General features: G+C 36.3%; 10 protein-coding genes across 26 annotated transcripts in view; 5 read left to right on the top strand and 5 right to left on the bottom strand.

The window, feature by feature from the left end:
• Positions 1-524: 524 nt before the first annotated feature.
• Positions 525-41,457, top strand: LOC105254026 (sonic hedgehog protein A). Its single transcript, XM_011262474.3, has 3 exons — positions 525-2,946; positions 37,531-37,792; positions 39,605-41,457. Exons 1-3 carry the CDS (start codon positions 2,572-2,574, stop codon positions 40,282-40,284), a joined length of 1,317 nt encoding a protein of 438 aa, XP_011260776.1. The 5' UTR covers positions 525-2,571; the 3' UTR covers positions 40,285-41,457.
• Positions 41,458-44,690: 3,233 nt separating this feature from the next.
• On the bottom strand, positions 44,691-59,702 carry LOC105254028 (max-like protein X). 3 transcript variants are annotated; one of them, XM_020028348.2, is made up of 5 exons: positions 59,311-59,702; positions 58,109-58,261; positions 57,606-57,985; positions 57,412-57,525; positions 44,691-45,086 (listed from the first exon to the last, which is right to left on the bottom strand). In XM_020028348.2, the coding sequence occupies exons 1-5, from the start codon at positions 59,345-59,347 to the stop codon at positions 45,039-45,041; spliced, it is 732 nt and encodes a 243-aa protein (XP_019883907.1). In that variant the 5' UTR covers positions 59,348-59,702; the 3' UTR covers positions 44,691-45,038. The 3 variants fall into 3 exon arrangements, with proteins under 3 accessions (XP_019883907.1, XP_019883906.1, XP_011260777.1); XM_020028347.2 differs by lacking the exon at positions 44,691-45,086 and adding an exon at positions 56,817-57,321 and having other exon boundaries at positions 59,311-59,679; XM_011262475.3 differs by lacking the exon at positions 44,691-45,086 and adding an exon at positions 56,817-57,321 and having other exon boundaries at positions 58,109-58,258; positions 59,311-59,671.
• Positions 47,589-56,123, top strand: LOC109610186 (short transient receptor potential channel 5-like). The gene is given in 5 exon segments (XM_025412315.1): positions 47,589-47,936; positions 48,174-48,425; positions 48,517-48,632; positions 55,671-55,697; positions 55,699-56,123. Coding segments are annotated over 5 exon segments (945 nt in total). The 5' UTR covers positions 47,589-47,647; the 3' UTR covers positions 55,960-56,123.
• Positions 59,703-64,672: 4,970 nt separating the features above from the next.
• LOC105254024 (F-box only protein 28) lies at positions 64,673-70,949 on the bottom strand. 7 transcript variants are annotated; one of them, XM_011262469.3, is made up of 8 exons: positions 70,549-70,949; positions 69,790-70,000; positions 68,908-69,314; positions 67,900-68,168; positions 67,562-67,810; positions 66,726-66,921; positions 66,291-66,652; positions 64,673-66,032 (listed from the first exon to the last, which is right to left on the bottom strand). In XM_011262469.3, the coding sequence occupies exons 4-8, from the start codon at positions 68,128-68,130 to the stop codon at positions 65,646-65,648; spliced, it is 1,425 nt and encodes a 474-aa protein (XP_011260771.1). In that variant the 5' UTR covers positions 68,131-68,168; positions 68,908-69,314; positions 69,790-70,000; positions 70,549-70,949; the 3' UTR covers positions 64,673-65,645. The 7 variants fall into 7 exon arrangements, with proteins under 7 accessions (XP_011260771.1, XP_011260773.1, XP_011260775.1 ...); XM_011262471.3 differs by lacking the exon at positions 68,908-69,314; XM_011262473.3 differs by lacking the exons at positions 68,908-69,314; positions 69,790-70,000 and having other exon boundaries at positions 70,828-70,949.
• A 3,384-nt stretch (positions 70,950-74,333) lies between these two features.
• LOC105254023 (carbonic anhydrase 2) lies at positions 74,334-80,697 on the top strand. The gene is made up of 6 exons (XM_011262467.3): positions 74,334-74,525; positions 78,605-78,646; positions 78,719-78,880; positions 79,329-79,576; positions 79,752-79,988; positions 80,104-80,697. Exons 1-6 carry the CDS (start codon positions 74,477-74,479, stop codon positions 80,347-80,349), a joined length of 984 nt encoding a protein of 327 aa, XP_011260769.1. The 5' UTR covers positions 74,334-74,476; the 3' UTR covers positions 80,350-80,697.
• Positions 80,698-80,968: 271 nt separating this feature from the next.
• On the bottom strand, positions 80,969-82,176 carry LOC105254022 (coiled-coil domain-containing protein 12). Its single transcript, XM_020028342.2, has 4 exons — positions 82,097-82,176; positions 81,688-81,899; positions 81,462-81,600; positions 80,969-81,171 (listed from the first exon to the last, which is right to left on the bottom strand). Exons 2-4 carry the CDS (start codon positions 81,813-81,815, stop codon positions 80,995-80,997), a joined length of 444 nt encoding a protein of 147 aa, XP_019883901.1. The 5' UTR covers positions 81,816-81,899; positions 82,097-82,176; the 3' UTR covers positions 80,969-80,994.
• An 11,339-nt stretch (positions 82,177-93,515) lies between these two features.
• On the bottom strand, positions 93,516-106,762 carry LOC105254021 (myb-like protein Q). Its single transcript, XM_011262465.3, has 2 exons — positions 106,715-106,762; positions 93,516-96,421 (listed from the first exon to the last, which is right to left on the bottom strand). Exons 1-2 carry the CDS (start codon positions 106,721-106,723, stop codon positions 94,562-94,564), a joined length of 1,869 nt encoding a protein of 622 aa, XP_011260767.3. The 5' UTR covers positions 106,724-106,762; the 3' UTR covers positions 93,516-94,561.
• A 1,311-nt stretch (positions 106,763-108,073) lies between these two features.
• LOC105254020 (F-box only protein 9) lies at positions 108,074-110,922 on the top strand. The gene is made up of 7 exons (XM_011262464.3): positions 108,074-108,196; positions 108,712-108,927; positions 109,005-109,316; positions 109,424-109,587; positions 109,655-109,846; positions 110,014-110,251; positions 110,337-110,922. Exons 1-7 carry the CDS (start codon positions 108,194-108,196, stop codon positions 110,559-110,561), a joined length of 1,350 nt encoding a protein of 449 aa, XP_011260766.1. The 5' UTR covers positions 108,074-108,193; the 3' UTR covers positions 110,562-110,922.
• Positions 110,923-113,453: 2,531 nt separating this feature from the next.
• Positions 113,454-116,965, bottom strand: LOC105254019 (progestin and adipoQ receptor family member 4). The gene is made up of 5 exons (XM_011262463.3): positions 116,360-116,965; positions 114,445-114,669; positions 114,117-114,220; positions 113,895-114,032; positions 113,454-113,814 (listed from the first exon to the last, which is right to left on the bottom strand). The coding sequence occupies exons 1-5, from the start codon at positions 116,559-116,561 to the stop codon at positions 113,587-113,589; spliced, it is 897 nt and encodes a 298-aa protein (XP_011260765.3). The 5' UTR covers positions 116,562-116,965; the 3' UTR covers positions 113,454-113,586.
• A 1,828-nt stretch (positions 116,966-118,793) lies between these two features.
• The window catches only part of LOC105254017 (serine/threonine-protein kinase Doa), a 25,547-nt gene continuing 161 nt past the window's right edge, over positions 118,794-144,179 (top strand). Inside the window, exons 1-12 of one of the 9 annotated variants that reach the window (XM_011262450.2) lie at positions 118,794-119,093; positions 119,761-119,868; positions 124,386-124,519; positions 130,587-130,830; positions 139,274-139,352; positions 140,748-140,814; positions 141,337-141,450; positions 141,641-141,731; positions 141,812-141,982; positions 142,098-142,227; positions 142,312-142,562; positions 142,800-143,012. In XM_011262450.2, the coding sequence (XP_011260752.1) occupies positions 118,806-119,093; positions 119,761-119,868; positions 124,386-124,519; positions 130,587-130,830; positions 139,274-139,352; positions 140,748-140,814; positions 141,337-141,450; positions 141,641-141,731; positions 141,812-141,982; positions 142,098-142,227; positions 142,312-142,562; positions 142,800-143,012 (1,890 nt within the window). In that variant the 5' untranslated portion in view covers positions 118,794-118,805. Of the gene's footprint in view, positions 119,094-119,760; positions 119,869-120,448; positions 120,633-121,815; positions 121,984-122,797; positions 122,929-124,385; positions 124,520-128,670; positions 128,744-130,586; positions 130,831-131,287; positions 132,678-135,497; positions 136,545-139,273; positions 139,353-140,747; positions 140,815-141,336; positions 141,451-141,640; positions 141,732-141,811; positions 141,983-142,097; positions 142,228-142,311; positions 142,563-142,799 lie in introns of those variants that run through there. The other 8 variants (XM_011262451.2, XM_011262453.2, XM_011262454.3 and 5 more) reach the window with 8 other exon arrangements.

Consider the following 144,179-nt stretch of genomic DNA (forward strand, 5'->3'; position numbering starts at 1 on the left):
AAAATTTTACTTGTATGTTCATCTCCAATTTTCTCAGATTTTAGAGAATTTAATTTTTTTACAGGAATCTTCTTTCAAGTATCTCAAAAATTTTTCAAGAAATTTAAAAGAAAAACTTTTATTAAATCACTTCAAAAGACAGCAACTGCTTAAAGTATCAAGATGGATTTTGGGATCAAAAGTAGGAGAAAAATTTCAGCTCGACTAGAATCTAACAAACGAGGCGTTTATATGAGCGGTGACGAATGATTTCCCGAGAGACAGAGGGATCGAACTACTTTTTTTTTCCAGTCGTAGCACGCGTTTGTGTAGCCATCGTCAGAAAGCCGCGGGCACGTTTCGGCGCGACGTTGTGTAAATTCGGACGGGCCAATGATCGAACGCGCGTGTTCGGGAAAGATGTTTATTATCAGTAAACCGAGCTCTCTTTGCCGTATTCCCCTTTCTCTGCTTATCCCCTTAGCAGGAGGCTTAGACTTTCATATCAGTCGACGTATGGCCGCGCTCGGCCTCGGTACATTTTATCCGCGTCGTATAATCCGTCGCTTAATGATACGATCAACGGTGCTTAATTCGCCTAATTAGTTCCCGATGGCACGATACAAATATTAATCGCGTCTCGATGCAAACGATCGATGATAGCGCGCGCGCGCGCGCGCGGAACGATTCGCTCGTAGATTCTTCTTCGAGTGTTTGATAATGAATAATCTCGCGTCCGTCTGCACTTGTCGAAAACGCAGGAGAGCGACAACGACAAGTTCCAATTGTTGGACGCTAATTGCCATAATTTGCGCATATTGTCTCCATGTTGCGCGCGATATTACAGCCGGCAAAAATTACGCCATTTTTAAATGCCGGATTTGACGTCTCCTCGCGTGAAAATCTTCCAAGGTGCGAAAATTTCAAAATTATACACCGAAGAAAAGGACTAGTACTTATGATAAAAAGAAAACGGAGAGCGAAGAGAGGAAGAAGAAAAGGACGAAGAGTGCCTCCGGCGCACGGAGTATCCCTCAAGGTCATCCTCGCACACCTAGCGCGTTACTTTCGTCGCGAGGGTGTCGACACGTGCCTCGGGGAGGTAGAAAATCACCGAGAATCTTCGCAAGGAGATCTCGTATGGGAAGAGGACGAGGGGGAGGAGAGGGGGTAGTCTTACACAAGTAGGATAATCTTACGCGCTAAAAGAGACCCGAATCGAGCTAAACGAGAGGAAGCGCGAAAGAAGAAGAGACAAGGACGTACGCCGATAAAGAGAAGAACGAAGTAACAAGGTGAGACGGTATACGACGAAGAAGAAGCGCAGCCCGATCGTGCTGATAGTGGGGCAGACAAGAAACGTCGAAAGAAGAAAAATAGTCTGAGAAGGAGAGACGAACGGACGGACAACGAAGAAATGGTTCGCGAGAAAGCGGAGAGACAGAGGAGTCGAGGAGACGAGTAAGGGAAGAGAACGAGAGACCGATCGCATCTATGAGGGAGAGAAAGCTAGAGGATCATTCTCCGAGTCTCTTTCTTCTCCTTTTTCCGTCTCTCCCTTTCTCTCGCACTCCCTATCTCTTCTTTCTCCTTCTCTTTATCCCTCCTGTCACGTGCACCTGTCTTCGTTTACCTGGTGAACGCCCCGCCCCGGCCAATCGAGGTACGGCGGGCCTGGTGACGTCAGTCACGCGTACCAGGAGGCCCTAGGTAGAGGGGACGAGATCATCCACCACCACCTTTGGAGGCCACGAGAGCCCCACGGGGGCCAGCGGCTAACAGCAGCCAGCGGCGGCGGTCTGGCCGGCCGTTTGCCGCGGGGTGGGGGCAGGAAGAGGGGTACTCTGGACCTGGCCAGGTCGCAGAAACAACGCAGGAGTAACCCACCAAAACCCATCCTATATTTCCCACCACGGTGGCTCGTCCGGAAAACGTGCGCCAGCTTCCGGACGGCGTTTCGTCCGAGTTCAGTCAAGTGAGTCGAGTCGCACATACGTCCTCTCGGACGACGACCGATCGCAGGGGGTTCCGGGCGAGGAAAGACGGAAGTGTTGGCGCGTGCCGACGAGAATTTAAAGGGCTCTCACGGTGTCGATCGTTTGGAGAGCGTCGGTGTCGATCGAGCGCGGATCCGATGTAAAATAATTCTCGGGATGTCTCTGGGACGCGGAGAGATTTTCCGACTCGGTATCGCGACTCGATGATATCCAGTAGAATGTCCGCGCTGTGACAGGTAGGGCGAGACCTTTCCCTCCGATTAGTAACCTCGCGCCGATTCTCACCGGATCGCTCGCGTCCCATTTCGAGGGGGGTCCTCCCGGTCGAGCCATTCCGTCGGTTCCGCGCATTGTGATTATCGACGCGACTACCGGGGATCGCATCGGTGGTAAAAGAGTGCGTGCACTCGGGAGGGGTGTGTGATGCCCTGGTTATGGTTAAGCGTGAGTGAGGTCAGTGGCGAGAGGCGGAGAGGAAGAATCGGTTGCAGAACGTCACCTACATCGTTGCCGTCGTCGTCGTTCTGCCAGCCGTTCTGCAGACGACGAGACTAGTGACCGCGCAAGGTCGACCTCGAGGCAGAGGCACGCGATTATGGTGCACCATCGTCATCGTCGCCGCGGCCTCCAGGCGAGCCACCACTGCGCCATCGGGAGACGTACGTGCGTCTCGCTCCTCCAGGTAATCCTGCTGATCCTCGGTCTCTGGCTGCCCTTGTTCGAGAACGGCGCGCTGGCGTGCGGGCCTGGTAGGGGCGGTGGCCGACGGCCGGTCGTGAGGAAGCTCACACCCCTGGTCTTTAAGCAGCATGTGCCAAACGTCAGCGAGAACACCCTGCCGGCGAGCGGCCTCGGCGAGGGACGGATATCTAGGGACGACTCCAGATTCCGAGATCTCGTGCCCAACTACAACTCGGACATTGTCTTTAAGGACGAGGAGGGCACCGGCGCGGATCGTCTCATGACACAGGTGAATTCGCGCGCGCGATTTTAGGGTTGCGAGCAAAGGCGCGAGTAGACGAAGAACCTGTCCTCCTTCGAAAAGAATTCAAATTCAGGAAAAAATGCACGTTTATTTACACTCATAAATTATGCGTCAGTTGTTCCTTTCGCGTACATGAAAAGAAATGCAGAAATTTTATTCGTCGCTATTATTTTAAATCCGCAGTGATTTTTATCACGTGTGATTTAATTGGATAAATGATTGAATGAGTCTGTAAATAAAATCGAGTATATATATAATCTTTAATCTTGTATTAAAACGTTGCTTATCATCTTCACCTACTTGCGTCTTTCGTTAATTATCTGATATGTGACGGATAAAGCATGAGATATTTACTTTAATCTTTATCGCAACCGCAAATAAAGTTAAATAATCTTTATCGAGATTTGAGTCAAATCTAACTAGGGTAAAGAAAATTGATATCAACAATATTAACAATCTTGAACGCAACCTGTGTACTATCGTTTCGGATTACGCTTGTACAAACAACAATTCGATTCCGCACGTGACTTTACGTACTCTCCGGTAGCAGAGTCGTACTTTAAAAGTGTGGCAGCTATATAATGTCACGCCGATGATAAAACTGCGTCAAGTTGCGATAAAGACGGCCGTCCTTGAGGTGCCCGTCGCGCCGGTGAATCATCCTGCGAAACGACACGGCGTTTACGAGGGATATTACACCGGCCGATCGATCGGTCGATCGCGTTCCGGTCTCATATTAATTAAAGTGACAATCGGACGCGACGTTATCCGGACGCCATCGGGTCTCATCTTCCTCTGCCTTCTCGTTGATTTGCCCGCGTACAAAAGATGGTGAAGGATGATCAGAAATTTCGAGGAAATGAGCCAGTAATTTCTTCCTGTCAAAGATATATAGCCTCGTTTTTTTAGAAAAATTAGTCTCTAATATACATTTTTTCTCCTCTTACTTATCCCATTACTCTCTATCTTATCCAATGTAGCGATATTTTCTGCATATCATTATCCATATAAACGATACGCAATACATTACAACAGTATTATGACGTGATATACAATGATTTATAACCGATAAACGGTTGTAACACGCGCACATTGAAGATTACGTGCTCATGTAATTGAAAAAAATAATTATTGCAAGAATTGGGAAGAATTAAAATTGCTTCCATTCTATTATTTTCTACTGAAAAATAAAAATTAATAGTGATCACGAAAGCGATGCACAAAAATTCTCATCATGTTTATCACTTCTAATGACATTGATTTTTTTAGCAATATCTATAAAAAAAATTTCATCGATGCTGGTATTTTAAATCCTATTAACTCTTAAAATCTTCATGTAATCAGCATTCAGGAACTAAATAATTCAAGAAATTTCTATGTTTATTGAATCTCTATAATTTTGAAAATCAACATCTTATATGAGATAAACAATGTGTCAAAGAAAGAACTGTTTCGCATATAATGAATAATAAAAATATTCGTAAATTTACCTATTTTTTTAAATATCGCAGGCAGAGTTCTTTTTATACTTTCGAAAGTTTACATAATTTTTTTTATGAAAGTAAAGAAAAATCGACTTTTTGCTGATCTTTATCTTCCACATTCTAACCTAATATATATGCAGATGCTTTTATAAAAATTGTCTACATACAGCGGTATACATAATCGTAAATGCGTTTATGCGAAATGCCTCAATGATGGCAATTTCCGATATATCGATCGAGTGTGCGTCTCCTCCATGAACAAGCGCGCGAACATGCGTTATTACTTTAATCCTTGTCACCATACTCCGGGCTGTATGACAAACTGGCTACTGCACATCGTTAAAACGTCGGCAGGTGATTCACGCGAAATGCTAGCCGCGTGATAAGCGTACTCGATCATACTCGTTTTACTTGCAAGACAAGATCGATGATTTATAAGACATTACTTGGAGCATGATTTTTCACTCGCTATCGATCTCGAAAGGCAAAGGTATATATTCTCGACATTTTCCTTAATAGTTAGTTATTTCCTCTAACTTGTTCAAAAATCAATAAAGAAATTGAATAGATTAATGTGCACGATAATCAAATAATTCTAAACATCTAATAACCTATTAATCATATCTATCAATTATTTATTATCTATTAATTCTAAATATCTATCACTGCTTTTCAGTAATAATATATGATGATCCTGTTTGAATAATCCTTTTTATGAAAATTTGTTCAACGTTTACGCTTGAAATTTAAAAATGATTTGCGATACTGTGGATATCTATACAAATCGACAGGAGGAAAGTTTGATCGCGGATCCGTCGTCACCTTTAGGAAACAGAAGACCATTCGAGGTTTATTTCCATGGACCACTGTGGCTCCATTAGTGCGTTTTATTCATGCATTTTTTATCGATGTTTGCCTTCCACTTGGCGCCTCCGCGAAGCGTGAAACGATTCTCCTAACTCCGAACCCGTTGTATTCCAATTTGTAAGTCGACATCGCCGCGTCGCACAAAAGGTGGTCCAGGCGCCGCGGACCAGTGGTGCTTAAGCGAACAAAACCCCTGAATTCTTAAAAGCTTGTCTTGGAAAATATCCAAGTGTCCCATTTAATCACGAATTGTCAGCAAATAAGAAATCACGATGGAGGAATGCGACGAGTGGCGATATTTTTTTCAATCAAAGCGATTTTATCGCAAACGCGATCAAATATTTCTCGCGTTGAAACGGCCGTTTGATTATTCTTCTAGAACATTTTATATTTTGTTACATACACAAATTATATACTTACACATGTCAAAATTAATTTAACGTTTTCAAGAAATGCTGAAAGGCCAAAATAAATTTTTTATTTTTTCAATTTTTAATATTTGTTACAATAAAATAAAATAAATTGATTTTATAGATAGATAAAATAATAATATTTTCTGTGTATTTGATATGATATAGTTTGACATCAAATAATTGTATTGACTTGTAAGAAATTGAAGGTTTTTTTTCGAGCTATTTACATGACGATTTCATGCGATCGACATATTTGACACGTCTCGTTGTATTACAAAATCAATAGACGGCAAAGAAAAAGAAATAATAAAAGATTCTATAAATATGGGTTCGAAGATATATATGTGGATATTGCTATACAAATGGTTAATAATATTTCGTAATCGATTTTCCGTGATAAAATTAAAGGAAAATTGCAAGATCATTTGTTCACACAAAGGGCTTTTAGATATCGTGTGCTCCGTGCCGGTTGTCGCACTGTGTAAATTTACGACTGAGGTGAAAATTCGAAGAGTAGACTCTTTCCTGGTCTCGTATTTACTCGGATTTCGCATAAAGGGCCGCCTTTTTATCGGCTACACCGTGAGACGAAGGTTGGACCGGCATCAAATCTATCACCCCAAACGCAGCATTTTCACTCGTTCAAATATTACCACAAGCCTCTCTTGCTAGTCTTTGTTTCTTTCTTTCTCACTGTTGGATGATACACGTTGTGTTTTTGAGAGATACATCGCAGGTTATATTAGGACTAATACTTTATGTATGGGCTTTTTCTTTTCTGAAAAGCCGACAATCAATTTTCGAACAGTCAATTGGCAAAGCCGATTCTCGACTGTTTAAAGATCGCATCTAAAAACTATTGGTTTTAACAAATTGATCCCTAATTTATTTCCTTACAAAAAGTTCCAAAAATTCTATTTCATCAATTATGAATTATCTATTATTCGTATGCCATTTTAACTCTCACAATTTAATTATCGATCTTTAGACACTAGCTGTATGTAATTGATAATAAAATCGAAATAGAGAAAATATATGTCAAATGCAGTTTTTAAATCATTAACAAATTCACAATTTACGATTTTATAACAAACAAATGCACTAAAATAATACGCGATATATTTAGATAAATTTAGAAAGCTGTTCTCATTTCTCCTCGCAAAAGAGAAAATTTTTAAAGTCTGACAATATCATATTCGATATTTTCTTACAATCAATTTTATCCAACATAAAAAATATATTTATTTTTTTATTTTTTAATGACAAACAAAAAATTTATATATATAATATATTTATGACACAAATATATTTATCCGACTTGTGTCTGTGAAAGGATTTAGCGAAGCGATATATCTTGCGCAGGCATCGATGTCTCTCGAATAAAACCGCGATCCGTCGGTAACTCGCGAGCTTTCTTATTTACGCATTGCATCCATAGATCTCGAAATGGAAGTAGCAATCACAAGAAATAATTCGAACGCAAGTAAAAATCTTTCTTTGAGAAAACTTTGAAAAATACGTTAGACTCTCGATCATTTTTATTCATTCAAAGATAACGACTAGACGGTCGTGTGTCAAAACTTTCATGAAGCATAAATCAAATAAGATGTTTGCTTTCGCAAAGCTTAACGAAGTGATTAATTATCGCCTGCAGTCAGGGATTTTCTTGACACAACAACAATTACACCTCCACTAAATTAATTTTTATAACATCTACAATTTAATGACGAATTTATGATATATGATTTATAATACTTAAGTAATGACAAATATCATTACCATAATCTCTTCCAAAGTATTATACGCACCGCGTATAATTAAATATCCTACAATATTTCATACATCTATCGCTAAATATGGTCGCTGATGATTTTACTGAACCTTCACCCCGGAAAGAGCGAAAATCGAGGCTGAAAGTTATGCGGCAACGCATAAAATTCGAAAGAAGGTACATAAATTGATGAAATATCCGAAAAATCTTGAATCCATCTGAAAGCAATAAAATCGACGCGACAGAAGAAGCTTAAAAATTGCGCTAAAAAGAAGCGTTCGAAGAAACAAATCGCCGAGAGACTCGGTCCTCCAGTCCGGCTGCGTCGTCCAGCTGCTCATCCACCATCGGCACGACTAGCAGCCGTCGGTCGGAATAAATAGGGAGAAAAAGCGTGTATACCGCGCGCCGACTCTAAGTGATTGTGGGTAGTTTTATGGCGGCCATAACCGGTGTTTGGTTTAGCGCGTTAAAGCTCCCCCAATTACGGCAAATAAACCTAATAGCCCGCGCTTCTCGTCCTTCTTCTCGCCCCGTCCTTCTTCTCGTGCAATCTATATATTTGTACATATATATATTTCACACGAAACTCGGCTTTCCTTCTCTTTTCGACTTCTCCTTTCATCGAAATGCTTCAGGAATTCTTTTTACTTTGCATAAATCGCAGAGGTGATACAAGACTCATCAATTGACATCAGAGATAAGTTAATCTTTGATTTGCTTCGTATTGTCATTTCACCAGGAAACTGAAACGCGCGATAAGAGAATTGTTACAATATTTATAGCACTGAATCCTTAAATTCGCGAGTGCATTGCGAAAGGTATAGCAAGCTCATACGGAAATATGGCGTTCCGAATTGCTCGCGCACTGACTTGCGGCCGGTGTCTGACGACGGGATGACGAGCCGTGTAATCCGATAATAGACGCGCGTGACGGCACTCTCTTGGTGATACGCTCTTATAACACCGTGATCGAAATTGTGTTATCTGTTCACTATCGCGGTTATGGCGTTCATCTATTCTCTCGCATCGCGAAAGGAAATCTTCCGCGCTGCGATTTCAGCTTTCTTAGAAACTGTGAACGATACAACTGACAGATATCGTACAGAAAACTAATACGTGGACAAATAGATTACCTTCTTTATCATATTTATATATATATATCAATTGATTACTCATGACTTGTATTTTTATAAAGTTGTCTAAATGTTGTACGATAATCAAAACAAATACTTTATGTACGTATTGTTAAAAAAATATCACAATTTTTATTTTGCAAATATTTTCTTTTTTTAATTGTTTAATGTCACATATATATAATTAAAATCCATTATAAAGTTTTAATTCGCGATATCCAAAAGATTATTTTGCTATAAATCTAAATCCATCAAGAAAAATCTGTTATGCGAGATTTAAATTGTAATATTTTAGGAACACGATAAAGCAAATGGCTTAGAAAAATTCTAAAATGCATCGTGTGCGTGAGAACAAAACAGATTTACTCGGAGTATGAAAACACATCGTATATAGTTGAACATAAATTTACGCGTGTGAAGAATTTTTATTCTATTATTTGAGAGCCACTGCATCGTAATAATCGGTTAACGCGATAATCGACCGTTGTTGTGAAAAGCGATAAACGGCTGGGCTTTACTCTCTCGTATTCGCATAGCGCGTACGACATTATCCCGCGATCGTATCGATTAAAAAAAAGAAGAAAAGAGAGAAAAGAAAAAGCGCTGATTACAGAGTTCTCGCGCGAGAGATCGACCCACGCGCGAGTCCGATAATAATTCACTTGTGCTACAGCGACGAAGAAATGACTGAAAAAAATTGAGCATTCATCATGCCGTGTGATACCGGTTAATTCACGCACGCACAAATGCACGCACACATACAATGATATCCCGCGGCCCCCGCAAAAATATACAAACGTGCTTTCGCTATAAACGATCGCGCGCGCGACCCGAGAATTTATTTATCGGCCAACGAAATAGGCGTCCGCAGTCTATTTGCTGGCGGACAATAGCGACGATTTACACAGCTGCGCTTCATCGCATATATATTTTTTTGGGACTCTGATGTCGGCGACGTACATAATTTTTTTTAGTACGTGTATTACATGTGCAAATTTTTTACTGTATCAAAAAATCTTACCAAGATAATTTGTCTTTTTTTTCTCTCCCGAGCAAAGGTTAAATTTCACCCGATTAAATCACTCGCGCGTAAAATCTTCGTGTTCGATAAAATATAAACGCGCTCGAAGTTTCGCAACCGCGGTACGCGCGATATCCTCTCCCTCTCCGATGTTACTTATCGCTGGCTGGCAGGTTTTACTAATGCGAGAGCAGGATTAGCGCGCTGCCTCTCGAAGAGGCCTCTCGCGTGCGCCGTTATCCTCTCGCGGGCATAACCTCGTAAATCCACGAGCATTTGTTTCCCGCGCGTCCTGAACGTCGAGGGTTACCTCCGTTAACCCCGATGCGATCGTTCATGCCTTTACAGCGACAAATCGCTCTCCCTCCTCTTTCTCGATTCCTTTCTTCGTCTTATACCGAGTCTGGAACGCTTCGAGGAGCTTGGATCCTTTTTCTCCTTTTTCAGGATATTTTTAATCAGTTGTTAATTCTCCTTCACAAATAGGCTATTGCCTTATTTCTTCATCTATCTTATTATTGTTTCGAAGTTAAAAATGTAAATCGCCTCTCAAAGTCGACCTCAAGTCCTAATTAAAACGGCTCGATCGACGTTCCGAGACGCGAGAACAATTTTACATGGCATATATATATGTGTAGAACCAGTTATATAGACTTGTGCCCATCGTAAATCCGCGTCCTTTTTAGAGAAAATGACTCTTAGACTGCTGTGGTATTCCGGTGTTTCCATTGCACTCGGCTATCATCATCATTATTATTATCATCATCATCATTATTATCGTCGTTCCATTCTGATGGAAACTCATCAAGATTCATCCGTCACAACGTGTATAGCGTTCAAGGCGGAACCCGTTAACAGGACGTGTCATCGGGTCTCGCCTACGCCTCGAGATATCTTTTCGCGCGCTGATTGTGAGGACATGGATTTATTCCAACTAGGCTACACGTTATTATAAATTAACCCGATTGAATTATAGTATCTTCATCAAATAGAATAAACTTGATAATTACAAATTACACGGAGGAATAAATTTATCATCGTCCTCACGTCGTAAAGTAAAGCTTCATAAAATTAGATTGCATTATTGATGTCTGCATCGCTGATCAGATCTTTCGCACTTTAGTTGAGGGATGATGAAAGCGTTGGTCTCGCACGGAGCGATCTCCGCAGAATATCCTACGCAAATTTTGGTGTGAACGATGCTTAAGTTGGAAACCGCAGACCAGCATCAAAGGAACGAAAGTCTTACTGGCGTCTCTCTTTCTCTCTTTCTCACGCGCAGCGTTCGATTATGTGTGGGATAATGTGGCGACAACAAGAAAGACGAGGAGAGAAAGCGATGGAAGAAAAAACAGTCAAAGAAAGAAAGAGAGAGAAAGAGAGAGAGAGAGAGAGAAAGAGAGAGAGAGAGAGAGAGAGAATGAGAGAGAATGGGGGGAGAGGAGAAAAGTAACGAGCGAAAAGGGAGAGAAAGAGAGAGAGACGTAATCTGGTTGGTCCACTGATGGTTTCAACGGGGAAAGGATGAAGGAAGGGCCGAGGGCCTCCAAGCCGGCCGCCATAATGCATCGTGAGAAGTGTGCATGAGGTCAAACGGGTCAAAAGAACGTCATGGCGTTGCTCGTCCTTATGGCGGACTTACTCCGCGTGTCGAACGTCGCCCAGCCGCGCGTAACACCGAGAGAATTTCTGCGGTACCAGACCACGAAGACGACTTCATCGCGTTCATGCCGAACCGCGCGAATCGTAAAAATCACCAACGATCGTATTCGCGTCCGATGTATTCGACCGCAACAAATCTTTAATGCGCACTTTTCTGCATTTTAGAAGAAGAGAGTTTCGGAAAAATTCAGAGAATTGTCTTCGCATGCACTACAGACTGTTATCGTGTCCTTCGAAAAAAAAGAAAGGGATTGATCGATTACGGCTGTCAAAGAAATTTGCTGCGCGAGAAAGAAAATACGGGGTGGACCGCGCTGTAAAGTGATCTTGCCGACCACTTCCTTCATTCGCTACAAGCGAGGATCCGATGACCAGTTTGAGGTCGGCGATGACCGACGTGGGAAAGGATCACCGCCTGGGTCTCTTCCTCCGGACCCCCGGTTCTCCCGCTTCTTCTCCTCCTTTTTTTTCTCCACTCGCTGCGCACGTCAACCCCGTATAACTTATCAACTTATTGCCTCCTTTAACACCCGCGACAAAAGGCTAAAATTATCATTCTGTAACACTGTAATCCGTGGTGTAATAATGGGGAGAGTCTTAAGGTATATTTTTAATTAATTTTAAAATTTATTAAATTTAGATAAAAAAGAGAGAAATTGACAAAAAGAAAACAAAATAATAAAGCAGTTTTCTCTCCTTCTTTTTCTCTTTTCTGACTTGTTTAGCTAAAGACAGAGTCGCACAAGTATTAATTAACGTCATAAAGGCTAATTCTAAGACGAGCGAAAATTGAAAATTGTCTAAAAATACATACACAAGTAAAGCTATATGGCCTCTATCTTCAAGTGTAGATCTGCGTGATCCTTGAAAAGGCTAGCTTACGAACCACTTTGCCTCCGAGTGGCACCGCCAGTAGTCAAAGAAACTTAATCGAATGAGCCTTGTTAACGTCACGAGAAACACGAGCGCGCAGTTAATAAATAAACAAATAACCCTGTGTAATATGCGTATGGAGCACGGTCATTGTGCATTGTATAAGAAAACGCCGTTCTCCCAGCGGTCGCACAATCTCATATCTGTCGCTGTACATTGATAAAGGGATATGCGTGCCTGCAGAAGCCCTACAGGCACGCGCAACGTATCTGTATGATTTAAAGTAACAATTATTTTACAGCTGTTTGCTACATCTAATAATGTCTACCTGCCTTTATCTGTGATTATATATTATATTAAAAATTCAAACTTGCTAGTTGATGAAGAATTGTTCAAACAAAGATATGACTCTTTGCTCGTGATCGTATTGTCCCTGGTTAGACAGCCCTACGACTGTTGCCTCCCTTAAATGGATTCCGACGCGATGAAGATCTGGATCGATTCTCGATAACGAGGAGAAGAAAAACCATCCCTCTCTCCCTCCGCAGCTTTGTATCGACGAGGCGCGTTTTTCTCGCGCGTTTTCACGAATCACGATCTCGCCGATGTTCTTGTTTTAAAGTCCGCCGCGCGGTCCAAACTGGATTTAATGACGCCTTTGCGGTTCCCGGTAATTAATCGCGACCGCTGCTCGCGACTTATTTCCTTTGCGGGCGTTTTATTGCTTCCCTTCTCTCCCCTCTCCCGTCTTCACCGACGGTTTACGACGATGTCGTACATTTATCGAAGGCCATTCTCACGTGGCTCTCCTGGTCCCCCTTCCCCCTCATGCAGTTGCGAAATTTCGCAAAACGCGGTATGAAATATATCCATTTCGTCCTCCCCACCCCTCCTTATATTAGATACTCCTTTTAAACGCATGTGTAATATTTAATTCCTTACGCCGATTCTGCCATTTATCATCGTGTGTAGCATTATCCGTTCCTTTTCCTCCTGTCGTGTTTCTAAATCGAGCAAATTTCACGCTCTCGCTCTCGCCGGTTTGTCATCCGCCCTTTGGTGCATCCTGTATAAAGCTCGAGCGCGGTTTATGGCTCGCGCGTGTTCGGCGTAGGTGGGCAAGTAGGAACAAGCGGCGAACAACGCGCTTATTCAAATACATTCAATTAATTTCCATAGGACGACAACAATGGCTCCCACGGCCGTGTAATCGTCCTGCATGCGCCCGCACTCGCGTTTCCTGAGATCTCTCGCGATGTCTCGGGAACCCCTTAAGAAGAAACTCGACGGGTTAGCTACATCGAAAATAATAAATTAATAAATAATTAATTAATCTAATATATTTCGAGATCTAGAAAGTTAACAGTGCGCGAAGCGCACTTTTAAAAATAATGTATAAATGAGTTAAAGTAAAGATTTAGAGTTTGTAGAATATAATTTAATCCCAAAATAGCGTAAAAATATCATTTTAAACTAACTTTTTTATAATGACTATAAATGACGATATTAAATATTTCGTTGTCTTTTATTTATCCCGTTCGCGATGCATTCTTTGCATCGAATTAATAAACGAGTCGATCTTTTTTTGCTGCAAAACGCAAAGAGGGAAAAAGAAACGAAAAGTACAACATCGATTCCTCGAAGAACTAGAGAAAATTAAAAAAATTAAAAAAATATATATAATTGTATGATTAAAATATTTGATATTAAAATGCAAAGTAAGCAACGACAAATATCAAATTATAGCATGTGTTTTGCACTCTCTTCTGTTTTGAAATCACAAAGTAGTATTAGTTTTCTAATCTTCTGAGATATTAATGTACGAAGGCGCAAAGATAAAATGTAATCTTTGCTTTGCAAAATAGCACTTTCCCGACAGACCTGTTCTATTCTTGACCGTTTAATGGGTTCTGATGCAATTGCTGTAGTAATTTTATTATAATCACTTTAATTCATATTTTCAACACGATGTTGTGTGTATAATCTATCAAGTGAATGTAAGTATATTTACAAGACCATTATGTCTACGATGTCGACTTGTATCTTCAAGCACGTTGTCCCAATTATAGATTCCTCAACGGGTTTCGCTTAATGAGAAAATTCGCATCATCGCTATTTTTCTTAAACTTTTTCTTTAAACTAATTTCTTCGTTAATAATTAATTTACTATCGATGCGAAGCGAAATTACAATTAATTAAATAACTACATTTTTTATTTTTAAAATAGAAAGAGATGGAAGGAAAGAAGAAAATAAATTTACGACATTCCATCTGTATCTTAACATGTTAAAACGATACAATGTTGATATGATAAGCTGCACAATGCTCGTTAATTTGTAATTATATTCTCTTTCGCGTCTCGTTATATGCGTAATTAGTTGCACATTCAAGAAACTGTCCGCGAAGAGGGAAAAAAGGCGACGCCTTTTAGAGATAGAACAAAACAAATTGAAAGAGGGGAGAAGGGGGAGAATGATCCAGTGTAGCACAAGCTGTGAATGGCTGCGCCCTTGGTCGGGAGTGGAGGGCTGCGAAGAGGGGCAGTTAATTAATGGGGCGGCAACCGACCACTTCCCTTACCTCACATACACGTTTTTTTTCCTCTATACCACCTTTTTCCTACGCGGCGCGTGTTTTCTACCATTTTTTTTATTTCCATGATCTTACACGTTTTCGAGAAATTGATTTTTTACGTGTTAATTGGCAAACAGCGCGAGAAAACGATTCGATAATAATTGAAATTATTATAGGAAAATTCGAGCTAGGAAATCTTGTGTAATAAAGATGGAAAGATAATTAATTTGTTTTCAATTGTCTCTTTTATTCACTTCAATAAAATCATGTCTACTCGAATTATAATTGATGTAAATAGTTAACATTAATATCAAAGCATTTAAATCGCATTAATTATTTTTTAGAATGCCTTTCGAAAATCCAGATTAAATTTCCGTTTTATTCTATCCACTGTATAAATTGATACTTTAAATATTAAAATAGCTATTAAATAAATTTCTATCCTTGTACAATTAGATTATCCCTAGATTGACTCGCTTGTAGGCTCAACGATATGAAGCGCACGTCTAATTTGCGACTTTTTACAGCTTTCTTCATCTTTTCCCCATCGTTTCCATTTTCATCTCCCGTCATCTTCTCACATCGACTCCGCTCGACCGGTTCTGCGCTCCCGTAGCAATAATAAATTTCGCGAGAAGATCGAAGTGCCAATCACGATCGAAGATACAAATGGGAGTACGAAGCACGTGTCGAATCTGCCGTTTTTACCGGCACCTTTACTTCATATACTTTACACTGTGTATCAGCAGCCCCTGATCTTCCTTTCCTCTCCCTCCTCCCTCTCTGCCCGCTGCTCCTATCTTCTTCTTCTTCTTCTTCATCGCGCTAGGACCGGTTTTGCGGCCATCATCTTCGTTCCCATAATAAATTTTATCGAAAGATCCGCCGAGTATCGATCGTGATAGAGGGTATCGGAGCGGAAGTATTAAATCTATAGAGTGTATGTTCCTCTTGATTTTTTCTCCATCCTTACGTCGCACGCGCACATTATTATCTCTTTTTCATATCACGTCGCGATAATTGACCTTGTTCATTCGCGATGTACTACAAGGTGTCAAAATTACGCGGAGAAGAATTTCGTTTTCGCGATTATTCTCTCAAATTTTTTACGCAGCACTTTCAACGGAGATTCGATGAAGGATTGGAGGGAGATTTTTACCTGGATTATGATTTTTCAGAATTGCGCGTTTGTATCTCGATTATATACGCCCCCTCGATATCAGTCGCGGGATACGAGAGGCACGCGGGGGCTTCCATCGATCACTTCGTATATCGTAGAGGCATTAAATTGGCACCGTTTCGATCGCCGACGCAGATTATCCGACATAAATCTGTCCCGTGAGCGAATTACGAGGCAGGAGCGTAAAATTATGCATCGAAATTATGATGTCGTTGGATACAATTAGCGAACGTATAGTCGAATCATCGTTACACGCGCGATTTATATGTGTCAACAAATATATACCTTGTTGATGTATATCGACCAACATCAGAAATCTGCAATTGCGGAATAATTGCACGAAAAGAATATTATTTTTCTGTTATTCCCGATAAATCGTTGAGCAAAAGTTACATTTCAGTTAAAAATATAGCATTGCAAATCAATGAAATCTCACTGAATAAATCAGTAATAATAATGTTTCAATCAGTAATATTTCAATCAGTAATATTTAAAAATATTTATGTGTCTAATATTATAATATTATATATGAGATAAAAATTTATAGCAATATTATTTTGTTAAAGAAAAAGCTGTGAATTTAATCAAAACTTTTATTCATTTTTTGTAGGTTTATCCCATTTTAAGAAAATATAATATGTATATAATTTTGAATTTTTGAATAACTATATATGTTTTATTCCAGATGTGTGTAAAGGCTTCTTCAGAAAAACAATGGCAATTGAAAGTAAAGAAAAAATTTCAAAAATTACTTGTAAATATGTACGATTATTATTGATTTTTCAATGAAATCTTATTACATAATCAATGAAGCAAAGACGGAGAAGCAAGCATGAAATCTCATTGATCTTAGAAATCTCGTGTCATTATTTTCATCAGTAACATTTTCACTGTTTAAGAGAATAAATATATTGAGAACGCATATTTTCCGATTCTGAAAAAATATTTTTGTTCTGTATTCTTATCTAAATCTCCGAGCAATATTATTCGAGCAATTTATTGTGTGAGATGTCATTCCCATCTCTGAGCCTGTTATCAAATTCCTTATTATCGTTGACTCGATAACGGCGGTTAATTCGCGTGATTCAACGAGTATGCGAAAGCAATTGGAATTTATAATAATCGATCGAATCGTACGCGAGCGCGAATCGCTTTCTGCAAAGATCAAGATTGCACGCCACAGACTCGTGCGCAAAAATTTATATGTGCGATATCAGCTGGTCACGTATAGCGATATCTTCTTCATCACCGATCAGAATCAACGTCGGCGAGTTCTTGACACTAAATGCGATCGGCCATTTTATCGGTGATTTTACTAATCATGACAAAGATGTTGACAGAAGACAATGATGCGATGAAAAATCGCGTTATACATTAAGATAAAAAATTTATATATATTAAGATAAAAATTTTATACATACTTATATATACGCGTAATATACAAGAACAGCAGATAATTTTAATTTAATTTTGAGAAATGAACTTTTGGAATTAAGCAACTTTAGGTATGTTATCGTTGCAGATTCTTTACGTTTTCAACCATATTATCAAACTCAAAATGGCAGTCATCCTGTCAAACTTCTTTGCGTCGGATTCTCGAATCGCTTCTTCTAAAAACCGGCCGTACTTTTCGCGGTACGGATGCTACGAAGATTTGGCCAGCCTGAAGAATTTCGCGATGAGGAATTGCAGGCGCTTCTTCCTCTTCCTCGCCTCTTCCCCATCCTCTACGAGAGAAGGTTTTTCTTTGACGTTCGTCAGAGCCTATTATTATTTGTATCGTCCTAATTCGAAGCGCGTCATCGGGGTCCCTGGAATGTCTAATGGCATGCAACGCTCCTCTTTTTCTCCGTTTCTCTTGTTCCGACTTCTCCTCCTCCGCTTTTTCGTCTCGCTCTTTAACCCACCGTGTCCTCTTTTAGGTCTCGGTAATTAATTTAACTTCTTGCGACGGCGAGATAGCGGCTGCTAATGGTTTTCTTGTATTCTGTGCGTCAAGCTCTCTCTCTACATCGCACACCGTTCCAGAATCCGAAAAAGCTGGTCAACAGTATTTATCTTTATGGCAAGATAATAAAATTATATGTTATTGAGAGATTGCTAATTATACAATACAATATTAAAATTAGTTTATTGATATTTGAAATAATTCGTGGAAACAATTAATTAACAAATAAAATAACAGATATACTAATAATATTACTTATTTTAAATTTTTGGGAAGCTCGCGTTTATTATTAAACTGATATTCATATATGAATATTTAATGTATAATGATAATGATTTAATTCGATGCGCATCTTCTCGCTTCGCCGCCATCAAATATCGTAATACCGAGCAATGAAAATTTCAAATTGTCAATTTAAAATTTCATAAATTACTAGCACAAATAATCGATAACAAATTATTAATTTCTTATGAATAACAATATTATAAAAGTTCCAGAGATTTAAGGGGATTTAAAAGTCAAATTATCTCTTCTTAATCTTATATAAATGACTATAGTTGATAATTAATTAACGACTAATTATAAACCTCTTTCATTTCTTTTTGCTGATAATATCCTCATAAAAATTCAAAGGACGTGCAAAGTCTCAGGATATATCATCAAGTTTTATTGCGATTATCGGCGTTAAACGACAGAAGAAGAGATAACGCACAGTATTTTGGTAAAGCTGACTCTCCGAGAGGGTTAAAAATATCGACGAAGAGAAGGGAAGAGAGAAGGGATCTTCATGGAAAGAGAGATGGACCAAAGAGGCGGCTGGTAAATAGCTACGTGTACAGCGTCCGTTCTCTGACTGCGAGGCGTTAACGAGGCGGGCAAACACGAAGAAGAAGAAGACCAGGAGGAGAAGATGGAAGAGGTGCCGGACGCGAAGCGAAGCGAGAAAGGCAGAGAAAGAGAGGGAGAGAGAGAGAGAGAAAGCCAGGAGAGGTAGGAGAAAGGGAAAGGAGCATGGGATATAAGGCACGAAAGCGCCTTTTCAAGGTGAGGTGTAAACTCCGCCGCCCTTCGGCTGCCTCTATCGACCGCCTCTTCGTGCATCCACCAACACAAAAGCACCATCTTTTCCATCTTATTAAGACCCCGCCGGCGCGACCGGACTCTCTCACGACTCTCTCTCTCTTCGAAGCGCACTCTTCTTTTCTCTCCGCGCTCTTATCCGGCTCTCTTTGAGCTTGTACGCTCGCCGACGTTGCATGTCTATCGAATAGAAATTATCCTGAAATATATCTCGCAAAAGATGAAAACTTCTTATCAGAGTTGCCTCTACTCGATAAATGAAAGAGGAGAAGGTGAAAAGAATTGCAATAATAAAAAATTTGGGAGTGAGCGACACGATTTTTGATTCAGCTATTAATGAATGAATCAAAATTTCGTACTCCGATCCAAAGTGTCGTTGCAAAAAAGAGAAGATTTTATTTTTTTTTAATGTTTAGCCGCGCTAGTCAATTCTGAATCTCGAGTTCCTCTATCGCTTTACGTCACAATTGACAACGATAATTTATTAACCGAGACGACATCCGACTCTTGTACAAACGTTCTTTCCACTTGTTTCCTGTCGATGTTATTTCAAGAGTACTAATTGCTTCGAGATTGGCGGCAAAGCCTGATTGCGTGGCGTGTATGCGAAATACGAACTCGCTCGATTGGATATCGTGCGAAAACAGCGGCAAAGAGAGCGAGAGGGAGAGAGAGGAGAGAGAGAGAGAGCAACAAGACGCGAGCGAGCGAGCAATTGCAGGAGGCGGCGAGAGAAGCGCGGCATCTTGTTTATTTTAATCGGGGGCTCAACGTGCCTGCAAGATTGTTTCGTCTCGCGCAGCAGCAACCACGATGTGTTTAGCTCGCCGTTTAATCGCCGTTAACGAGCGGTTATCGTTCACCAACTGGAAACACGACGACGCTAACGAGGCGATCAGCCGGAAGCACGAGCCCTTTCGCGTTCACTTGCCTCTCGGCTCTTCTTCTTCTTCTTTTTGCTCATGTTCTTGTATCATCCGGATTCTATTCAGTGCGCACTACGGTAACTGATCTTTTCTTCCTCAACAACTAGAAAGCTTGATAAAATGTCAAATTATTACACTTCTTTATTTTTTTTTACATCTAAATAAATATGAGGGAAAGAGAGAAAAGAAATGAGAAATCTTTGTCCTCCAAATTACGATAAAAAGTCCAACGGTGAAAAAAATGAAACCAAGAAATAATTTACTGCAGGACTGCATCGTGCATCACGTAACAAGTTGTAAGGCACTTTTTGGGTTTCATAGCTATTCAAGTCCAGAAATTATGTTACAGGTGAAACAAAATTACGCGTTTCGCTTGTTTGGAAACAATGTCTTTTAGAGTCAAATATATATAACAGCCGTTTGAATCTGTGAACAATTCTTGTGCGTGACCGCCGCTCTCTCTTTCATTGTTCTCTCCATATTTATTTCTAGCCTTTACTCTAAAAGTAAGCGAATAGGGTGACGCTTTTCTAATACCTAGACATAGATAAAATCTTACTCGTCTCCGAAACGCGTTTCACTTGTGCATGCGCGACTAATCGGCAACTTTACAGATATATAGGGCAGGGGTCTCTTTCATTGTAAGCGTATTTATCGTTTAATCACCCCTGTCGCACGGTAGTTGACCCTTTTCTTCTCCCCGAGACCAGATTCGTCGTGAAAAAATAAGGCGATTCTGATGGCGGCTCCAGTTTTACGCGAACTGCGTTCCTGGTTTCCGTTGACACAACACTTTGGAATTATAAAATAAATCCTTCTTCCCCGAGATACATCCAAAATCATGCCTGACGTGCAAAAATCCAAACGGATTCGTCCCTTTCCTCTATTTCTTCCTGTCCCACTATTTCTGTCACGGGAACTTTGGTTCACATTACGTCTTTATTCGCTAACGACACGTTCGTTTAGATTCCATCTCCAAGGATGGCTAAATATCATCTAAACATCAAACAGAGTTAATCTATTCGTGTGCGACATCCTTTCATTAATGGATCCTTCATAAATCACGCATCTTATCCGCGTTTTGCGAAAGTGCCTGCCATAGTTTGTTAAACAATGAGATTATCGTCAGCACAAGAGCGACCGCAAGATAAAGTTTAATTTACGATGTTTTTGATTCGAATGACGCGAACCAAACGTGGGGGTGAGTTAGATAGTTTGTTTGCAATCGGGTGGAGCCGAGAAAGGAAGAGAAGAAGAGTTTGATAGAATTATTATCTCTATCTCTTTCTCCGAAATTTGAATTATTCGGTCGCAAAAGCGATTCATTCTTCAAATGATTAATCAAACAAACTGTCCGATTATGATTCGATATCGGATCGAATCGATTCAAAATCCGTAATAAATTTCATTTCATTCATTCATTCACTCTCGACGAAACGACGATGCACCATTCGCATTTATACAAATAAATCCTTATGATTATCAATAGCACATATAATATAAATGAATTGTATATTATTCAAAATCTAAAAAAAATTTATCTCATATAAAATTGTATAGAAAATTGTCGAAAAAAAAAATAAATAAAAAATCTCAAGCGAAAAACATGACGTCGCGAATAGAGAGCGAAATCCGAACGTCGAATTCCGGATGTGACTGACGACGACATTTCGCATCGCGGACAAGCAGGTACCCCCGTGTTCTTTATTTACACATAGTCGTCACAATAGTCGTCTGGCAGGCGTGATAAATTCTGGTAATAGTCGGCCATCAATCTGGTGGGAATTACGTGCATCGCGCAACATTTCCTTCCACAATGGACCCACGGCGCGCTACAGGATTACAGCGTGCAGGATCCTACAGCGTGTTCCCCTCCTCTCTCTCCGCTCCGCTATTAATAAACCAGCGTATTAACAAAGGAGACATGCATTCGCTTGTTACTTAAAACGTCCGTCGAGTTTGACGCCCCTCGATCGGCCATTTGATCGATCGCTAGTCGGTAATTACGACGCCGATTTCGACACCCGAATCGGAATGGAAATATCCACGTGACAAAGGTTGTTACACCTGGAATTGAATTTCGATTTTTCAAAAGGGGAAGAGAAGAATACGTCAACAGCGAGAACTCGTTCCTTCGCCGATCGACGTTCTTTTTACTAACGCGTTAAGGATGTTTTGTATCTATTTTCAAAATATTGAGAATTTAATGAAAATTGTACAGAATGTTCTTACATATGTTTAGAATCTTCGGTACAATTTTTAAATCGATTTATTAAAGCGTTCACAAGTCTTAAGGATTTTAATTTGCACCGAATTAACATGTGTTCTTATGGGAAATGTATAACCACGTCGATTCAAATGACAAAAACACATGGAAATAATATTCAGAATTTGTTTAAAATTTGCAAAAGTTTAGATACAGAGGAAATATTTGGTCAAATAATATTATACAAGTACTAACTGGTTAAAAGGATATTAAATATAATTCAATGAAGTTAGCCATGTATCTGTCGCAAGGCGAAATTCTCTGCCAAAAGTTAATCATTTCGATTAACAAAATTCGGAATATTTCGGTAAAAACGCAATAAATGTTAAAAAATACATCTCTGCACTGTAGCTAAAATTAAATTGTAAAATTCCACACAATTTCTCATACTCAGAATACACCAAAAGTGGATATAATCGTTAATATTGCTTTTCAGCTACTTTTTGCTGAGATTGTACATACAAAACATCTTTAATTTCTCGAATATTAATTCCTTTTTCAATTCATCGATATTAATTCGGGAAGACATATTTTCCCGCATCCACGATCCATGAATACTTGTCGCAACGATTTCCTCCCTCCGACATTCGGAAGCGACGGAATTCGCGTCAATCTTCGCGCCTCCTCTGTCTGTTCTCTCCCTCTCTCTTCCTCTCGGCTTCGCTTGATCCTCTTCATGAATCTCTCGGGATGTAGATGGTGAGCCGAGATAAGGGAGCTACTTAAACTTAACCCTTGCTCGAGCTCGTGCTCTCCAGAGAGCAGGACGACCGGTGAGACCGGAGGCCACACACTAAGAAAGACTAATAGCCGAGAAGATAACGCTCTTAAACACTTTGCCAGGCCAATGCTTCTTCTCTCCCGCCGCAACCTGCTCTCTTCTTCTCCCCCGTCTTGCCCTTCCGCTTCAACGAACGAGCTACCACTCGACACCGATAACACTACCGAACGTTTAACCAGGGGCAGCATCGGCGAAACTACAATACAACAAGTAGAAAACAGTGGCACGTTGTTTAAGCATCTCCCGTGGCGAGGAAAAACTTGACAAAAGTTTCCCTTGCAAAAGTTAACGACAGTTTTCTAAAATCGGAAAGAACTCGGTTTTCCGAAATATCCATCCCTCGCCGAAGCAAGGAGACCTACTGCGCGAGGAAGCTTCCAGGGTGTTTCTTTAGGGCGCACGCTTGTTTAAGTGTCAGCGTGCAACCGGTGTCCCCTGCGGTCTCGTCGCGCCTACCCGACCCAGGGATAACGACTCGATTATTGCTTTACAGTACACCGAGATAACTACGCGGCAACGAGTTTATTGCACCGGAGCGCGTAATACTTGTAAATATCGCTAACGACCTCGCGCGTACACGACACACGCACACACACACACGCTGCGCGCCACTTGCGAGAATGTTAATCTTAATTTCCCGTGACAAGACGCGCGCCGCGTCTACCTGGCCGTGAAAGATCGAATTAAATACACGCTCTTGTACACCGTCGCGCGGAATTACAGCCAAGTAGCGCTTCCGGTGTGATGTCGTCGGCGCGAAGCGGCCGCGTTAATCGGATTGATCTTATCGATTACACGTTTAATCGGCGCGACCGGCGTAATTTGCAATTGCCCGTGTGTTTAACGTTCGAGGGACGTAATTCCAGAACACGTTAGGCGACCGCGGAACGATGTACCTGTCTATCCGCAAAGTCGTTTGACAATATTAATGCACATTTGTATACGGTTAATGTCGGCGCGAGATTTTTATCGAGATAAGTTAATCGATGCAATAATGTCTCGCCTCTCACCTCGCTCTATGTTTTTATATTAACCGTATTAATCACATGTATAGACGCAATAATAATGAGAAATGCATCGCGCGTTTCGTTTTATTTTTGGCAGAAATTTAATTTATATATAATTTATTTATATATTATATTATACTGTTATATATATTTATGTATGATAGGACTTTAATTTGAAGCCTCAATAAGCGTATCTTTGTAATTAAATTCGCGATTTGAATTAAAATTTCATTAAGGATGTTTTGTACCTATTTTCAAAATAATGAGAATTTAATGAAAATTGTACAGAATGTCCTTACATATGTTTAGGATTTTCGGTACAATTTTTAAATCGATTCAATGAAGCGTTCACAAGTTATAAGAATTTTAATTTGCATCGAATTAGCATGTGTTCTTATAGGAAACGTATAACCACGTCGATTTAAATGATAAAAACACATGGAAATAATATTCAGAATTTGTTTAAAATTTGCAAAAATTTAGATACAGAGGAAATATTTGGTCAAATAATATTATACAAGTACTAACTGGTTAAAAAGATATTAAATATAATTCAATGAAGCTAGCCATGTATCTGTCGCAAGGCGAAATTCTCTGGCAAAAGTTAAGTCATTTCGATTCATAAAATTCGGAATATTTTAGTAAAAACGAAATAAATATTAAAAAATACATCTCTACACTGTAGCTAAGATCAAATTGTAAAATTCCACACAATTTCTCATACTCAAAATACATTAAAAGTATTCATCAATATTGATTTTCAGCTACTTTTTGCTGGGATTGCACATACAAAACATCCTTAAAAACAAAACAATTGAAAAAATAAGATATTCTTCACATTAATAAAAACTTTATCTTTTGGCGAAATGTACTTTAGTTGGATCAGTTTTAATTAAATATATAAAATTTTCGTTAAGGACTGAATTTACTAAGCATTAAATTCGTCGGAAAAATGTAAAAGCGAAAAGAGAGGAGATTAAAAAAAAATACTCTATTCTATACATATAACTTATATGTCTATAATATAAGTTTATATATCATTCCGAGGACCTCATCTAAATGAAATAACAATTAAAGGCGTCGTATAGATCCGCGGAACCTTAGATCTGAAGAATGACAAAAAGGTATAGTCGATCCGAGAGTCGTTTTACTTGTGAAAAGGCCGACGTGTACAAACACAAAAGCAACAGGTGGTGAGTGACTCCGGGTTTAGGTTACCGGTTCGGCTATTCAGTTTTATTCATGACTCGAGAAAGAAAGAAGGAGAAAGAGAGACAAAGAGAGGTATACAAATCTACTATCCGTAGGCCACTCGACTCCCCGAATTCTTTTCCTTCCGTTGACCTTCAAAGTCCCCCGGGTAGATAGGTAGCCTGTGCACGTATTCTACGATAATGCATTTACAATGGATTATAACGATCCCTTTACTCGCGCGGTTCTGCAGAACCCACGGATTGTCGTCTACAAGCAGCGCAATTAAACGCGATGATTGTGTTGTGAATCGAGGATTATCTCATTACTTTTAATCACAGAATTACGTCACTTATTCCATCCGACCATGGATCATAAAAAGGAGTAGAATTATCGTAATCTTGACACACATGTAATACCTTCTATCAATAATTTTCCCTCGATATGCATTTTATTAAAATATAATGTATTTATTTTTTTGCAAAGTGAGAGAAATATTTCAAGCACCTTGAAAAACACGTGAAATGGCATGTGTCATAAATTATTTTCGAGTGTGGAGAACGGCGCCAACAGCGCGCTTAGATTTAATCGGCAAATCGCGCGAGTCGAGATAAGCGATACGTGACGGAATGCAAAATAACGATTCCGGCCAATCTGTCACACGATAGCGCCGTTTGTCGATTGACGTTATCAAGGTAAATCTCTGCGTCGCGCAGGTGCTGCTTTATAAATATAATGCTATGAAATATGTTTAATCTCCAAAAGGATAAAAATATATTAGTTACATACAAGTATTCTGCGCTTTTTTTTCTTTCAAACATTATTTTTCTCAACATTGTTTTTCTCTAATAATTTAAAACTACGTGTTTAGATATAAAGAATTTTTTAAAAATATGTATATTTAAATGTCACTTTGCAAATAGCCCACAATAACATTTGATTGATGTGTCATGTATTGTTTATAAGTTAAAATTTTAAAGAATATAAATTAATGAGAAAATATTATAATTTGCTTTTTCTCTTTCTAATGGTACGTAAAAAGATAGGAAACGGATGCGGAAAATAACATACCATGACTAAAGACTTACACGGTCTAAGGGTCAATTAGCATTAATTAACGCGACTGGTTGCAGTTGAATGATTTACTAGACACGCTGCGAACGTTGTTTCTTTTCTCATTCTCGCCATTTCTCCTGTTTGTTCGCTAATTTTTATATATACATTTATCTTCTCTCAAGTTAAATCTGTGAATTTTCCGAAAAAATGATATCGAAAGAATTGAAGGAAACAAAGTTTTTTGATAAAAAAAGCATCAAATTTTTTATTTATTATCACAAGTTTTCTTGTTAAAATAAAATTCCTGCATATACTTTAAATATTAAATTATTTTATAAATACTAAACAATTTAAATATGTAGAAAGTATGTATTTATGTATGTATGAATTTATAAGATATTTATAAGATATTTATTTATTTATTTTGACAGCTATTTTAAAGCTACTTAAATTGTTTTGAAATATAACAAATATAGTTGTCGATAAACAAATCAGTTTTGAAAATTGAATCCTTCATTCGTTTGATCAATTTGTCTTTTTGAATCCTCATGAGATTTGTTTTTGAACCTATCATGTTAATGATGTTCACATGTGATCCAATTGCTCTTTTCTAATTTGACATAAATATATATTTGTATTTTTTTTTTAATTCTCTCTTCGCCTTTTGAAACCGTATGTTTCAAAGCCTGTCAAACAAGAAAACGTTACGGATTATTCACAGACGAGTGTTGTAGAAATTTGCGCCGACGGAAGCGGAGTAAAATCACACGACAGTGACAAGATAAATAATCAGCTGTTCGTATTTCGGATACTACGTCGGCTGATGTAAAGCATCGCGTAAAGGTGCGTAAAGGCAACCCGCATAAGGAAAACATTTATAAATCTGTAATAATGTATATATTATTGCATTTCTTGAACACATTTGTGCAAACAAATCGCAGATTCTATCTTTATGCGAGACTTAAGCCGCGCGATTTTGCCCGATATCAGTTGGCATCGTGACAGAATCATATCGTACATCTGTCACGTATAGAGCGAAATCATCCTTTAATTCTTTGAAGCACAAATAAAAAGATTTTGTATTTATACAAATTAATTATACAACCAACATTTTTTATGTTTTCGAAGAAAACAACGAAAATTTATTTATTTTTTAAATAATTTTAAAATAGTTGTCAAAATAAATGAATATATCTTATAAATACATATTCTTTCTCTCTTTCCTTCTACATTTATAAATTATTTATAACATAATTTAATATATAAAAACACAAAATATAAGTAGATAGTATATTTTACTTTAACAAAAAAGTTTTTTCATCCTTGCAACTTTTCTTATAAATATATAAAGAAGAAATATATGAAATATATGAAGAAGATCAATAAATGGTGTATGGAAAGAGAAATGATACAAATCTTTCTAGATAAATTTATAAAAGATGGAGAAAAAAAGTGATATGAGCAAAAACTATTAATAACAATAACGCATAAATCTGCTTGTCTCATAGATCGCCATATTGGAGTACAGAACTTTTAATAAATAGCACCGTCTGGACGTTGAATAATGCCGCATTCTAAATTCGCGATTTGATCAACGAAGGATCTAAGGACGTTTCTTTTGCACAAGGTCAAAGCCGGGTCCAAGGATTTCGGTTACATTTAATAGCATCGAATCGCGAAGCTACATCTTGACGAGAGCAAAACGACTTTCTCGGAATTTGCTTTTCTAGCCGACGATTTTAGAATTTTGGAATTTCAGAGTATCGAAATAATAAACAAAAATCGCGTTTTTATCCGCTACCATTCATATATTTTTAACACGAGAAAGAATGAGAGAATCTCGTCCCGTCTTATTTTTTTTAATTCCCTCACAGATGCCTTAATGTGATCTGATATATTATACATCCGTATCTGCTATATTTATGACATGATAGCGCGAAAACAAACTTCTTTTTTCTTTTCAAGACAGGAAAAACATCTATATATTTTATTATGATAAAATGTATTAATCAAGTTTCTCAATAAATTTTAGTTTTCTTGAATCTTTTGTAGAAATTTTGTATAAATAAATGATTTTTTGGATAGTCTTTTTTTCTCTCTTTTCTCTTTAATTTAATTTCAAACATAGACTGTTTCGTAAAGAGAAAAATGATGAAAGATGAGACTTTCTTTTGATACTCGATTAACTCAAGATTAATGAAATGACCAAAAGTCTATCAAATCAAACAGTGATTACTTTCGAAACGAAAACTAATTTTATAGAATTATTTTTTCAACAATGTTGCAGATTTTAATTTTGCGAAAAATACTCATAAAGCTGCGCAACGTGAAAGCGCGCGCTTTTATTATAACTTCATCCCGACCACAAATCAAAACGACTTATCACGCGCGAATGGAAATCACAAGAAGAAGGAGAAGGAACTAGTCACGATTCGCCTCGCGACATACTCCTTCGTACGATCTGTTCATCGAGCCGACCTCCTTATGCCATGCTCGACGAATTCGCTTTATAACCCGTGATTTACAATAGCGTTTACGAGGAGTGCCGCTATACAGTTTCGTAATCCTTTCGTGGACAACGTCGGTGAATTTTTCCAAAAATGGTGAAATCGCGCGCTCACGATTTGGAGACGAGCATCTTTCGATTTTTGATGTTTGGAAGCTAACACATAAAAGTAATGATATTTTATTATTAATGCGAAATAACACGTATTAGATGTATCGTCGCTGATATGATATCTATATCTTGAGAGCGTTATATCGCTCAGATATCGTTGAGATTAATTCATTCAGGGTATTCTTTTACCTCCATTTTTCCTCGATTGGCGCCAATTGAATCTATCAATCATATCATTGCACAATGATAAGGCGACAGTCGCCAATCTGATCTGCCATGAAAAATGCTACGATTAAATAGAACGCAAATCGAATATATATATTCCGAGAAATAAATCTTACATTATCGAATGCAAGCAAAAATGTATATGCTATCATTTAGTTGGGGAAGCTTGTATTTTTATTAAAGGGAAAAATCTATTTCGGCGTCGATCAACACGATTCTAAGCGTGCGTGGGAGAGTCGCGTAATTTTCTGATTTAAGGGCACGTGACACCTTCGTCACGTGTTATACGTGGATGTTGTGACGGCGATTAAAACCTCGTTAGGCCGGACGCGCACCAAGCATTCCTGCGGTCCGCGTGCGAGATTTAAGACCCGTCTACAGGGTAGAGGTAAGTGGGTAGGTCCTGGGGTTCACAACGCGGTGGCGGCGGCGGCGGCGAAGGAGAGAACGCCAGTGAGATAGGATCAGGCTGCTACATCCTGCGGGATCGCGGCGGACCAGCGGTATCTAATCTGGCCACTTTCGGAGCCGCGGGTAGCCGTGTTTTGGCCGGGGATCGTGTTAAGGGGATTTACATTCATTTCGATCCTAATAACCCGATCCCTCGGATCCCGATTTGGAACACGATATCCGTTCTTTCTCCGTATACATATACTTCTTTCTCCTCCTCTTCTCCCTCTCTCTGCTTTTTCCCTTCCTCTCCTTGAGCGTCTCTCGCTTCCTCCTCCTCCTCTTCTTTTTCCTCCTTCTCCTCCTCCTCCTCCTTCTCCTCTTCTTCTTTCTTGCTCGACCGACTCGGCCGAGAGCGATAAGCTCTTAAGTTAAGGGCATCGAATGTCTCCCACAACTTTCACCCCTTTATAAATTATTTCTCTTTCATGTTGCCTTTTTCGCTGGATAAAAATATTTGACAAAAGTATCCTGCAGCAAAGTGATTTCTTTCGTTACGTTTCACTCTTTATAATTATATTTTATACAAAAGTAATAATTGTAACATACAAAGGTATATTTTATAATTATATACTGTTTTAGGTCCAATTTGCTAAATTTGAAATTCAATTGACACACGTTAAAGTTGTAAGACATAAAGCAGTAATATTTCATAAAAATCATTATCCGGAATCAAGGTATAATAAAAAATTAATTTTCCAACAACATTGCAAATAAAAAATCAATACGTTTCTTCCCCGCTCTCATCTTCACCGCACAGAAAAAAAATAAGTGTCAAATCAAAACTTATGTACTTAAACTAACGCGTTCATTGTTTCATATATACGCAACAATTTATAATCTTCTTAGAAGAATTTAATAATTTTAAACTTCAACAATATTACAGTCTTATTTTAATATTGTAATTGTCACCTCAAGAATATATAATTATTTAATTCTACTTTAAGAAAATTATAATGTTTGATTTAAAAATATCATTTTCTATCTAACATTGTTTCTTTTCTATTTAAGAAAATTAAATCTTAAATTATAAGAATACATTTTTCTGGATTGAACTATATAAAATGGCTTCGTTCAAATAAGCAATTATATTTTTTTTAGTTAACGCGATATAATCTCATTTCAAGATTTCCATATTAAATATATTTTCCAAACAAGAATGTCCTTTTTTTTCTGTGCGTCTTGCACGATCCCTCGCGTCTCTCGAAATATTATCCGCGCATCGATTCGATACAATTTCGCCTCAACGCGATCTCGCATGCTACGTGACTCGCGCGAGAGGACATCGATATACGCGGCGGGACCAGAAGGAGGAAGCTGTACGAGAGATCGAGCGGCGAGAAGCGACGAGGCGTGCTTTGATTGCGGTGGACGAGGCTTCATCACTCGCGGTCGCCTTCGTGGAGTGCCCGAGGTGCCTGTCGACGACGGGCGTGACGTGCCTCGGAGCCAAAATAACACGCCCCTGGTGTCTTGTCTTCCACCTTCCTCCCCCGTCCCAACGCGTTCTCCTCTCCTCCCTCGTCGCCATCGCTCCACCTGATCCCCCTTCGTCTTCTCTCTCGATGGGTAATCCGTTCCCACAGACAAAAGGGTCTCGCGGTCCGTCGACTTCGATCTACCTCCGCCGTCTCGAACGTCCACCTCGCGGTCTTGTCTTCCGCTCAGGTATGTAATAAGGATGTAACATGAGCCCTCCGGGACACGCCGGGGTGAGATCGGTCCCGCGACAGGTTACAGCCTCCTCCTCGTGCGCGGGGATCCTCGATCGAGCTTTCCAGGAAATTGCACGGCCCGCGAGAAAATCATAAGGATCTTTAATGAGCCCTAATGAGCCTTAATGAGAAGGCGTCGCGCATCGAGAATTTTATTATCTGGCATACGAGACAGGGAATATGCAAAACGCTCGTACTTAACGAGTTTTAAGATGCGAATCGTACGATTAGCAACACGAACATGTACGAGATAAAATTAGAACATTGAATATTTCTAGGGTGTTCATCAAATTATATTCTAATCATACATACGATTGGGAAATATATACTCCTGGATAAAATTGACGCATAATTTTTTTCACTTTTTCTTTAAAATTTTTCGTTAAAATTTAAATATCAGCTTTTAAAGAAAAAGTAAAAAAATTATGCGTTAATTTTATCCAGGATATGACAATGAGTCTAAAGTCTAACGAAATGTTTCAAAAATATATTGAAAGGATTACAAAACATTTTATATTTTAGAAATATATATATTTTAGAGAACTCACTTTTTTTCAATCAAACTCACCATTAATATCTGCTTGAATCTTTCGAATTCCTTTATGTCTTATTGTTGCTCTTAGAATGTCGCTATGCAGGTAAGCAGTAAGAACGTAATCCGATCCGCTAAAGCGCAGAAACACATCAGATCGAAACCACGACAGGTTGAAAATTCCTTGGCGAGATTGATCGTCGCATCCACGGCTTTCTCGGAGATCGCAAAATCGTTTGATTACGCAATCTTTAGAGTTATTAAAAGGATAAATGAATAAAAAGCTTCGATTTAACAAAAAGCATATATAAAATAATGTTTTTAGTGAAAAGTGACGTGAGATATTTATGAAAAATGAATCGACTCTTCTTCAATTATTAATTTTCACCGATCATAAATTAAAAAGATTTGAAATCCGTTTAGATTGAAAACGTGATTCCACGAGAGGTTCGAGGATAGACACTCGGGGTTGTTTGACAGACTGCTAAAACAAAGAACAGAACGAGAGAGCGTATATTTCGTATGGTATACAAACGAAAAGAAACCAGAGGCGCTACGAGGTGAAAGAAAATATAAAAATGAGGGGAGAAGGAGAGGAAGATACGAAGGGGGAAGCGTGAGATAGGTCGTTCCGGCGCAGACGAGATTGCTCTTCAGCCGTTATTGCTGGGACCATCTAGAGAGCTCGACAAACACTCGATGCACCTCGCACGATTCTCTCTGAAAACACGACTGTCATTGTTGCCGTGTCATCTCTCCGATCCCGGGCCATTGTCCTTCGCGTGCTCCGATCGCATCTCGTTTCGATAATTCTCCTCGTCGACGATTCAATCGCGTACGATGGAAACGCGGGGCATCGGAAGGAAGCAAAGAATCCGTCGGAAGCGAGAAATGGCAATCAAACGATCTTGAAAAAAATCGCGGGAGGATTCCCATCCAGAATTTAGATCCTCGGCGGGATCAGCGAGATCGACGAGGTGTCGCGGGGTGGCCGCCGAGGCGGAAGTGGCTTCTTGGAAGATCAGCTGATGCTTGGGCGGTTCGTTTTGTTGCGCGGTGAATGGAACACGCAACATCGGGGGCCCACTACTCTTGGGGCCCCTCGGACCCGGGAATGCTGGAAGGGAGGGTGGTGGTGGATCGAGAGGAGGGGGTAGAGTAACGAGCACGTTAAAACAAGAAGATTGGAATAAAAGGTTGGCCTGGCCCCGCACGCAGAAAGGTAAAAGCCCGAAGCGGACTGGAGGTGGAAAAGGAACAGAGAAGAAACCGGTGGGGGCGGGGCTCCGTCTGCTGGATGCTGGGTACAGAGCCCAGTCCCCTGCTTCGCGCGCACCATCTTCCATCGTCTCGGACGGACCCAACCCCCTTTCGAGAAGCCCAGCATTCGTGGTTCCTCTCTGCTCCCGCCGTTTCTTCCACTTTAACGTGCTCTTCTCCTCTCTTCATCTTCCTCTCTATCCACCTCCTCTCTCTCTCTCTCTCTGCTCCTTGACCTCCACACCCTCGGCCAGCGTCTCCCCGACTGTTCGGACGTCGTTTGTCTCGACGTCCCGCTCCTTTGTTCTCGACAATCCCGTCGACGTTATTTGCGATCTAACGAGCCGTAACATGCAGCGGGGGCAATTAGTTACCGCGCGCCGAACAGGAAAATTAATATTGCTTTCGCTATACGTTGATTATATACCAGGTAAAGTCGCGCGAGAGTTAACACGAATTTACCGAATACCGTTTAAGCGATAAGATACGAAATATGTAAACGAGGTGTAAGCGACATGCGCTCCGTAATTAGCGGTTATCGAAGCGAGCGCGATGAGGGAGAGATAATACACAGGCAGCATCTCCTTCGCGGCGCGTCATTTTTCGCGGCTACCGGCTACGTGCAATTTTATCCGCTTATTCAAAAACTTATCAATGACTTTACTCGATCCCGTAGTACAAACATACGCTCGTCTTATATGGAAAGGAAAATTTCATGTCGCTAACATCATTAATTCTCATATCGAAAGCTATCATGAGGATGATGTATCGAGTGACAATATTCTCTTTTCACTCGCATCTTTTTCATCGAGCTCCACTTTTGCGACTACCAGAGCCGCGGCTTCCCTTTTATGCCTCGGTTGTTTCCGGGACATTCAAGCGCGCACCGGAATTCTCGAATAACATTTTTTTTTTCAATTTCTGCCCACTTCTTGGCGTAATGCTCTCCCTGTGCCTGATGTATTACGAGCCGGGCCATTTTTTACTCCAAATGGATTTTCATAAGACCCGACATTCTCTCGGCTTTGGCCGACCGAGGCGCGCGCGCGCGCGCACTCTCTTTCTCATCCCATTATATCCCTCTATCTCCTCAAGTCCGCCAAAATATTTGTAAATAGATGTAAAGTCTGGGAGGGGCCCAGGGGGTATCCCGCTGCGTGAACAAGGCTCCCCGTAGCGCGCTACGGCCGATATATCTCTCGGGCCCTTCACCATTCTTCCCTCTCTTTATACGAGACTCCTTCGCAGCCTTTTATATCCTCCCTCTCTCCTCCTTCTCTTCTTCCTCCTCTTCTCCTCCTTGACTTCTATCGTCATTCTCGTGCTCTATTACCTCGATTCTCATCGTACAACAGAGCCGAGGGCGCACGAGAAAATTTCGTGGATCGATCATAATCGATATCTGATAATGTCTGGTAACGTCGAGATACGAATACCTCTCGAAATCTGCCGTTTGTAATCGATATTTTTGACTACGGTACATTCGATATGTCTCTTCAAAATGGTCGATTCCTCTAAATCAATTTTCCCGAAGCGATCCTCATCCTTCTTTCACGTGCCGGAAGTAGCGGCGAATCGACCGACGTCATTCCCGGCCACATTGCGGTCTGGAAACTGAAGCAGCTTCGGTTATAAATTTCATTATAGCGATGTATCACGCGCGAGGGAATTAAAGTCGTCTATTGAGCGCCAATTTATACGCGGACCTTCGCGTATAATAAATATAAATCCCGATCGCACAGGAGGTTCATTTAGGAGCGCGATATTCACGAGGATATCCCAAATGGGAAATTCATCCGACAGCCGATGGACGTTGCAATCGTGCCTGCGACAATCGCGTGCACGTGGCGGTGAAGGTTTTCACGCTCACGCGGATCGAGAGGCCCCGAGAAAGAAATAAAGGGAGGGCGAGGAGGAAAGGGGGTGCGCGCGGGACCGGTATCCGCATTCAATAGAGGCTAATTGCCGCAAGAAAAGCTGCAAAATTCGTGGACATTGTTAGCTCCGTTTCATTCTCGGTTCAACGTCGAACAGGTCTCATTGTGGCGGTCCGCGAGCGGATCGCGACCCGCTTCGTGTCCGGCGGACCATCGGCGGTTGCGCACCGCCATTGTGAATGAGAAGGGGTGAAAGAGAGAGACGGAACAAAATATGTACACTGAGAAAAAAATCTGGTTGCATTAATTAAAATTCTGGTAGATTCAACCGGTATGTCTGTTGGGAAATGGACGAACCAGAATTCTTGTAGGAATTACCACATGAATCTGATTAATTTCTTCCTATTAAATTTACCAAATTTTCTGGTTAATAATACTAAACTCGCCAGCACCAAGTCGTCTAAAATTTTTTTCATCTAATCTCAAAAGTCTGTTTAATATTCTGAATTCTAACAAGATTATTGGATCAATTCAATCCACTTTATCGAATAAATTATTTTAAATTCAGTTTGTTAGAAATTAAACTGATAAACAGTGATGCAAGAAGAGGATGCAGCTCAAATACCCACAATCAGAGAGCTAGCGTCCTCTTTCTGGCCCTACTGCTCGTAAGAGAAAAAAAAAATACTTTGGATTTAACGTTAATACTAATTCTTTATATACATTTCATGGCAAATATTGAAGTTAACGAGTTAAGTTAGTAAGAAGCAAGCAAAGAAATTAATGCAACAAGAAATTTTATAGATTCAACCAGAAAATACTAACCAAATCCTTATAGTAAAATCTATTAAACGTTCTAGTTATAAAAAATCGAGTCTTATCATGATAACTAGAAATTCTTGTTTGATTTAACCAAAATGCCTTCAATCATATACGTCTTGTTGGTACAATCAAACGATTTTTCTCAGTGTACGCATATTATACGTGCCAGACTCCTCTCGTGTAAAAATCGCGCGAGCGGCGATCGTTCCTCGGGACCGATCCCTCGACGAGCGATTTCGTCTCCCCTGGCGAAAGTCGATCGAGCCCTCCCTTCTCGTCAACTGGGAATAAAAGGAGCGAGAGGGGCGCGAGAGGCGGGAGAATCCTCTTCTCTCCTTCCTCCGCGATTCATTCGCATGCCCGGTCATCCGCATGATACGGCCCTGCGTGGGCGATTGCCCTCCGAGAATCGATTTGAACGCGGGCCCTTCGACAATGCCGCGGCTCCGGTCAATGGTGAGACTTCCCTTTGCGCGCTTTGGCTTCTCGCGCCCTCGATACGCCGCGTTCCGGATTAAGTCCGGGGTTTAAGCCATGGGTCCTCCGCTTCGCTATTGGGTCCTGTCTCAACAAGTCGTTTCGTCCCGCGCGCTTCGTTACGAGAGAGAAAACGGCTATTGATTCACCGCGGCCCGGCACCGCCCGTTTTGTCGATACAGGTAGACAATGAGAGAGAAGTGACTCCGGACAAGAGAGGAGAGCGGAGAGAGGATCAGCGTGACCGAATGCTTCTCCCGACGTCTCGGGGCCGTATTTATATATACACTCCTGTTTGTCCGTTGATTCGCCACGGACTCGGGCCCGTTAAAGTCTCTTGAAGATTCTCCGGACCGATCTCATGACCGGTCAAAACACGCATTCGTTTTCCTCACAGCGGTTCCCGCGGCCCTGGAGAACCCCGCTGATCTCTCTCTCTATCTACCTGACGCCACCGGTCACGAGGAAGATCCTCCTTTTTCCGCGCGTGCACCGTGAAATCGACTTGAATTCCACGACCGGACCGTGTCGCGAGATGTTTTCAAATGCGACGGAAATCGTGTTAAGCGGAACTGTCCGGAAAAGCGTTCTTCATTCTGGAAAAAGCCAGCTTTAACTCTAAATTTCTGAATGCTTGATTTAAATCCCAACTATGACCAAAAATAGTCCCCAACACCTAGAAAGAGATGCGTATAAATGTATATCATACTTTAGATATTAATATTTTATAGATACATTTTTTTATATTTGATAAACTGCGATAAATGAGAATGTACACTGAGAAAAAAATCCTGGTTGCATTAATTAGAAATCTGATAGATTCAATCAGTATGTTTGTTGGAAAATGAACGAATCAGAATTCCTTTAGGAATTACCAGATGATTAACTCCTTCCTATTAAATTTACCAATTTTTCTTGTTAAAGATACTAAATTTGCTTAAAAAATGATATCACTGTGTCCATGTTTAGTTAATATAATAAAAAGTTTTATAGCTCCAACTAGAAAATACTAATCCTTGTAACAAAGTCAATTAAACGTTCTAGTTATAAAAAATCGAGTCTTATTGTGATAACTAGAAATTCTGCTTGGTTTAAAATGCCTTCAGATACAATCTTATTGATACAATCAAACGATTTTTCTCAGTGTACGATAAATTTCCATCTTTCTGTCTACCCCATTATCTGGGAAATGAAATACAATATTAAATTAAATTATTAAATGTTCAAGATGGATGATTAGTACGTGTGAGGAACACGTAGAGATTGTAAACTTCTCATCCATACATTAGACTCCATTACACTGACTCCGCTAACCAATCTGTTACCATTCCGATAAGCCAGAACATGCAATGTTACAGAGGTGCAAGGAGAAGCTCAACGCTCTGGCGATCTCAGTGATGAATCAGTGGCCGGGGATAAAGCTGAGAGTGACAGAAGGCTGGGACGAAGAGGGCAAGCATGCGGTGGATTCCCTGCACTACGAGGGACGAGCTGTCGATATAACAACGAGTGATCGAGATCGCTCCAAGTACGGGATGTTGGCGAGACTCGCGGTCGAGGCTGGTTTCGATTGGGTCTATTACGAGTCCAGATCCCACATTCATTGCTCCGTCAAGTCTGGTTAGTAGTTGCTGTCATCTCGTTAAAAATGCTCCGCTATATGATGAGAAAAATATATGAGTTGCATTTAAACGTGCTTTAATTGTCTCGAGTTATTGCAGAAAACTATATAAACGAGTACTAAAAAGCGCGATAAATTTGCAGACATATAGATTTTAATTGTAGTTATTTTTCGTTAATATCCGCGTAAAGACTGCTTATACTACGCCAATAAAGGTGAGCGTATAAACTACTGAGCTGGCGGTTATAATGACGTCGTTTAATGCAATAAAGATGCTGGAGTCGGTGCAGTTGTAATATAACGCCATTTAATGGAATGTTAAAGTCATGCTGTTTTAGTTACGAGTAACATAGTGACTTGACTCCTTTGAGAGAACGCATATCACATATTTAACAATCTATATGTTATTACAATTTTATTCTATATTTGGATTTTTTATATTTAAATAATATATTTAAATATATTATTAAAAATATATAATTTAAATAATATTTAAAAAAATATATAAATTATATATTTTAAATATTATTATTATAATATTTAAAATATATAATTTATATTTTTTAAATATTATTGTTATTAGTTGAGTACGTATCCCCCCTCAGATTAATTTTTCATCCCTATAAAAAGTATGATATTATATTATTGAAAATATTTTATTTTTAAAAAATTATAATATTCTCCAATGTAAAATAATTTTTACGAAAAGCTTGTGTTTGAATCCACCGATCAGTATTCTTTACACACTTTCTAGCGTTCTCTTTTGAAACATCGTATTTACCTTTATTAGCAATCAGCGGTTCGTGTTCATTTCAGGCCACGGTCTCGAATGTCTCGAATTTCAAAATAAATGCACAATAAATCACAAGGCGTGCCTGTCGGTCCGAATTAAAACCGAGCGTAGAAATTGGCGCGAAATCGATACGCGTCGATGCTCAGGGTAAACAATGGGACGAAGGGGGAAGCCGAAGAGGGTGACAAAAAGTGTGCGAATGAGACCTACGCGTGTCGCGCGATTTTAACGCTTCGCCAATTTTCATCGTAATCGGTCTAATCAGCTTAACGATCGCGAAAATTTAACGACATTCATTTTGCATTATATGAAATCGATGTAACTTTCAGTTTACCATAACATTCTCTCATAATGTTCTCGAAAAGTTACAGAACAGCAAAGTTAAAAAAAGGAGAACATTATGATTTTTGAGCATTCTATTACACAGAAAAAAGGACATTCTTATTTTGAAAATATATTATATTTAGTTTTTAACATAGAAATCTTGAAATGAGATTATATCGCGTTAATTTAAAAAAAATATAATTGCTTGAATAATTGCTTACTTGAATGAAGCCACTTTATATAGTTTAATAAAGAAAAATATATTCTTATGATTTAAGATTTAATTTTCTTGAATGGAAAAGAAACAATGTTAGAATAGAAAATAACATTTTTAAATCAATGATTATAATTTTCTTAAAGTAGAATTAAATAATTATATATTCTTGAGGTGACAATTACAATATTAAAATAAGATACTATAATATTGTTGAAATTTAAAATTATTAAATTCTTCTAAGAAGATTATAAATTGTTGCGTACGATACGAAACAATGAACGCGTTAGTTTAAGTATATAAGTTTTGATTTGACACTGCTTTTTTTTCTGTGTACATTTACAAATTCTGTCATTTTTCTTATTTAGGTTCCTTGTTAGTCCATGTGATTTTATTTAGAAATTGAGGGAATCAATAAGCAATGATTTATTTTATATGTTCTTACGCTCTCTATCTTATACCTTTGTGTTTTACTTTCAGAATCGTCTTCAACGGGCAAATCCGGCGGTTGTTTCCCCGCAAAGAGTCTGATCAGAACGGAACATGGCGGCACAAAGAGGCTGGACGAGGTGCATCTGGGCGAGCGCATCGCCGCCCTGAATTCCCACGGAGACATCGTGTACAGCGAGGTGATCGCCTTCCTGGATCGCGCCCCGTCCGAAATGCGGGAGTTTGTCCATCTGACGACGGAGTCCGGTCGAGTGCTCACGTTGACGCCGGCACACCTGGTGCCCGTGGAGGGTCGTTCGTCGATCTTCGCCGCCAAGGTACAGCTCGGCGACAGGGTCCTCGTGAGCGATCCCGTCGCGAGAAACGGCACGGACAGCTCTCCACGTTGGGACAAGGTCGTCGAGACCAAGCTGGTGCTCGAGAAGGGCGTGTACGCGCCGCTGACGACGGAGGGGACGATCATAGTGGACGACGTCGTGGCGTCCTGCTACGCCGTCATCGACAGCCAGACGGTGGCTCATTACGCCTTCCTGCCGCTGAGGGTCTGGAGCAGCGTGACGTCCTTCTTCGTGCAAAGGTTGGACGACGCGTCGCACGTCAGAGGACAAAACGAGGACTCTCGGCCGACGAAGGAGGGCATCCACTGGTACGCGTCGATGCTCTATTCGCTGTCCACCTACGTGCTGCCGTCCAGGATGCTCTACGGTTGAAATCTCGCAAACGTCGACAGATATTGTTGCCTCGAGTGGAATCATCGGGGATCATCGGGCTCGAGTGCTTGGCGCGATGTGACGTTATAAAGACTTTTCGACACTGGAGCCTCTCGAACTTTAGTGATTTGATTAATTGTGCGTCCAAGTGCTGTCGAGGCACTCGAGCCACTTTCTTTTACGGATCGTGGATTCGAATGACACGCGTGTCGTCAAAGACAGTAATGTATAACCGTGATTGAGTTCCCATTCGTAAGAGGAAGATTAGATACATTTATCTAATACGCAAGAATAAAAGACGTCGTTCTAAACGAGAGAGTTGGCCAGTGAGACCTATCCGTGTTCACCGAATGATGTGTAGTATATTAAATCTATAGGACAATATATAAAAGAATGATTAAAAAGAATGAAGCTAAAGAGAAAATCGAAGCTTTTCTCTTTAATATAATATTCCTTCTGTTCCTTATATACGAAAGCGCTCGCGAATCGTGTGTATCTTGTGCGGTATATCTGTGTATGAAGTTATCTAAGAAAATGTGTAAGATAATAGATTACTGACTTTTCTGTCATAACGTTATCCCAATCATTTGTACGTGCATGCAGCAAGAATGAGTCTATATTTAAACATATCTCCGTTGTTATAATTAATTTAAAGAGATGGAGAGAAGTATCTTGAGAGGATTTACCTCTCTTAGGAAATCAAGATTATTGTACATAGAGCCCACTTTTTCTTTTTATTCTTCATCTAACGCATTCAAAAGGGGACGTAATCTGCTTCGAGTTTTCATTTCATTAACACACATCGCTCTTGTATCCACTATTATATTTAACGTTATAAACTTGAAACTGTAACTATAAATCTGTGTTCGGTTTAGCTACACTTTCTTGCAGTTTCAATTATGTATATTTAAAATAAGATAGTTGTAGATTTAGAGATTTTCCAAGGAAGGAAATAGGAGCAACGAGATGCAGGAAGTGTGCGACTGAAACGAACAGATCTTATAGAAATTCGTTGCTACTATCAATTGCCAATTGTGACAGCAACTATCGAGTACCTTTTCGTTGTATAGTAATGTTAAATCGTATCGCGTTACTGTCACATTTTTACTGTCACAACAATCGTCAATTATAATCGACTTAAAAATTAATTATTTTAATAATATATATAAGAATTATTGTCATTGAAAAAACCTAAATTATCTATGAAATATATATTATTATATATATTATATTATTATATTATTTTCGATTATATTATTATTATTATTTGTATATTGTAGCGCACAAACAAATTATATAAATTATGTATATATATCCTCCGAAAAAAGATATAATTACATTATTAACGAAAGTATATCATTGTCTTGTTATTTTTCATTGTATATTACGTATCATATATTTGTCGTATATTATGTATCATCGAGACTTAAATAAGTAAATGAAAAAAAATTAGCAAAGAAGATTTCCGCCACGGTTGTAGAAAAATTAAAGGAGCGCTCTATCCTTAAAGTTTTATAATTTTTCTACAACGTAAAACACAATTCCCTAAAATTAATTCAAACTGAAGCGACTTCATTCTTAGGGTGGGTTTTCATTTGACGCTCGACGCTCATTTTTAGCGTCAATAGACATCATGTAATCAAAAAATGACGAATTGGTATCTTTATTTTTAATCACGTGATGTTTTTTGACGCTAGAAAATGAGCGTCGAAATGAAGTGAAAACCCACCCTTATACCTCAATGGAAACAAAATGTAATTGACGTGAGAAATATATTTTTGACATTTCTCTGTTTCAAAAGATTTAATACTTTTAAATTTCTTAAGCTATTCTATTTATATTTAAGAAATAAATCTTACTCTGTATATATAACATTTACGTGAGGGCGATTGTTTATAATTTCGTGATTATCCGTGATGACGGATAATGAAACAGTAGCCGGGACGGAAGATGAACTCGAAAATGTAAGCTTTTCTATAAACAGAGTACATCGGTAGCCGAATCTCTTACAAAGTAAATTGCGTGTCTTCTACATAATAATAATATAGAAAAACTGAAGACGCGATGCAATGTGTTTCTCACCAAGTCTACTTAAAGGTTATTTGATTGCAGCCTTCCGGCGTGGCATTTTCGCATTTGCAAGAAATCGAGAAAAGATTCTTCGAAATTGTCGCTGATGGAAATGTCGCCGAAGTGCGAGCATTCCTAGAGGATCAACCCGAGTTCAATATAAACGCCACGAATTTCCAAGTAAGCGCACGATTTCACAATTTTCTTTTTGCGCGACTCTAAAAATATGGTTTATGATATTCGAGTAAATTTTGAAAAATTTTAAAAACTTAAAAAGAATTTGCGCGCGCGTCAAAAATAAATGTAAAGGCACATGTAAATTTATTTCCCGTTTCACAATTAACGCCGACTATCTTGGGAACCTTAATGACGACGGCGAATGCCGTTAGCGATTCGGGACGCTAAATTACATCTCGATGGAATGCGTTTTCCATAAATTACGATCCACCGGATTCATTCCATTTCCCGTCCGTGATTCACGTCACGGGACAAGTCGCGCGCGCTTTAAACTTGGTAGACTTTTAAACAGCTCGTAAAGATTCTCGAATTTATCTTTCCCATCACCCCGCTCGTCCCGTGATTCAATCCCGACATTACTTAACGGTGGATTCACCGAAACGGCGGTGCGTATCTCAAAGAGAGAGATACGCTTTTGCATTTCTGGTGTCGCCACGTCAATTCTGTCAAATCCTTCTTTGAAATCGTCCGCACGAGTGATTAATGCGAAAGGTTTTTCTTAGTTCGTGCTTGTTTTTGTCAAAAGGAGAATCTCGTGAAAGATAAATGAGAATAATGTAAAGTTAAGCTGTATGTATCACTCGCTCTAATAGATTACAGGGGACTGACGGTGTGAGATTCCTAACGAAAATTTCTTTGAAAATATTTCCCAACAGCTTGCAAATACATTCTTTAACACAGATTGTTACGTCAACTTGGACAATTTATTATTCTGTATCAAAAGCAAAATGAAACAAATTGTAGCAGGAGGGGAGAAACGAAGAGAGCGAAAAGCGATGTAAAGTCTAGTTATCTCGAATCTTCAACTCGTGAAGAAACACGTACCCCCCGTGGAATGTTTCCTCGATCGGTGTGTTCTTTCCTCTCTTTAGGGTTCCAGAAAAGCGGTCAAACTGTCGTTTGACTTTGAGACCGAAATGCCGAAGCGGCACGAAGAAGGAGAGGAGAAGAGAAGAGGGAACCCGATGAAGAGAGACAAAGAGAGAGCAGAACGTAGAGAAAGAAACTGGGTGTCCTCGTATATCTCTGGCCATATTTCAGGCCGTCTTTTTACAAGACAATGGTTTCAACCGAGACCTGATAAAATTATTCAAATGATCCGCCCAACTGTAAATTCCATATGGGAATCTCTTTGGCTCTTTGCGAGTCCTTTTACTACTGTACTTGCGTGTCTTGACGAGATTACCGATACCCATTCGTTTAATAAACGCCTTGTGTGCTATGCCAGTGTAATATTTACAATGTAAGAGAATTCGAAAAGGAATTCTTTTACAACCATCTCTTGTTGATAATTAAATTTACTCTCGAAAGGCTTTAATGAAGAACTTATTATCAATATTAACTTAATTAATTACTTATTTAAACTTAATTAAAATTTAAAAAATTTTAATTATAAATTGTAAAAATAACAAGATAAATTTATTGAGCTTAGGGGATTTGTTCGATTCATCATTAATTCGAGAATATTCTGGATGCAGATTTCCGTTATTTTACTTACATATCTTTTTAAATATTTTTTGTAAAATTCACGGAAACAAACAATAAACAAATATTTAATCGAACGTAAAATCTAGACGAGTCACGCGAAACATTAAGGACGACAGCTGCCGATTGTCATGAAACGAGGGCTTTTTACTGAACATATATCACGAGGCATTATTGTCGCGTTTGGCTTGTGGATATGTATGAATAACTCCCGGGGGTCTGTCGAAAAGCCAAAATATCAGTGAATATTGTGACTGGTATCGCCGACAACAATAGTGCTGGTCCATTGTTAGGATCCGCCTCTGTAAACGCACCGCAGATGGGCGACAAACATCGTCGTCCCATTCTTCCGACAAAAAGGGACACGATCAAAAAAAAAAGAAGAGAAGAGCCGCGATAGTCTTCCGAAAATCGAGCCTCCTTTTCGCCGCGGGAAAAAAGGAATTTTTGCAAAAGTCTAAAAATTGCTGAGTCAATCATTTTGTCGTAATTTTTTCCTTTTCTAGGTAGATCGCTATTTCCGTTCTATTATGACGCAAGCAGCAGAATGGAAAGTGGTTTCTTAGAGTTCAACTATATATTTTATATTTGTGCAATTTTTTTCTTTTTAATTTATGTTTCAAATTTCTCCTATCGATATATTACGTTAATGTTGATCAATAATCAATAATTTTTCAGGGTATGAGCGCGCTTCATATCGCCGTCAATGAGAGAAACACAGCGATGGTCGAGTATTTATTGTCTCACCCGGATATCGATCCGACCGACACGCATCTGCACGCGATCAGGGATAATCAAATGAGGATTACCGTGTTAATATTGAACAGGCTGAATGAATTGACACCGGGCCTCGAGTACGCCGGTGTCACTCATAGTCCCGATTTCCCGGACGATACAACACCTCTCGCAGTCGCGGCTCAATACGGGCACTTCGAGATGATTGATATGCTCAGATTCCGACGTCACATTCTACAGAAACCGCACCCGCCAAGTTGCAATTGCGAGGAAATCTGCAAGTATGATCACCGTTTCCACACAGAAAAAAGGGACATTCTTGTTTTATATTTAATTTTAACATAATATTTAGTTTTAACATGGAAATGAAATTATATCGCGTTAATTAAAGAAAAATATAATTGCTTGAATAATTGCTTACTCGAATGAAGCCACTTTATATAGTTTAATTAAGAAAAATATATTCTTATGATTTAAAATTTAATTTTCTTGAATGGAAAAGAAACAATGTTAGATAGAAAACATTTTTAAATCAAAGATTATAATTTTCTTAAAGTAGAATTAAATAATTATATATTCTTGAGGTGACAATTACAATATTAAAATAAGACTATAATATTGTTAAGATTTAAAATTATTAAATTCCTCGAAAAAGATTATAAATTGTTGCGTATATACGAAACAATGAACGCGTTAGTTTAAATATATAAGTTTTGATTTGACACTTGTTTTTTTTTCTGTGCAGAAAAAGAAACTTATTGTTAGCTTAGAAAATTTATTTACGTATAATTAATTCATGAAGAATTATCGAGTAATTGAATAATTTATATATTCCATATTTATTTTTATTCTCTTCACTATCGCAGACCGGAAAGAGAGAGGAGTGACATCCTGACCATAGAGAAAATGAGATTATTCATGTATAGTGCGGTATCAAATCCGGTATATATTTGCCAAACTGAGGAAGATCCGATCTTACGAGCTTTCGAATTGTCTGCTGAACTCAGCAGGGAAGCTTCATTCGATAGAGAATTTTACCCTGATTACAAAGCCTTATCCAGTGTGAGTTAAAATATTGTTATTCATTTATTGGATTATTTATTTTATTATTTATTTATTTCTTATATGATAAGGTATATTATTAATCCATAAATAATAACAATAATGATAAAAACAAATTTGTTCACATTAATATATTTTAATATCTGCGAGGTATATCGAGAGACACTGGGTTTATGCCCTACGGTAAATTAATAGCCTCGTTTTGCGATAAAGGAAGTGTCCCATTTTGCGACGGATTTGATCGGATACGCTCGTACGGCCGAAGAAGTCGAGTGTGTATTAAAGCAAATCGCCGGTTTCGGACGTAGTTCAACTTTTATATATCCAAGACTCTTGCTGGCTTTAGATTACAAACAAAAGAGCTTCATAGCTCATCCGAATGTACAACAGGTATGATGATCGAAACTCAACCAAATTATACTATGGAATCTTGATTGAGAGAATATTGCTGTAAATTAGAAAAAAATTAAAAATTCCTAAATAGAATGGAACAATTTAAAACTCATTTTACCCAAATATTTTATGATTTTAATAATTTTTCTACATCAATTTATATATGCATGGGGAATTTATACAAGAAAGCTTAGTAAAATTTGTATTATCTGTCAAAAAAATTAATTGATCGTTTGATGAGAATGATGAATATACTCTCTTCCTCTTTCTCTCTCTCTTTATGAAAAGTTTCCACAGATAATGAAAAAAATTTTATTATAAAATCATATCTCTTTTCAGATTGTTGAGAGTAAATGGATTGGCACCTGGCACGAATGGAAGGTCAGAAGCACGTGGTTAAAGTGTCTGTCAGTGATCCCACAGCTCATCATCTTACCGATCGTGGCGTTCATCGTGTTGTTCGCGCCAAACTCGAAACGAGCCAAGTTTTACGAAATTCCGGTCAACAAGTTTCTCTCTTCCGTAGCGAATTACTTGATATTCCTCACATTCGTATTTCTGCAATCGTCTAGCGACAAAACCGAACAGCTTCGTGGACCACCCGATACCGGTGCACGTCTAATTTATCCTCTTCCCTCCTTTCTCGCATCATTAAAATTAAATCTTATAATAGATTGCATATTATACATGATGTCATCAAGTCAATGTAATGTCAAATTCTTATACGAATTGTTTAAATTATTATTAAACAGCAATTTAATTTAAGATATTATACTATTTTGACACTCATTTATATAAGAATATTTAATATTATCCAATGTTCCATTTAGATAATTTCAAAATCATCTAGATAAAGATAAAACAAGATAAACATATCTCACATTTAATAGTATTATTTTTATCAAAGATAAAAATAATATACATTTGTACAAAAATAAAAAATGAAACAATTACTTCATTTAATAATCTAAGTATTAAATCTAAATATCTAATTATCTAAATATTTTAATTATATATAACAGAAAACACTGGATATTATGTTAATGCGATGACGTTACGTATAGTGTGTATACATTTTTACAATCAAATATTTAAGTTAATTATCTTGTTTCAGGATACGAATGGATTCTTGCTATCTACGTGATATCGTACACAGTTGCATTGATTCGACTCTGCATTGTGGATGGTCCAGTTAGATGCTTCAGGACACGTACAAATTGGTAAGAGATAAAGGGATTGCTGTTCAATTAATATCATGATAACAATCCCTCAAACTTCAAAAATTCAAGTTTCATAAATTTATATAGTCTAATTAAAATATATACATTTTTTTCCGGTCGCGTATATAATTCTTGCTGTATAATGCAGGTACGAGCTAGTTATGCTCGTGCTGTTCATTCTGACGTTTCTCTTCTGGATAGTTGCTGCGTTGGACGTTAGAATGAACGGTCAACGTGATTTAGAAAGAAAATACTGGCACAAATACGATCCGACATTGATAGCGGAGGGGATCTTTTGTCTGGCGACGATCATGGCGTTCTTTAAACTGTTGTTCATCTGTCAATTGGATTACCATCTCGGACCTCTACAGCTTTCTCTGGTCAAAATGATTAGGGACGTCGGCCATTTTGTCGCGATATTCGGAATTATCGTTATAGCCTTCACAATCGGTAAGATACATAGTGTGTGTTGAATCGTGTAAAAATTTTTTTTTAATTGGCAAACAATCTGAAATGTTTCATTTAATAATATATGCACATTTAGAAATTCATTAGCTTTTTAAAATAAGAGAATTAGTTGAAAATATTCTACAAATCCGCAAAATTCGAGAAAACTTTTCGCATGATTTAATAATTTTTTTCCTGTCATCCGATGTCTTTTACGGATTTTGACATCTTTTCTCTAAGGATTGTGTCATCTTTATCAATACTATAACGGAATGGTACAGACCGACGATGAGTCAAAATTGAAGACGGAGCAGGAGAATTCCTTCGTCGATTTCAAGTCCACCCTGAAGACTCTCTTCTGGGCTGTTTTCTGCATGAGTCCAGTGGAAAGCGCCGACGTGATCATCGAGAATCTTCCGGGTGAGAGGGAATCGGAGACGATAATTAATCAACATAACTTTACCGAATTTATCGGTTACCTCGCTTTCGCCAGTGAGTATCTTAGGCTGTTTCGTTGGTCGATGGTCCGCACAAAAAAAAATCATTTTTCCAATATAAATTATTTTAATATTTTATTCGTCAGGTTTTCAGTTCATTTCCGTGATAGTTGTTTTAAATATGCTAATCGCTTGTATGGCGAATACCTTCACCAGAGTGACAGATAACGTTAACGTGGAGTGGATCTTTGGCCGAACTGAAGTAAGAAAATTTTTGAACGCTTTCGTCTTCGGTGAATTTTTCATCTTCGAGCTTAAAAGTGAAAAATAGATAAAATAGAGAGGAAATCAAAATGACAAATCGCCGATAAGGAGAAGACATTTACAAATGTCAACGTCACGTGAGCGAATATCGTTCCATTTTTTTTCAGGCTTACGTCGATTTTATGCTTACGACGACACTTCCACCACCGTTTTGCATCTTCTCGATATTCACGGGGCTGCGACCGGTGATCGAATTTATAAAAATAGTGTTTAAGCCACCGCCTGGCAAACGAGCACGATGGGACTTTGTAAATTGTTGCTATATAGTTAGTATGCCGTTATTCAGAACTTCAATATTGATCTAACGCATCGTGTTATTAAACCAAATATCAATTATCACAGTATTTGTAACACGAAGAGCGGAAGCACGTACATTTCATATCGTGAAATTTTTTATTTATTTTTTTCTCGTAGCATTTTTATCTTGAAAAATTTTTAAATATCTAAAAGTGAAGGATCATCTAAGATCGATAAGGAAAAGCGGATATATGCTTTTATTTATCTGTATTTTAATGTTTCACTGTAGGAGGATCTGGAAGAGAAGAAAGATGAGCGATTCGCACAAGTTATGGCACAATTAGTGCAACGCTATCTCCGTCAATACGAAAGGACAGTAGAAGAAACGGATGTGCAAAAGCTAAGGAAAGAATTAGTAGAATTCAGTAATATTCTAAAGGAGGCTCTTAGTCCATCTTAAATGTTTCGGCGCAATTCTGCGATCGATTATTAATTTTTTAATTTTTTATATTGACAAAAACTTAATGTCTGTAATAAAAAAAGAGTAGTATTTATCTTTTAGAAAATAAGAAATATTTTACCAGATTATATTTCTTCTTTCTATCTCTCTTACGACAATTTGTCCTATGTGAATTGATAAATGGATTGTAATAACCAAGGAAATATCGCTGCATATTTAAAGAATTATAGGAGTTTAATAAATTGAAAAATAGGCGACTTTTTAACATTGTATGAAATTTTTATTTAGATAAATAGACAAATAATGTTCTGCGAAAAGAGAATATTTAATAGTAAAATCAAGATAAAAAAATTGAAACAAAGAAAATAATGGCATTCTAAATAATCGTACGCGGATGATTAAGATTAACACCATTATCGTTTTATTGTTTCAGTATCTTTCTGCTATTTTAGTGTTTTTTCTTAATTTTATTACTCAAAATACATATTTTTTTTAATTATAAAATTATTTTTCAATTTATTTAAAAACATTTGAGTATCCTATTTTTCGATTTGCTTATAATCCTTTAACCAGATATTCAAATCGAGCATTAAAGGATCATGTCTCTTTAAGATGTCATTTCGAGGAAAAAGAAGAAATAAGTATACGTGAACGTTGTATATGAAAGTAATTTCCTATGGAAAAATTGTTAATTTAATGCGACTCTCGGTACTGGATACCGAAGATTGTCGTTCTTGACGATCGAGGAAAAGGAGGTCGCGCAACCATCAACGTAACAAATCGAGCTCCACGATTCGTGAATTATTTCCAGGGAACTTTTCCCCTGACTTAAATAATAACCGCGGGTCGAAAGGAAACGGTTTTTTATACCGGGAACGTGCGTACATCCGTGTCACATCTTCGTAATCTCGTTACGGTTTCGCCGCGTATCCCGACAGCCATCGTTAATAATTTGCGAGCGCAATGCGATTTATACGCTTCGTGCGTGGAACACAACTAACGAAGCATATTATTTCTCCCATGCATATATGTACGGGTTTGCGTATAATCCACTGATACAACTGTTAATAAACGCAATTGTTCAACAATTTGTGAAATTTGTTTTAACTCTATTTGCGTAATCTTTTTTTTTGTTTCTTCTATTTTTCATGTTTTAAAATTTATTTATGAATCTTAGCATGATGCTCCAAAATACTGAATATTTATCTCTTTTTTCCTGTTTCAAATGTGTAAAATCTCACTCTCGAAATCTATTTTCTAACATAACGTAATAACCTTTATATACTATGTAATAATTTTCCACTCTTTTATTGCCCCTGATTTTCGATTATGTAACTAAACCCCAATCTCGACCTTCTTATGTACTCTCTGGAGACACATTTGATTGGAAGATACATTTAATTTCATCCTCGAGAAATTCAATTCTACCGAGGAGAGACATCACGTGGTAAAAGCACAGACCAAAAATTGTGATAAAAAGGAGGAGAATCTACTCCATTAAACGAGTAATAGGTAATATTCGTCGACAAAGAACCATCGTGAAAGATAAACAGGACCGCAGTATCGCTTGCACAACGAAATTATCGCGAGGAAATGGAAGCAGCATGTTTCGGGAATATAACTCTATTTAATCTGCAATAATAAATATAACATTAATTAATAATAAATATGGATTATTCCGTTCATATGTACGTTTAAATAATTAAAGTATTTTATTTTTCATATATATTATTGACTCACATTCGTTACTCTAAAATACGCAAATAATATTTTAAGAGTAAAATCGTTCTCGCAGATCATTATACTTCAATATCAATCATTTTCAGATAGTTAAAAAAATTAATTCTAATCTCGTTAATAAAATTAAGTATGTTAAAAAAATGATAGAAGATGATTTTCTTTATTTTCAACCTTTCACATTCAAATTTTTATCCTATTTAAAAAACATTATAATATGTATAATCCAATAAAAACATTAGGTAAAATAAATAAATTAATTAAATTTTAATAATTTAATACACTAACACGAAATAAACAGCATGAGAGACTCTAAATATGCGAACAGAAAAACAATGATAATTGATTTATTCTTAACATATTTTAAGAAAAATATGCAGACTAAATATAATTAGTTTTTACGTCGGGAGTGAAAAGATTAAATCCTTAGATTTCCATTATATTATGTAGGGTGGAATGAGAAGAGGACCGCGAGTGGGAGAAGAGTAGCAGAGGAGCTCTCTGGAGGATGCGCATTACGATGGACCGCTCACTGTGACAGTTTGCACGCGACTCTCACGCTGTAAACAGTGATGTAACGGAAGGGAGAAGAGGCTTCTCCCTTCCCATCTGTCAAAAGAAAAAAAAATCTTTTTCCTTTCTTTTCGATTCGCGGTGATTCATCATCGACTCCAATAATGGAATGATCCCTGTCAAGCTGAATTATTTTCAATTTAACGTCTATCGAGATTTTCTAATTATTTCCAGTATCAAACACCATTTCGCAATTTATACATGCAATGGGTGTGAGAAAAAGACAGCGAGTTTTTAAAGAGAAGATCGATTTACCCGGCTACAGTGATAAAATCGTGCGATAAAATAAAGTGACTATTGAGACGATTTTGAAAATAATTATCGGATTCTTATTCCGATATCACGAATGCGACGAATCTAGATATCTGGACGTGAATTATTCAACATCGAGTCGGTTGTTATAAAAATACATCGCTGTATCCGCATAGAGAGCAGAGAGATGCCGGATCAGTGCGACGATGAAACGCTTTGAAATATCGAGGGACGAAGGAGAACGATAGCATTCAATTTTCCGCGGGGTGAACGAGAGCGAGGCGAAGCTCGATGATGCGCATAAATCGGATATTCTGTGTCCACGGACCGTACTAAAAGGGGATGAAGAAGAAACGCGCGCGCAAGAATCCTCCAATATCATAATAACGTAGGTGAGAGAAAAATTATAGGAAGGAAACTCTATTTCTATTTTATATATGTGAAAGTAATTTTGCTCGCGGATAAGAATTATATCAAGAGCTGTCTGTTCTTTAAAAAGTTATTTAAACATCTTATTTTATTCGAAAAATTAAAGCAAATCCATTTAATATATTTTCCGATAAATATATTAAGTGTAAAGCTATTATTACGATATTGCGTTCCGCATAGCAATTTTTCCTAGTACTATCCTCGATCAATCTTCATGAGATATAACTCGGATTAAATATGCGGTGATCGTATGTATGATCCCATAACTCCATGAAAATAACATGAAAGATAAAAAAAGACATCTAAACATGTCTATTAATTGATTTATATCTAACATTTATTATGTGTGACATTTGTATTTTAAAAATATCTCATGTACTTCTTTATTTTTTTTTTAAATAATATCTCTTCTATACTTATTTAATGTGTCATAACCCGAACGTTTTAAGATAACATCGATAATTAGAGGGAATTGTTAGGGAGTGGCAACCTATATGTTTCTAAAAGAGCAATTTAAATCTGAAAATCGAAAAAGAAGAACATAATATAAATAATATGAACTCATTATTGTTTATATCATCAAACATCGTATAGAATTTTAAACAATAAGATTCCAACAAGAGGAAGTTATATATTAAAGGAAAGATCATTATGCTATCTCTTTCTCTCTCTCTCTCTCTCTCTCTCTCTCTCTCTCTCTCTCTCTCTCTCTCTCTCTCTCTCTCTCTCTCTTAGGCTGCGTTCCAAAATTCACTGCCAGTACTGAAAATCTACGTCTAGTGTACGTCACGTAAATTATAGATTTTCAGTACTGGCAGTGAATTTTGGAACACAGCCTTAGTGTATAATATTATATGCATAAATTATTTTTTTTTAGCAAAGTAAAATATCATTGCCTTTATATATAAATTATTATATCCGTATAAATAAAATTACATATAAATTATTATATGTATTATTATACGTATTATAAATATAAGAACATAAATCTTACGAATAGAAAAAAATAAAAGCATTTAAAAATGCTTTTATTTTTTTGAAGATTTTTTGAATGAAAATTCACATAAGAGGATAACGAGTTAATAGTATAATGTCTCCTGCATAAAAAATTTTGCTTGTCATGGCGTAATAAGGATATTGATTTTTTTTGCAATCTTCGAAAAAAAGCCTTATCAAGGATGCAAGGCAAGTTTTATTTATAATTTAGTATCATTTTTTAAAGTATAAAATAGTATTATTTTGTTATCAAAGTCATAATTATAATAAAAATTTTTAAAAATTAAAAAAAAATTTATCTAAAAAACTCTCATATATACTCTTCGACAAAAAGATAGCACATGTAGAACAAAAAAATAACATATATAGAAAATATATAACAGAGATTATATAAACAATATAATATTAAGGAATTTTGATTGCAAAATATTTTTCAAAAATCTTTTCTATTATAACATTATTATAGAATCATTAAACAATTTTCTTTTTCACTAATTTCACGTCGCTTAAAAATCGCGCTCTATTTATCATTATCGTTATCGAATTAGAGAGAGAGAGAGAGAGAGAGAGGCATGTTTATTGATGTCGAAATGTCGTCATTTCCCATCCTCCGGTTCTATGGCCCTTCGTTAATTTTACGCAAATGATCGCGGATAATGGTACGAGATACGCGCCAACGAATTTGTAATCAGATAAATCAAATAAAGCGGTAGGAAGCGTGTCATCGCGATGTAACGATAAATGCTCGTCACGATGTTTGAGAGAAATGGTACAGGGCGTGCAAATAAAACCGATAACATTTCGTACCTACCAACCGAGATCCGCCTTTTGTGTGAGATGTAATCATCCTTATATATTTTCCGATATCGATATTTTCGAAAAATGAGCTAGAAAAGAAGACGCAAAATTAAAAAATTAACCGAATGTTGTATCACAAAAACTGTCGAAAGACATACATTCTTCACGATATAATTTAAAAATAATTCCCTAAAAAAAAGAAAGTAGAAAAGAAAAAAAAGGAAAAAAAAGATATATAAATCATGTCCCGCTCTTCATTTTCTAGCTTTGCCTCAATTCCGAAAGTCTTTGCGCTTCATTATGAACAGTTCGTCTTGCAATTTGCAAATTCCTCGCATAGTTCACCTTCATATTTTTATATAACAGCGTCTCTTTTCATTTGCCTAGAGTTTTTTGACCCTTATCGTCCGCGCCCCCATCCATCGTAAAATTTTCTGAGCGTCGAGGCTGATGATGTCGTTCTCGGCAAGCATCTAATATTCATAAGGAAATACGATCTTCTTACGCATATCGCGGCAGTTATTCTAGTACTGTATTCCACTAATGCTGCATCCAAGATTACTACGTTCTTTTTCGCCTAACGAGATGCTTTTATAGGTAGATTCTTTTCTTAAGACACCTTTTATACCTCTCTGTCCTCACACGAAGAGATCTAGTTTTTTATTGGTCTTACTTTGATAGGAAGAGAGAATATCTTCAGGAAGTCTAGGTAGAATTCGCGAGTAAACATACAAATAATCGCTCAATCGAGCGAAGATCTCGCTATGTTATAAGATATGTATGAGATGTCTTATAAGATATCTCGCTATGTTATAAGATATCTCATGCGTGTAAAATAAAGAAAAGAGCAAGAGAGAGAGAGAGAGAACGCGAACGCTATACGGATTGAATCAGAATTTATTATCAATAAACAATAAAATCGATAAATAGTAAAAAAAAGAATGTTGGAAAATAGCACGTAATAGCGAAATTAATTAAGTTCCTCAATTAGTTTTAATTAATTTTTACGCAGTATATTTGATATCACGAAAAACGTAGCGTCGCATTACGATTCACGTGCAACGAAATAATTAACGTTCTACGAAAACCATCTTTTAAATTCCTGAATTTTTTAACAAGATTATGAAATATCATCTTAAAAGAAATTAATTACGAGCCCTATTCTTTCATTCTCATCATCAAGTAAGTTATTGAATACGTAGCGAATAAAAAAATGATTTTGATTTGATAGTAATCGTACGAAAAAATTAGTAATTCCTTACTTTAGCGACTGATATAAAAACAGAATATTTTTCTACAATAACAAATTTCCAAATAATTTATTATAGTTGAATCAATGATCTGATTAGCTCCAGATCTGGATTTCATCTCTATGCACTTTTAATTATAAATTCTAAATCGAGGTAACTCAATGAATCTTTTCCGTTTATATATGGTTACACAAGTCGGTCAAATTTACTAAAAAAAATAAAATTTGTTGAATTTCTGTTACAGAATTTAACTGTCTTAAATCTGCGCGACATATAAAATGGATGACAACGTTTCCATCTTTCTGGTTGTCATTCTCGCGATCAGCGGTTTAACAATGCTGACCGCGCTGCTCGCCTGCTACGCTTGCATCTTTCGCGATTTGTGCTGTCGGCCGGGAGGCAGATCCAAGAGACGACGTCAACGGAGCCTCCAACAAGAGATCGATAATCCCAATAGAACTACATTAAACACGATACCATTGAATGATATCACACAGGGAGAAAGTATGCCCACGGAATCAGAAAAGATTTAAAGGGAAGGTTGCACAAAATTTAAGAGCGCTCTCTTAGCAATAATTGCAATCGTAAAAGCAATGTAAAGTTTCAAGCCATGAAAGATGGAGACGATAATATTGACTGATGATAATATTCAGAAAGAGAGATATATATATGTGTATGAATACTTCTAATGAATCTCTTGTATTTTTAAAATATTAATTAAAATCCATATATATGTATATAGGAGTTAGGGAATAATATTAGATATATACATGAAGTTCGGCTACGCATTCATTCGTTCATTGTAAATATATATTATAAATCTGTTATATACATATATATATAATCAGATATACATACATACGTACACACATATATACATCATATGCCATTTATTTATCACAAAATGTATGCAATAAAAGATCTAATAAAAATGTTCAACGGTATGGTCATTGATAACAATTCTGTATCGTATCTGTATATTTACATCCATTAAACTGTATATAAAATAAATTTTTATTTTTATTTTTCCCATGCATATTATATATTTGTAACGTATGCAATATATGCACATCTCTTTTTTGTAGTAACTTTGTGTATGATTGGTCTACAGATCTCATCATACAGAAAGTATTATTCTAGAATTCCTATCACTACTAAATTATAAAATTTTGATTATCCGTACAAACTAAGAGAGATATCTGTTAGTGGATCTATTTCACAAAAGACTTAAAAAAAGAAAAAAAAAAGATATTAAACACAAAATGATATAAATTATATAAATCAATGTGTTCCAAAATTAATCATTTTCTATTACTTAATCATTTTCTATTACTTATAAATTGTGAATCACCTTGTATATATAATAAAAAAATCAACAAGTTTTTATATAAATTAAAAACTTCTCGAATAATTGATTTTATTACGTAATAAATCTGTTTAAAAAGATCAAATGCTCATTGGGTGCAATTAAGAGATCACATTTTGAAGCCTTTTTAACAAGATGTATGGAATATAAAATCCAGATTTATATATTAACTAGTCAAAAAATTGCATTGATGCAGAGAATGTAATGGAAAAACAACCAATATCTCTCATTCACTTTTAGTACTAATTAAAATTTTAGTATTAGAAATTTAGTAATAATTCGAATGTTTTAATTTCGCTTATATTGTTTATCGAGCATTCACTATCACTAATCAAATAGAAAAACAAAGACACGTGTATATTTGATTTCAAAATCTTGAAATTTCTAGACATATATTCTCAATAGATATACGAAACTAATGAATTCTTCGAAGAGATTGTGCAATGTGTATCTTTCTTGAAGATACATTTGACTAGTTAATCTGACTGTTGAGTTGCTGCAGTACAGAAAGTACCACTTCGCGTAGAGTCTAAGAAAATAATGAGAATGCATTTATCAACTTTCTCATATCTCAGAGAAATATGTCAAATGCAAAATAAATATAAGAAATATAATTTACCTGAGGTTTACAATGCTCCTCCAACCAACTGAACACACATGCAGATAATTCCGCAAAGTTAGCTACAGAAACGTTATTAAACGTTTGGAAAAGGCGATCCATTATTGCCTGAAACTGCAACACACAGAATACACATTATGTAGAACAGATGATCAATTATTGCAATTTAGAAAGACAAAAATAGATAATATTACCACTTGAAATTTCATCTCGTCCGAAATACGCATCTCCGCGTGTCCCGGTTGCGTTTGATGCGCTTTGACAATCTGTTCATAATTAGCTTGCATAATGCGTAATGCAACAACTTCCTTTCTTAATGCATTACGTTCTTCTTCCTGTTTCTTCTTCTGTTGCAGTAAAAACTGTATGTAATCAATGGATTTTTGAAGCACCGTAGCCTTGGAAATCTTATAACCTGATGAATCTGTGTGCTGACAAGTGGGAACCAAATCTTGAAGAGAGTCATAACCCTTCTTGATAGCATCTCGTCTCTTCTGCTCAGCTTGCGTATGAGCTTCCCTCCTGCGTTCTTTGTAGCTTATGGTGGAATTTTTGTTATCGCTGTCTTCATCCTCTGAACATTACATTAATTTAATTAATTTTATTTACATTATCTTAATTAATTTTCTATTGATCAGCCTGTCATTAAACATTCTTAATCGATATGAAAAAAATATCAAGTTTCAAAATCATTTACCTGTATTATGAGCGGATGAAGACGGAGTGTTCACTGATCCTGTGCTACCACATCGGGAGAATGTATATTTTTCTGTAGGGCTGGATGGCTCCAGTTTCATGTCACTATCCGATCCAATATTACCACTGCTAGAACGCATAGTCAAACTAGCTGCTTCCAGAAAATAACAAAAATGCACAATATATAATTTTAAATGGATTTTAAATATTTTAACATGGTTTTATTCAAACATATTATACAATACTTTACAAAAGAAAAGTGACAAAGTTGCAAAATTTAAAAATGTTAGAAGTAAAATTTACAAATTTTAAACAAATGAATCAAATATAAATCCAAATGGATGTAGAATCAATGGAGAGTAGATGGAGATACATATCGGAAAGATTTACATTACTTTAGAGATTTATCTGCCTAAGTTAGAACGATATCAGCAATAGCTTATCAGTACTTTAACAAATATCCGCAGATAATGATGTCGCGGTTACAAAATCAAATTTGTTCAATGATAATAATATGCGTCATTAAAAATTAAGTTTTTATTTTCATCTTGCAGCACCTTACACTCTCCAAATTTTATTCTTTTTTCTTTTTCTTTATATCTTCTATATATCTGTCTCATTTTAGATTTGTTTTTTTATATATTCTTTATATTATTATTAAAATCTTTCTTGCTTTTCTTCTTTATCTAAAGAAAAATCATTTATTTTTTACATTCTGAATACACAGAAAATGATATTCTAGCAAAAAAGCAGACCTTTAATTTAGACGGAAGGATAAATTGATGCAAACTTTTTCAACAGATATGTTTACATGTGTAATTTACCATTGACAATTCACGCAAACACGAATCTGCCAAAACAATCACATGATCGGTTGCGTAGGTTTTCAGACGCGCACGAAGGAACTAGGTGGGGTGTCCCCTCTGGAAATAATTGCATTCGCAAAACACAATACGTTGCATGGAGCGAAAATTCGTTGAACGCGTTACGAGTGCTATAATTGACAAGATTATAATTATCTCGACACGTTCACAACGATTCGTTCGAGGCAATTCGAGCGCAGCCATTGCTTCCAAGTGTAGAGTGTAAGGTAGAGAGTGTAAGGTAGTGCAGTTGTAACAAATACAACTCTTGGAAAATCGCGTGGGAGAGTGGCCATAAAGATATGACACCTTTCGTTGTCGTTTTTTTTCTCATACTCACAGTTTTCGTATCCATCTTTATGCAATGAATCCGCCATTGTGCGTCTGTAGATGGTTTATTTTACACCGAAAGAACGGGGAATCGAAACGCGCACGCTTTGAAGAACGATTACGGCTCTGATAATGCGATCTCGGGTAGATTGAATCAAAATATTCGGACATCGGATTAGATTTATTCGCGTATATTTAAGAAGAAAAATATCAAGGCAAATGTCGAACCACCATCCGAGTTTTCCAGCCAATCACGACTCCACACACAATTTGAACGTATTTTTCACGTAATTATATACTTTTGCTTGGCCTTCGCCATCTTTGACGGAGATACAATAGAACTCCCTCTATTCTGTCTCTCTCGTTATTCTTGACTCTCCGCTATTTTGAATCAGCTGTGCGCTGCACGCAATACGTCACTACTACGTCACTACTACGTAATCACATGGTCGAAAATAAATGTCCCGTTTGCGCATGCGCTGATAAAATAGAATGAGAATTGAGAGATTATTGTAGAATAGCAGGAAAATTGTGCGAATTAAGTTTGTAATTATCTCTTTTTGTATCAATATATTTTTATAAAATTTGATATAATAAGATACTTGAATAATATAAATTATATATGCATAAATAAAAACATAATGTCTAAGTTATAAATTATTTATATGTACATTGACACAACCACATAATTTCAGAAATATTTCTGTATTCTTGATTTGAACATTTTATTATCATTTAATATAATTATGAAATAAGTAACTTTTAATATCAAGTAATTATAGAAATAAATAAAATTTCACTGTATATTTCGCGGTACATTTTATATGTTATCATATTACAAATTTAATGCGAAATTTAATTGCAAACTTTTATATATTAATAATTGTTAGGAAAACATTTTAATTCGTTTGATTCACTTCTAATATTTGTCACCGTGTAGATATATTTACATACATATTTGATAAAATTTTCAAATCTGTCATCTCGTAATTAAAATAGGAAAAATAGTTCAAACTCACCGGTTTGTAGAAGTGAAATTACACAAAGTAGTACACAGCATTGATCTGTAAAATACACAAGTATATATATATATTAAATATAAATTAAAACAAGTGTCCAAATTTTATTTAATATCTCGAAAAGAAATTATTGCGCGCATAACAATTTTTCTATTGAATTTTTTACAAATAATAATAAATAAATAATAAATTATTATTAACCTCAGTTGCTTCGCCATCATGCTGCTCCAGACTTCCTCTCTCACCACTGTCGCTCCTTTGTGGCATTTGCTAGCGAAAACAATTAATTACGATTGTTCATATATTAATTATACCTGAATACAATGTGAGCGCGCGACACTTTTGACTTTGTTTCATTTGATAATCGTAATATTTATAAGCAGCATCCGTCTTTGCTTGTCTTTCAGTAAACACGAAATAATTCTGCGAGCTTTGTTGCAAACGTCAAGTGGAACGTGCCTTTTAATGACAGGCAACGCGCACTTGATTATGGCGGGAAAATAACGCAGGAAAAGCGCGCGAAATTTTGTATTCACGATTACTCGTGATATCTCTAGAGACTAACCTCTCGCAACACAACAGAAATTTTAACAAATTATCGATAGTCACACACATATCAAATTGTGAAAATATGATGATTTCAAATACATGACAATTATTATAAATATTATAAATTATTATAAATATCCTTAAACCATGAGACCTAATCAAATCGATCAAATCGTATCAAATCGATATACGAATACCATAATTTAAAATTATTCGTAAAACAATTGATAAAACCTATTTACAATTTTGAAAGCATAATTAATATTACGTATTGACTCAATTTGATCATTATTATATTATTATTAGTATTATCAATTTGATAATTAATATTATTATTACACAATGTGATCAATATGAGAACAATAAAATATATAAGAAAAAGATAATTGATAATATCAAGTAAGACTGTTATAAAATAATGTTATTTTATAAAACTTATGATTTATCCTGATAAACGAAAATTAAGCATAAAAATGCTCTCATCTTTATTAAAGAAATATACAATGTATTGATAAAAGTTTAAAAAAAGTGGAATATAGAAAAATTTAGAGGCGTTTACTTTTACATTTACAAATTGAACGCAACAAACATCTTTTTTTATCCTTTGACAATAAACAGATGACAATTAATTCATACATAGCGATAATTCTTAATTTTTTCACAGTCGCATACGTGAAATATATAAATTAAATAGAGATATTAAAACATTATGTTTTTTTGTTTTTAAATTATGTTTATTATAAGGTGTATCTAATATATATATTTACAATCGCTTTAATACACGCACGCGCGCGCGCGCGCGCGTGTAAAACCATTTAAGATAATATATCCGTATAATTCTTCGGCATTACAGCGCTTACTCCTGCCGTAACGCTGGCAAATTGTATTCCTATCTTCCCTTTGTCTAATTTCTCTTTTATCTTCGTGAAGTGTACACGATTCTTTCCTTCGGTATTTCTGGGTATTTGTCTATTGTGTACCTGAGGCAAGGACCGTTGCTTGCATTATTATTAGCTTGCAGATAGCAGGCTTTCGGGGTGGAGTAGGTATATTTTTTGGGAGAAAAAAAACACACGTGTCCTCCTCTACATATACATATAGAACTTCCCTCTTTCCCTCCCTTCCTCCCCCCGCGCAGACAGCACTCTACCGTCTAAGAAATTATTCTACTCCTAATCGCACATATTCACTGTTATACTCGTAAGTCTAACTTAGATCCATATATGCGTAGTACACAGTTCTACATTTGTATCGTTCGGGGACGGATTATGTCGGAAAGCCGAGAGAAGAGCGTAAACTATTTAAGACGTTATGTTGCAACAACATTGTCGCAGGTGTGATGTGTAGCGAGTGTATACGTGAGGTACGTTTATATATATATATTGTAGGCTAAAATGCATCAACAGTTGACTAACTCTAGTTGGCGCGATTTTTTCATCATTCTTATATATTTTTCATTTATTCATTGAATTTCACAAATTAAAAAATGCACATTTTCCTTAAAAATTAAATCTTGAATTAGCATTGAATAACGTTGCTTATCTCGATTTGATTTTTCACATCTTCAATTCTAGATTTTTCAATCACAAATCAGAAATTTCTTTGATATTAAAATCATTCACAATATAATTAATAGAATATAAGACCTGATTTTTTTTATGCTAAGCTATACCGAGAATATAGATTAATTTATTTTCGGTTAGAGTTACTTTAAAGGAAAAAAGTCCATATATATAAATATATATAATATCTAATATATTATAATTAAAAGAAATATAAATATTTATATATTTATATATGAATTTTTTCCCACTGTTCCTCTTTATATAGAGTATCTCACAAATTATAATAAAGATATTTTATATCGTATTAGTATGATAAAAGGAAAAATCTATTGATTAATTGTCAGATATAAAATCTTTGATATTTTGATCAGAGTTAGCATTGATTTGACGTTGATACAATTTGGCCGCTGATGTCGATTCAGAATTTATATGTGCTCGTTCTTAGGGGCCCAAATAATGCAACAGAATCGATGCGAGTTTCGTACTTTTTCCCCGAGAATTCTCTCTGGATATCCGAGAAATATTTCACATTTTACAAAGTGAACGTACAAGCATTTCGAAATTTCCGACACGTGCGATTTGGCTATGCCCGCCCCCGTAATGCGCTATTCAACGTAACATTAATAAGTGAAGTTTATATGTTCGTTCGCAGCCAGAATGCCTCACGTGTTTTTTTTTTATCTCGGATAAAGGTCACTTTTCCGCGGTTATAAATCGACGCGCGCGTGCGCGCGCGATAAAGCATCACATCATAAATTCTCGTAGAGTTTGAATTTAGTTATTTTATATATATATATATAATGTATGTATATTGTGTGTATATTCCACACATTCATCTCACACATATGCGCGTGTACTCTTCCGTTATACTCGCATCCTAAGTGTTATCTCTGTTTTTTCTCTCTAATTTCTTTTGACATCAATAAAAAATTATATATATATATTTATATATATTTTTTCATATATATTTTAATAATTATTTTATCATTAATTAATTAATTTTTTAATTAATTAATTAATCATTATATCTTATTGTTCCATTAAACTAAAGTGTGTTTGTGTGGTCTGCACACCTTTCCTCTCTCTCTCCGGCACACACAAATTCCACTCAAATATATATACATATACACATGTAAACATGTATATATGTATACATACATATATATATATATATATATATATATATATATATATATATATATAGATATATAAATATATTTATAATAAAGTATCATTCACATATTTATCCGCATTCCGTATTTTTTTAATAAGTAGAATCATGAATAACTCACAATATCTAACTACGCTGCTTCGAGATTAATTGGGTAATCAGTGCAAATGAGAACATTAATTGCTTCTATCATATCAATAATCGCGCAAGATGAACCATTAAATTTCTGAAAAAAATCCAGTTGTAAATATCCTCGATTGTTATAATTTATGACTCTGAACGCCCATTAAAATTTTCATCAAAACATTTATTCATAAAGAGAAATTTCCGTTGAATTTATTGATAACAAGATTTCTTTCATGCAACAAAAATGGCATGATACCCAATCTTTTTTCGACGATTCTACGAATCATTCCTATAAATTATTATCTAGTTCTATTAATATTGCAATCCGCACGTACACCATCTCTTGCATAATTCTTAATAAAAGAGATGGTGTAATTCGTAAAAATAAACTAACACCTTTCCAAGTATTAACATTTTGCTCTTTTGTTGCTTGAATTTGTGCCAGATATTTTCTGGTTATTTCACGCCACAAAATTGAGAACATCACGAAACTTTTATCATAAAACATTTTGATTTTATCCAGCTATTTAAATTAATTCAAAATCTAAATGAACACAAATTATAAAAAAAATTGGACAATAAGACATTTAATGGCATCTAATCATATATGATTATAAACAAATTTTCTAAATTGAGCAAGCTTAAATAATTAAAACGAATTGATATGATTGGTGCATTATTTGCAATGCTTGCGCAAATTAGCTTTAATGGATCAGTTCTTTCACATACTTTCTAATCAATCGTCTAATTTACCGTGAAATAAAATTTTCTAGAAGTTTAATTTTCATTTTTATGTGTTACTACCAAATTATATATTATATTGTATAGAATAAAATGCGTTAAGAAACGAAATTTCTGATTTCCTAAGAAAATTGCTTATTTGCACTAATTCATTTTATACAAAAACAAGCTTTCATAAAATTGATATATATATAAACTGTTATGTTTATATATATATAAATCTTTTTTGTTCTCATATTGTCCTAATTTGATCAAAAAAAGATAAAGACGATTCAATTTACGTTGTAGCCATGAAAAGAGACAAGAGTATTAATTCACACGGAAAAGATAAGTTAAAGAATTGCCATCAATTGTTACTACTATTCACAAGTGCATCTGCACTAAATATATAGATGCAAGTTATGTAGTCTTTTATGCAATACATAGTATTATCCATAATTACGACATAATATTCTCCATAATTTATTTTCTCATAAAAACGATCTGTAATCAAAGCTGTCAATAATATTCCGCGGATCTGTGCCAAATGGCGACATTTTTCGGATTTGAACTTATATGCTCTTGTCTCTAATCTTTATGATTTATAATAAAATGATTTATATTATATATGCACCAAAAACATGATAGGAGCCACTGCACTTTTGATAAAAGAGCAAAATGGAAGGCGAATTTTTTCATCGCCACGATTACATTATTGTGTTCTATCACGTGATATCGCTGTTAAATGCATGACAAAGATAAAACGCGATTTTAACTTTCTATTATCCTTGAGTCTATCGCAGCAATGACGGTAATAATTGCGAAATAATTACAAAGAATTTTAAAGGAATTCGGGAAAATATAGTTAAGACGTTGCTTTATGAGCAAAGCAAATGATCCGACTAGGCTTCTTTAGAATATTTATAAAATGCACGCCATGCATCGGCGGTAACATCTCTGTCTATGAGAAAAAAATTTGATGATCATTATACTGACACGATTAATTTTTTTTTAAACGAGGTTCGTTGCGCAATATGCAGGACGTTCGGTGAGGAAATTTTGTACTCTTCTAAGATCATTGGCTTGCTGACATAAAGAAACGCGCGTAAACTATCGTAGAAAGTTCCCCATCTCTCCGGAAATTCATTGGAGATTGGTTGAACAGATATTTGTACCATGATCAGTGTTATCGATTTTATATTTTTGAGCGCTTAGCCTGACGAGACTTGGCAGTGCGACGTGATTTTTTCGCGGAATCGGTCGACGTTTCCTCTGTGGTGGATTTCCGTTTAAAGGATATCGAAGGCACAGGAGCCTTTGGGGGTGCCATCTCCTCCGTTGGCGTCGACGAAGGAGGTTGCGTAACTACGGATTGCTGTACCACTTCAGTAGGACTGTGGGCATCCGCGATGGGAATAAAGTCGTGCCCTTCACCAAATGCATCTGGTAGCACTCCTTGATTGGCTAAAGCTTGTAAATCCTCTGTAGGGACTGGCATTGACTGACCGCAACCTACACACACTGGTATTGCTGGTGATTTGGATCGCCAATACTGTAACTCAGTTTTGCACTTGTTCAATTCCTAGAAAAAAAAAATATATTCGTAAGTTACAGATATGCAAATAATTTTTATATCATATTTTTGCACCAAATGAGAAGTTCAGAGTAAAAATAGATCAAGACATAAGGTTTGTAACATGTTTTCACAATTTATATATATAGATTCACTTTAAATATCAATTTGTAAAGTTTTATAAATTAAGGTTTAATTTGTAAAGTGTTATAAAATAAGATTGATACATCTTTGTTCCAAACTTCTCGAATGTACCTGGGTAAATACCTGTAGGAGCGTGCTAAATTTTCGCGACGTCTCCTCATTCTTCTTGTCATTATCGTCCAATCGAGTGGCATATTCTACAATCTGTTTCTGTTGTTCCGCAATTTTTGCTTTGCAACTCTTTAAATCCCTGCGCATCAGTGTCAACTGGCTATTATATCTTCTCATGCCTTGTTTAATCTTGCGAATTCGTTTTCGCAAAACCATATTCGATTGTGGCGGCGACACACTGGATTCCAAGAGAGCAGGGTCGTCTGAGCAATGCGACGAAGAACCTTCTTCTTCGCCAGTATTGCCCGTTTTTCCATTTCCGACGGTTAAAGGTGCGGAATCCAGGCACATAAATGGTTTACTCACACTACTAGCTGCAACAATAGTTGCTCTCCATGAGTTAGATTATAATTCGAAAGTGTAAATTTAATCATCAATTTTACTTACAAGAAAACGTCCCTGCAAGATCCAGAAAGTCGGCACCAAAGTAAGGTATTTCTGGTAATGTTGGTTCAATATGTTCCTTGAAATATTCCATAGCCATAGTACTCAAATCAAACAGTTCATCTGTAACCTTATAGGGTCTTTGCAATTTTGGAGTAACTTTTATGTAATAAAGAATGCGATAAACCTCGTCCAGAATCTGCAAAACACGTTCAAGAAAATGTTTGTCCTATTTCTTTTCAAATTAAACATACTTGTAAAGACAAGAGATATTTGAAAAGGACCATTAAGATCATAAAGAAAAAAATTATTCCAAAAAGTTATTGCTACGAAATTTTAGCATACATTTACTGTTATTAATATAATATTTATTAGCATTTTAGTTTATTTTATCAGGATAATTCTTCTATGTTTTTTTATTACTTTTGAAATTTCTTTAGAAAATGTTAAACTAAAAAAGTAAATAAAAGATGAAAGAAATTCATGACTTTATCTGATAATATCAAACAGATATAAAAAATTGATTTCTGTGCGCCAAGAATTCAACTGTTGTAGAAATAATACACTTGTTTAGTTACTGGATCAATCTACATATTATATAGAACACTCAGTAGAATCGATCAATTAAGCAAAATTAGAAACATGCATGATATCTTTTGCTTATTTTTGTAATTTTAAATTGATTACACATGCAACGCAAAAAAGAAAAAAGTGGAAAATGTAGAGAAACGTATAAAGAGGAAGATGTAAAAAAGTTTGACTATATATGCAGAATCAATCTTACTATATTCGAATCCAGCGATACCAACAATCCTTACTTTCCGAACTCTGGTACTTACTTCGCCAGGAAAAAAGCAACAATGCTTCCGTTCAATGTGCTTGCCGAAACTCATTTGCAGTAAGGTAAGCCGCATATGCAGAGTTTCTATGATATCCGACTCGCACGCTAGAGGGTGATTTCGACGCGCGGATTCGCGCCTGGGCATTTGCGCCTTGATAGCTTGAAAGCGGCTCAACATCTGAGCCTGCAGCTTTTGAAACGTAGAGTTGAGGATTGACCCACAAATGCGGTCCAGTTGATGGCAAACCTATCGCAAACAATATGCTTGCTATAGTAAATTGATTGTGAGAAATACAAAATTGCATGTTTACATTGGTATTTAAATCTAGTACTTACTAGACGCATATGTGCTACCATATTGAAGCCTAAATAGCTAAAAATCTTCTCAAGTACTTCAACAGGTAAATCCAAAAGATTCAGATTGCGTGATTCAATAGTGGGTCCGCTGTTAGATGTACCAGCCGTTACTGAATGATGCTTTTTCAACGGACTCACTTCTCCAACTTCACCAACTGATCCACTACTACTGCTGTTTCCCATGTTGCTTGATTGACGAGTCGAAACCATTTTCTTGCTTATCAATGTACGATTCTATTCACAAGAGCCTGAAATAAAATAACTTTTTCAATGACTTATTTAAATGTAGCAATTAATTTAACACAATCCATTGTAGAAACAAAAATATACATTTTTTTGGTAAGTATAGGAACCAAGATGTAATATAAACATATATCGTGCTAAACAAAATTAATATAATAAATATGCCTATATCTTTATCCTAAAAAATTAAATATTTATGATAATTATTTTTTTATCAAAACTAATTCTCTGCTACAAAAAATATGGCAGGAATGCTTGAAAAATAACTTTTGTTTGGTAAAAAAATTTGTAAAAGCTTGTAAATGTGTTACTATCAACTCCAAAAGTAAATATTATACTGTAAGATTGTTTTTTTTTAACGCAATAATATTTTTAATAACAAAGCGACAAATTTTTCCAAGCTGTTGCTTGCTTCCTGCAGAGAACCAGTTTAAATAGCAATTAACCAAGATCTAGCCAAGTGTCACTAAACTCGTTCCGAAACAAGGTTTATCGAGGACTCGAAAACCGCGACACGAATGCATCGAGTAAGCACTCGAGAAGGGAACATGGACATGAGTTGTCGCCCGATGACGCGACAACAATAGGCAGATCGTGCGAAAAAAACACTGATATCCGAAAATTCGAATAGATTGTTTATTAGACCAGGATTCTTATTCATGAGCGGGGCGATCGCGCTTTGTTACGAGATAATGCTCCTCTCCTTTTCATTGCAAATTATTCACAATCCGATGGAGGAGTTACCTCGAGGTAGCAGACGCACGAATCAATCACCTGCACACATCGCGAACATTACACCTCGATCTTGACGAAGCCTTTCGAAGGTTTTATTGGGTCATGTCAAACGAAAAACGGAAAAATCGACTCCTTCGAAATCGGACGCTTGGAATATCTAGATGGAATATTCTCTCTCTCTTCCTCTCTCTCTGTCTCCCTCCCTTTAAATTCGGGGGGAAAAACCGGCACTTTGTAAGACGAGGCTGCTCCGTGTTCACTGGATGCTCACTAACACTAGTCAGCGCGCTCGGATCGACATTTCTCGAGTTCTGGATCGCATCAAGCTCCCTCCAACCACGCTTAGCCAAGCTCTCATCTCCCGTCAATTTTTTTGTTGCCGCCACTTGGACGCGTAGACCAGGACGACAGATTGGCTAAAAAGTTGAGTTTCACCGAGAGGGTGACGATGATTCCTTCTAGCTACGCGTTTCGTCAACTTTGCGAGGAGCTCCGATCAGATGACGAGAGGATCAATGGATCGCTTGTTTCGAATTAATTATTAATAATAATAGACCATTATTTTACATTTGCACGTATATTGTGTACGCATAAAGATGTATACATTGCATGTAAATATATGTGTGTATCGATGCGAGGCGACATTAACGGTCGCGAAAAGAGGTTTGCGCGGCGTCGCGAAGAGTCGAAAGAGAGGGAACGATGTGGCATGAAGGGGCGAGAGAGAGGGAGACCGAGTCGCGGCATTAAATGACGAACAAAAGGTCGGAGCCCAAGAAGGAATCGAACGCGACGGAATCGATTTCACCGAATGCGAATGCAAAAGGAATCGCGTCGCGTCGCGTCAGGTCGTTTTTAGGAGATCGCTTCCAGGAGATTCGTTCGGTATACCTGGAATATATCCGCGCCGAGAGAGCGATTTCCCCGAAATGTCTCTCGCGGAGAACGAGCGGAGAGTTCACCCGGGGGGGGATCCAAGACCGAACCGGGATCGCCTTCGAAGAGAGACGCCAACGAGACGGGGGAAACAAACTCGGTGACCGAGCGCGAGTAATCGATGCACCCGCGATCTTCTGTCTTTCCCCGCTACAACTGGTATAATCTGGTCGTCGAGAGCGAGATCGGAGAAAGAGAAAGATATATATATATATATATATATATATATATATATATATATATATATATATATATATATAGAAGGGATGAGAGAGAGAGAGCGGAGGCTCGAGGGCTCGAAGGGAGACGACGTGCCCCGAGTTAGGCGAGCGCCAACGATCACTGTATCCGCGTTGGCGTTTTCAACGACATTTTGACGGAGAGGCCTCTCCGCCTCTCCACGCTACCGCGTTCGTTCTCGCTTCGTTTCACTATCGACCCTCTCTCTCTCTTCCTCGCTCCCTCTCTCGCCATCTCTCTTCCACCACGGCACTTGCCATCGCTCCATCTTTGTCGTTCTCTCTCTCTCTCCGTCTTTCCTATTCGCACGCATCTCTCTCTCACTCTCTCTCTCTCTCTCTCTCACCCGTTAAAACGACCGTGCAATTATGGCGCGGTCAGATACATAATCGCGCAACCCGGGAAAAAAAGGCCGCGCATCTCCAGCGATTTTAGTGACTTTCCTATCCTTTCACTCGCTCTCGCGTCTTTTACCTGCCTGTGCTGCCTGTGGCCGTCCTCGGATCACTCCCCGCGGCAGAGATATCCTCGGGATAGAGCTTTCTCTCTCTCTCTCTCTCTCTCTCTCTCTCTCTCTCTCTCTCTCTCTCTCTCTCTCTCTCCTTCCTATCGAAAATAAACGTTGTCACTGGCCGCGACGGCGAGCTGTTGCTGCCTCGTCACGCGCACGCAAATTTCGCAGAGACAGCGGTGACAACGCGCGGCCCTCGCGCGGCGCGACCGGGCCGTTGCTACGCTCCAGAAGCGACGTACCGAGGCAACGCCGATGTTCACGGCGGGCGACGGCGACAACGGGAATGCGTACATACGTATTAGCCGCGGCGCGGAGAATGCGCTCGCGACACACGCTCGCGTTCGATGCGTAGGGTAGCGCTGGGCGCTGGACACTGGGCGCCGCGTGCTAGCGACAGTGCGCGCGTGCGCCTCGGCGCGCCTTCCCATTGGTCGTCGCGCCCGCCGCCAGTCCACGAGCCGCTAGGGATTTCTCGATTGCCGTAGTGACTGTAGCGCCGCGACGCGCGCGACATCTAGCGGAGTCGACTGGAAGCACATCGACAGTGTGACTTGCGATTCGATCAAAAAAGAAGGAAAAGCGCGAGTCGTACCTTCTTCAGAAGTTTCTTATGTCGAATACAATTTTGATTTTTAAAATGCTTCATCAAATGTCGCGATTTTGCGAAATTTTAAATTAAAAATGGTTGTTTTAACGTCCTTTGTGCAGTGCGATTGCTAGAAATGACTTTCAAAAATTTTATGCGAAATTAAATATGAGATAATCTTCATTTGCAATTTCTTTGAAACTCGATTGATCGATCGGTATAAAGGAATCTTTGTTACTTGTCTTGATTAGTAAATTAAATGGTTTGAAACGATAATTTGTAATGCTAATTAAAGTATATATTCATATGAAAACTTTCAATCTCGAAGCAGAAATATAATTAATAAGGCTTTCATGAATACTGGACCTAACACATTACAAAAAAGTTGTAAATTAAGGAGTATCGAGGAGCACAATCTATCAAACATTTTTAATTTGTTTTGATTTATCGATTCGCTAAATACATAAATCTATAGTGAATTGAAAAATATGAATTGAAAGAATTTAAGACTTAAGATGATCTTCTTTTGCAATTATAAATTTTTATAACATTCTTATAAATTGAATTATTAAAATCGCGCCTTTAATTTTCATAATTTTTAATAATTGTGCCCCATTGAAGAAAGTCATTGTTCATTAAAATTCTAAACGAATGATATTTCAATTATTAGGTTAACAGTTTATTAAAATGCATGGATTGATGAGTTTCCGCCATTGTTTTCACATTATGCATTTTGTAATAAAAAATATTGTCTATCACATAATGTTGATAAATTTTAGCCATTTATCATGTAAATTAATCGAAGTAAGCTTTTTTATAGAAGGATGAATTTTTTATATTCTATGTAATCTATTATGATAAGAAATAATTTAATAGCGAATAGCGAAAGAGATCATGTCTATTTGTCAAATGTTAAGTTTTCTTTTTTTCTCTGACTGTATAGTAATATTAAAAATCATACAAAATGTGCATATGAATATCATATCATATAATTATTATCTTTATCACATGCCGCTTATACCACTAATAACAGATTACATATTGTATAAATGACCGACGATACATTGACAATCACGAATTGTAAGCTATATATCACGCATGTTAGCCCGATTGTTATCTCAATTTCTGCCGTTGTGCAATCGATGCACAATAGTCGAGCAGTAACATTATTACGCCTCCATCATTGCATTGTTAAGCGTAACCAATTACGTTAATTTTCCAGAATTCTATCAAGTGCAACAATATTTCGCGTTTCGACGTTAGCGATTATTAAAGTTCCCATATCAACAAGCATAATGCTTTACATCGCACGCACGCCAGTTTTAATTATCTATCAGTCATCATTAAAGATATAATGCTGGGACGTTAAATTAATCAAAATGAAATATTCAATTTATTTCTTGATTTGTGCTTTAACGATCGATTATTCTATCATAATATATCGTTAGCTAAGAGTGCAAAAATGTATGCATATATATTCTCTCTGTCATAAATATTCTTAAATATTCATAAATATTCTTGCAACCAATTCCATTTTTATTTTGCTACAAAAATGTCGAGCTCACTACCAAATACATATTCTCCTTACTTTTATTCTTCACATATTATCTTAGACATTTCTATTAGAATGTCTGTTATGTTTATTTATGGAACACTTCCAAGTTGGTTGCCAATTTCGATGAAATTTCTGTTTATACTATTGAGTCGACCTTTGTTCGATATTTCGACGTTTTTCCTCGAAAAAATAATGAACTGTGATTACAGAAGTAGTATCATTAATCGCTTAAATTTTATTTGGACAATCTTTTTTTCAAATCTACATGTTATCTTGCACATCATTGTGTTGCATGTTTCGAATTTTTAATTAATACATATTTTTATTCTTTAAAGCTGGAAAATATCAGAAGATTAAAGATTAAAAAATTCGAGATACTAGACACAAGTCATACAACGACTGCAGTGATCTAACGATCAGTCTACCATTAATAAAATTTGAAAAATGTCTCTTTTATATTGATGATAAAAACAGGATGTTATTAATTTCTTAATAACCAATTTGAAAAATGAGATCATGAATTGTATAACAAATCTATTGCGGATTACAGTTGTTGGAGAAAACCGCAGAGAACAATTTCGCAAGACGGATGTTGGGAATATCAAAAAGCGGCAGTATAGACGGGAGAGTACCGTAAATTATTCATCATATATCGCCGGATATATTCAAGAAACTTCCGCTTGTATCGGTCAAACAAACTGTAAAATATCACACACAAGATAAAAGCATGCGCTTATAAAACATAAGTCTACAAAATGTCATATCGTAAAGTAATCGTATTGCATAAGTATCGTGTACATATGAAGAATTTATATAGCTGATTGTCAAATTATAAGTCTTGAACTCTAGTACCTGCCAATCTTATCCTTCTCTGCCCACTTCAGTGATTTGACACGTCATATAGTTTCTAATAAAGGTAGAAAAATCCACGAACATTGAACATTTTCGAAAACGCCATAATTATAAATTATTATAATTGTGAAATATATATATATATATATTTATAAATACAATAAATTATGTATCTGATATGGAAAATTATATGTATGGTTATTATACAAAAATATATTTCACATACAGAATTAAAATGATTTATTTCGTTCTTTCCTTTTTTTATTAGAAAAGATGTAGAATAATTCATATTATTATCAACATATATACTCCTGGACAAAAATACTGCATAATTTGTTTTTCACTTTTTCTTTAAAATTTTTCGTTAAAATTTAAATATCAGCTTTTAAAGAAAAAGTGAAAAAAAAATTATGCGTTAATTTTGTCCAGGAGTATATATACAAAAACTGGCTCCTTGGAAGAATTGACACATTAGAGACTGATTGTCTTAAAACTAGTTTGAAATAAATCCAGACTAATTTTAAGGCAATTAGTCTCTAATGTGTCAATTCTTCTTTCAAGGAGCCAGTTTTTGTCACATCGTAATTCGTCTATTTTCTCTGTCGATCAAGAATCGTACCTTGAATTATTACTTGACATGTTAATTCTGCGACGTTGTCGCGAAATCAACAAATTGTTCTTCCCACCCTGCTGTCGACGCGGCCGTAGGAGAGTCCATCGCACGCACGCCGCAAAATAGAAGCAGCGGGCTCTTATTTAACATGGTCGACCGAGCCGGCGGCACCTCAGTCCTCCACCGACCGTAACAAAGCATTCGCATTTTCCTTCGCTGATTCCTCGACGAATCGGCGAATCCGGCTGTGGGATTTCACGGTGTTATACGCCGACGGGGTGAATGATCATGGTGTTTTCGATCGCTACTTTTGGCCTTCTTCTCCTTCTGGGTACGTTTCTTCGCTTGAATATTCAACGATCACGTTTTTTTATACAATAATTATACAAATAATTTTTCTACAAAAAAAAACTAACATCCCCTCGAGGCTGTTTCTTCAAATTCTCTATCGTGTTCTTAATCATCTTGAATATTTATTATAAAAATTGTGTAAAGAGAAATTTTGCATACTAATTTTTTTCAAGTATTTATTAAATTTAGGAATAAATTATGATAATTAAAAATTTCTATAGTTTCTTAATAATTACACATAATAATTAGTATCTCAAAACCGATGCGCGCTATGTATATTATTTATTAATTAATTAAACACACAAACATTTTCTTTAGTATAGAGAATTATATTTCTGTGCATTTGATTAATAATGTTATAATAGATGAATTATAAATTTGTATGCATTTGTGTAACAAGAACAAAATGTTCAAATATTCGTGTGTAACAAGAACAAAATATTCAAAACACAAAACAGGAAAATATTTAAATATTCATACGTGAATATTTTAGTTACGTTAGTTTTAGTAACGATGATAAGGCAAATTACAATAAACAATATATTGAACATAAACAATATATTGAAATTCTGTTATCCTTATCGCATTCTTCATTTCACATTATCATACACGAAAAAAAGAATATTATTTACTTTTTTACTCTACAATAAATTATGAGATGATGTCTAAGATTTTAATTATTTAATTTTTTAATAATTACATAGAATAATCAATATTTCTAAGTATCTTTAATATGTCATCAATATAGAAATTACGTTAATTTAGACAATATCAAACACTTTTTTATTAAACAGTATAAAAGAATAAAAATTTTTATATATGCGTTTATTTTTATATATGCATCATTTTTTATATTTTAAATTATGATTAGAGATGAAAGCTGCGAATTTGTGCGCAGTTGTGTAGCAAAACAAGAATATATGGAATATTCATGCAATGGCTTTGGCAATAATCACGCGAATGATGAAGAAAATATCAATGATGATAAGATTATTCGCAGCACATATTGGTGATATTCTATAAAAATTTATCACATGAATTACTAATTTATCACGTGATCGAAGAAGTATCTCGATTACGTAGCGTACAAATTATCGTCGTCATTATGCTGCCAATGCATTTTTATTTAGCATTAAGAATAGATTTCGAGAGCAATAGGCTAATAATTAGTTTACATAAAAAAAAAACAAAATTGATTATCTACTACATTTAATAAAATCTGGGTATACCAGATAGTTGAATCAAAACTGCAATTATTTATATGTGCAGCGAATACTAGGTATGTGTTAAGTCCTTAACCATTGCATTAATGTGCATTCAACTTGCATTGATATGCATTGAAATCGTCGCTGCGGATCACTGCAGAATATCCTATGAGAATCACGATTGAGATGCCAGTGATGATTCTCGATTTGCTGTCAACCCTCGGACCACTAAATCTTAATGCGCTTCAGCAGCAAAGCGCGAATCGCGATGCTCATATTTGATTTAAGATCTTTTTTTTTTAAATAATATTATTAATTTTACTTTTTTACATAAAGCTTATCACAAATTAAAAACCAAGAAATATAACAATAATCTTAATCTTATCTTAAAAATAGTATAAAAATAAAATATGACGATAACGATAATCGTATAACCACACGATAAAACGTGATAAATCCTTTTTACGAAAGGCATATATATCAGACAAATCATTGAATTAAATCACGAATATAAATCCAAGTACTTGTAATTTTATTATACTTTATCCAGTTTTAAGAGATCTCTTATACAACTACAATATAATTATATATATCTTAAAAGATAATATTAACGCTATTATTCGAAGCAGGATAAGCAGAAAGAAGATTTAAAACGAATATATTTTCCATGATCCATAAAACACATCGTAAAATTGATGTTGGTTGATCTCTTCGGCTAATTTGACGTCTCATATTTTCTTTTAATAAATCGACTGATAAAAGTGATGATATATCTCGATAAAAATCGCGATATAATTGAATTATAGATATTATCGTTTTATATCAACTTTATGTATATATATATATATATATATATATATATATATATACATAAAGTACATATATATGTATGTTATTTCTATATTAAAATATTTTTTAGTGTTTTTTTTAGAAAAATTATTTTTTGAGGTTTTATTTTTTTATAAAAATGATTTTTTTGAGGAAAAATGTAAATTATTTTAAGACCTTTTTTATTAAACATTTTACATACAAGGTAAAATACTTTTATGTATTTGGCCTATTTTTTTACCTTTGTAAAGTTTTATTTTAGTTTATATATGTTATTTCTATCTTCTGTTAAAATAATGTGTAATCTTCACAAGTAATTAATAGAGGGAGAAAAGCATTTAGAACTTGAAAATCAAGTAATTTCTGGCGATTATTGTCTTATGTCATAAAGCGAGCACGAGACCGGAATCATACCGTGACCGTTAAAGACTGTTTGAATTATAAAAATGTAAATTCGCGGCGATATACGAATGTTTTCACAAGACAGATAAAATTTGATGGATTAACAAGTGGAACCAAATTAGTGAAAGAATTCCTTGTATCAACAACTGGAATCTTCCGCACGTTACGAAAATTTGATTAAGGGGTGTAGTTATACGATATTAATTGAACGTTACGTCAAGCCGTTTCAACATTTAATTTTAAAGAGTTTCTTTGATGAATAAATAATCGAACGATATAATGCGCAGTTTTCATACATAATGTCGCAAACGTTAGTTGAACAATTCATATGAATATCGATTTATGTCATTTTATCGTACAAAATTATCATATAATGCATCTCCGCAAATATCCATCTTCTTCAAAAATAAATATGTCTGTTTATTATTACAACGAGTCTACCCATCTTTTTTTATACAGATTAACTGATTACATGTGCAGTGAATGTGAATTAATCTTTTTATTTCTTAATAATTAGAAATTTGGCTCAAAAAAACAAATAAAAATTAAATCAAAATTGGGATAAGAGCCACAGCTTTTTATTTCTTTTTCTTCCTACATCAATTTGGCTTTAATGCAGATGATATTTTTAAGGTAGATTCCTCGATCTCGATTTGTCCCTGGTAATAATTGTTAGACGTCTTCGTGGAATAATAATGAGATAATAATAAATAATAAAGTCAAAATTTCATCTTATCATTAGATATCGTGAGCTTCGATGCTTCTTGCACGCATCTCACGTAATCGTGCAACAATAAAGATTTTGCATAATGGAAGGACGCCGAGGATGGCTCGTCATCCTCAAGATAATCGCTTTAAATCAGCCAAGGATTTCCAGCCAAGATGTCACGTTAATGGTTTCTTTGCGCGGCCATTTCCGACCAAAACGAAAGTAATATTCTCGAGTAAATCGTTATACTTGTCGCATGTGTCGAGCAGATGCGGAGAACCTTAAACAAGGCACAGCAAGGCGAAAGTAACAAACCGACAGGAAGATATCACGCGTACATTCGTTAGCGATTAATCAAGAAGCGCATAATAAATGCGCGGAAACAATTAATTGTCTTCCACGACCAGAAAACTTCAAATACATTTTCAGCTTCCGCGAAAATTTTTTTGCGCATTTAACGGTCAGTTCGTTAAAAAAACGTATCAATTATTTGGAAATGCAAGAGCAAGAGATGTTGATTTTTGCTCCAAACTATAAATATTGTACCATTTCTTTGAGCTTCGATAAAAGTTTAATAAGAAAATATCTTTTTTTTCATTAATGTCAGTTTTAAGAAAATCTTTTTTGTTTATTAATGTCAATTTTAAGTAAAATTATTTATTTATTATTATTTATTAAAATTATTTTAAAAAATTAATTTACATTAAATTATATATAAATCAAGACAAAATAGATTCTCAACAATCTTGAAATATAAATTCGTATTTTCATTTTGTTTTTTCTTCACATATCACTCCGCATTAAAATGAATCTTCGTTCTATTAACATCACTCATTATTTATTATAGTATACTACTTTCTCTTCTATTAAATTTCTAACATGAGTAATTATTCTATTAAAAATTTTTCTTTTCAGGGTTCTGTCTAGGCGATGATTTCGGTTATGACGGAAATCACGGTGAGTTTGATTAGAAATTTGCTGCTGGAGGTGGCATGTTACTCCGAAACGAAACTAATTTTATTCTCGCAGGTCCATCACATTGGGGCGAGGAGTATCACACATGCATCGGGAAACACCAGTCGCCCATTAACATAGAAGAGCACAATGTCAAGAACGTCAGCCTACCGCCGTTGAAGTTGATCGGCATTGACGATCCGTACCAATCGTTCGTGACGAACAATGGTCACACAGGTAAGGATTTCACGCTCATTTCTGACCGTGCACTCTTAAAAACATTTCCCACTTGTTTACTATTATATCCACGTATATCGCCTAGGTCTTCCGTTATCTGGGAAAATTATAGCGTTCACGAGAATCGGAATCGAAAAAAATGCGTTTCTTCGCGGTATAATCGAGAAAGGCGACCGTGTTTATAAAAGCTTGTTGTAAAAGCAATAAACCGCGTGAATGTTGAATAAAGGAGACTGAAATAAAAAATTTGCAGTAAGACGGTTAAATCTCGACGATTAAATACGCTATAAAGAGTCCAATCGAGTTAATACGTAATTGGTCTCCGGTAGATGAAGAAAGATATTTTAATACGCGGTGTCCATGTTATATAAAAATAGATATAATCTAGAAATATGAATTTTAATCATTGTCATTGCATGCTACAACTTATCTCCCCCTTCCTTTTCAGTTATGCTGAAAATTAATGAATCCAAAGTAATCATGTTATCCGGAGGGCCTTTGGGAAATAAGGTCTATGTGTTTGAGCAATTACACTTCCATTGGGGACAAAATGATTTCGAGGGATCTGAAGATTTAATCAATAATCACTCATTCCCAATGGAAATGCACGCTGTTTTTTACAAGGAAGATTACAAGTCGATGAATGAAGCTCTTAATCATTCCGATGGTCTGGCTATTCTAGCATACCTATACGAGGTGAGAGAGAGAGAGAGAGAAGATTAAAATTAAAAAATTATCATTATTTTTTCATTGATATTTTGTAATCGATATCTTACATGCAATTAATTTTATCTTTTTTATTATTGTAATTTTTTAAATAGATAATTTTGGGTCTTAAAGTAATATTTTATTTCAATAAAATTATGTCCAGGTAAGTCCTAATCCGAACGTAATGTACGAACCTATCGTAGAAGTATTGCCTGATATAGAAACGGTAGGTAGTGAGAAAGTATTGCGAGAGCCCTTGATGTTGCGAAAATTGTTCATATCAGATATTACCACTATGCAAGACTATTTCACATATAATGGCTCATTGACAACTCCACCTTGTCTCGAGGTAGCTATATGGATTGACTTTAAAGATCATCTGCGCTTGTCGCATGAACAGGTATGTGAATCGTATTTTGCATAAAATTTCGACCGTTATTATTTGTCAAGTTTGACGATTAAAGTGCAAAAAGCAATTCAATTTATCAATTCAAAAGCTACTCGCTTAATTTCAGATAGCTGCTTTCCGTAATTTACGAAGTACGGAAGGCGACAAACTGACTCACAACTTCCGGCCAGTGCAATCTTTAGAAGATCGAATAGTTCTCCACAATATTCCAAGAGAACAGAACATACCGAGAAACATTCCTCCCAAAACTTATCATCGTTTCGATGAACATTCTGGACAACACAATGTCGAAATGCCACTTTCCATCATTGCGCTAGCAGTTCTTTTTGCAGTCATTTTGTTTGCCATATGAAAACCTCGATGTGAAATACTCTAGTCAATGACGTCTTTCAATTGTTATCTTAATTTTTAGTAAAATGAAAATTGATTAAAGAAAAAAAATCAGATATTAATTTCATTGTGTAATATTTTACTTAAAAATTGAGATATTCAGCAAATGTTCACAGAGATGAGGTACTCTCTCATAATTCTCACTAACATAAAATCACTATAAAATTAAGTATTTATGTTTTCATTCAAAATATATATGTATGTATACGTGTTAATTCAAGATGATAACATTGACAACTTAAATTGTATTTCAAAGTAGAGTAGATTAAATTTTTGTGCACGGATGACAAATGTTAAAATAGATATAATATTAAAAAAGTACAATAACAAAAGTACAATGTAAAATATTGCATTTAAATTGATAAGAGTTCGATCTGCATCATTTTCTATGTGAAAACAAACATTTAATTTGTCAAGAGTTTCATCTGATTTGTGCAATATAGCATAATAACATATTATAAGAGGTAATGAGAAATTATAAGATATTAATATAATATTATTAATAATATTACTATTAATATTACTATTAATATCACTATTAATACTATATAAAAAGAGAGTACATAATTTATTACAAAATATATATATATTATTAATAACAATACTTCTATTCTTTATTAGTCTCATTTACATAAACTGCTAAATCTTGTTGGCCTTGTTTAAGACGTGCCCTTACTTCCTCCGCTATCGCTTTCTGTGTTCTCCTCTCTAATATTTCTAATTTTTTAGCTATATCTCGTTTTAAATCCCAATCAGGTTTTCTCGGTGCTAAATTACTGATATCCTAAATAAATAAAAGGAAAAACAAACGCATTTCTATGTGCAGAAAACACAGTAATGTAGTCACAATCATAGTAGTATAGTCATGTAAAATCAAGCAAGAAAATATGTATATAGAATGTGTGTTCAGACAAACTATCTTTTACTTATTGATATATATTATAGATTCTCTAATTGGGATAAATTTTTGCTCAACAAAAACTGTTGAGACTAAGCTTTGTTATTATTAATTTTGTATAAATATATAAGATATGAGGAAAGAGATAAACATAAGAATAAATTTCTACAACTTACTAGTTCCTCGATGACCACTTTGCTGCTCGCAGCATCCAACTGTTCACGAACCACGGATTCTACATCTCCAGGTTTCGCATCTTCTAACATATTATTCTTCAAGTTTTCATCTTGTGGCTTGTAACTTCGGAATTTAGGTCTGAAAACACGAGATTTCTAACATTTTATGTTTTGCGATCAATGAGTTTAAAGAGATTAAAATCATTCATTGAAACAAGAGATTTACTTTGGCAATGCTTCATCCATGTTGTTCCTATTTTCCTTACTTTCTTCATTTTTCCTTTTGAGTGCCTGAAGCCGTTCTTTTCTTCTCAATGCCTCCTCTTCCAATGAACCAACTTTGTCTTCTGACATTTTTAAAGCCGCTTCGATTGAATCCCGATTAACTTAATCAGCAATTAACTTGTCGGTGTAATATTTAATATTACACAGTGTTTGCTTAATATAAATATAATTATTAATTGTTCGATACATGGAAAGAAAGGTTAGGAACAACGAATTAAAAAAATTCGAGACTTTTTGTTGACAACTTTTCGAATTAATCGCCGGTTGGGTTAATCGAAGTTTTGTCAAACACTCCTAATCTCGAAATTACAGTTGAATGTCTGAATTCTAAAGTGGTCAGCTTCAATCACCTTTATTATGAAGAGATAGCAGCAGAGAACAGATGAAAGACGCCATGTCTACTTTTAAATTAAGTGATCCCTGATGATTCCCATCAGAGAAAAGACTGAGAGATGTCATGGCCTGCTTTTAGGTGATCCCTGAAAGCGATACTCCCTCTATGGACATTGAAAACGTGGACATGAACTACAAAGCCAAAGTCCATGAATGTTCTCAGAGGGTAATATATAATGTGCACAATTTCTGGTTTCGTTCCGTGCTATGTGCACGAAATGCCGGCAGCACCAGAGTATAACAAGACACTTATGTATATAAATTGATAGTAAATAAATTATTTAACTTCTTGATATGAAAATACAAACAGCTACTCTTTTATAAATATTTCAAAAATATATTTTGCAGAAACAAATACTTTAATTTAATGAACTACTATTATGTTAATTACTATTATGTAATAATTATACGTATACTTTTGATCATTTTTCGTGTAATTTGCATAAGAATTTACAACTGTTGAAAATACAATTTTATATAATATAATTATAGTCATAATTGTATTGTATGTTTTACAATTAAAATATCAATGTTAGATTATAATTAAAATACAATTATAACTATTTATAAATTACAATTTATAATTTACAAATTTATGATGCTATCAATATCAAATAATAATATTTCATTTATTTAAATATTTAATAACATCGATATAATAATTTGATATTGATAGCATTAACATTTGGATTTAATATAATATTTGATTTAATACACATATATTTTTTAAGTTTTAAAATAAAATATAACATGTTAAGATTTCTTAAACGTTAATAATTGTGCAATTTCTTTAATATTTCTGAAAATAATTTTGATAATTTAAATTTCACTTTTAAAACATTTTTATTTTTAAAACATGTTATATTTATTTTCACAACGTCTTTAAAAATAAATTCAACTTAATTAAAATAATTTTAATTTACCCCTAGGATTATTTGAATATTAAAAGAAAGAATGAATCTTTCTTAATAGCTCCAACAACCTTACTATTAAAGAATTCTAATAATTTTAATAGCTCTAACAATCCTACTATTACAGAATTCTAATGAGCTTAAGAACCCTAACAACCCTAACAACCCTAATATTAATGGAAGAATTCTAATGGTTTTTCTTAATAACCTTAACAATCCTATTTCCTGATTAACTAAAATTATTCGACATTTGAGGAACCTATCTCTAATCATTATCTCACCTAATCACGTATATATTTTAGTCACTTGCCCTAATCACGTGCCCTAACCGCGTACCCTAACCGCATACCCTAAACGTACTCTTCAGGCCAGTTGAACCTACTTTTCGTTGATTCTGGCCACTTTCTTTCTCGATCTCTAATCAGAGATCGAAGAAGGAGATAATTACTCCTTCTTTTGCCAGATAATTACCGGCAAAAGAGCGTGAAATATTTAATAACGATCGGTCGATTTCACGATCGTTCATTAAATATTGAATATAACTTTATTTTAACTGAAATAAAGCCAAATTACTACAAATTTCTATAAATTATATTTTCTAATAAAATATAAAATTAATGTGTGTATTTATCATATTACAAATTATTTAATTAATTAATCATTTGGCTTTATATTAAGTTAAAGTAAAGTTTAAAAACAATATCTACAAACAAATTCTACGATGGGTGAGCTATGAGCAATTAGAAGATAAGTGCGTATTATAAGAATAAATTAGCATCAAAAGTTGATAAAATTGATAATTATTAATGCGTGTCCTTTATTTAATAAATTAGACAAAGTCTTTAGAAAAAAATCTTTTCTTGATCTCTTCTTTTTTTAAATTAATATTTCAATAAATTTTCGCAATAGCATTGTAATTTTTGCAAAGCATAAGTTTGAAAGAACTTATTTAAAATTATTTAATTTAATTTAATTAATTTAATTTAATTATTTAATTTAATTTATTTTATTTAATCCATCCTAGCTCATCCATTTTAAGGCAACGGATTTATCTACAATCTACAATATACATCTACATCTACATCTGCAATCTCTATGAATCCGTTACCTTATAGTTAAATAAAAGTTTTTTGACTCACCGGCACTGATGCGCAACAGCGGAGTTGTTGTTATCGAAGCTAGTTGTCTGTAACATACAAATATAAAATTCATTTATAATAATGCTCACAAAATGCAATTAATATTTTAAAAAATTTTTATCGCGCGGAATTTTATATCCGATGTGTAAAATAATAAGCGGATAAACACGGTATGGAAAAATTTTATAAATTTTTGAAACTGTTTTTTAAATAGAAAATTTTATATAAAAATCTTTCTTTTTAATTCATTTAAATAATAAGATCGAATTATTGTTCGTTTATAATAAGTTAACGTTTATAATAAGTTATTTATAACAATTAATAGATATTCACCATCAGGTTGTTCCGCCGATGCAAGATGCCTCTCCCAGGCCTCCTCCTCCTCTCATGTTGTTGGCGCGCAAAACATTTAACTCCCGCACTCGCGAGCGATATTTTTATATCGCTATTTTCGTTATTTTACGCGCGATACTGAACGGCACTCCCGCACTATTTCGATTAAAAATTTTATATTTGATCGCGCGATGTATATACTTAATTTGTATACACCTTTAACGGCACTCCCGGTTTCGAGCGAAAATCCCATTTCACTTATGAGAATCCACTTCGAGCCAACAAGTCGGAAATGCAACGATACAACGAGCAAGAATTAAGCCCAAACCGGAAAGAAGACGAAACGATTGACGAAAATAGAGGAAATGAAGTTCACCAACTCTTTTTCGCGCATAATTATCCTATCTCATATCGAACCTGGACCCGCTAGGCACGATTTCAGGTGCTTCGCCCGGAACACGAAGTTTCCCGCAATGCAGGATATGGCTACACCAGGCTGGTAGACGGCAAAAGAAGAGGATACCCACATTTTTTAAATGCTAACATTCAGCAATTTAGAAAATGGGGAGGCAACCCCTTTTACCGAGCGAAAAGCGTGCTTAGGGGAATCCACTCGACTCCTCGACAGGGTTAACACACGCAGTGCGTGTGGCTGTAGAGTAGACGAGCAAAGAGAAGGGACCCATTGACGACCATTCCGAGCAATCGATCGAGTTCTAACTGATTCGGGCCGAATCACTTGACGAAGCACGAAGCAAGAGTGTACGTTGCCGAGCAACGTGTGCAAACTCGTACATCCCAGTTAATTGGCATCGGAAGTAGAGACTCGTGACAATAAATGAAATTGGGATTTTATAAAAAAGATTTTTTGAAAAAGTCCAAAAGTTCCGCGAAAACGCGACGACGCGAGAATATTACAACGCGAAAACGCGACGCGTTGACGAAGCGCTTGCCATCCGCGACACGTTGACGGCACCGACGACGCGAAAGGGTACTTAGCTTCCCATTCAGGCACCTTAAGATTTATCATAAATTGAAAAATTTAAGATAAACCTCAAGGCACCATCCAAGTACTAAGCCCTCCCACCGCGACAAGGTGTACCCCATGGGAGGGTTATATTATATTATATATAATTTTATATATAATATAATATATAATTAATTTTGTAATATACCTTATAAATTTTAATTCGCACATATAAACGTTCGCACAACTTGACAGCTGGGTTCAGACTCTCTGACAGTCGTTGCTAAACAACATTGTTTACAACGCGCGCGGAAATGATCTTCTTCCATCGACAGACTTCCTGTCAAAAGAATTCAACAGGTGACGAATACATTCAGCGGGATGGGACGCGGGGACGCAACAATAATAAATAATGAATGTGATAAATAATTTATATTAATGACTTACATCATATCTTATTGATCCATCCACTTCCAAAACCTCCTTTTTTCTTTTGCTTTCTTCGCTCTTTCCTTGTAGCACTCTAATCCTCATTGCACTCATTTGAATTCCTCGTTGCACTTACACTCATTCACGAAAAGTTTCTCGTTGCATTTGCAATTGTGTTTAGAGAAAAAATTTGATAATATATGAAACATCTCACATCACTATATATATTTCGCTGCTGAAGAGCCACTGAATGATCGTAAGTCAAGAACATTACTGCGGTACTATTTATATCGTCAAAGTCAACTTATACTACGTTATTATTATAATTTATCATTTAAATATTCTATAAGTAATTGCCGATTAAGAAAATTTAAAGCATTGGTCAAAATTTATTTAATTCTAATAAGTAGGAGAAATTATTATAAGTATCAATAATCGAAAGATCATAACAAAATTAATTTTTTATCCCTTTTTATGTATCCCCTGTTTCAATTTTTATTCGCGGTAATTAATGATTGCGATAAAGATTTATCGTTGCCATATACAATTTCATGTCGTTTATCATAAGTTAATTAATTTTCAATTATTAATAATTATATCAAATTATGTTTCGATACTATTGTAATCGTGTTTAGAAAAAAAAGTTCAACAATATGTGAAGCGTTTCGCACTACTACTTTATTGCTCGAGTGTCACCGTGCGAACGATAACAAAGTCGTACATGTATAGCGCGCTTGCTATATATGTCGACAAGGCTAAACATGATATTATTGATAATTCTCTGCTGAAATATTTTAGATACTACATTTACACGCGGAATTTTAAATTATAGAGGTATATTTTATTTTAAATTAATTATTAAACGATTGATGTATCACCTATGAACCTTTTGTTATGCTAATGATTTGAATTTATTCGATTGTTTTACCGCACTTTTCCGAAATCAAATTTTATAATATTTAGTTTTGTATTTTAAAAAACTGACTTAGAGCGAGCTAAATAAATAAATAAATAAATGATGTTGAGAGAAGAAAAAGAAGACACATAAATAAATAAATAAATAATAGCATGAAAAGAGAAAACATACTAATATAATAAATTATTATTAATTAAATTATTTATATTTTTATTTATATTATTTATATTATCAGAGAGACATATATGTTATCCTCTGAGAACATTCATGGATATTGGCTTTGTAGTTTATGTCCATGTTTTTAATGTCCACAGAGGGAGTATCACTTCTAGAAATCGTTTAAAAGCGGGCCATGACATCTCTCAGTCTTCTCTCTGATTCTTAAAAATGACACGTTCTTTATGGACATTAAAAATGGATATGAACTATGAAGCCAAAGTCCACGAATGTTCTCAGAGAGTAACACATAATATACACAATTTCTGGTTTTGTTCTATGTTATGTACATGAAATGCCAGTAACATGTATGTACACAAGTGTCTTGCTATATAGCAAGACACTTATGTACATAAATATAAACAAATTTTTAATTTTTTAAATAAATTTTGTAGTCCCTCCCTCTCTCTCTCTATCTCTCTCTATACATACGCACACATACTATATACAATGTATATATCGACCGAAAAAGCAAGCTAGAATGCAATTGTTCGATTAATTCACTAAATATTTATATATACTAAACCAAAAAAGCGAAATCTGGAATGCAATCGATTAATTAATTAATATTTTATTCTCATGAAAATAATAATTATTTAATTTAAAATATTATATGAAGCATATACGCTGGAATTATTGTATATATTCTATGTCTATATATATATATATACATACTGTCTCTTTTTGAGAGATATTATTAGCATTGAAAGATTTAAATACAATATATATTTAATTCAACGATTCTCATATCTATTCTATGTCTCGTCAGAAGATGTAAATAAGAAGTTGAAATTTGACTTCAATCGCGAAAGATGCTGTAATCTTCCAAAAATGTAATGTTCAAAGATGAAATAATTTAAAAAAATAATATTATAAAAATAATTTTAATAAAATATTTTTCTATATATTCATTGTCATATTTATATATTTTTATTTATAAAAAACAAAATGCCTGCTGTGGGATGAAAACATTTTTAACTGTATTTCTATAAATCTTCTTAAATTAGTAGTAAACTGATTTTTGATATTCATCAATCATTTTTTTCATTATTAAAAAATTTAATTAAGAATACATGAATAGAATTTGTTAAATTAATCACTAATTTTTCTGAAAAATTTATAATTAAGTTTCAAAAAATATAGATGTTGCAAAATATTTTAAATGTGTGTGTGTGTGTGTGTGTGTGTGTGTGTCTTGCTTTATAAAATATAAAGAGAATTTATATGTTCCATTCTAATACAGTCAACATTATTTATATTTTTATTATAATTTTCATACCAGCATAATATTTTTATGCTTAATACTTTAGATAATAATGTACTAAATTATAAAATTTAATATAATTACAAAATAGTATTATTATTAATAAATAGGTTATACGCAACTGCAAACTGTCTTTTAGTTTCTAATCATTTCCAATCATCATACATTCTTATCCAATATATTTTCTTCTTCATTATTATTATGGTTTAGTGTATTCTTTTGTCCTAATAATCCATAAGGATGTCATGCTTCTATCTTCCTATAGAGTTCATCGGAATACTTTCTATGGACATTTGTTCACGGGTATAGATATTCAAATCACTCATGTTTAAGATATTTAAATCGTTTCGCACCACTACTTTATTGTTCGAGCGTCACCGTGAGAATGATAATAAAATCGTATAACATATTAACAATAGCGCGAGACTGTTTACAAAAGTCGAACATCATGTTATTGATAATTCGTCGCTGTAATATATTTTATGTAATATAAAATGTACGCTCGCGGAATATTAAATTATAGAAGTATTTTAATTTATTGATTAAAATTAATTGATTATTTATTAAACAATTCATCATAGAGTCTTTCGTTATGCTAATTGTTCTCGGGTATAGATATTCAAATCACTCAGGTTTAAGATATTTAAATCGTTTCCTACCACTACTTTATTGTTCGAGCGTCACCGTGAGAATGATAATAAAATCATATAAGATATTAACAATAGCGCGATACTGTTTACGAAAGTCGAACACCGTTTTATTGATAATTTGTCGTAATATATTTTATGTAATATAAAATGTACGCTCGCGGAATATTAAATTATAGAAGTATTTTAATTTATTGATTAAAATTAATTGATTATTTATTAAACAATTCATCATAGAGTCTTTCGTTATGCTAATTGTTCTCGGGTATAGATATTCAAATCACTCAGGTTTAAGATATTTAAATCGTTTCCTATCACTACTTTATTGTTCGAGCGTCACCGTGAGAATGATAATAAAATCGTATAACATATTAATAATAGCGCGATACTGTTTACGAAAGTCGAACACCGTGTTATTGATAATTCGTCGCCGTAATATATTTTATGTAATATAAAATGTACGCTCGCGGAATATTAAATTATAGAAGTATTTTAATTTGTTGATTAAAATTAATTGATTATTTATTAAACAATTCATCATAGAGTCTTTCGTTATGCTAATTATTTGCATTTATAATTCGATTGTTTTACTGCATGTTTTCTCATAATTCAAATTATATTTGGGTTGTAAGTAAAATGATAACATACACAACACGGATGAAATATATTTGACTCTAAGTATTAGAATAATAATTATTGTCCGTAAAGATCGCAACGATCGAAATAATTATATATTATTTTGGATATATTATTCTATCACTTAATCGATTAAATTTTATTTTGGATTCTATCACTTAATCGATTAAATTGTATACATCGCAAAATATGCATTTCGAGATCTATCGTCGCGACGTAATTTTACATATTATTTAACATTATGAAATTAAGTATTAATCATTTAGATTCCTATAATAATTTTTACTTGAGAGAGAGAGAGAGAGAGAGAGAGAGAGAGAGAGAGAGAGAGAGAGAGAGAGAGATTAATTTACGCGAAATATTCACACGCGAAATCTATCGCATTACATATTATAGTTATATATTATTCATAAAAATTAAATATACGTTGAGAATGTGATATATCAATCAGATAACCATAATTTTGCTAATTTTGCGATAATAATTTTGTTAATTAAAGGATAATGCGAACGATAAATAAAAAATTTATAGTCACTCACCGCGCAATTTCGTTACTCTGTATATTGCCTGATGCTTTTTCCAATCTTCTTTTCCTCCCTTGTTCGTCATTTGCTATTTCTTCGTGGCACTCATACTCACTCCCGAAAATACGACTAATAATAATTAGTCATATGTGGAACGATCGCGAGACACTTTACAGGACACTTCTGATCGCGAAATAATTACACGAGAAACGCACTTTATTATTATAAGAGATAGAGAACACGAGGGAAGTATACGATTCGTTCGACATTTATATGAAGCGAAATTCAATACTCGTTATAAATGCTATTTTCACCATTGAGGTATATATAATATATGTATATTAATACGAATTATAAGATCAAAAGATTAATTGAAGAAGTTATGATATAATCATTTAATTATTAATTCGACAATATACGAAATATTTCGCATCACTACCTTATTGCTCGAGTGTTACTGTGCGAATAATACCAAAGTCGAGACTTCGAGACATGTAAACATTAGCGCGCTACTGTTTACGTCGCCAAGGCTGAACACCGTGTTATTGTCCGTATATTATTATAAGAGATAGAGAACACGAGGGAAGTGTACGATTCGTTCGACATTTATATGAAGCGAAATTCAATACTCGTTATAAATGCTATTTTCACCATTGAGGTATATATAATATATGTATATTAATACGAATTATAAGATCAAAAGATTAATTGAAGAAGTTATGATATAATCATTTAATTATTAATTCGACAATATACGAAGTATTTCACATCACTATCTTATTGCTCGAGTGTTGCTGTGCGACTAATACCAAAGTCGAGACTTCGAGACATGTGAACATTAGCGCGCTGTTGTTTACATCGCCAAGGCTGAACACCGTATTGTCCGTTTTCTCGCCATATATTTTATATCAAAAAATCAAAATATATATTTTATATATTTTAACATACAAATACGTAAAATATTAAAGTATAGATATATTTTGTAGATTATAAATTAATTAATTAATATATCACAAAATCATTATTATGTTAATTACTTAGATCTGTGATTTGATTGTTTTATTACGCAATCTCACACAATCCGAATTATATTTAAGTAATCGAAAAATAGAATGATAAAGTATCGCGGTCGAATTATATGACTTGAAATATATCATTTAAAAAATAATTTTTGCTCGTCGATCGATTTCTCTGCCATAATACAAAATAGTATAAAATACATATAGATGGATAGATGGAGCCTATTTTGCAATTTTTTTTTGCAGGATGAGAAAAATGCGTTATGCACAGTGTATGAGGGGTAGTGTGGGACTCTCACCCACTAAAAAACTCTGTCGTAATTTTTTAGGTCCCTTCCATCGGGATCCGCTTACGTATAACTTCTTGAAGCCTGGCAGATCTATTATTTTGCAATTAGGATGTGATTTTGCGGAGATATCAACAACTTCGATACTTGAAACTCACTGTTTATTAATTAATATAGCAGCCAAACCGAGCTTATCCAAAAGGAATCGAAAAAGATTGCAGTGGAATATTGTATTCCGATGCATCCTACCTGCATTTATCAAACAAATAATTCTCCATTTATATATTTTATATATAAGATTTTATATTGAAGATATTATGAGATAGTAAATTTTGCATTTTATATAAATAATATTATTATTTTATAATATGATTATGTTAAAAAAAATATTTTATGTTATAAAAATAATAAATATTATAATAATAATAAATTTGATATATCTTATGAAGTACTCTCGCAAATTTATGGTTGAGATATTTAATAGATACATTTCAAGGAGACGTTTTAAAAAAAGACGTCTTACATTTTTTTAGATGATTTTAAAGTAAAATCCCTACATATTTTTAGCCCGCGATTTATTTGACATAATACGATTGTTTGTAAACAAATTAGTTTATTAACATTTATACAAGGTTCATACAATCCAGCATCAGATAAATTATAAGCGCAAATACATATATTTATATATATTAATTATATATCTAATACTTTTTATTTTAATGTTATTTTATATTTTAATGTTATATATATATTCAGTCGCGCAAGTCTCTCAGCTGGCGCTCGTAAAGGATCCGCATTTATGAACGAATCGCTGTCAACTTTCGCTTACATAGTCGCTCTCGCCAAGAGCGCATCGCAACCAACATCGATTTCGAGGCAAAGCTTGATATAAACAGGCGAGAATATATTATACTGACACTGTAATTAATTATAATATAATACATCTCTAATAAATGTGATGAGAAGATGCACGATTATTCATATCTGGCCGAGTAACATTAATAATTTAATCAAATAGAAGGGACATCCGACATCCCACGAGATTCGTCGATTCGCCCGCCTCGCGGGTGAAATCACGGATCTGTGCCAAACGTTTGTGAAATTGAGGACATACACATATATACACGCGCAAGATGTGTCTCTCTCGCGTCGACAGCTTCTTTGCCGGTATTGTGTATGGAGGGGTATATCGGACCGGGGAAAGTTTATTTACAGTAGAAGAAGCGTTTTCAATCCCGATGCACGACTTGGCGAGACCTCTGATCCCCCGAGCGAGCTCTCTGTGTTAAGACTAATACGAACAATATACACACACAATATACGATACAAGTCGTAAAACATGCTAATCAGCGGTAGAGTTTTGGTTGTCTTTAATGCAAAACTTGGGTCTGATATTTTTCGATAGAGATGCAACTAAAAAAGTGATCAAATAGATAGAGAAATGTATATATTTTAGCTTGAGAAATAATCTCTTTAAGGATGTTTTGTATGTACAATCCCAGCAAAAGTAGCTGAAAATCAATATTGATGAATATCCACTTTTGGTGTATTTTGAGTATGAGAAATTGTGTGGAATATTACAATTCGATTTTAGCTACAGTGCAGAGATGTATTTTTTAATATTTATTGCGTTTTTATTGAAATATTCCGAATTTTGTTAATCGAAATGATTAATTTTTAGCAGAGAATTTTGCCTTGTGGCAGATACATGGCTAACTTCATTGAATTATATTTAATATCTTTTTAACCAGTTAGTACTTGTATAATATTATTTGACCAAATATTTCCTCTGTATCTAAACTTTTGCAAATTTTAAACAAATTCTGAATATTATTTCCATATGTTTTTGTCATTTGAATCGACGTGGTTATATGTTTCCCATAAGAACACATGTTAATTCGGTGCAAATTAAAATCCTTATAACTTGTGAACGCTTTAGTGAATCGATTTAAAAATTATACCGAAGATTCTAAACATATGTAAGGACATTCTGTACAATTTTCATTAAATTCTCAATATTTTGAACATAGGTACAAAACATCCTTAAATGTATCTTTTATTATGAATTTGGCATAAAAAATACGTAAGAAATTCTTTTTAATTTAAAAGGCTTGTACAAATTTACGAATTTTCCAAGTTTTACGATATATTCTCGAACGAAATCATAATCAAACCCAAGACGATAATACAATTGACGTGAGTCCGGCAGGACTTTGCCTTGCTTAGATAAAAAAAACATAAGAATTAGTTTTCCCTGTTGAAATCTACTTATGTTTCTACAGCTATATTACGTTTTATGATTACGTGCTTCTTTTCTATTGAGCGTGTCTTGTACGATTGTCGAAGAAATTGGCGGTGCCCGATCGCGTGTACGCTATTCTATCAAGAATGAAATAGAGGAAAGTGCCGCCACAAAAGGAATAGATATAAGGAAGTGAAACTGGAGTCGCACAATTATATACAGAGTGTCTGTGTTGCAACTAAATGCGAACTTGCGTAATTCAAGCTCGAGAAGGCCGCGCTACTACTGACAAGTCCTTGTTTGACGTACGTACAATTGTAATTAATATCATTACGTTCATTAAGGAAATGATGGCTTCTTCATTATACACCGATTATTCTCTCCTAGAATACACTTCTCACGCGTACCGGCCGTCGTAAAATCGTAGGAGAGTAAAATCTCGCGGGAGGTAACCGGGCAATCGATTCGATTTCACCCAGAGATGCCAGTATTCAAGGTTACTATCGTCATGGTTTGTATACTATTGAACGTACCGAGTCATCGCGTTCTCTCGCGAGCCATGAATAAGCATTTCTCATTGTCGTTCTGTTCTACGTGCATATATATAGCTGATTTGCATATTAATGTATGTGTGCGCGTGCATGTGTCAGAATCAGAGAGAATCTTTGAAAAATTAGAGATGTAAAAGATATGATAGGAACGGAAAGAAGAGATTAAACAAGAGGAAAGAGCAAGGTAAATGGAAGGATTGAGAGAGAGAGAGAGAGAGAGAGAGAGAGAGAAAGAGAGAGAGAGAGAGAGAGAGCTCGATTTCACCTTGCTAATATCGTCCTGTAGTAATTTACACGACTCGTCGAAGTCTTATATCGATTATGCTCGTCTGCCTCTATTCTCACGCGCTTCCCAGCTTGCTGCGATTACTCGCAAGTTGATAATTCTTATTGGGCAACGCTCCAACGTTTAACGCCAACACCTTGGACACGATGTTGAGATCCTCGGCACCCGGGCCCTGCACGTTGCCCAATTCGCCGGCGATGCCCGACTGATAAAGCAAACGCTGAATCTGCTTGGCAGGTGTCTGTTGTACTCTCGTCGGGAGAGTCTGCCTAAATTGCGTGTAAGGATTGTAAATGAATGTATTGGGATTCCTTGTTGGCGCGATAAAGTTGAACGTGTTCCTCGACGGAGGCGGTTGCTTGTTGTCTAGATTGAAGCCGAAATTACCAACTGCGTTGAAGGCCTCCTGTCTGTTGAATCTGGTAGCTGGAGCTACAGGTGGTTGAAAATCGGTAGGAAACGACACGAAGTTCTGATGCAATCGCTGCTGATGATGTTGCTGAGGTTGCTGGTGATGTTGCTGAGATTGCTGTTGATGTTGCTGAGGTTGCTGTTGATGTTGCTGAGGTTGCTGTTGATGTTGCTGAGGTTGCTGGTGATGTTGTTGAGGTTGCTGCTGAAACTGTTGGAATTGCAACTGCTCCTGATAGTTGGTACGGAATAGCGGCGGCGCGACGGCGTTGGGAACTTCCAGAGTTACACTCGGCTGAAGATGAACAGCAGGGTCCACAGATGCCTGAAGCGGCAACACGTTCGTCTGTTGGAAAATGTGCTGCTTCTGCAAAGGAAAGTGATTGTGCTGATTCAAACGATAAATTCTCTGTTCTTCAAGTTGCTTCAAGCGCTGCTCCTCCAGTTGCTTGATCTTGGCCTGCTCCTCAAACTGCTTGATTCTAGCCTGTTCCTGCAAATACAGTTGCTGGTGCTTCTGTCTCAACTGCTGCTCGTAAAGCTGACGTTGTCTAACGAGAAACTGGGTCTGCTGAATTTGCTGCTGTTGCAGTTCCGCTAGTTGTTGCTCCAGTAGCTTTTGCTTAAACTCCAATTGCTCTTGAAGAGTCAGAGCTTGTCCGTCACCCGTTTGCCTGTAAATCGGCACGACGCTCTTCGGAACACCGAGCTCGTCCTGTTGTACCGTGAAGGCTGCCACAAGAGGCGCCTGAAAGATTTTCACTTCCTCCGCTGGAGATTTTTCCTCATTTACGTTGGAAGAAGGCAAAGTGACGTTGTCTTTGGGCGAAACAGTCGGACTAGATGCAGTTGGTTTCGGCGCAATTAACGCATTGGTACTCACGAGTCCATTGGTCGCACTTTGCGTTAAGCTCTCAGACAGCGTGATCGGCTTCAACGTCACACTCTCGACTCTGTTGACCGAAGATGAACTTACGGAACCCTTTAGATTTTTCGTTTCCAACGAATCTACCTTGGACTCGCTTCGCGACAAATAAGTCGATGGATTCTTGTCCGGTACAATTACATTGTGCACGTGGAAGCTTCTAGCGTCGTCGTAACTAGCTTTTTCTATGATCATCGGCGATGAACTCGGAGTAACGTACTTCTTCGCTTCGAGGAAGCTTGAATTTTGCAGCTTCTCCTCGTTGAGAATGTCTTCATCTCCCGGGAAACCGTCGAACGACAAGGAGGCTTTCGGTATCACGCTATTCGTATTCAGATTCGTATTTTTGAGAACATCGTCAAAAGTCTTTTTGACAGTCGTGAAGAACGATTTCTCATCATCGTCTTTTCGCTGCTCCGCCGACTCGGCCTCCAGTTCCGTTAGAGCCTTTAGCAATGCTTGTCGCAGGTTCTTGTCGAGCTTTACTGGGGCGGGCGCAAATTCGAGGTCTTTGGCTGAGATCTCAGATTTCTGAGACCTAACCAAGCAGACTACTGCCAGTAGAATCGTTACGACTATCTGCAAAGTTATAACAAATATATTAATACGATGTTGCATAGATTACGTTTGATATTATTAGAAAGCAATATTATTCGCCACGAAATAAAATAAAGCCATCATAGCAAAATTTATTCGCGAAAATCCAAATTATCAAGGGAACAAAATTATTCAAGGAAAGGTGAATCATCAAAAGTATAAAGTTATCTACGATAAGAATAGATATTTATATATGATTGAGTTTATTGTATTGATTCGAGATTGATCGAAAGCTAAAATTCGTACTCGAATTCCCAAAGGGGCAAAGTTATCTAGGAAAAGATTAATCATCAAGGATATAAAATTATTTACGATAAGAATAGACATCTATATATGATTGGGTTTCACTATATTGATTGGAGAGACATCGAAAGCTAAAATTCGTACTCGAATATTCAAATTCCCAAAGGGGCAAAGTTATCTAGGAAAAGACTAATCATCAAGGATATAAAATTATTTACGATAAGAATGAACATCTATATATGATTAGGTTTCACTATATTGGGAGAGACATCGAAAGCTAAAATTCGTACTCAAATATTCAAATTCCCAAAGGGGCAAAGTTATCTAGGAAAAGACTAATCATCAAGGATATTAAAATTATTTACGATAAGAATAAACATCTATATATGATTGGGTTTCACTATATTGATTGGAGAGAGATCGAAAGCTAAAATTCGTACTCAAATATTCAAATTCCCAAAGGGGCAAAGTTATCTAGAAAAAGATTAATCATCAAGGATATAAAATTATTTACGATAAGAATAAACATTTATATATGATTGGGTTTCGTTATATTGATTGAAGAGAGATCGAAAGCTAAAATTCGTACTCGAATATTCAAATTCCCAAAGGGGCAAAGTTATCTAGGAAAAGATTAATCATCAAGGATATGAAATTATTTACGATAAGAATAGACATCTATATATGATTGGGTTTCACTATATTGATTGGAGAGACATCGAAAGCTAAAATTCGTACTCAAATATTCAAATTCCCAAAGGGGCAAAGTTATCTAGGAAAAGACTAATCATCAAGGATATGAAATTATTTACGATAAGAATAGACATCTACATATGATTGGGTTTCACTATATTGATTGGAGAGACATCGAAAGCTAAAATTCGTACTCAAATATTCAAATTCCCAAAGGGGCTATCTAGAAAAAGACTAATCATCGAGGATATAAAATTATTTACGATAAGAATAAACATCTATATATGATTGGGTTTCACTGTATTGATTCGAGAGAGATCGAAAGCTAAAGTTTGTCCATTCGGTCTATCTCCTGTTAGTCCCGTTATGAGTGGAAGAGTAGCCCCAGGCGATTTTCTCCTCCTAAAAACACAGTAAATATCTGCCTACAGCTTTCGAGTCGTGCGAGCGAGACCAATAGTTTGCATGTTTTATGTAATTACACGTACACGCTTGACATCGTCGAAGAGACACGCTCGCGCATAATTAAACGTGCAGACACGTTCGGAAAGTTGAGGACCGCGTGTAGCAAGTGTAATGAGCTCTCGATGAAACTTTAAGCTATTTATTTATTTATTAGCGCGTGCGGACTGTATAGTATTTTCCCCTGTTATATTATTATGAAATACAAATGCGTTTTTAGAATATCTTGCCCCGCGCGATAAAATATTGCCAAGGATTAATCGTTTGACGAATTACAAGGAGATGGGCATCGATCCAGAAAAGAAGAGATAAATGAAAGAACTCGACAGAGATCCATTATGTTCCTCTTGAAACTGAACGCAATTAGAAGCGTATCTTTAATTACTTACACAGTACGCGCTTCTTGGGAACAAACTTTGGTATTTAAGCGGAGAGAAACTCTTGATGTATCGAAGTTTTGTTATATCGCTGGGAATAATCGAAGACTTTTGTAGATACTTAATCCCTTTAACATTTTTGTAGATTGAAGATTTTTGTAGATACTTCATTTCTTTAACATTCGCGCGTTACATGTTTGATTTTAACTTTTGTTGAATTTAAAAAAAATGGTGAGCAACAGTTTACTTTGTTCTTTCGATTATTTCGTGATATTAAATATTGTATCAAACTAATAAATGTAAGAACGATTCATTAAAAGTTAACCGATAAATCTTCTTTTGCTTTGTAAAAAATTATAGAAATTAAAATAGATATTATATCCGTGCGATTTCTTAATCAATGGCGAATAATTTTTACTATTGAACCATCGACAATAATCGCATCTTTGACTTTGACATCTAAAACTATTCGTCTTCGCATCATCTCAGGTAATTATAGACAATTTGGAAAAGTGCTGCCTTCTATTAATAGCCACGTCTTACTCCTTTCATTTTCATAATGATACGTGACGAATGGCGTGAAGGACGTCGCGGACAGCGCTTAATGATTCGTCATTAAAAACAAGTCGTCCTAGACTTGTGATCCGGAAATTATTCAAACACAAATCAGGAGCGTCATACACGACATACCGAATCAGCTACCAGACGTTACAGATTTGATTTCACCGCTCGAAATCTATTCCAACTATGATGCATACGCATCGCGAGAGAAGAGTTATTGACGTTACTGTCAACCATAAGTCCCGCGAAGAGAGAAAAATCGACGAGAATTTCTGGCGAGAATTCTAAGCGTTCATAAACGTGTAGACGAAAAAAAAAAGAAAAAGAAAAGTGCCAGTCTACGCTGCGTTACACGCGAACCTTTGACATTTGCAAAGAAAGTTACACCCAGAGAAAAGACAACGAAACGACACGCCGAGGGTCAACGATGCGAGCAAGCGTGGTACATCATCGAATTATGTATTCTTCGCACAAGAGCTCGCGCTTAAGTCGCCAAGCTTTTGCCGCAAAAACGGAAATATATTCACGAGCTACCCACCAGAAGCGATTACAGACTTTGAACTTTCACCCCGCTTCGTCAAATCTCCATGGGAGTCCAACTATGATGCATACGCATCGCGAGAGAAGAGTTATTGACGTTACTGTCAACCATAAGTCCCGCGAAGAGAGAAAAATCGACGAGAATTTCTGGCGAGAATTCTAAGCGTTCATAAACGTGTAGACGAGAAAAAAAAAAGAAAAAGAAAAGTGCCAGTCTACGCTGCGTTACACGCGAACCTTTGACATTTGCAAAGAAAGTTACACCCAGAGAAAAGACAACGAAACGACACGCCGAGGGTCAACGATGCGAGCAAGCGTGGTACATCATCGAATTATGTATTCTTCGCACAAGAGCTCGCGCTTAAGTGCCAACGCTTTTGCCGCAAAAGGAAAGCGTTGGAGATGCACGTCTGTAAACTATCCCCGTAATTTGCACACAATAAAACGGGAGAATTACCGCGTTTAACGCGCGCTTCTGCCTTATAAAACTTCGTCTCTCGCCCCCTTCCTCTTGATCTCGATCTCATCTAACAATTAATTGGCTCGTCGTAAATTTCTCAGGAACGAGACTTTGAATATTTTTTCGAAGAAACGTAAGAGCCATGTTTTTTATTCACTCGAGGACGATTGAAGTGGGCGAAGACTCCGAATTTGTATTCGAGTTCTTCTTTCGCAATTATAAATTAAAAAAAATAAAGGCACACATGTATATCGCAAGTAACTTAGGCCTTAGATAACTCTGGGAATGAAACATTAATTAAATTAAAGTGGTTTGAAAGATAAGTATCAAAGAAAAATTACAAAAACAAGGCAAATAACCAGACAGTGATGGGCGAATCTTAAAAATATAAAATGATTTACTAGTATATAAAAATTTCAAAAACATAATAATAATGTTCGGGAGAAAAAATAATACAAAAAACTTTGGGAACTTTCTAAACGCGTACGGGCGTTCTCCCGTTTGGTCCAGCATCCCATTAATCTTCCACCGTTCACAAACGGGAGGAAGACACTCGCAGGTGTCTTACCACTTAATAATAATAGTCCGGACGCGGTTGGGACTGATTCGCGTTGCAGCTTTGACGTGGTCGGTTTCACTTTCGAAACTCGCCGGGCCAAACATAATCGCCGCGCTTGACATGTGTCACCGCGTCGCTCGGATTTATAGACACGACGCGCGTTAAGTAATTCTTTGCATAATAATCGCAAAGTCGCTAATTAATCAACCGCAAAACTCTCGCAAAAATCGAGAGTCGCATAAATATGCGTGAGTGCGTGCGCTTCAGGGGAAGAAAAGTTGCGAGGCGGAAGACAAATATCGCGATGGATTGTCCCGGTTGTTAAAAAGATCCGTGTCATATTTGGCTATCGCGAATCTTTGACTATGCGAATGTTCTCCTCGCGTTGCGAACTCTTGACCCGTCATTTTCTAGCGCAGAGAGTGCGCCGTGCGAGTTTCACCGCGCCTAACAGAATGACTGTATCGCTGAGTTGATATTACTAATGTGCGATAGAAAATATTGCATATAAAATGCATATAAAATCTTAGATCTCTTTCTCTTTTCTCTTTGCTTGCGTTACACGGGCGTGCGTCGTTAAAATTAAAATTATGTTTGCTTATATTCTTGAAATTTCACTTGTAAGAATAAATGAATCGAAATGAATCGAATAGTGATATTAAAAATTCAAGAATCCACAATTCTGTTAACTGATTGTGAGTATCATTCGATCGATTGTTTTGTCAGGTACAAACTTTTTAAAGTGGCACACGAGCATGCGTTAAAACTATCGACGAATATTTAATAGATCGAAAGCTGCAATTAAATGGATGGCGACAATAATCAACATCTATCGAAGTTAATTGCTCCATAATAATAATCAGGTTAAGACAGTCAAGCTCCAATTCAACACACTTCAACAAAATAATTTCAAACACAAAGAAAGAGAGAGAATAGTAATTATAATTATTTCCCATAATTGTTTTTTACGCTGAACATGATTCTGGCTTCCAAGTTGCTACATCAAAATTTTGAGAAATTTTTTGAAACAAACTATTACGCGGAATCGTTATTCCTTTCTTTTTTCTTGCACGCTTTCTTTATTAATCTTTGTTATTATATAATCATTTTTTAGATATTTCTACATTATTTGAAAAAGTAATTTGGTTTCCAAAAAATGCAAAATTAATCTATAACAAATACTAGAAAATCTTACAGACATCATTATAGACGTCTTAAGAAAAATAAATAAATATATGTGTCTAAAATTAATAGTAAAGTTGAGAAAAATAAAGCTTTAATGATAAAATAGATATAATGATTAAAATATCTAGTTTCAACTTTAATAAATTCCTTTGAATAAAATTATGTGTGAAACGTAATATATATATAAAATATACGATACTTGCTATCGATCAGAATGCGACAAAATAGGATAATGATTATCGAGAAACTTGTCATGTGAATCGAAGAAAAAGAGAGAAAGAAAGAAAAAGGAAGAGATGAGACCGATCACGGCATCTGGTTCACGTCGTGCGATTGCAGGTGGGGAAATAGCGTGAGAGAACTCGTCACATTGATCCGGCCCGCGCATAACACCACTGGTGCGTAGAGGAAGCAGAAGATGAGGAAGAAGAAACCGCGAGAGCTGATGTGGCGGCACTTTCACTCGGCAGAGTATGTCGAGGATGCGCACCGCTCGTGAACTTGCTTTACTCGCCTCTTGCCGGTGCGATGAGCATGAAAGATCAAACTCAGGCAGGCTCGGCCTTTTATGCCGGATTATGAATCGACTTGACGCAACATCATCTTACGGAGCAGCACGCCCAATCGCATTTTTTTCTCACTAACACAAGCGTGACAGCGTAATTCTTCTTGATTTTTAACAATAATTTGCAGCGAGAAAAAATTCGGGGCACGCAAAATTCTATTAAAAATTTTACATATCGCATAACAAAGGAAACATTGGAAGAAGCAAAACACGTGCATGAGATACATGTATTAAAATATGCTGCAGAAAATTATAAATAAATTTCCATTTTGAATTTTGTCGTAAATTGTAGATTGAAGCAGCATTTTTAGAACATTCACTAAATTAAAAGTATGCAGTAAAGCACGTTCATACATTTATATATTTTAATTAGATATATAATAAATTACGAAGTATATCTTAAAAGCCTCGATGTTAATTTTAATAATGCATATTTTTCAACCAATGTAGAATCGATTTTTTATATCTGATATCGATGCAAATAAACAAATCAGAGCTGGCGTGACTCATCATTATATCTTGCATAATAAATTTATGTTAAAAATGAATAATTAGAATAGAGGAGCTCCTAAAATTATTATAAGCTCTTTTAAGCCGAATCAATTTATTGAAGAGTGTCTGTAAAGAAATTAAAAGGTTGTGGCACAATGACTATTCTGAAAATCTTAATTTCACAGAAAAATCGATTCCCGATATAATACAAAGTTTGTATGAATTTTATATTAAGTCATGAAAGATTTGAAGAATGTCTTAACTACGTTTACCGCTAAATTATCTTGATTATGGCCATTATATTTCCTGTATAACAATATGTATTATCTCGAGATCAATTTAAGCAAATAATGAACCAAGTCTTGTAACGATCGAAGAAAACTGTTAGACCATCTATAGTACTCGTACTGCACGAAAGCTAATTGGTTAGATTCGAAAATAACTCCAATCAAATTTGACCGCTTAGCGATTTCACATCTAATAATCATGTTCAGTGGAGATAACAATGGTACAACCGCCGAGTAACAATCAGTTTTCTCTGCCAAGTGTAATCAATTTCGATGACATAAAAATCTTTATAAAGATTCTTGCTAAATAAAATTAAGAATAAGATGAGAAACGCAAGATAATACGCGGCGTATTTATCACTTTTTTTTTAATCACAAATTGTCTGACGAATTGAAATTGAAAGATAATTAAACTTTATAGGAAAAAGAGATAGATAAATAGATAGAGAGACCACTTTTAAAAATTTAAAATTTTCTCTCCTCGAGAAAAATTACGCAATCAATTAACAAGATTTATTGCGTGCTTTTTCTTTTTCCAAATAATGAACTTTGATTCAATTTCGATGACATAAAACTTATAAAGAAGATTTAATACGCGGCGTGTTGTATCACTCTTTTTAATCATAAATTGTCTGATGAATTGGAATTGAAAAAAAGATAATCAAACTTTATAAGAAAAAGAGATAGATAAATAGAGACCACTTTTAAAATTTTCTCTCCTCAAGAAAAATTACGCAATCAATTAACAAGATTTATTTCGTGCTTTTCCTTTTCCCAAATAATGAACTTTCCGCTAGTTGCATCACGATGTATCGTGATATCTTGTAGATTTCGGATTTCGTGTACAGAAACGCGGAAATGGGAGATGCGTGAAAGTGCACTTCACCAGGAGTGTCGCCAAGTACGTTTCGATTATACAACGAGTCCTTGGCGTTGAATAACGTACAAATCCAGCGATGAAAGATGAACCCGATCCGCATGAATGCAATTAAACGCGAATGCACCGTGCAAAGCACCGTATCGTATTGCAAGTTTAGAGTGAAAGTTTCGAGAGATCGAAGGCTTCTGTCGAAGAACCGGCTTGGTTGTTCAAAATCATTCATTTCGGCCGGACACGTTATTTTTCAATCTATCAAACTCGATAATCGATTCAGATTCTTTTAAAATCTCTATTTAAAATCTCTTTTTCTTATCGTTGATCTATTAAAGAATATTTTCTGCGCAGATTTGATAGTGATCGAAACCTTTTCGCGTTAAGGTTCAGACGTGAAGAGTCATCGAGATAGAAGCATGAGGGATAGAGGCAAGCGTGAAAAATTCGAGGCGTGGGAGCCGATTAAACAATGATTGTTCCGACATCGTACGTGATGTCGGACGAGAGGTCTACGGGGCCGATGAGAGAAAAGTTCGGAAAGGATGCCGAGGGGCTTTCCACTTTCGACTTGCGAAAAATCGCCGGATCAACGGACCGCGAAGCTGCCTCCTCTTCGCGATTATTAAGGAAGTCGTAAATGTTACGGCGCGCGTTTTCTAGCGTAGCCGGACGATCTGTTGGCGCGGATCGATCATGTTGATACATCGGTTACGAAATGTCCGGAACTCTTTCAACGGGTGGGAGCCTCTCCAGTTGCGCGTATTACGTGTCGTTCTGAATCCTGGCGCAAGTTTCCTCGGGCACTCCTCACGAGATTGGCATTGTCGGTAGGCCGTTTCGTAAGAGCTACCTGCCCCATGTAATACGGGGCTCTTTTTTTTACCGCAAGTCCGGCTTTTATCTCTCGGAATGGATCTCCAGCGGAATGAAGGCGGAGGGGGAAAAAAAGGAGAAGAACTTTCTTCCCGCGGCGCTCGAAAAAGATGCCATCTACTTCGTCGGTCGTCGAACTCGTCGCGTCTCGCGGGTATATCCGTCACACCCATCTTTCCGTGTCATCGATCCCTAATAATTACTTTCTCTCGAAACGCGCGTCGTTAACTAAGAGCATCTCGTCGACGTGACCACGCATTAAGAGGATTTCGAATAAAGATTCTTGAAAGGATATCTTTTCCTTACTGTGATTATGACAGAAATCGATCGAGAAATAATTCCAAGTGAAAACTGAGGAAACATTACACGATCGTGTCATGAATTCAACTACACCTTTTTATCAGATCTATCAAATTCGTCGATTAGATCATTTCGTTATTTCTTTGCCGATTTTAAAGAAAAAAATCTCGCGCACTATGCGATTTTAATCTTGGTTCTGGTCCACTACTCTGGTCGACCTTGTACAAAGAGAGAGCATGGATCTGATGCATCTAGACTGCAACGAGGATAAGCTTACAATTCGAGAAATTTTGCTCTATTTTTTATATATACAAAGATTTCCATCAATCTCGATCGTTATCGGATTAACGCGCGTATCGACCCTCGCTAGCTCAGATTCATGAAACTCCGATTTCGACCTTAATTAGCGCCATGCACGACCGTACTACATGACAACTAGGTCGTTAGGCTTCCAATGCGCATATTTATGACGCTCGCGTGTTGCACCTCGAAGATTCGAGCGGAGAATAGAAATTGATCTACTGACAGTCCAGCGACTTCAACAGAGCGCGTCGATTCATTAATGCGATTCATAATGAGCTAGCACACTTCACGGTAAATTGCCGCGAGCGTAAAGAGGACTCCGAACGGCGAATCGCAGAGAGAATCATCTCTCTACCTTTTATCCGAATCAGTGACTATAAATTAACGCGATTTATTGCTTTCTTCTTTCTAAATTGATATCTCAAGAGTCTCATTACTTTTGCATCGATGCCGTTGTAAACTTTAAAAATCACGTACACAGTAAAACGTTTATTACTTTATTCAATGATTTAAACAATAGCCAGATCCTTTTTTGTAAGAATAAATAATATTTTAGAAAGTTTTCAGATTGTAATGTTTATGTGTACCGATATCAAATATCTCATTAAATGGAAAATGGGCAATGAAAGTTATATCGCGCGACATTTGCGGTGATCATCATTTACGAATACATTAAGATTCACGGCATGTAACTGTGTAATGAGAGATACAATGTAGCACTCGTAGTCTCCGAGAACGTTTTCCAAATCCATACAATTCGCTAACAACATTCCTATGATTTTAGTTTAGCGCATTGTAACCAAGCGAGTAGCCGGAAATATTAGATTGACAAGTCGCATGGGAGATCTCGTCGGGTCAACGATTCATCAAGTAGCCCATCGGAAACCGTTAACCGAGGCGAAGCGGCTCTTCCGCGCGAGCGATACGATATATCTGGAAATCGCGAAACGTATAATGGAAGAAGAAAGTAGCCACCGTGAAATGCTCATCGCAGGTTTCCTCCAACAAAGTAGAAACTCGCGAGTACATCGATCGCGCCTATAGTCTACGTGAGAAAGAAAGATTGCTCTCGCCAAGTAACTTCATTAAATAATCATGTTAATGATCGAACTTGAATATTATCGCGGTTATAGTCGCTTCGCCCAATAAAGGGTACAAAGGACTATGCATCTTCCCCAGCACATTACACTCTTTCTATCAGCATCCAAACTGGAGCTTGAGGCACCATTATTAATTTGTTAATTTGTTTAATAATTATTATTAATTATGATGATATTACAGATATATATAGTTTTTCTTACGCTAATCACTTTGTCACTCATCTGATCGATTATTCGAGCCGCACTGTCACTTGAACCGCACGTGATCCACCGCGCGAAGGAAATAAGAAGAGATCGATAGACAACGTGACAGGTGGAAGAGAAAGAAAGAAGAGAAAATTTGGAGGAAAGTTGAGCGAGCGGAAAAACTGATCGGTGAATGAGAGTGGTTTCGTACTCACCAAGCGCATGATGCTGTCTGTGCCCACACTCACCAGGGTCTCGGCTTTTACTCCGGGAAAGATGATCTCCGTAGGTATAGGTAGGTAGGTGATAGTTTTGTGAAAGAGAGGTGGGGTCACGTACACCTCATCGATGTTAAAACACGTACATACCGCGTACATGCGTACACGTACGCGACAGATTCGGCTACTTTTCTGCTACTTTCGGCTCTTTTGAATATTATTATCGCGTGCCCGTAACCCATTTTCGTCGCATTCCCGCGCATTTTGCGAGGAGGAACTTTGAAGACTCGTCATTCAAAAGGAAATTAAACTATATCTATAAATTGTAGATTAAAAATAATTTAACGGATTTAGTATGATATTTTTTTATTAGTTACACATGATGCTTCTTTCGTTCTAGTATACAAAGTGTCATTTAATTGGCGCCACTATTTATATAGCGATATTCCTCGTGGAAAACTGAGTTGAAAAGTCTTGAACCATTTTTTTCAATTAAGTGACACCCTGTATATTAGACAGCGCAATATTGAATTCTAATTAAATTATTCCAATTATCCCAAAAAGAAGGAAAAAAGCTACATAAACATAGGTCTGGAAATAAGTTGTTTCCGACTTATAGTCACTTTTATGTGTAAAAAATCATAATTTATAGTCCGCTTGGTATCCCTCTCTTTAAAATTGTTTAAAAAATTTTAAATTTAAATTTAAATTTTTAAATTTGAATTTTTAAATTTAAAAATTTAAAAATTTAAATTCAAATTTAAAAATTTAAATTCAAATTTAAAAATTTAAATTTAAATTTAAAAATTTAAAAATTCAAATTTAAAAATTTAAAAATTTAAATTTAAATTTAAATTCAAATTTAAAAATTTAAATTTAAATTTAAAAATTTAAATTCAAATTTAAAAATTTAAATTTAAATTTAAAAATTTAAAAATTCAAATTTAAAAATTTAAAAATTTAAATTCAAATTTAAATATTTAAATTTAAATTTAAATTTTTAAATTTGAATTTAAATTTAAATTTAAATTTTTAAATTTGAATTTAAATTTTTAAATTTTTAAATTTGAATTTTTAAATTTTTAAATTTAAAAATTTAAATTCAAATTTAAATTTAAATTTAAAAATGTTAAAAGGAGGGATGTATCAAATAATATAAAAATTATATTCTTAATTTATAATTCATATTATGTTCGTAAAAATGAAAGAATGAGGAAATTTCAGGAACAAATTAATTACGATAATGGAACATCGTAACAGAGGATGCGAACAATGTGTTTACATTGCATCAACGGGGTCAAATCGATCTATCGCTCGCGCAACGACCTTCGCCTGCCGCGAAAAACGCGCAGAAAGGCAAGAACCATGGCGGCGGTACTATTGGCGAAGTTGTGTTTTCGCTGTGTCGTACGCTTTTCTGACCGAGAGTACGTGCGCTGAAGGAAACAAAACGACGACAATTGATCGGCGAGAAAAATGGTACGTGAAAATATGATCAGCTGTGACTGTCGTTGCTAAATAAACGCGTCGTCGAGTGCTGAAATGTTTGGTGATAATCTAACCTCGTCGGACATATTGTCGTCATAATATGCGTGTTACATCATATACATTTTATTATTTACAGTTGCGTCAGACACACTATTATATATTGTCATGTATCTTGCTTTGTAGATCTAACATTTGAGTATCTTTCAGAAGTTTGTGTATTATTAATCCTAAGTAAATTTCTCTAAATCTATTATAATAACAGCCAAAGTCTTCTCATGTGTTTTCGTGTGTATATGTTTGCTTATGTTTGCAAAATATCGTTAAATAAACAGCCGAGCAAAAATTTATATTTTTTTACTCTACTTAATAGACATGTATATATGAATAGTGATAAATAATCATATGTACAGATGCACGTATATATTTGTATCGTATGAAATCTTTGCATAAATAATTAATGCTTTCATTTTAGTTACTAAACTATTTCTTGCTTTGTGCATTGGCAGAACCATTGCAGTGAATCTAGCGATGACCTGGATGAAGGCGATGAAGAGGCGTCTTCTTTGCAAGATGGAACAAACATTGAGGATGCCTTAACATCTTTCAGGGAACAGTGGCAGCGAGAGTTGACAATATCACCCAAGCGTGATATAGCAAGAACACATTCACCAAAACAGCCTAGCATTGAAGTCGCAAGCGATGAAGCCTCTATTGAAAGCAGGGTATGTTAATTATTGTCTAGAAATAAGAAGCTTTATCATATGACACTCTTCGTTATATATCGCATTGTTTATTTTAGGCAAAGAATTTATTTCTCAAAGGTATTGAACATGAACAAAGCAGAAAGTTTTATGAGGCAATTCAATTTTATAAGCGTGCGGTACAACTGGTTCCTGATATCGAAGTCCGTTTGTATGAATCGACCAAAGCAAAAACAAGAGACAGATTTGATGCTGATGACAAACTTGATACACTAGACAATGATTACTCAACTAGCAATGACAGCGAAAATTATAATGAAGTGGATGAAGAAGAAACTGACTTGTATCTAAAATTGTCTAAAATTGTAAATCGCAATCAATGTGTATGTTTCCCAAAATTTGAACAAAGTGTAAGTATTTTGTTACAATCTATAATAATAATTTTCAGTATGCGATATTTTATACAGACTGATTCTTTGACTATATAATTACATTTGATTTGAAATATATGTTTCAGACAACGCATATATCTGCTTTGCCAATGGAGATAGTGCTTTACATTCTAAGATGGGTTGTGTCCTCTGATTTAGATTTTGCATCATTGGAAATGTTCTCAAGAGTATGTCGCGGATTTTACATCTCTGCGCAAGATGCGGAAATCTGGCGATTGGCGTGCGTCAGGTAAATATCAATAAACATTAACGTTATTGATTAATATAATTCGAATTTTCGAAATCGTTATTCATAGAGTATGGGGTGTGAATTGCGGTACTTGCGAGTCGAAATATCAATCGTGGAGAGATATGTACTTGCAACGGCCTAGATTAAGATACAACGGATGTTATATCAATAAAACAAGTTATATTCGTGATGGAGAAAATAATTTTCAAGATCATTTTTATAGACCATGGCATCTCGTTGAGTATTTCCGGTACCTGAGGTATATAACTGTTTCTCAGTATAGTATTATTATCTGTAGTTTGTATAAAACGTCTTATTTTCATATGTAACCATACCATTACAAAATTAATTAAAAATCCAAAGCAGAAACATATAACTTATAATCTTAAACTATAATTTAATTTTGCTCTTCATTAATGCATTTAGATTTTTTCCTGAAGGAAGAGTTTTAATGTTGACATCGACTGATGAGCCTCAAAATTGTGTAAATTCTTTACGAAACCGTGTACCACGCAATACATCAGTTCTAATTGGTCACTATAGATTACATAATAATTATGTTACACTGGTGCTAAAAAGACAAGAAACTAAAGGAATTAATTTCACCTATAGACGAAAAAAAAGAGAGTCAGTGCATGACAGTGGCGAACAAACATTTCATATTGTAGGTATTAACTGAGTCTGAAATTGAATAATTTATATGTGCAAAAACTATATTTCACTATGTGCCGACATGCATATTATTCTAGGAATTCGAGATACGAAAACATCGTAGAAGAATAAATTCGCAATTAAAGTGGATCAGTTATAGTATTTTCACGAAATATAAAAACGGACAAGAGGCAAAAATTTGCTTAAAGGAACCATCTGTAAGAGAATTTGGAGCGTCGCCACATATCGGCAGCAGATATCCACCTCTTAAATTCAGCAGGTCAAAGAGTTACACTCAGGAAAGTGAAGCTCCATTGCAATGATGAGAGTAGCAACAAATGAATTGTATGAATCATAAGAGTACAACTTTGAAATATTCTAGCAGGAAAGAAATAGTGATTTGCAGCAAATTGTATAAACATGCAAAAATCTAATTTCAATTAACTATGTACACGTACGTTTGGACGTACTAGTGTGAATAATGAATTACATGTAGCATATATTTTTGAAGATATTTTATTTCTCTCGTATCACGTTGTATTTTTTACAACGATTTCTATTAGTACATTATACAACCTGTAAATCACAACTATTTTTTTAAATATGTTATTTATGTCGATAACAACACATTCTCAATCACATGGAGGTGTAAATAAATTATTTATATATCTAATGTATAATTATTAAGCATATAATAATTATTTATATTATTTCACAATGAGTTGTATATTTAAGAACTTAAAGTGTAATATTCAAGAATGCAATTATAGATTTTCTGTTAATACTTCACTAATTATTGCTTATCCTTAGCGTAGTTAAGTTTCAAAATGCGTATTGAATAAAATTACGCATAACAAACTTGTAAAATTATACATAAATAAATTTTTCGGGCAACACATTACAAGTTATTAAAATTTACAATTTTGTTAATATAACAAATATAACAATGCACATCCACCTGTGGTATAAAATGCAAGATGTATATATGTTAATTCGACATTGGAAATATGCGAAGTATATGTTCATACTTTGCACTATATTATATTGCTTTTGCTATCAGATAATTCTTTTCATAGAGTCGTAAATCTAAGAACCTTGGTTTTATTAAGTTTATCTTGATCAATTATTTTATAATTGTCTATAAATTGAAATTTACATATCTCTCTATCTGGAATAAGGTAGAAACTAGTTAATATTTATAGGACAATTTTGTTGCGAATGCAGAATAAATTGTACTATGCTGGAATTGAAACCAACATTCACTGATTTATATTTTAAAACAGTTTTATTTGTTTTAGAATATATATATGTATGTATATTATAGGTTTTTTGTAAATTTGCTTTTTCCATAAAAGGCTAATTTTACAAAAAGCCTACATATATGTATACATAATGATGTGTAACAAAATGGACGTTTAGAAATATGTATATTGTTGGATAACTTTGATAGAGGTATCTCTGCACAATCCGAAAATTTGTAATTTTATTTAATTTTTTTTTATCAGCCACATAAATATTGCTTGCTCCACTTTGACACGAGGTTTAAAAATTTTTTCGAGATACAATATACAGATATTTCAGGACTCGTGAAACAAGATAAACTTAAGCGAGTGGTTTTTCGGACCGCCCGTGAAGCAGGCAACCGGTTGCACGACAGCTTTGCGTCAGTCAATAGTTTAGCCTATGTTCTTTAAATAGAATAAAATAAAAAACAATAAGAGGAGCAAAAAGAAAAAACTTACTATATTAATAAAATTATTACAATTTGATGCACTATTACTATATTAAAATTTGCTTAATATCTATATGTTGATTAATTTTAATAAACATATAAACTTCACATACACGCACACATGCTCACACATGATTTTTCAAAAGCATGTGAGAGATTATGTTACATACGTAATCTACGTTTCATTATTTCTCTATTTTACTCACTTGAACACTTTTTTACGTAAAATTATCCGTGTTGTCAACATTTTCATGCGGCAAAATTGCAATAATGTGCAAAGCATTGATTTGCAACTTTTATTTGTTAATCATCTTTAACAATTAAATTGCATCAAATAGGCTATTAATGTATTTAAATATATTTTACGTATATTTAAACATATTTTTTAAAAATGACACTAATATCCAAAGTGTTTCTTTCAAATAATATTTTAAACCCAAATTCTCGTGCATTACCTATGTACATAAAGTTCAACCGTGTCTTTGGACGCAAGAATGTGCAGACCTCTGGATTCTGGAATTGTTACGTTATAACAATAAACACATTTCTTATACATATTGCTTTCCAAATATCACCGCTAGTATATTTCCTCCCGCTATTTATTGATAAAGTACATACAATTGACTATTAAATTTCTAACTTCTTTTAATAGACTCTTATTTGTTCTCAAGGAATCAATTATATAAAGAATAAGCGAATTGTAAGAGAATGTGACTGATAAATATTTATTTCGCATAAAATTCATTTCTAATGCTTCGAGTGTTTTAATCTCTGCATTTTTTCTTTCTTTATGTATACTATATAAAGATATATTATTTCTTATTTTTTCGTAGAATTATAGTTAGAATATTATTTAATTTCTCAATGACAATAAAATTGCATTTAAATGCTAAAATGTTGGCAAAAAAATTTAAAATACGTACAATGCAAATTTATTTTTAGATTTTGAATTCAATTTTATCAACTTTATAAATGAAAGAAGTCTTGATGCAATGTAATATTCCTACTGGTTATGATAAAAATAATTTATGCATATTTAGTATAAATGCTTCGTTAAAACTAAAAAATATATGAATAATATTTCTTCTCAATTATTTGTCACCATAGCACAGATATTTTAAAATAAATCACTTATCCATTCTCTCTTTCTCGCTTTTTCTCTTTCTCTCAGTAGGCTTACTTCTTTGTCACTCGCATCAGCCAGTTTATCACTTTTATTAATTTATCTATCGTTTGCGTCAGCGAAACTATAGATAAATTAGATATAAATATAAATTTCCAATTATCGTACGGCATTCGATATGATAAGTAACCGTATACTTTGTACTCATGATTGTACTCAAACCGTTCTGCAATGATCACATAAATTAAATAACTCTTATAAACTCTCTGTCATATATATGTATAATATATATAATATATAATATATTATATATATTATAATATTGTATAATATATTATATTTCTTTAATATTTATAGATTTATCTATTATATTACATATGTAGAATTAAGCACACTTTCTGGTCTCCAAGTGTCGAAGCGCTCGACTAATCGCCAGTTGTTATAGGCTCGGTTTATCACAGACTGCAGCAAACCGTCGCGTTTCTTATTTTAATCACAATTCTTCGCGATCCGAAGGAGGATAGCTTGTTTTATTGCATGTAGACGGATCGGACATCCAGGCAAGATCCTTCAAAGTGGCGGTATGCATGGAGCATACCGCCAGGACGACCATTACATGCATCACATTATGGGAATTTAACACTAGATCCAATCTGCCGGGAATCCATTTCTCTGGAATGCGAAGAGCGCCGATGGTTGCACCTATCACAGCTACGAGATCCTGCAAATTAATTCCTTATTATTAATATCCGTATAATTAATATTCGCTTACGCGATTATGAGAAATATTAAAAAATAAACCTGTAATATTATATGTATAAGAGCGTCGGGTGATCCACCACCGATGCCGAAGCACCTCAACGTCATGATCAACATCCTCATTAGGAAAGGAGGGGCAAAACACAAACGTCTTTCCCATGGTGACCCCGCAGTCATCGCCTGTGCAAACGTTTAAGACTGTCATCGTGACGAGAGAGAAATATCAACTAATGTGTTAATTAGCTGTGTAAGTTAGAAAATCACCTTTAAAAGTCCCCAAATGCTGAGGGTGCAGTAAATAAAAATGCAGCAATACCAGACGTTATCGGCGAGGCAATGAACCGCGGCTGCCATCATCGGTATAGCTCCTGAAATAAAAAAGCGTCTATTGCTTAAGCTGCTTAATGAGATGCTCTGCATCTAAGTAGAAATTTAATAGGGCTCTTCGTTTGAAGAATCGATTTTGAGCAAGTTTCATACAGAAAATCTTATATAAATTACAAACTAGTCATACATCTTCCTAATCATAGTTTTTTCATTCATTTTATCTTGTTTCAGAAAAGATGATCTGATCTATAAATGCATCACGCACCGAAGCTCTGGCATAGCCATATGCCGATCATGTCGACTTTTAGCAGTGTTCTGTAGAGGACTTCATCGTAGTTGACGTTCATGAAGAGATGGTACAGAAAGGATCCTACCCATGGGCTAACGGCGCCAATCAAATGGCACCAAGACAAAATTCCTACAAGTGTTCCTTTTGTGTTCCATGGAAGTAAATACGGTACGGTCAGTAACATGTAAAGGATAGCGAATCCTGAAATCATACGCGATTGCTCATTTATTGGATGCTTTCAAGTAATATATTTTAAAACGAAGCTTTTTCTCTGATGTTATTTAAAAATATGTTGTGCCGCTTTGTGATAATCCACTTTTCATAAGTTTTTGACAGAGAATAATTACATTATTTAAAAACGTTAATTAATATTAGAGATAAAGATAGAATTTTCATTAAACGAATTATGTGATATAAAAATAATTTTATCTAATCTTTTTATTTTTACATTATTTTCTAATCTTATCTAATCTAATCTTATCTAATCTTTTTTTCTTATCTAATCTTTTTATTTTTACATTATTTTCTGTCTCACCAGTCATTACTAGGATTGATAATAGTGTCACGATGATAATGCAAAATCGAGTAATGATAACTGAAGAAGAATTTTAAGAAAAAGATTGAAATATTCACGAAAATTTTTAATTTTCTTAAAAACTCATTTTAAAAAGTCTATATTAACGAGCCTCTCCATATACAGTGGGAAGCTCTGACCTACTAAGATTTTATTTCACGCACACGTGCGCCGGTCGATACGCGAGATTTATATACAGGTTGGTCCATTAGAGGAACACGGGACACCAAGATAACTCTCGAAAGATATGAAAGAATATTGGTGGATAATTCGTAGCATTTTAAAAGACAAATTAAGAAATTTTCTTTCTGTTCTTACTCTAGCTCTGTAAGAAAAATTTCGAAAATTCACCCTCGTGTTCGCGTTATTATGGTCTATTTTATGCATGAACGAGCAATGTCGCACGAGGGACAACCACGTTACTTTTTTCGAACTTTATCTGATATACATGTGAAAATCGTGATAAATGATTTACTCGACTAGTCTATCGCGGTATTGTTAACAATTTATCAATGAAGACGCGGCTTTGGCGGGAATATTATATGGTTTCGTTCTCATCGATCGTGTCCGTTACTCTGCAATGCGTCTTCGTGATGTTTTCACGGAAGTTTGGCCTTGATAATTCCACCTTGACTTTAAAACCATTAAAGGATCCAATCCACTTTTCTCACTTAATATAGTTACCAGGACGGCAAATCTCGTGGATGATATAACGTTACGTTACGTTATTTCTTTATATGAAAAGTACGAAGAGTGATAATGGCTATGTATTATCTCAAATTTATTTACAGACTGATTCGTTTAATTTCATCCGCTCGTTTGTGATAATTTTTTTCTAAATGGAATAATTTTACAAACATATTTTATGTTATCGAATTTTTAAAAGATAGAGATATTTTGTTTTAAGATTAAAGATTATTATAAATGACTTTGGAATGATAAATAATCTTTACCTGTCTACTTTTACAATCACCAAAATACATTAATATTATTCTAGAATTAATTCAAAATTAAATTAATATTAGACTAGAATTAATTCAAAATTAAATTAATATTATTCTCGAGTGAATTCAAAATGAAAGATATTGTGTGCGAGTGTCATAAGATTCTTAAGATTACAAATGTAGCAATTAATGCGATTATCAAAGATTAGATTTTTCAGGAATGCATATCTATGATACATACAGATAAAGTATCGTCGTGCGTGAAAAATCTTGGAGACCTTAGGAAGCTACCGAACGGATTAAAAAGGATTAAACGACAGGAATGAACTGAATCCAGGCAGCATTGTCGAAAACTCGAGGTCCGTTCTCTCACCGTGCGTCAGGATATTAACTGTCTCGTTGTGGATGTAGAAGAGGCTACCGAGGCATTGGCGGATAGTCATGAGCGGCCTGTAACCGGTGTGGATGTGCGGATTGAATTGGAGATGACGCGGCATGTCGCTCCATCGTCGCAGCAGCAGGAGCTTGTCCGGCGTCTCCTCCCGATGCACGACGGCCTCGGTGCCGCCGTGCATGCTCGCCCCGTCGTCGTCCTGCTGACGCTGCGCCCCGTCCGTGTCGGTGTCCTGGTGGTGCGGCGGGGCCGGCACCGCATGGCGCGGTTGCTCGTCGGCCCGAGACGGCAAATTCTCGTGCAACGCGCGAGAATCCAAGAACGTCCCCGGAAGGAGAAGAGGAGATTGTTCGGCCCGGCCGAAACGCGTGGCCCGGGGGACGACGGTCTCTCACGGGAGTTCGCGACGCGACGAGGTACGACGATATCGTCTCCGAGGCCGAGGCCGAGGCCGAGAGCTCCCAACGGCAACGGCGACGACGTCGTCAGCGTCACTGCATCGCGACACCAAGCGCCAAGTCCCGCACACGCGCTGGGCGTCCGCCACCCGCTGGCCGCTGGCAGCAGCCGTCATCCGCACGCGATTCGGTCTCTCTGACGGTCCCGTCGTCACGGCAACCGCATCGATCCCACTCGATGAGAACCGGAGCCGAAGCCCGAAGCCAGAAGGCGAATCGCTATCGCGCGATCTCGCGCTGTCAATTCTTAATTAATTATGCATCGCATGATTTTAATCGCCACATTATACATGCGATCGTGAACGATCAACCTCGTGCGCTCTCCCCCTTCTCCTAAAATTGCGCGATATCGATTTTCGTGTCATGTGTTACACAGTTGGCGTGTAGGAAAAAGGGATATTAATAAAAAATTAGAACGCCGATGTAATTGCGTCTTAAACAGGATTGGAATTTTAAATAGAACTCGAATATAAATCTCCCGAGTGTTCTATAGATCCACGCGTGACCCACCGTGACACAGTTTCGGATGTTTTTGTGCTAATATGCCGTATACCGAATGCCATCCTCCATCCCCACTGCTTACGTTATGCATTATGCAAGATATACATACTATTTCGAGAGCATTTCATCGACGAATCGAGCATCAGCTCGCGCAGTTGACTCACATTAAGGATAATCGTAAGCTATTTTATTAAAATGCAAAAACATATAGAAATACACATATGACGTGTAACTTTAGTGCGACTTATGCATATACATCGATATTCGCAATCGAATCTGTTAATCAAATGAAACGCGAAAACCATAGATCGATCGTAGCTTGTTTTCGCGTCGAGCAAACGTCACTCAAAATTCCAAAGAAGGACACGACCTAGACCTTCCCTCTCGTCGGCGACCTTTCGTAGCCTTCGCCTTCTGCTGCCGTCTAGGACAGTCGTTCTGGCCCACAGATGTCTTCCAATCTGTAAGCTCGCGTAATTTTTCAACCCTCGCGAAGCAAAGTCATCGAGCAAAGCAATTAAAATTGTTCTTCTATTTTTGGTCTCAATTTTCTCATATTTATAGATATAAAGGATTTCGATAGGTTTAATTTATGTACTTATGAGCTTGTACTTTATATCTTAAAGAGAAATCTTAGAGATATCTTAGAGAAAGCGAGATGTTTCCTAATTTTTAGAAATTTAAAAGAGAAATTTTTGTAACACAATTGCAGATTAAATAGTTTTAAAGAGGATGATTTGATTGCTTAAAGTAACTTATTGTTAGTTTAATTTAATTTTGATATATCGAAGATTAATGGGTATCTGATTTCCAGCACAAACATTTATATTTAGCTTTTTCACATTATGTTCTATTGATTATGGTAGTAAAAAATCTTAGTAAAAAAATTTCAGTAAAAAGTCAAATATTCACAGGATGTAATTTCTAAAATTCTTTATATTTATTTATAAAAGCCTCAATATAAGACACATATAATTAGTATTCACAATCAAATTCAAAATTAGATACATGTTGCACACTTTTTTAAATTCACACAAGGAATGAAGAAAAATCTTAGTCAAAAATTCAGATATTCTTTAACAAAATATACTGCTGCTAGACATATTCTAAAATATTATTTTTTTAAATATTTTTAAACTGTCATCACTACTAATTGATTCTTTTAGTGAGATTTGATTTGCAATGTTACTCAATAAATATTTACTGTTCTTCAATGATAATAAACTAGGACAAAGATAAAGTAGGACAAAAAATAAAATAAAATAAATTGAAAATTGTAGTCGAAAATGGAGGAAGAATTTCGACTTTTTTAATATACCTATGTATAACTTTTTGATGTATACGTGAGTGATTCAAAATTGAAGTTGGAAGTGTTTAATATAATTTTCAATATAACAATAAAAATTCCGGAACGAATCGCGAGATCGTAACACGAAGGTCACTTTAGGATCTGAGACGGTTAGCGTATGATGGACACCAAAATCCCCGACAGACCATTCTTCGACCTTCACCCGACGTCGAAACGTCCGCATGCTGTGTTCGGGGTGAACTCCACCGTCACGGCGCAGGCGTCGGACGACAAGGTGCACTACCTACAGCGTCTGCTTCTGGTGAGTGTCATCCGTGCGATTACGATGTGTGCAAGTATCGCGCTACGTTCCCTCCTCAGGTTGTCCTCGAGGGGTGTCCGCGGCGTGCCCCATGGCTATTCGATAGGTCCGAACAATTATGATCGACTGCGTCTCGCGATGCAGGTAGTCTCGATCGCCCACCCTCTCGCGCGACGTCATTTCCCTCATCTCTTCCATGTTAACTCGAGCTTCTCTTCATCGCGTCTCCTCCAAGGTGGAAAGCGATGGCGAGAGCGAGTTAAAAGAGGAGATTCAATTTATTGACATTGTCCGGCAATTCGGTCGCGGTCTTCCTTTTATTCGCGAGTTCACCTTTGGCGCAAGCTCATGCAAGTCACGTGGTTTCATGCGCGAGATGATCGAGCTCGCATTCGTATTATCGACGTTCTGTCGACCGAGCTAAGATTAATTCTGTCGTAATCGCGCGCTTATTTGACCAAAGTAGCGAAACATATATCTTTATATTAAACTTATTACGCATTCCTTCTGGAAATATTTTTACACATCTATCATTTGTGATATAATCTAATGGAATCAACAATATATCAAGCTATAATATAGACAATATTGACATGAAATTTTTAAGTAAAATTTGTTTGTTCTTTTAGTAAGGCAACCGCTACTATATAGCTTCATTTTTGTTGAAATTATTTAATCATTAATAAATAAATAACTTATATAATTAATATAATATAATTAATAAATTTTAATTAAATAATTTATATAATTAATAAATTTTAATCACAATTGAAATATCAAGGGAATTTAATATGATTTGATCTTGTTGCAGCACACCTGCAGGGAATTATGGACAATTCCGGAAGGTGCGATAGCGACGACCGCAAACTACTTCTCCCATGACAGATCAAAATACATTTCGTTTGGCGTAGTAGCTCAGGTAAATCTAACTGTAATATGTAATATTATAATTAATATTATCGGCCTCTCGATTTTAAAAATAAAATTAACGCTTTAAGAAAAACGCGCTCGAATATAAAAAATAATTTTCTTAGAATGAAATATCGTCCTCCAATTTTTCCCTTTTTTGGTTCTCTAAACTATATATTATTTCATCCCTATTGAAGAAAGAATTTTTTTTAATTTGTAATTTTAATTTAAATCGATACAAAAACATTCAAGAAAGTTTGGGTTAAATATTTTATCACTTCATATTTCAAAAAAATTTTAAAGATAAAATAATTGATTAAGAAATCATCTACGTCTCTTTTTCGCGAAATTGCAAAATAAATCCACGAATTCCAGTTATATAAATATTCCGACATTATTACGCGTCTACTTTCGAGGAATACTTTCTCTCTTATTTTTTTTTTACTATCTAATCTTACGCAATAATTCACGATACCTTACACTGGCCGTTGCTGGCTAATATTGGAAATATTGATAACAATACGATCCTCTCTCGTTCAATCAACACTCGCGATGTGGTGCCACCTATGTGGGCCACATTGTCAGTCATGAGTCTGGCTCTCGTGTTTTCGTGTGTGTTTTTCGCTAAATATCGCATGTTTACATGTTCACTTCGACAAATATCGCTCATTCATCGCGATCCTATCGTGTTAATCTATCATGATTTGGCGTACGATAGAACATCTGTTGAGGGAAGGCATTTCGTGGATAACTAAGAAATGCATTTGGAACCAGGTACGCCGGATATTTTTATAATTAATATAAAACGTTATTCAGTCTAGTAACATGCATTGTTTCTTCAACCCTATTATTGTTTGTAGAAATTATTCCATGCGAGAATCTCAATTATTCGCACAAATTAAATTAAATGAATCGAACGTGTGTGTGTATAGGCTCTTATAAAAATTCGTATCTGTAAAATATTCTTTAAACTTTCGAATATTTTTTTGCCTCCTGATCACGCGCCGCGTGTCACATTTTATCGTTGTAACTCGTTATCTGGTAGACAACATACAACTATATTATATAATTATAAAGGCTTAAGCCTTTGAATTAAATAAAATGGCTTATCGTTTGTTTCATGGATGTCTGAATTTTTCTCACAATTGCTAAAAAAAGTTTAAAGTACGACTTGTATCTCTATAGATATAGATAAAAATAGCACGAAAAGTCGTATTTATTAATCATTAACGATATCTCATGAAACAATTCGCAGGAATGTATCAAGAGATTAGTGTGATACTGGTACCGGGTAATGTGTATCATATCAATCAAAATAATCTATTATATTAATAAAATATTTAATATATAGGTGGAGTTACATACATATGTGATATCTGTTTCATATCAGTCGAAATTTCCCTAGTATTTGGAAGTATCAAATCGAGTTCGTACGCAATCGCCTTGCTTCGTGTACTATCGCCCATTCCCAGGAGCGGCTCATGATTTAATGACGTATTAAATACACAGAGACCTATTAATAAAAATGGATTATACTCGTATATTTATTTTGTATTTTTTTGTATTTATTTTTGCCTATATTAATTTAGAATTTAAATTATAATCAATTATATCTATATTTCTAACTAAATTTCACACAAATATATTTAATTTAAAAACCAAAAAATATTTATATTTACTTGAAGTATTTCTAGTACATATTTTTGGAGATACGTACGCTTGATTTTACTAACATATTTCGTGCTGTTCCTCAAGAAATTTTTTTCAAAAATTGTATACATCTGAATTTCGTTATAAATAATTGATCTCGCGTCACGCGTGGAATTTATCGAATCGCGTTGCGATTAGCGAGCGATTGACATTTAGCCGAGTCGAATCGATATGCGCAATAGTGAGCGGAAGCGCCAGTAGAGGGCCACGCGTAGGCGCGTCCCTGGCGTCGCCGACGTTCGGCGACGTTTGCCGAGGCAGAGCCGAAGGGGGCCTCGAGCCAATCGCATCGATCCAAAGTCCCACGTCGGTTGCCGCAAGTCGCAACACTGTTGTACGTCGCGCACAGTCGTGCTCCCGAGCATTTTAGTGGGTTGAATTTTGGGACCAAGCGAGCCTATTCTGCCTCTACGACGTAAGTCCGCAAACTCCACACTGTTAACCCGCATCACTTCGCTACATAACGTGGATAACAGATCCATCCGTCCATGTGATATCCGGGGCTGGGATCCATGCGTGGTTGCTGTGCATTCGTTTCCTCTTTGCTGCACCTCTGTCATTCCAAGATGGCCGCCAAATGGATGCTCCGAAAGGCCCCTTATGGTGCATCATTATGGTTCATCCTCCGCGTCCTCGCCCTCGCAATCCCTCGCACGCTTCCCTCCCGAGCTTGCTCGATCCCGTCCAGGAGGAGGCCGTCTTCGGCGACCCTCTCGACGGCCCTCTCGACGGCCGTGTTCCTCGTGGAACACGTCGACGTCGACGCGCCGTCATCGATCCCGAAGTCGAGGCCGCGCCACGGCCGAAGCGCTAACCCATTTCCACGGCCACGCTGCCGATCACGCATCCCGAGCATCGTGTCATCGTGTCATCACGCGCGCGTCGTCTCGTCTCTCTCCGCTCGCGACAGCTTCCGACCGCGTCCGTTTTGGCGGGACCGTCCGAGTGTCGCGATTAACGCGTCTCGGGCAACGTGACACGCGGTGACGTATCCAAAGTCTTCGAGAGAAACCGCCATCGACCTCTTCTCGCGTTTTTTTAAGAAGAAGATAGAATCTCGCTTCGACGTTTTCGTTATCTCTCTTCCTCTTTCTTTCTCTCTCTCTCTCTTTCTCTTTCCCCCCCTCTCCTCCCCCCTCTCCCACCCCTCGCGCGCGCGAAGAGTGGGCTGTAAATTGTCCGGTGGTGTCCATGACGCTTTCACGAATGCGACTGCCCACGTTTTGCAGAGTTTTATGAGCCGATGTCCACGTCGTTGTCGAAAAACAGTGTCGTACCGCAAGCATCATCCTCACGCTCCTGGATATCGTCCGTCTTCGATTTCATTTGGGATCAAGTGAGCCTGTTTCGCCTTCCTAACGTAAGTACACGCTCGGCTATGCGGGCTCCGTTAAAAGAAAATTCCGGTTCTCGTTCCGGGGGGTGGGAGAACGGAGGAAGCGGGGGAGGGAGGGGGGGTCCTCCTAATGCCGCACACCCCTGGTGTGCGTGTCCGTCTCGATGTTACGTTGCTGTTTCCGATTCCGAACGAAAATTCGCGGACTCGTCTGTCGGCTTTATCGAGTAACCTTCATTGCACACCTCATGCTCATAAACTGCAATCGCATGCATGTTATATACTTATTGTTAGACTCGATTACACATCGACAGTGTGGTAATTAATTAATTCTCTTTACTCTCTTCTAGATTTTAATGATAATATAGTGTAATTTAGGAGCGTATACGATAGTAAATGTTCCCTTTGTTATGTCAATGTCTATTAATCCTTCAACTGTGGAAAATGTAACAGTGCTTGAAAAAAAAGAGATTATCTCATTAATTTTATGTTTTTTATTTTATTTATGCATTTTTTTCTCTACGCTTTTGTAAATGTCTCTTTTATTGTCTCTTTATTTCCAGTAAAAAAATAATCGCTGATTGATAAAAAATTGACGCATTATATTATACGATAATATAATAACAGTGACATTGACGAAGAACAAAAAGTCTGAATCAATCATGATTAATATGCTGCTGCGAATATTGAATACAATCTCTATCAATTGAGTTGCACTGTACGCCTGGGTTAATTAATTTAAATATTCTCGTTCTATCTAAATTTATTCTTTCTATTTTTGCAACATGCGTAGGTAGAGAATGTCAATTTAGTAAACTGATATTGAATTAATGATAATTGATATTGAATTGGTACAAATATTTTCTCGGGCGCACAATGAAAGGACTATCGATTCTTTCGCTTTCGTGGATTTTTTCGCGTCGCTTTTTTATATTTCCTGTACTTGAAATGAAACAAATGTAGAGAAAGCTTCAAGAAGATTAAGTGCTGTAACTGCAAAGTACTATAAAAGCGATACGAAATAAACTTTACAACAAGCGATAGCATTAAAATCTTATGCTAGATATTCTTTTTATCCTTGTCTAGCTTGTACGCATTGATTTCTCTCTTCATCTCGATTCTCCTCATCGAGGGATCTCGATGTACAGTAGGTAGAAAAAATCTTGTCGACGTTTAAATTATCCGTCTACTCAACTCTGTAAAATAACGTCGTTCAATACTGGTCTGCTGCAAGATTCCATATAAAGGATAATGACCAGGATACGTCTATTCATGTACAGGATTAATATTTTTACACGATTGAAACTTTTTCGCATAAAACCGATTAAATGTACGCATTATTAGAGAATTAAAAATCTTAATGTAAAGACAAAATCAAAGCTAATTATCAAAATGTCAAATGTGTAATTGAAACATTTTACAGTAAAATGGATGCCATGTATTTATACAAGTTGCACATAAAAATATCTTGTTTGTTACAGATGCCGCGAAGCAGGAGGCGTCATCGCTCTCGTAGCCACTCGAGAACACGTTCACATTCTGTGGGTTCCCCGCAGTACGAGCATAAACGCAGACGTATCGATTATGAGAGTCCACAGAGCAAAGGAACCTATAGGTAAGTCGTATACGTTGACCTTCAGGTCGAGCGTATTCCCCTTTCGACAATGTACGTATATATATGATGCATATACTTTTTTTCCAATGATCAGAAAGAGAGAGGTGACGCAAAAAAAGTTTCAAAATCTCATCTCCAAAGTAATTATTAAATTCGCTCTCTATCACTGGGAGGCTATGAAAGAAGTATTTATCACAAAATACACAATTTGTGATAAAAATAAAATAGCTTCAGCAAAATAAAAATTAACACAGCCGTAAAGAATCTTCAAAATTCATTTTAAAAAAAATTCAATAATATTCAAGTAATTTTTCTTCATAATGATTTTTTCCTGAGAATATATTTTTATAATTTATGCGTATACCCCTCTCTTGCTGTCCATCGCTTATTGTCAAAGAAAGAAAGTTGCAAGAAAAAGGGGGAGAACGCGCGAGAGAGGGAACCAGTAACTGCAGCCAGGCCAGAGTAGCGCAAACGATCTCTCCCTCTCCCGTTCCCACGTTGTTCTAACCGGCAAATAGAGCTTCTCCATGAGATCTTGATGGCTATCAGTCGTGGTCGTACGTTCGAGCTTCAACCAGTCCGCTTGACAGACCGGTCCTCGTTATTTAGAACAGTTCGTGAAGATATAGTGAGTGCCGAGGAGTCGGCATATTGTGGCGATATCGTGTTTGCTGGAAAATCAATTCGTTATTTATATATTGGGAGATAAAAGAGATCCTCTGCATCTCAGAGTATAAAAATTTCTAATAGAAATTATATAACTAATAAAAGTTATGTAACTAATAAATTAATATAATATTAATAATATATAATATATAATATTAAATAAATTATTATATAACTAATAAAAATTTCTAATAGAAATTATATATAAATTATATAAGTATATAAAATTTCGTTGTTGGAAGATAACGCTAATAGTTTTTTTTTTTTGCGGACTCGCAAACATTGAATCGATATTTGCAACCTTTCCAAATGGACGTTCTTCTCGTTCTCCTTTTTGTAAAAGATTTAAATTTTCTGCTTGATGCAAGGAAAAATTTCGTCGAAAATATCGCAGACTTCTATTTCCATTACGCAAAGTTATTCCGCGATGAATCACTCTACGAAACATATTTATAGGTCATAATCTGTTGCGCTGCGTTTTGTTTGAGCGAATTTTATTATTGCGAATAACAAATCTATGAATCATGCGGAAAAGAATGCAAAAAAGATTTCAAATAACAATATATAAAATTGGTGTGTTTTAAATAATATATTTTCACAATTCAAATTTTCCATGCGTTACAAAAAAAGTTCAAGTATGCACAACGATGACATCATGAACGTTAAACGTAACGATGCTGCAGTCATGTATATTGTATAGATAAGATAACAGCTTTACATGTGTTTTTTAAAATAATATTTTCGTCTATCTTCTCATCTTTTTGTCAAGCAACTCGGTCGTGAAAATTGACATTAATTAGACTCTCTGGGACACGTATATTCGCATCGTGCTTCATTAAATATGTATCTCGAGTATGCGATATGCGGGTACTAATTAAAAAGTGTACGATTAATTAAAATGCTCTTTAGACTTCTCTCGTTTAGAACCGCTGTAAAGCTTAATGAATGAGTAGCAATAACAATTTCTTCCCGCATTACTTCCTGATCTTCTAGGTCAGTGACTACCGTATCGAAACCAAATCTTTACGCGCCGTGATATATAATAGCAATTCACTGTCCACGCGAGTTGGCTTCCTGTTGAAAAAAGCGCCGTCAATCATACGAAATCGAGATTAGTGACGCAAGATCGACTGTCAGCTCAATGTTAAGCGCAATATTTTGCGAGCGCGCTGTCAGACGTCTTCGGTTAGACGATGTAACGAATCTTTTATTTTGTGTAGCTGACTTGCAGACAGTTTTAAAATTAGATGGTAGACACAATTGCGTCACGATGATATGTAGTAATACGACGTGATCGTGATTGTATTTGTCGCGAGAATAGCTCAGATTGAAGGCAACATAAAAGATGATTCGTTTCAAACCAATTTTTCTTCCAAGCATACATTGAAAGATAAAGACCGGTATAATTTTATTGAATGAGATGTATAAAGGGAAGAGATCTCGTGTCAATTGGCGAGTTTCGTTTATTCGCGAATAAATTATAGGAATTATAATTGTGTGCTTGTCCTAGATTCAAATCTAAACTCTCGGCGAAATTGTTCGGTCTCTTCGATTTTTTCGATTTGCCTCGAGATCCCTCTTTCAAGAAAATGTTTCTGATTGAAGCTTTTTTATGCTAATTTCACCAATTAATGAACGTAAATTAAATGCTGATGCATCTGTTTGTGCAACGGTAAACCGTAATTGATGAAGATTTCTTCATGCTCGGTAAACTGCTCGAAGAAAGTCCATTATGACGAAGCCTTGCACGCGATTTTCCCATCGATGAAAATCGTGGTTAGAGAATTGAGAGATAGCCTTCAGGCTAACAAGTAATCGAAATACTCGCATTTGCTTTATAGAAGAAATTGCGTACCTTTTCTGTGAAATAGAGATTGTAAAAATCATGAAACCGTTATTTTAGAATCAAGTTAAGCGCGGTTGATGGACAGAGACTTGCATTAGAAGAATTTAGAATTGCTTGTATTATTATATAATGTCTGATAAAAAAAACAATTTCGATCTCTCTCCGATGGACGGCAATCTTGCGACTCGTTTTCCGTTTGCAAAATTTTTTGGAGAGAATCTAATTGCTTTTAAATTAGCTAATATTCAGGTTTTGTGAGATCAATCGTTCTCTATTTAATACAATCGCTTTTTGTAGCGAGTAATCATTTCATAATCCCGTCTTCTTCACTTCTCGCTAAGATGCATTATCGCAAGTGTATAAACGAGCTATTCATCAGCTACGATTTCTTCCATTGAGATCGCGTCCGTCTTGAGGTCACGCAAGCTTCGACGAAGTCAAGGTTGAGTCTCGAGCAGAGTTTAGATATATCAATTAAAATCGTCATCGCATGCAAGCGAAGGAAAGAAGGAAGAAGGCAGAATTACGAGTCGACCTTGGTGTGAATCCTACCCCTCGACGAATTTTGTTCTTTTCTCTACAATCGGCTGATGAAGCTTCTCTCTAGAAAATGATCGGTTTCCTTCGATTAGATTAATTTGTTGCACTTTGCATAGTGAAAGTATTTTTTGCAACAGCCAGGTCTTCCGATATTGAAGAAACGCGCTTGAAAGAGATAATTGCACTACTGTTGTGCGTAAATTGCTAACAATGTATTCGCATAGAAGATTTCCATTGCAATTAGTATAATTATGCCTTTAACTTTCTAATCGCATTACCGCAAAGCAAAGCATATTATAGATTCTGTAAGGAAAATCAATATATAAATAGTTGTTATATACAAAGAGATACATAATATAAAGCATAAGGTAAATGGCTATAATTTCGTCAGGCCTTCTTAAAATTAAATAAATTAAGCAATTTCGCGTATATCGACTATATTTCCCGATTTGAAAACGATTTGAACATCGTTTCAAATCGGGAAATATAGTCGATATACGCGAGATTGCTTAATTTATTTAATTTTAAGAAGACCTGACGAAGTTATAGCCATTTATTTTAAATATAAATTTGTTTCTATGGGCAAAATATAAATTAGGCAACTTATCGAACTTGAACAAAAAAGACACATTGTACATGGGTATAAAATATTTATGCAAATATTTTTAGATGATCTATGATATCAATAAAAATACTTTTTTTTATTTTAAACAAGAATTTATATATTAAATAAAAAATATTAAATAAGATATATTATTATTTCTATGAACAAAGTATTTACTTTAGACTATGTTCGTTATTCTTAATTACTAGTACTTAAATTACTAATACTCTAACGTATTTAACAAAATGTTCAGCTGATATCGCTGATGCTATTTAAACAAGCAAAGCGTCTTTGTTGATAGTGTCATTATCTAAATGGAAAGATTAAAATGTTGATATATACGTGAATATAATTAACTTCGCTATTCATTAGAGATATCCGTTTAACAAATCGACAATTTTCCTATTACATTTTAAAAATTAAAGTCGCGCAAGAGTTGTCACAATTATTTCCATAAAACTGAGTCGAGCATTACGAGTCTCCTTAATTGCAATCTAGGTCGCGAGACGGATATAAATTAAAAGATGCCGATCCTGTACGCCGCCTTCGTTTCCTGGATTCCAAGGTATAGTATACTAAATTGCTATTTGCTTTCAAGAGGTGAAATAATTTCATCCTTGTAAAGAATTAATTATCTTAAATATAAGAAAATATCTCTTTTATAATTTATTTTATACAGTTTTTTATAGGATGAAATATTCTTGGAATTAATTTAGAAACTAAAAGAAGTGACGAACAGTGTCTGGAACATGTGAGCAATCCATCATTTTTAATCACGTTTCTCCGGACGATATAATTTTATCTAGCTGTCTTACAATATGCTTTCTGCATCGCGACACGATGCATTGTTGTAGCGATTTATTTAGAGATAAAAAGATCATTTCCTCATGAATTTACTGACCTGCATCCGTAGTAAATATGTGAAAAATGTACAATTGTTTTCGTTTGGAAAGTGTTTTTGTTCTTTTTAACGCGCAAGTCACACGTTGGCGATATTTGCCAAGTGTCGTAGATAGTAACGTTAACATGATGACAGACTGTTCCATTTCTTCGTGTCCTATTTAGTTATTCCATATCTTTGGCTTGCAGATTTTTGGCTTGGATAAACTCCAAGAAAGACGAACCGAGTGGATTCTTTGACGTGACGCGGTTTTCGCTGCTCTTTATTCCCATGAAACTTTCTTCGTCGATCTCTATCAATTGAAAAAATGCCGAGGCGAGAGATAAAGTAGTCATTGTTAAGGAGTGACATCTCTGATTGCAAAATTTATGTTTGCCGACCGTCTCGCTAAAAATTAACATTCAGTAGCGTTCGTTGAAAATTCGCATGAGCGTGAATCTCGAGACAAGTTCAATGGCTGAGATTCGACTTCGTTGGTTGACCGTGAACCCTATTGTACGGTTGATGCACTGCGTAGAAAAAAAAAAGTGAGAAACACAATGATCGTCTGACGTGTCACTCGAGACAAATCCTCGGATCCTTTTGTGTACTTCGGCGAACTGATAATCTCAGCTGATACATATTTAGATTGAAACAATAGTTTCTTCTTCATGTACACACATACTTGCTCGATGGATTAAGCGAATTGATCTCTCCTTGATATAAGATTTCAAATCGGTCGATATACGATTGGCATTCAACGTCATCGAAGTCTGTCTAATTAGAGTTCTCGATGGTCTCTGTTTCGTTTGTGAATCATCACGAACGAATTTTTGTGCTTTCTAATGGCACTTTAATTAATTGATATTCTGTATATTTATACAAAATTTCGAAAGTGCTAGTAAATATAATATTTATAATTGAAGCGATTATTCTTTCACTTCAATAATAAATTACATTAATAATTGATTTGTTGATTGATGAGATAAAACTCTGCGTTGCACGATAATATTAAAAAAAATATATGCAATTTATTTTATTCAACTAGAATATCTATATTTTATATTTTAATATTTTCTTTAAACAAAGATTATCTAACGTTTAAAATTATCAAAAATAAGGGCTACCTCTCTTTTCTACTATATTAAGCGAACTAGTCTATTTGAGGAAAGCAACTGAATTAGGTCATATTGTACGGTTATATACTTGGATAGAAACATGTTATACGTGACACTAAACAACCTTGATTCCCGCTTAGTTTCGCTCCAGATCGTGTCAAACGTTCAACTTCTACGCTACACTTTAACACACACATTCACATTTTTAAATTAGCTTCGATTAAATATTACACTGTTCATTTTAATCTTAAAGAATCTGAGTTATAGACGATCGGATATACTCGACTTTGCCCCTTATATCGTATTAATACTGTATTTTTAGCAATATCGTAATATCTGTTTACTTTTTATATATTATAACTTCGTTTGTTCTTGTATTTTATATATTAATTTCATTTATTACATTTCAGCGGAGAACGAGTGTTGAGATCTCGTCAGCACGAGCGTGGCACCAGCCAGGAACGTCGGTACAAGCGCAGCCATCGCCGATCACCCAGCAGCGGTAGACAACACGGTCATCGCGATCGTGATCGAGATCGTCCTCATCTGGCGCATCCCACATCATCTCGACGTACGCGCGTTCATCGTCATCATGGCTCGTCATCGGTCAGCCCGGAGCGTCATCGTCATCGATCCCCGTCCACCAGGAGTCAGGTGAGTCCGAGGGACAATATGACATACGTAATGGCATCAATATTACGCGTTCCTGCCCGTCACCATATAATGTACTGCGCGCCGCGTGATACAACGATCTACGAACAGTTTGAGATTTAATCATACCCCTAACCCTACGAAAACATACACAATAGCAGAAGACGCTTTTGTACTCTGTCGTACTCGTACCGACGATTCCTTATCGGGAAAAGTTTCATTGAATAGATATTATCCATTATGCACCAAGAACTTATGTCTCGAGTTTAGATCTAAAAAATGGAAATGGAATGCGATATAATATACTCTTTCCATAATTATGTAGAATATCTTTCTTTTAAATATGTATATAAAGTGATTTTGAAAATCATATTTCTTTATATGCACATATTTTTTTGAATGATTTGAAAACTCTCACGGCAAACCGAGTAGCGATTGGACAGATAAATTTTTTTAATTGATGTAAGCATTACTCTGTATATGTTTCGATCAAACTTCCGTTGTGTAAAATTTTTATATCGTTTGTTGAATAATGTAGGCTCTTTATGAAGCGATAAAGTGATTTTATTACTGTGAACGTGTCGTAAAATTTCACAGTATAAACTAATTCTCTAATGCATGTGCGGATATGATGACGATTAAGCTGGGGGTAGCAATAATAATCCATGTATGAAAGCATGAATGTTTGAGAATGAATCGAAATCATCGAACAAGAATAGACTGCAAAGAATTGAATCGATTTTTAAGCTGCCTTTTAAAGGAAAGTTTAATTTCTGAATGATTAAATGTTTGAAGCAATTTTTGATCTGTTATCTTATCGAACTTCGAGGCGGAGATCTTCCGATGAGATCGATTTGGAAGCTTAAAGACACGCAGAAGTGGAGTAGTTTGGCAGTATCGAGTTAGCTCTCCACCAAGTGAGAACAGTCCTGGAAATTGTGGCGGACACGCTGTGTATATCCAAAGCGAATACCGATGATTCTTCTTTCTTACTTGACGCCGGCTATTTTCGACCGGCGACTATTTTCGAGGCGGACTCGTCACGCGGTTTCGCCGCGGTTTTAGTGCGAGTTTGCGCCAGATGGCCAACGCAACATCGTCGCCACCGCCGCCGTCGTCGTCGGGAAACATTGTACCGGCAGATAAGCCGGTTCAAAGCGACCGCGAGGACGACGATTCGCCAGGAAGCTTGACGACGAAGGCGAGTATATTTCGCCTTCGAATTTCGATCTGAACGCAACGTCTCGATGGGGAGTCATCTTATCGTCGACATCGAAGGCATCTTTGTATCTAAATCAGAGAAAGTTCCAATATCTGTTCCTTCGGATCTAAAAAGTGCTTCAAGAGTAACAAACTACGGACGATCGATTTTTCAAATACGAGATTACATTGTGTCAATTCCGCATCATTGCTGTGGTTGAAAAAGCCTATCCGGCGACCCAGAATTGTTCAACCTGAATTTAGAAATACACGCGTTGCAATTGGCACAAGATGTGCTTGTGAAACGCGACGCGAGGTGCCCGGGTGAACCACATCTCTCTTTCTCTCTCTCTCTCTCTCTTTTCGCGCATATCGTCAACCTGGATTCTGGAAGTTGGATCGCGCTCGATGGCGACGGCGGCGGCCTGGCCGACCATGGTAGTCTATCATCGGCCGCGTCATCGTCGTCATCGTCCTTTCAGACAACGACGAATCAGGAACTAAGTCTGCTGATGCCTTGCGGAAGCGTATCCTGGTGGCCGCGTCACGATTGGGACGCGTGGTTGCAGCGCAATGTCATCGAGACTACGAGAGAGTTTGACGTGAAACTTGATGTCACGCCTGAAACTAACGACTCATCGGCTTCCGAGGTAGCACCAACATTAAAGACCTTCGTATGGTTCCACGATCTTCGATAATTAATTAATTGCTAGAGTGTGTGTGCGTATTGCCTATGCTCGGTGTCTTTATTATCGCTTCACCCTCTGTTCCAATTCTTTTCTCTGCACATTGAATCCAAACAATTTAACAGCACCTCCTTAGAAATCTATTATTTTTGTCGCTAAAGAAATAATTGGTTAAACATTAAGAAAAAGAAATTAACAGTGAATTCGCAAAAAGATGATTGAGGATAATATTGTTAACTATGAGGTATTAAAATTCTATTTTCATCAGTTTCAACATTAAGAATCATGGTTTAATTGAAATCTTTTTAGCTTCGTAAGTGAGGAATATTTCATGCATCAATAACTTGATGAATTACACCTGCTTCTTCTTCGGTGAAAGGGTTAAATGTACAGAACGTGCATTTCTGTTGGCCACTCGCCATGCAGGCAACAGCGGTGACACTGTGCGAACCTCGGGCTGATTAAGCGCAGCCAACCAGGACTTTAACATTTTAAACACGGCGCGTACTGACGGCAGGTTCTCATCTTCTCTGTGCGTGACGATCGTGGCGCACGCGTTTCGGACTGCCGATTTATATTTGGCACAGCCCGCTCTCGCGAGGACGACGACGACGACTTGGAGAACGAAGCGAATGCTCCAGAGTACGGCGCCTCTTTTCTTCTTCTCTCTCTCCGTTCGCTCCTCCCACCCCGTTTTTAACCTGATAGTGTGGTAACCTTGGTCAATATTTTCTTGAGGTAGGGAGCGGAAGAAACATACGCGTAACTTTCCGTTGCGACGTCGATTGCTTCCGTTATTGTAACGCGACCTAATGGAGGAAAACTTGTCACTATACAATATATGATTTATTAAGTACACATTATATAATTTATTAAGTAATATTATATAAGATCGCAATTAGTGCAAATTAAATTTGGTACAATACTAAATTTGGATTCATGCTCAGAATTATTTATTTACATGTAATATGTATATAATGTGGAACTTTAGCAGAAATTTAATACTTTATTTATTTTTTCGTTTTTATTCTTCTAGATAAAAAAAGTGCGTGTCTGTATTTTTAAATAGTCTGAACTCGAGCCAAATTAATCAGAGTCGTTTCGCTAGAAAATATTTTAGACATGATTTCTGAAACCGAAGTGGGCGAGAAGTTCGCGCGAATAAACTGCGTCGCTATTTTCTAAACTGCGTGTATTTATACCGATATTCTTAAAATCTATGTGTACACATGATAGTACGATATCTTCGACATCCTGACCTTGAAGACAAACCCAAGTTTTATTAATAGTATTACAGAATCTATCTGGCTATCCGTTGATCAAACCCTCTTAATTTTAGCCAGAAGCTTTAAAATCATAATATTTATCTCGATTTTTGTACTTTATTTATTTATCTTGAAATTAATATTTGAACTTTTTTTCAATCATGTTTATTTCATATAATCTTATCTTCATTTAATGATTTGGATAATTTTTGATGATAAATTAATACTTATTATATTAGTAGATGTTTATTTTTGTATCGTACATAACGTAGAATTTTAGTTGACAATAACAACAGAGATGATGTAATTTCTATGCAATAAGATTTCTATTTTATTAAAAAATCTAAGAATTTTTTTAATGTTTCAAATCTAATGAAAACACTAGTCGTGCGCAGAGTTTTTTTTAGATAATTTTTAAAAGTTCGATTTTATCTTTCGTTATTCACGATCGAGGCGAGTGAAAACATTTCGTGAAAAAGAAAACTTCAAAATTAAATGAATCTAAACAATCACTATAATTATATAGAGACTCTCTTTTTTATCTCCTATCTAAAGTACAAATTCTTTTTTCTCATCTCTTATCATTCTTCATAGAAGAGACTTTTGACTTCATGATGTGTTTAGTCGCATCTGGTTATCATCGTTTCAATATATATTAATATCTCTGTTTAGAAAAATGCCAACTATTGAGTGGTCAATATTAGACCGATATCTCGAGCAGACCTACATCGGGTTAGCGTCGCGGCGCGTTTCGCAATTTCGATGTGTGTCAAGGTACGAGAACAGGCGGCGCGGTTCATCGCGTAGAAAATACGATGCTCGCACTAGGTTCCCCATAAAAACATTTCTCGACGAACGGACAAATTCTCCCCTTCATTAAGAAAACAACGTCGAAGCTCGATTGGCGCATTCTGATCGAGTGCGAATTTACGTAATACCAGTGGTGACTCTCCTCTTCTTCTTCTTCCCACCTGTACATCTCGCTTCGTCTCTCTCTATTTCTATTTCGTTCACGATCGCGCGTGCGAGTTACGCTAATCGCGCCTCTCTTCGTCGCTCCGTTTTCTGATCGCTCTCGGAGAGTCGCCTTTCGAGAGAGGAGGATGAATCGTTCTCAGAGCGAGCTCACCATCGCTCCCTGATATTTTTAGTGCGACGAGAGAGTATTTGGCGGGGCGCAGCGAGGTTCGCCTCCTTCTCGTCGTCGTCGTCGTCATCGTCGTCTCCCTGACCGTTGTCGTGGTCGCAGTTTGGTCGCCTTCCTCGACGTATCGTTCTCTCGCGCGAGTCGGCGTATTCCCGCGCCCTTCCGTAGAGTGATGCACCTGTGTAGAGAATTGTTTCGTCAGCCTCGGTGGTGTCTTCGAGCGGCTGCGGCAGCCGCTCCTCTCATACGACTCAGCCAGCAAAGTTTGGGCTAAGCTGGCCTCCTGTTAGAGACAATCTTTCAAGTGTTCAATCTTCCGGCAAATCGATTCTACAAGATTCGCGACTCGGTCGCAACTTGAAGCTGTTATAAATGTTCATATTCGCACCGCGCGACATGTCGACCTCCCGGCAAGGCTCAACCTCGCGACGAAATCGCTACGGGCGCTCGTCCACCACGACGAGCGTCACGCAGCTGCTGAGTGATTCCTGCACGAGTCTCCTGCAGAAACTGACCACACGAGTGCGCGGAACGTCTGCGCTCAACGATAGATTGCCCAACCTCAGCCACAACATCAACCGATTCGGAAGCACGCGGAGCCGCTTGGAGGACAAGTATAATACGATTCTGGATAAGTATTCCAGTAAGAAACCTGCCGACGATTCGGAGCAGAATGTTCGCGGTTATTCGCGGAAGGAGCGCGATCACAGCTATTACCATCGAGAAGACAGTCCGTTCGTTCGCGATGACAAGACCCTGGAGCCCTCGGTGAGCCGCAGCGTCATCAAGAGTCCCACCAGCGTGCTTCTCAGCGAGAAGGCTTACCCTTACGTGAGCTCCGCGATCAGTAGAGAACCCAGACGAGAGAAAACACCTGCCTACGGCCGTATGAATCGTACGCAGATCCTGCTGAGCTCGGACGCTTATCGTCGCTACGGCAGACACAAGTCCGGACACGCGGAAACGCGCAGTCGGAAAGTTAGACCGCATCGAAACGGTAAGAGTGAGCAATTGGAAGCCCACTCGACGTCTCTAAGATTAACCCGACCTATCAAGATCGAACCTTTCGTGGACGGCGAGGAAGTTGCGATGGACCCGGACAAGACGCCAATCGCCAATACGGACAATGAGAACGTCGCCAAAAATATCGCATCGACGGAGGAGGATCCAGCGATCTCGGATAGGGCGGCCAAGCGGAAGGAGATTCAGAGCTTGATCCTGAAATATGCCGCCATGGAGGATACTTATAGCCAATTAGCGTCCGGAAAACAAGCGACGAATGCACGTCCCAGCACGACTGACCTCATCGCCCACAAGTACAGGAAGAGCAATCATTGTAACAATCAGAAGGACAACGCGCCCAAGAGCACGGTAGCCTCGAACACGATTAGCGAGATGGCCGCGATCTGCCGCGCGATCGTAAGTTGTCGAACCACGTGGCCCGGATTTCCGCAAAAGCGGCGTCTCGTTTTAAGCAAAGCGTGTCCGTTGCCGCTGTTGTCTTGCCTTTCTCGTTCACATGCGTGTGTATGCGTGTGTATATCTGTGTGTGTATGAGTATGCACAAGTGCAAACTTCTTTCCTCTCACTTGTCTGCGTTGAATAGTCTATTAACCGAGCAACCATGCCTCTTCGATAAGCTAAGAAATTGCACGAGCGCCAATGTTTGCCGTGAGAGTACTTTGAAATCTCTGGGATACTTCTTGCCCGATCCATCTTATCAACAATACGATATAATCGACTCTCTGTTATCGATTCGAAAATCACAAGTTTCATGAATAAGATACGCAATATTTAAGGATGTTTTGAATGTACAATTCCAGCAAAAAGTAGCTAAAATCAATATTGACGAATATATCCACTTTTGGTGTATTTTGAGTAAGAAATTGTGTGGAATATTTCAATTTGATCTCAGCTACAGTGCAGAGATGCATTTTTTAATATTTATTGCGTTTTTATTGAAATATTCCGAATTTTGTTAATCGAAATGATTAACTTTTGCCAGAGAATTTCGCCTTGTGACAGATACATGGCTAACTTCATTGAATTATATTTAATATCTTTTTAACCATTTAGTACTTGTATAATATTATTTGACCAAATATTTCCTCTGTATCTAAACTTTTGCAAATTTTAAACTAATTCTGAATATTATTTCCATATGTTTTTGTCACTTGAATCGACGTGGTTATACGTTTCCCATAAGAACACATGTTAATTCGGTGCAAATTAAAATCCTTCTAACTTGTGAATCGATTTAAAAATTGTACTGAAGATTCTAAACATATATAAGGACATTCCGTACAATTTTCATTAAATCCTCAATATTTTGAAAATAGGTACAAAACATCCTTAATTCACTTATCTGATGATTTAATGGATCGGACAACATTTCCTCAACATGTTAACTCGATATTCAAGACTGACGCTTTGTACCAATCGGAGATTAGATTTTAGTATGATTCTCGCATTAAAAGTATGACACGCGAATATATTTAAAAAAAATGATTCATTTCGATGATCTTTTATGACGCGTCCAAGATTACGAGAGAGTACACGCGGTTCTGCCTCTATTCTTCGGATACCTTTCGTTTTATTCTGTCGCACGTAGAAGTGACCAGCGAGTTCGGTTCGCGCGTGTTTGTGCTTTCGATAAGGTAGGGTCGAAACGCCGATCGCCAACAGTCCGTGGCAACGGTCGCGCCCCATGAGGATCGAGAATCTAAAGATAAATCTAATCGATCATCGTGGAGCAACCGTTCGCCGAACGAGCACGTAAGTACTTGATTGACGGAGTTTCTGTCTCTTTCTATCAAGCAATTAACAAATTTAATAAAGCTATATATACCATCTCCGAACGTGTTAGATGAAAGGTAACGTGTCACGAGCACTTCGAAGAAGCTGTCCAGTCTCGTTCGTGTAAATTTGTCTTTTTCCTTTTTTTTTTTATTTTTTTTTTTCATTTTTCTTTTTTGGCCACATTTATTTATCCTCCGTCGAGATTGGGTAAACGTGTGGATAACATTTCGTTCGCAGAATAATCGTCGATCAAACGCAGTAGAGATGTATTATGTAATATATATAATATATATGTAATGTCTCTCATTGAAGCCGACGTGTGTACCTTATCGCGAATTTTGTACATGTATATAACGCATATGATTCTCTCTCTGCTTTTCTCTATCTGTCTACATATATAATATCTATATACATTTAAGAATGTGTATTCGTGGTCGTACGAAGTGCTCTGACCTGTAGAGCGTGTGTTGAGACGGCTCCTTCAAAAGGCACGCTATACCAGGTCTAACACGAGTATAACGAGTATAGGCGAGCGAGATTAAAATAAAAAAAAATAAAAAAAAATGAAAAAGTAATTAAAATAGAAAAACCCGACTGCCCCGTAAAAAAACTAATGCAAAAAAAAAACGGACAAAATACTGAAAAACGTAAAGAATAACGAAAAAAAAAAAAAAAAAAAAAAAAAGAATACATAATTATATGCGCTTTGTGCCGATGGTAAATTCGTAACCGCAACTTTCTGACTTGGCAAACCATTTTGCCCTCTCCCCTTTCTCTCTGATTGTTGGGTTACCATCTCCGTTGTAATGGAATGGAATGGAACGCGGAATGGAAACACACACGACGGAATGGATATGGCACACACGACGGATGATCGGTCACGGTCTCGGACTCGGTTGGCGTCTCTCTGTCTTTCTCTCTCTCACAATGACGATGGGTGATGACGGCGCGAACGGTGTTATCCTACCCTCCTCTGCCCCCACCGACACACTCGTACGTTCGTCCCGTGCTTACACACGTGTTCTCTGCCGCGTGTTACACGGGTCTCGCCACCGGGATTCCGCGGTGGTGGGTGGTGGTGGCGGTGGATGACACATACGGCGGTGCGATCGGTTGACGACGTGGCTTGGATACATCTTCCTGGATACATCTTGCCCCCCTTGCCTCTGGACATGGACGGATGCGACCATCGGCGATCATCGGCGACCGCTCAACGCTCCGGATACGCTCCACTTCCGGCGCGACCACGTCTCACCACGTTACCGAATCGGGCCGACGCGAACACGGGGGTACCGAATTGGGTCCACTCACTTGGCACGCGCCGATACCGATACCGCCGGCCCGAATAGAGCCCACGACCGCCCTCCGTCGAGGACGACGAAGACGGCCACCTTGTATACCAATCCGGCGACATCCTGGCAAATAGATGTTCGTGATTATATAAATACACTCATTGTAGTAGATTTAAGCAAGTCTCAGGTCGATTATAATTGATCGATCGGTATCTACGGTATCTGCCCCTACTATCTCTCTCTTTCTCTGTCACTCTCTTTCTCTCTTTCTCTCTCTGTCTCTCTCTCTCTCTCTCTCGCTCTCGCTCTCTTTCTTTCTCTCTCTTTCACTTTTCTCCGCCTAATCTATAAAGGCATTATATATTATATGAAACAATATCAACACCACGACAAAAGTAACACAGTTTACGCGTTAATCACATTTTATCAGTGTTCTCGCTGTTCAACATACACGCGTACACGTGCATATGTAGATATATGCCACATATAGTGGAGAACATTCATTCGCGTATTAAGACATACATTTGTATAGACACGGTTAGCGCGATTTTTCTCTAACTAGATTCCGCTCCGTCGATTTTTCCGAGTCATTTTTCCGCCAATACGCGGGAATACGCGAAAAAATAATAGTCTCTCTTTTTGTCTGTCTGCTTACTTGTACGATTTATTTCAGAAAGATAATATAGTCGTCACGTCTCTAGCACGATAGGAAGCTCGTCAGCTCGATGATGATTATCGAGAAATAGCCGCAAAAGACTTTTTTTCCTTTCGCTGACGAATTGCATCATCTCGCGGTTCCCTCAAGCGCGAGGGAGACAGAGAGTCGGAGGAAGGGAGCAGAAATAATTTTGAAAAAAAAAAAAAAGAAAAGAAAAAGCAGATCGCTTGCGCTATCTCCTCGATACGTCTTCCTCGGGACGACGTGTTTCCCCTCTTACGATACTCGGACGTGCGCGCGAGGACATCCGGCATTCGCTTTCGCGCTTTGAAACGAGGTCTCGCTTTTCTCGCGCGAGACCATCTCTCTCATTAATTTAGTAAATGTCTGTAGACGCGTCGTAAACAATGAAAGAAGAGCGCAAGTTCTCTTTCGCCTCGGTCGACAGTGAATGTCATGTCCCACGCGTTCGTTGAAACTATCAGGTTGCTATCTACCCCCCCCTCGGTCACAGGGATCTTTTAGGCGAGCAGTATTCCGATCGATATTGTTTGAAACTCTACGATAACATTCTTCGTTTATTCATTATTCCGTTTATCATCGCCAATCGCGACATACACGATTAATAAATAATGCACCGATCGGCCGAGCGTCCGCGCGGAGGAGTCTCACTCGCGTTTCTTCTCTTTTTTTTTTCTCTTTTTTTTTTTTCTTTAAACGACGCCTTTCCCTGGAGCGGGGCGAATCTTGTCTCCCGTCTAAAGAACGACGGACGGTACCCTTTGCCTGTCCGGTCAACGTCGGACGAGGACTCTCCGCGACGGTCGCGAAGCCTGCATCCGCCGAGCATTTACCCTAGTTTTTGCATTGCAGATAAAGTACTGGCCACCCTAGGAGAGGGTACTTTTGGAAAAGTTGTCAAGGTTAAGGACTTGCAAATGTAAGTGCCAGCTCAGCTTAAGTACGTAAGATAAAGTCTATCTCGCGCGTGTTTTGTCAGCTTTTTCTATGTTTGATCTCCACGTCTATTTATTTCTATACGCTATTCGTCTCCGTTTCTCTTTCGCGATTACCATTCCGGATCTGTCTCTCTTCCCGCGCGTCATTTCACCGCTTTGCGTTGGGGAAAAGCCTCCAAATGCGCGTGTTGCGACGATTCGTCGCGAGTGTTGCTGGCGGCAAGAGCAGAAATAGCTATCCCGCACTGTCACACAAAATGACGCGCGAGTGGTCGCAATAATAGGATGGCCTTGCACTTTGTTTTACGGGCCGAGCATATTTCGCGACGGGACCGCGAATTATATCTCTTCTCTCTAGCAAAATATGTAAAATTATGGGCGAAACGCCTGGATTATTGCAAATATTTTATCCACCCGCTTTATTCTCATGGGATGCTGGATTTCAAGCGATGACGACACATGTACATTTAGATATCATTATCATTATGCAATAAATATTGTAGGGATCATGTGATGGCTCTAAAGATCATCAAGAACGTGGAAAAGTACAGAGAAGCGGCAAAATTGGAGATAAACGCTCTCGAGAAGATCGCCGGCAAGGATCCGGAAGGCCAACAGTTGGTATCCTTATCGTTTTACTCGTCTTTAAATAGTTTTGGCAAAAGGAAGTTACGCAGCTACTTTCTTTTTAACTTGTTTGTTCAAATCTATGCAAGCGAGAGGATATCTTTTTACAATTTAAATTATATAAATAAGATGATCATGTATAATTATTGGTGGATGACTAATTATTATCACTCATTTTAGCTTGTGCGTGAAAATGCTGGACTGGTTCAATTACCATGGGCATATGTGTATCGCGTTTGAGATGCTGGGTCTGAGTGTTTTTGATTTTTTGGTAAGTATCCAACTTTGAATATTGACATTGAAATTTTGCGGACGAATCTAAGAGTTTTGACAGAATGATATCCGTTGCAGAGGGACAACTGTTATCAGCCGTATCCATTGGAGCACGTCAGGCACATGGGCTATCAACTTTGTTACGCTGTCAAGTTTTTGCACGACAACAAACTCACGCATACGGACCTCAAGCCGGAGAACATTCTATTCGTCGATTCGGATTACGATAGTACATATAATAATAAAAAGGTGTGCTATTGTCAGTAATAGGGTATTGAGATTATTGTCGGTCGAATCTTAAAATTTAGTGTTTAGGGTAAATTTCTATTCTAAAGTGTGTCAAAAAAAGCTCTTTCTTTTCAAGCGGAGGGATATGAGACGTGTGAAACGAACTGACATCAGACTCATCGACTTTGGTAGCGCCACTTTCGATCACGAGCATCATAGTACGATCGTAAGCACGAGACATTATAGAGCACCCGAAGTAATTCTAGGTACCTCTCTTTTAAGATTCTTTTGATCTTAAATGTATATTATATATATTATTACGTACAAATTAATCTTTCTCTATTTTGCAGAATTGGGCTGGTCTCAACCATGCGACGTCTGGTCCATCGGTTGCATTTTGTTTGAGTTATACCTGGGCATCACGTTATTCCAGACACACGATAATCGCGAGCATCTGGCGATGATGGAGCGCATACTTGGCACGATACCGCATCGCATGGCCCGCAAAACTAAAACTAAGTACTTTTATCACGGCAAACTGGATTGGGACGACAAGAGTTCGGCCGGCAGATACGTCCGAGATAACTGCAAGCCATTGCACGTTAGTATTTTCATTCAACTTGAATTAGGCATTAAAATTGAATTTGCACATTGAAGATTAGAGTTTCATCAATGGGAATATAAAAAGATTAGGAGAATGTCGATTAAAATTTATCCAATTAGCGATCGAATAAATCTCCAGTCATTACGTGTTCATTCAGACACATTATATTAATGTGTAATTCAATATAGAATAATCTCAAAACAATATACAAAAATAACGTTTTTTTTGTTATAGCGTTATATGCTGTCCGATGACGAAGAACATCGTCAATTGTTCGATCTCATTCAAAGAATGCTCGAGTACGAACCCGCTCAACGCATCACTCTAAAGGATGCATTGACGCATCAGTTTTTCGACGCCCTGCCGGCGTCACAGAGATTGCCTGATCCACGAGCGGCTGGTGACTCCCAACAGTCCCACGAACGATCACACTCACTCTCTCGATGAAGCTAGGAAAGGGACCGACCTCCATGCTGGACAGACACTCCACTTTCAACGACACTACTGCCCTACATCTTTGTTCTGGTATCATTAGTTTTCATGAAAACATGTCTCTTTCGTAGCAACGAAGCCCGATGACGTGAAATGAGTTGTGAGCATTCAACCGCTAAAGGATAGCACTTATATATATATATATATAAGTATGTATGTGTATGTACGTATACGCGTGCGCACGCGTGTATAGATACCGATCATTGGGTTTTCTTACAATTTTCGATCCTTGCACTCGATATAAAACTTGGATCTTTAAGTAAAAAAGACAGTAGTGCACTGTTATGACGTGGAACTTGGACTTAATTCGAGTGCATTCAATGACGACTATTTCAGCGAAGATTACTTTTCATCGCTGATAATTACATCTGTTTGTTTTTATCGCGATTATCAAGCATCGAAATGGCGACAACACGTAGTCCCCGTTACTGGCGCGGATAGGCCAGTGTGTCTGCTCAGTGTAGCGTAACAGAGTCCCGCAATTTTTTAAATGCTCTTGTGTACATTTGTGTCTCTTAAATTTATTACCATGTTAATATGCGACAAAAATGTTTCGAGTAAAAAGATCACTTTTGGGTCCGCAGTTTATAATATACTATTTGTTATAAATTGACGACCACGGACGTGTTCTAGCCGTAAGTAAAACGGTATCCTATAGCGATATAGTTTTAAACAGTAAAATTGATTAGAATCGAACGAAAGCGAGCGAACGAAAGGACGAGAAAGAGAGTGTATGAGTAACAATCACCAATTTCATCGTTGTGAATTATATACATCTTAAAGCATAAGAATACATAATTATGTCTTAGAAAATGTTCTCTCAACGATTCTTTTTTTCTTTTTTTTTTTTTTTCGTATTCGCATATGAAGTCCACTTGAAGTTTCTGAGCGTCGTGGAAAATTTTTCTTTGTCACATATTTATATTGATTTATTTCATGCTACAGCGATCTTTAAGTTGTTGGCCTAATAAAACTAAATTTTATCGATATTTTATATTCTATATATATCATATATTTCACGAAGATTTAATTCAAATCGAAAAACATATTGTGAATATTACAGAAATATTGATGTGTATCGCACATGCGAAGACCATCCCGTCCCCACTTCTTTTCGTCATA

The sequence above is a fragment of the Camponotus floridanus genome, unplaced genomic scaffold (assembly GCF_003227725.1).
Source record: "Camponotus floridanus strain SB8 unplaced genomic scaffold, Cflo_v7.5 scaffold5, whole genome shotgun sequence".
NCBI lineage: Eukaryota > Metazoa > Arthropoda > Insecta > Hymenoptera > Formicidae > Camponotus > Camponotus floridanus.

Coding starts and splice junctions, on each gene's coding strand:
- LOC105254019 (XM_011262463.3), bottom strand. CDS start 116,561: ATGCACGGCGGCACCGAGGCCGTCGTGCATCGGGAGGAGACGCCGGAC. Junction 114,221..114,444: donor ATGGCTATGCCAGAGCTTCG/GTGCGTGATGCA, acceptor TTTTTATTTCAG/GAGCTATACCGATGATGGCA. Junction 114,033..114,116: donor GCATTTGGGGACTTTTAAAG/GTGATTTTCTAA, acceptor ACGTTTGCACAG/GCGATGACTGCGGGGTCACC.
- LOC105254023 (XM_011262467.3), top strand. CDS start 74,477: ATGATCATGGTGTTTTCGATCGCTACTTTTGGCCTTCTTCTCCTTCTG. Junction 79,577..79,751: donor TTCTAGCATACCTATACGAG/GTGAGAGAGAGA, acceptor AATTATGTCCAG/GTAAGTCCTAATCCGAACGT. Junction 79,989..80,103: donor TGCGCTTGTCGCATGAACAG/GTATGTGAATCG, acceptor GCTTAATTTCAG/ATAGCTGCTTTCCGTAATTT.
- LOC105254020 (XM_011262464.3), top strand. Junction 108,928..109,004: donor AAGCCTCTATTGAAAGCAGG/GTATGTTAATTA, acceptor TGTTTATTTTAG/GCAAAGAATTTATTTCTCAA. Junction 109,847..110,013: donor GAGTATTTCCGGTACCTGAG/GTATATAACTGT, acceptor TAATGCATTTAG/ATTTTTTCCTGAAGGAAGAG.
- LOC105254024 (XM_011262473.3), bottom strand. CDS start 68,130: ATGGTTTCGACTCGTCAATCAAGCAACATGGGAAACAGCAGTAGTAGT. Junction 67,811..67,899: donor TGGTAGCACATATGCGTCTA/GTAAGTACTAGA, acceptor TGTTTGCGATAG/GTTTGCCATCAACTGGACCG. Junction 66,922..67,561: donor GTTGCTTTTTTCCTGGCGAA/GTAAGTACCAGA, acceptor CGTGTTTTGCAG/ATTCTGGACGAGGTTTATCG.
- LOC105254022 (XM_020028342.2), bottom strand. CDS start 81,815: ATGTCAGAAGACAAAGTTGGTTCATTGGAAGAGGAGGCATTGAGAAGA. Junction 81,601..81,687: donor ATGGATGAAGCATTGCCAAA/GTAAATCTCTTG, acceptor TCGTGTTTTCAG/ACCTAAATTCCGAAGTTACA. Junction 81,172..81,461: donor AAGTGGTCATCGAGGAACTA/GTAAGTTGTAGA, acceptor TTATTTATTTAG/GATATCAGTAATTTAGCACC.
- LOC105254028 (XM_020028347.2), bottom strand. CDS start 59,347: ATGGCGGATTCATTGCATAAAGATGGATACGAAAACT. Junction 58,262..59,310: donor TAAAGATGGATACGAAAACT/GTGAGTATGAGA, acceptor ATTTTCTGGAAG/CAGCTAGTTTGACTATGCGT. Junction 57,526..57,605: donor ACGAGATGAAATTTCAAGTG/GTAATATTATCT, acceptor TGTGTGTTGCAG/TTTCAGGCAATAATGGATCG.
- LOC105254026 (XM_011262474.3), top strand. CDS start 2,572: ATGGTGCACCATCGTCATCGTCGCCGCGGCCTCCAGGCGAGCCACCAC. Junction 2,947..37,530: donor CGGATCGTCTCATGACACAG/GTGAATTCGCGC, acceptor GCAATGTTACAG/AGGTGCAAGGAGAAGCTCAA. Junction 37,793..39,604: donor TCATTGCTCCGTCAAGTCTG/GTTAGTAGTTGC, acceptor TTTTACTTTCAG/AATCGTCTTCAACGGGCAAA.